Here is a 124,151-nt window from a genome sequence, read left to right on the forward strand (position 1 = left end):
AGTGGTCGTGGTAATCCTCTATACTAGCTCACCTAGCTTATGTCATGAGCTAGTGATCCTCTGCTGGGATCATTTCTTGCCAAGTGTGATCCTGTCCTGATTGGTTCATCATTCTTTGGCTTGATTGGCCCGTTTGTGTCGGTGGCCTAGGCGGCAGCTGTATGTATATTTCCGTGACACGCCCCTTGACCTCTACCTTAATAAGAGGCTAGCTGACTTCGAAGCTAAACTTGACTAGCCACTCCTACAGACCAGGGCAGGCCTAGGGGCCTCCCGGGTCTCTGTAAGGGCTCTTATCTAACAGGCCTATAATAGGCTAAGCCTAAGGTTCCAGAAGAGAAGGGCCAGGGCAAGGGGCCGGGAGCCGAAGCCTATAGCCCTAGAGGTAGCAAGGTCAACGGTCTGGCAGTAGGTTTAGGAGGGCTGTAGAGGGGGTCGACCCCCCCTATAGACCTTATAAAGAAGGCCACAGGCTACGGAACTAGCCGTGTTGGCTAGCTAGAGTAACCGTTAGAGGGCCGACCAAGCCGGTAGGAAGATATAGCGCGTGTCAGACAAGGACCCTCCGTACCTGGTTTTTACAGGGGAAGGCCTACAAAGGCACCAGGGCCTAACAAAGGCCCAGAGCTCCCTACTGGTACAGGCCCGTATAGGGGCTATTAGCCTCCGTGACTTCCTTTTTAGGGTTCAAGTCCCGGGGGTCAGTACCCCATACTATGCCTGTGGCCAGGGGAGGGAAACTGTGGAGCACCTAGTTATTTGGTGCCCGAACCTACCAAGAAGCCGAACGTAGGAATCCTGGGAAATACGGTCGCAAAGGGACCTAGACCTCGTTTTGCGGGGTATAGGGGCCCGTAACCATCGTTTGGCAAGGAGGGTTCTATAGTGGCTAATGGACCTAGGGAGGCTCCCGGAATACCGCCTTGTAAGAAGGCTAGACCGGGAAGGAAGGCCTCTTTAGGGCCACTCTAGCCACTTCTCCTTTTCTTTGTAGTGTATTAGTATTCTAGATCAGGCGTTAGAGGAGGGACAGAGGTTTTTATCCGGCCTATTAGGCACGGTTTCCTTTGTATATAACTAGAGAGGCTCCGGCATGCTTACTAGCATAACGGCGTAGGACTAATAATAATAATAATGATAATATAGTTTTAACGTAATATCGATTTAAAATATAGCTTTCTATAATATAGCTTAGGGCCCCTCTTAGGGTACCCTTCTCTAGGCCTTTTCTATAGTATTTTGATTACCATCTTAGGGCGTATTGCTATAGTAACGTACTGCTCCACCCTACGTCCCTTCCTTTAGGATATATATCTAGGCGTTTTTCGCGGGCGCCCTCTTCCTAGCCTCTTCTTGTACTTCTCCGCACTATATCGTAGGCACTCTATAGTTATAATATACTTCCTAAACTTATATACTTTACACTATATATTGGTAATGTCTTCTTTATCTACCTATTAGTTAAAGTCGGAAGGCTATCCCTTCTATTTCATTAGGAACTACTAAGTCCTACCGTCGGCCTATTCTACCAAAATTTCTTTGACTTCCTACTTATTATTGTCTTCTAACTTAGGTATTAGCATCTATTTAGCCTTGTTTTGACTATATAGGTACTATAGTTTAAGTAGGGAAATAGGGAAGATATTATATAACTAGGCATACTATATAGGTAATACTAGCCGATATACTAGTAAACCGACTAGGTTAAGCACCTGAAATAGGCCGACAAATTTAGGGGTTAGTTTTTTAGGTATCTTTAACTTGAGATTCTAGGTTAAGAGTAAGACAAAGTCACCTCTCCTAAATACCATTCTCTAATGCTTTCGGTTATAATAAATTTTGTAATTTTAGACGGCTTCCTTTTAATACGTTTCTAGTTATTTTCGTAGTACTTATAATTTTCTAATTCGTTCTACTATATTAGGGTAGTACCTCCTTTTCAGCGAATCGTCCCTGATTTATAACGAAATTATAAGGTTATAGCCTATTAATGCTTAAAAAGGGGGTAGTCTGGTAGTTATATTAATAGCATTGTTACATACAAACTCCGCTTCTAGGAGGATTTGTGCCTAAATTATAGGGTTTGCTATAGCAAAATAGCAAAGGTATTATATAAGTATTTAGTTACTTTACTCGGTTTGGCTCTTAGTTTAGGGGTAAAATGCTATAGAAAGCCTTCTATTAATGTAGTTTAGGTAGTAGAGATCTGCCTAAAATTGTAAAGTAAATATAGAGCTATAATTACTTATATAGCCCTCTAGGATATTATATTTAAGTTTAATTTCCTTATAAATTAGCTTAGTAAGTCGCTAACTTATAACGTTTAAATTAATAGCAAAGAATCGGTTTATCTTAATATAGTAATCTATGACTATAAATATTATATTCTTTTCTTCTATTTGGAAATTTACTATAAGAAAACCTATAATTATATCTATATTAATCTCTTACTAAGGTTGGTTAGGGATTGATAGGGATTCCAAACCATTATAACCTTAATGCCGTCTTAGCTTATTCGTTTAGTAAATATAGCAGGTTTGGTACTAATGTCTAACGTCTCTTACTAGGCCTTACTAGTTAAACTTTCTTTAAATAAGTTCACTAGTTCTTTTAGGGCTAAAATGCCCGGCTCTAGTATTATTATAATATAATTAGAGGATTTCTTACCTTATAGTTTCTTCTATAGGAATGTAAAGCGCTTGCTTATAGAGTAGCTTGCTACTATATTCTAAGGACTATAGTTTGGCTTTACCAGTGCTTTGCTAGCTTTTTATTATACCCTTTTCTAGGCCTTCTCTTACTCTTTAAATTAAGGGGTCTAATCTTTAGAGCTCTAAAATATACTCTCTAAGTATTTATAACGGCTAGATAGTAGAAGCTAATTCTAGTCTTACTACCTCTTTAGCCTGTCTTTGTAATATAATTAGCTTTCTTTTAAGGTATACTTGTTCTATATCGTATAATCCCTTTAGATTGACTTTTAATGACTAGACTCTAACCTAATACTAAAAAGATTATAAAACTCTCTACGCTTCTTATACCTTCTTATAGTTTACTATCTTATTTTAGATTATAGGTAACTATTCTTAGTTCCTAAGAGGATTATTTTCCTTATAATCTAGTCTTCTTAAAGGGCTATCTATAGGGTTTTACTTTCTTAGCTAGTACTTAATAATAAAATTAAAGCCTAATAGGTATATATATTATCTAGCTTGGTAACTATTAAGTTAGGTCTATCTTATAAATCCTTATAAATTATTATAGTCTAAATAGACCATAATTTTATAGGGATTTTCTATTAGGTAATATCGCTAGTGCTTAAAGCCTTCTATAATTGCTATTATTTCCTTGTTAAGGGTACTATAATAGTAGGCTAATCCTAAGAACTTAGCTAACTAAAATATAATAGGATATTTTTAAGAGTCCTCTACTTACTATAATAAGATAGCCCCTATCGTAAATATGGAAGCGTCTGTTTCGATGGTTATTGGCTTTTTAGGATCGAAATGCCGGAGAACCGGCGCCGATTTAAAATGGTTTTTAATTTCTTAAAATGCTCTTTATTCTTTAAGGTTAAACTAGATTCTTCCTAGTTTCTTTCCTTTCTCTAGCCCCTTTAGTAGACTTATTAGGAGATAGGCGATCTATAAAACATTGCGAATAAACTTCCGATAAAAATTAACAAATCCGAGAAATACCTAAATGTTACGATAGGTCTAGGGTTCTAGCTATTCCTTTATTGTTTCGATTTGTACTAAGTCTATAGTAATTCCTTATCGATTTACTATAAATCTAAGGAAGTTAACTTAGTCCTTATAAAATAAACATTTACTAGGTTTATAATATAGCTATATATTCTATAGTTATTTGAGGACCTTTTAGATATATTTTATATATATTTCGTAGTTAGGTAAAAAAATTAAGATATTATCTAAATAAACTATATAAAATTCGTTAAGTAATCTACTTAATACTTAATAAATATAGTTCTAAAAAGTAGCTAGTATATTCGTTAGGCTAAATAGTATAACTAAGTACTTAAATAATCTATAGTAAGTTTAAAAAGTAGTTTTTTACTTATCCCCTTTTTATACTTAAATCTAGTAGTAAGTATTTTTAATATTAAGCTTAGTAAAAAATTAAGCGCTAGAAGTATAATTAAGGATCTCTAAAATAAGGGGTAATAGGTAGCGATTCTTCTAGATAATCTTATTAAGCCCTTAGTAATTAATATAAAGATAAAAGCTCCTGTCTTTTTTAGGTATAAAGAGGACTAGACTAGCTACTAAACTCTTAGAAGGTTAAATCCTCCCCTTAGTAAGGTTTTCGTCTAAGTATTCCTATAGTATACTAAGTTTATACTAGGATAGGGGGTAAATCGGTCTAATTAGAGGTATCATTCTTAGTTATAGATCGATTTTATAATTAGTTATTTTAAATAAAGGAAGGATACTCGAATTCGATATATCTATTACATTAGCAAAGTCTTATAGCTTAGGGGGAATCTCCTCTAGGTTTCCTAAGGGTTTCAATTTTTCTTCGTCAGGGAATAAATCTATAGGAATATCTAAAATAGTAGTTAATATAAAGACTCGGGCTCCCCTTTAGCAGTCCTTTTTTATTCTTTTAGGGTGCTAGAGTCAGGCTATCTCGGTTTCTAGTGGAAACTACTAGCGATTCTCTATCGGGAATAATAAGATGGTAAGATTACTAAGTATAGGCATTCTTAACAAGACTAGCAAGGTTTCGGCATTATAGCTAATAATAATATAGGGGTAATTATATTAATATATAGTTCTATACTTGTCAGTTAGTATAATTAGTACTTAATATACCCTATAGAATACTATAGCTATTTCGTTAAACTATTAAATTATAAGCAGAATATAAGTAAGTTATTTTAGTTAATATTTCTAAACAAGGTCAAAGTCTATAATATTTACTTCTATATAAGAATCTAGGTTTGCTATTATCAAAACGCCTTTATATATATTTATCATAATAGCTATATATATATACTCCCTTTTTAGGTTATCCCCTATAGCTATTCTTATAGTATTAGGGTCTACTATAAGTAACTTCCATTTCTCTAGCAAAAATGGCCTAAACCTTAGTAGCTAGGGTACTAGCCCTATTAGTAAAAGGTAATCTATACTATCTCTAGGTAATCTTTTGTAAAATATCCTTCTTTTCTATATCAGAAATATAAGCCATTACCTTATATCTTAGAAGTAAGGGTAAATATAAGGTTTAAGATACCTTATAAAGTCGATTACGGTTTCGTTATAGGTCTAGTTTAATAGTAGGATAATAACGTATAAAAAAGGTAATATATTAGGTATATAACGTAGTTAATCTTAAGTCGGTAGCGAAAAGGGGGTAGTCTAACCATAATTTGGTCGCTAGAAGCTATACTAGATCTATAATACTAATTATACCATTCCTTCTCGTATCTCTAGGCAATAGGCGTAATAATAGTCAATATATTAAATAAGGAAAGGTAATAACTTAGTATAGAAGCTTAAAGCTCGGCTTTTCTTATCTTAGTAAGGAAACTAAGCTTTAAGGGATTTAAAGTAATAGTAAAGATCCTATAAGGACTAGCCGTTTCGCTAGTAAGCCGAATTTAAAGCTTTAGCTACTTAAGATACCTAGTGTCACGAATAAGCACATGGGCGGCCTGGCAGGCTGCAGCCAGGACGCGGGACATTCCGACAGCCAATCACTTGACGGACCAATCAGAAGATTATCACCGCCAAGACTAAGGTCTTCACTGGTGATAATAACATGTCACCGTCGACAACGCAGAATCACGAAGTGAAAGGAGAAGTGGTACTGGTGATAACTATTAAAGAAGGATAGACAATTGTGTATATATAGCTAGCTAGTCACTCGTTATAGTGGACTCTGGGAGTTCACCAGTGGTAATAATCACAATCACAGTACTCATACCAAGCATTGCTGATTACTGTGAGAGACAACTCTAAGTGTTGTTGTGAACCCTTTGGCTTCACCGAATCCCTCAGACGACCCGCCTGCTTGTCCCGCTCAATCCACCTCCGTCTGGACCCTTTCAGAAGAAGTCTGAGTTAGGTTCGTCACACGTTGTTACCACTCCCTTTGTTCTGTCATGGTTCAGAACGGAGGTGACTTCGACCTCGATATCGACATGGCTACCGACGTCACGGCCGAACAGCTGCTCACTCAGCTTGGTCAACTCCAGTAGCGGGTTTAGGAGTTGGACCAGAGAGACAAGGCTGCTCAAGCTCGAATCAAGGAACTCGAGAACCGCGAAAAGTACTCGCAGAAGTTGGTTAACGAGGCCTACGCCAAAATCGAGGCACTCGAGGGCGCCAAAGCGAAGCGCATTAAGATCGAACTACCTGGCAAATATGGAGGAACTAAGGAGGATCTTGCAGGATTCCTGACAAACCTCTGATCCTACTTCCGGCTTAATGACGACAAGTTTCCGGATGACAAAGCCAAAGTCCTTTATACAGCCACGAGACTAGAGGGCAAGGCACTTAGATGGTTCGAGCCTACGTGGAACGACTATCTCACCGAGGAAGATGAAGACGACCGAGACGCGTTTACGTAGGCAGTCTTTCGGTCCTACGACCGTTTCGAAGAAGAGCTTTGGAAGGTTTTTGGCGACAAAGACGAGAAGATTTATGCGTAAGAAAGACTCGCCAATCTCCGACAGACCAAGTCAGCAGCCTCCTACGCTGTACAATTCAGACAGGACATGCTCAAGTCTTAGCTTAACGACGAGGCGTTGATGCAATTGTTCTATAACGGCTTAAAGGAAAAGGTTAAGGACGAGCTGTACAAGTACGATCGGCCTAAGACTCTGGATAAATATATCGTGTAGGCCATTAGAATCGATGATCGACTCTACGTACGAGAGTAGCAGAAACGAGGTCGAATGAACGGAACTACGGTTAAGGCTAACGACAAGAAAAAGCGAGCGTACGTCAGTACTTCGTACGGGACGTACCCCGGAGCTATGGATGTGGATATAGCGTAGAAGCAGGACTAGAAGAAGATGACCAAAGATAAGTCTAATGTCACCTGCTACAACTGCGGAAAGAAAGGGCACTACAAGCAAGAATGCCGAAGCCCGAAGAAAGAATGGAAACCAACCCCAGGAAAGGAAATTACGGCCATCGACGAAACTACCAAGGACGTCATCGAAGTAGCGGCCACGAGCTACGAAGACAAGGGCAGTGACACGGACAGTCTCGGACACGACGGCAACGGTGAAGACGAACAAGTACCGAACTCCGAACTGGTCACTGTGGATCTAGAGACAGGTCTTGCCGAATGGGACATGGCAGGAGAATATGTACCGCCAGCTTCGATTCTCCCGGCCTTAGGATAATGGGGTTTCACGGTCACGTAGAGGCGGGATGGATCGTGGACAACCGACACCCAAGGAATCGAAAGACCTAGACCCGATGCTCTATTCCTCTAGGAACGAATCGAATGGTACCGTAACGAAGTTTTCCGACTTAACACGGAACTGCGCGAACGGGATGAACGCTTGACTCGACTCGCCTAGTAGAGCGATGAGATGAAGGACGAAATGAGGGAACTCCGACGTATCGTGGAAACTATCAAAGGAGAATAGCCCGTGACATATGATGGGCCCAATAGCTACACCGAGCATCTTGACGGCCAGCAACTTAGCAACGACGTGCGGAACCCAGAATACCAGTTCATGCGAGCGAACCGCGGAAAAGACGAACGTACGTGGGAAAGCTACTGGAAGAAACACTCCTACCTTAGCATTGGAGTACCTACGGTCCACGTACAATGGGAAGGATTCGGGAAAGAATTCCAATACCTTCTAGGCGACGCTACGCGACTGTACCCGCGACACGAGGCATATGCACAAGTGCCCTGGTTCCAGTGTGTGGTACACGAATGCCGATATCACTTCCGCGACAAATTCGAAAACAATCACTGGCCGACCCGACAGGAAAATAGGGACGGAGACTTGTGCCCTGTGGAATGGGTCTACGATGCAGGAAACAGAGCGGCCGAATTGCTCTGGAAGATCGAAACTCGCAATCTAGAAGGCATCACGGTAGTTCTAAAACGAGTCTGGCCTAGGCACTGCGGAACCGGACGAGACATATAGGACTCGTGCTGGAGTAACGATTGCCTCTATCACGCGGACGAAAAGAAATTGCGAATTCGGGAGCTTCAGACGAAGCTATGGCACGCACGACGGAAAGTAGAACGGACCTAATGGTGGGAAGCCGTAAGCACTCAATGGCTTACGGAAATGAGCACGATCGACGAAGCCGCTATTAGCCGAACAACCGAAGAGGTCAGTACTGACCTGGGAAACGGGTCAGGGCCCTTCGAGGGGCCCAGAAACCATTAACGCCCGTGTAGCGGCGAGTGGTAGCGCAGTATAGGAGGAACTGGCGCAAGAGACCACTATATCGAGACCTCCCGGCAGGAACATGGGAAATCGCCGCAATCTTTGGACGACGGCGGTAAGACAAGCGATTGTGGATAACAGCATAGTGGAAATAGCACGAAATGCTCGTACTAGTGGATAGTGGAGCAGAGATGAACCTGATTTCGCCGACGCTTGTAAATCAGCTACGGATACCCTGGAGAATGAAGCGGAAGCATGGTATAGTCAAAGGGCCATTTCCGACGTAATAGGTATATAGAGAGACCGAACCGATCGACATCACTGTGGTAGGAAAGACTATAGCAGTCGTATTTAGCATTGTAGATATAGGCAACGACAAAGACATGATATTGGGGTTACTATAGTATGAAGATTACGACCCGGACATCAGCTGGAAGAATGGTGGCCACCTGCGACCCCAAACGGAGTCGTATTCGACTAGCGAGATGGGGAGCGCGCAAGGATCGCGAGCGGACGATGCTTAGGGGAAGGCATGTCCTACGGATCTACCGTAAGAGACGGACAGTGGTAGGCAGACCACTACGGACTCTGGAAGAGGCGGCATAATGACATCGATATCGCGATAGGAGGAACGAGCTGAATCGCCGATAGCTGTTCTCTCCGTTGACGAATGTGGAGCACTGCAATTGGAGCAGTGGGTTGAGACAGGAGAAATCGCCAGCATCGCCATGGACGGAACCAAGTTCGCATACTACTAGAAAACCGAGAGACGAGACAAGACTGGGGAAGTACCAAAGGAATACGAAGGACACCTAGCATTCGAACCAAAGCATCTGGAAGGATTACCAGAACACGGCCCATGGGATCACGAGATCAAGCTTAAGGAAGGAGCACGACTGAAGTTCTTTAAGATTTACCACACGAGCCAGACGTAGAACGAAGAACTTAAGCGATATTTGGAGGAGAACCTTCGAAGAGGACATATCCGCCCGTCGATATCGCTAGCAGGCTACCTAATCCTGTTTGTGCCTAAGAAAGACGGAAAGCTACGGTTATGTGTCGACTATCGGCAACTCAACGAACAGACCGTGAAAAACCGATACCCGTTACCGCTGATCTCACGGCTCCGAGATCAGTTGGCAGGAGCCCAATATTTTACGCGTCTTGACTTGCTATCGGCCTATAACTATATACGGATCAAAGAAGGCGACGAGTGGAAAACGGCCTTTAGGACACCCTATGGCCACTACGAGTACCTCGTCATGCCATTTGGACTTATAAACGTGCCGGTAACGTTCTAAGCCCTGATTGATCAAGCTATCCGACCCTTTCTTAACAAATTTGCGGTATATTATCTCGACGACATACTTATCTTCTCTAAGACGATAGACGAACACCGGAAGCACGTGAAAGTAGTGCTGGACGCGCTGCACGCGTACAAGCTATTAGTCAACAAGGAAAAGAGCGAATTCCACGTCAGGAAAACGGTGTTTTTGGGATACGAGATATCCCCAGGACAAATCCGGATGGAACCTTCAAAGGTTGAAGCTATTAAGAATTGGCCACGACCGACGTCAGTCACGGAAGTACGAAGTTTCATCGGATTTGCGAACTTCTACCAGATGTTCATTAGGAACTTTGGAGCGATCGCACGACCTTTGCACGAACTTACCAAGAAGAATGCTGAATTCCAATGGGAAGAACAACACGAGTAAGCATTTACGCAGATCCGTAACGCCATTACTGAAGACCTAGTACTGGTACTGCCAGACCCCAAGAAGTCATTTGAGGTGGAAACGGACGCTTCAGACTACGCCATCGGAGGACAATTGGGACAACGAGACGAATAAGGGAAGCTACATCCTGTAGCCTTCTTTTCAAAGAAGCTCGACGGACCACGTCTCAATTACCCGATCTACGACAAGGAACTGCTTGCGATTGTCGAAGCTTTCAAGGAATGGCGACTATACCTCAGTGGCACGATTGAACCGGTACAAGTGTATACAGATCACAAGAATTTGCGATACTTCACGACGACGAAGGAACTTAACGGACGACAAATACGATGGGCAGAATTCCTCGTGGAATTCAACTTTGAGATCTGCTATAAGAAGGGCAAAGAAAACGCACGAGCAGACATCTTAAGCCGACGAACGGATCACACGGAAGGACGAACGGGAACGATACTACCGTTGTTTAAGGAACGAACAGACGGAACGCTGCATCACGAAACGCAGACACCTGTGGAAGATGATCCACTTGACTCGTTCCTAGAATGCTGCGCAATCTTTCGAGAGGAAAGGATCAACGAGGCACAGTATCAAGCAGCACCCGGACTAGTAGTACCTGACGAAGTGGAAGAGAAAGATAGGAAACTCTGGTACCGAGGCAAGGCGTATATCCACGACAAAGATCAACAGCTGCGGATGATTCGAGAACTCCACGAGTCAAAACTCGGAGGACACAAAGGAGTTACGAAGACTGTCGCACAAGTCAAGAAACACTACGACTTTCCATAGTTAACGGCACGGGTCAAGGAAGTCGTATGGAACTGCGACATCTGCAATCGAAGCAAAATGGCACGACATAAGCCGTATGGGCTACTTTAGCCACTACCAACAGCTGACAAACTATGGAGTTTAGTTACGATGGACTTTATTACGAAGCTGCTAGAATCTAAGGACACGGCCATAGGAGTAATCTACGATAGTATTCTTACTGTAGTAGATCGCCTGACTAAGTGGGTATATTTCTTTCCCTATAAGGAGTCCTGGACAGCGGAATAGTTGGCAGACGTGATCTATCGGCAAGTTGTATCAGTGTATGCTTGGCCGTAAGAATGGATCACCGACAGAGATACTAAGTTCGTATCGAAGTTCTGGTAAGCGTTAATGCAACGATTAGGCGTTAACAGCAAACTGTCAACGGCATATCACCTACAGACTGACGGACAAACGGAGCGACTAAACCAAATCGTCAAACAGTATCTCCGTTCTTACGTCAACTACTAGCAAAACGACTGGGTCATGCTGTTGCCAACAGTACAACTCGCCTACAACACGACGCCAATAGAAACGACCAAAGTCATACCGTTCTTTGCGAACTATAGATACGAAGCAGACCTTAGGCAAGGACCAGAGGTCACAGTGCTAAGAGCAGCAGTCAAAGCAGAACAGATGTACGCACTGCACGAGAAGCTCAAGAAGGAACTCGAGTTTGTCAAAACCAGAATGAAGAACTACTACGACAAACACAGGCTCGAGGGACCTCGCCTAGAGAGGGGAGACAAAGTCTACCTGATCGTACGAAACTTGCGAACCAAACGACTAAGCACGAAGTTGGACTTCAAGAAGGTCGGACCCTTCGTTATTAAAGAACGAATTTCGACATCTAACTACCGACTATCGTTACCGTCATCTATGCGACTACGGACGGATGTTTTTCATATTTCACTTCTCGAACCAGTACCAAAAAACGCCAAGGTTGCCACGTACATCGAAGTAGAGGACGAAGAGGAAGAATGGGACGTCGAAGAAATTCTAGATTCACGTATTATCAACGGGGAACTGCAGTACCTGGTCAAATGGCTTGATTTTGGACCAGAGGATAACTCATAGGAACTAGTCAAGAATTTGAACTGCCCTGAGAAACTAGAACAGTTCTACCGGCAGAATCCGGATCGACCAAAGGAAAACCCGGGACAGAACCAAAGACGGCGCCCTAGTCGACAGCATCGACAGTATCATTAATCTGTGACGAGGGTATAGCAGGTATCTCTTGCCGCTTAACCTCCTCTAACTCGTCTAAGGTCGATAGACTACGCGCCACCATGTCGGCACCTTTCTCCACCAAAAACTCCTTCTGCTGATGAAGATGCCGGAGCCGTGTAAGCTTTTCGGACAACTCGCGCTAGGCTTCTTCCAGACGGCGTTGAGATTTATCTAGCTCAAGTTCGGCACGACGTTTAGCATCCTTGATACGACGCTGCTCCTAGAGAATGCGATCCACTAGAACGAACATCAGGAATCACATTCAAAGGAAAAAAAAAAAAAAGAAAAGGAGACGTGCTTACAGGAAGAAAGCGGTATGCCAGAGCCATCGTAAGAACGACCTCGACGAACGCAGGCTTCGTAACGCTTCGTACACGCGATCATTTTGCAAACGAGGCCTTGCGACGCGCACTAAGAGCAAGGCATAACGACAAAACCGTTCTTAGCGATGTTCTGAGCAAGGGAAGCACGGTAACGTGTAGAATGCGACTTCCGTTTCTCTATCGGCATTTTGTCAACATGGCGACCGCGACGTAGAAACAGGGAGAATGCAGTACTCACAAGCGAAGGGTTGTTGGCGCTATTTGAAACGGCCTAAGAGGGCTTTCGGGTCGAAAGCCTTGAAGGAGGGGCATCGTGTCACGAATAAGCACATGGGCGGCCTGGCAGGCTGTAGCCAGGACGCGGGACATTCCGACAGCTAATCACTTGACGGACCAATCAGAAGATTATCACCGCCAAGACTAAGGTCTTCACTGGTGATAATAACATGTCACCGTCGACAACGCAGAATCACGAAGTGAAAGGAGAAGTGGTACTGGTGATAACTATTGAAGAAGGACAGACAATTGTATATATATAGCTAGCTAGTCACTCGTTATGGTGGACTCTGGGAGTTCACCAGTGGTAACAATCACAATCACAGTACTCATACCAAGCATTGCTGATTACTGTGAGAGACAACTCTAAGTGTTGTTGTGAACCCTTTGGCTTCACCGAATCCCTCAGACGACCCGCCTGCTTGTCCCGCTCAATCCACCTCCGTCTGGACCCTTTCAGAAGAAGTCTGAGTTGGGTTCGTCACACCTAGTCTATAAGGTCGATTATATAGGCATTCGTCTACTCTTCGAATAGAGTCTAGTTACCTTCTAGCTAATTATACTCTTTAGGTAATATATTCTAATAATAGCTATATTAGCAGTTCTAGGGTTACTTATCTATATAATTAAGTATAAATAGGATATAATTCTATGATATTTTAAACCGCTTAAGGTCTCCCTAAAATATATATTATAAATCTTAGAGCTACTCTTATTACTACTAATAGATCATTATATTAGTAAATCGAATTAGATTAGTAACCTTAATAGCCTTAGAGTAGTATCCTAAATCATTAGAATTAGAGGATTTAATAGCTAATTAAGGTCGTTTTAAGCCCTTTATATGGTCTAATAGTCCTAACTTCTCTAATAAGAACTTTTCCTAGTTTTATAACTACTATAGCCTTTCTAGCTCCTTGATCTAGCCTTCTAGGTTCTAGATAAGCTCTTTATAATTAGGGTCTTATACTAAAGGCTCTAGATTAGAGGGTATTGAAATGTAAAGAAGGGGTTTAGAATGGTTCTATAGCCGATACTAGGCCAAAAGCGTCTCACTTTGGCTCGAGGGTTCTTCCTCTAGTCCTATAGACGTTAAATAGCTAAATGATAGTACCATCTCAATTAATAAAGGGTAAGAAGAATCAGAAACTGTCAGGGTAGCCTACTACTAGGCTAGTTATTAAGGGAGGTAGCACTATCACAAAGGCTCTTCTAAGCGGGTTCGTACTAGTTATAGGGTTAGGGGAAGTTAATTGTTCTAGGGCTGGTAGGCTGCCTATTCGTGTCCCTTTCGAATCGTAGTTATAAAACTAATCCTTAGGGAGGAAAACCTCCCTTTCAGATCCATAGGCTAATAGATATATCTTATATTATAGATCGGCTATCCCCTTTTCCTAGCTATGCCCTGATCGTGCCTGTTATAGTAGGGTTATACCTATTAGTGCCTAGGTATAGGCCCTCCGGCTGCCGCGGCCTAGCTATAGGTATAGGTCAGCTTATATTTGTAACAATTATATTAATAGTTAATAAGGGTTAGCTAGTATATAAATATCTAAATAACTTTACTAAGAATAAAAGAGCTTATCTAGCTATATTATTTATTAAGAAAATATAAGGCTAACTTATTAAGCTAATAGGAAAGGTTATAATAAATATAATCGTCTAGTAGATTTAATAGTTTTAGGAGATCTAAGTTTAGAAGAGTGTTAAGATAATTCGAGATACTAGCTAAAAAGCTACCTATATTACTATTAAATAGATTAAATAAAAGTATAAAGAGGAATATAAAGTCTAGAAAAGGCGCCTAAAGAATAAGATTCCTAGTATTAATAGGTATTACCTTTATATAATAACCTTTACTAAATTCTAAGAAAAGACTAATAAGAATAACTATCTTCCTCTTAATAATAAAGACCTTCTCTAGGTTTTACTAAAGGAGCGTTAGCTATTAGTATTCTTTAACTTTAGAGATAGAAAAGAAATCCTAATCCCCTAGTTAGCTAAGCTATTATTAGAAGTTAAACTCCTATCCCCTAAATATCTTAGGATATAGATTAATAATATAATTATAATGTTAATTAATAATAGTAATAATAATAGATTTAACTTTATAAATAGTAAAGATAGGTAAGAAGAGGATATTAAGTCATTATCTCTATCTAGGGGTAAAAAGGAGTCTCTATATATAGCTATTATAAAAGATATTAGAAGGTTTAAGAAGTAACATACCTATAAGTCTATAATAGTAACGCTAGGGATAGAAGATAATAACTATTACTAAGAGGCTAAAAGAGAAGGTACTACTATAATTAGGAGCGTTAAGAGCGATAGGGATAGGGGGTATAATATAGAGGGAGAGAGAGACAAATATAAGTTATATAACTAGTTATTTAACTGGTTATAACTAGGTAGAATTAAATTTTACTATATTTTTAAGCTTTTTAGAGCCTAGTTTATAATTAAACTATTTATAACTATTTAAGGCTATTATTATAATGGTAATTAAACTTAAATTGAACTTGATAGTACCTTTATAAAGACACGAATGTATAGGAAATTTGGTGGCGATGTGTCCGGCTATATTGGTATATCCGGGGGTTTTGGCCCCACCTGTCGGGAGACAGGTGGTAGTCCTGAACTAATTAGTCAGCAACTAACCACCGGGTACCATGTGCGTGAGCCGAGGTGGAAGGGCATGTGATCAAAAATGGAAGGGAAAACTAAAGGTTGGGAAAATGGAAGATGGGCGCTCCAAACACAGCTCGGCTGCACCGTTGCAATATAATATGCTACTGTTGCAGGAAACCGACTTGTAATGACGAGGAATACCTCGACAATGCATTGCGTGCAGACAGTCTACATACTTACGGAGTACAGTGTGTTGTCGAAGGGATCTTCTTCTTACACTGTCCTTGCAGCAGGGGAACGGCGGAACAGGCTGTCCAAATGCGCACGACGGGCCCCGCTAAGCGCTGTCTGGCCATCTGGGCCGCATCGATGCTGGCCCAATTATTCGCACGCGCGTTAGCGCCGCGTCGGCCTGAGACACGCCCACTCGATATAACCTCAACTGGGGCCAACGATCGTGGCACGGTCTGAGGAGGTAAAATGGACATAACAGGCGTGGTGGGCTGAGACCAGATCCCTGATGGACGCTAATTCTCACGAAGACCTCCAAGCATAAAAGTATATAATAACAAAATGTAAGTTTCATCCACCATCTCGGTTCGATTGGATTAGAGTTCTCATGAATCTATAGCATTATTAATTACTAGAAATAGCGCTGTCCAGTCTCCTGGAGAAGTAGGGTCTACGGTTGCCTAAGTCGCGGTAATAGTTGATTACAGACGCATTTATTAAAGTCCGTCGTTTTCCGTCTTTTTTTTTTCCCGTTAATTAGAGTCACCACGCGATCGAGGAACCACGCCCCGCCATCAACAGCAGATAATGCAGCAAGAAACGCAACCCCACACAGACCCTGCTTCACACGACACCGACACTATCGAGACCGCACCACCATCAGTGGATACGCCACGGGATGGTGAAGGGTCCCAGGATGCCAACCACGCCCCCAGTCCGTCCTTTACGCCCGTCGAGGAGACACCGGGGAGCCCTGTCGTGTCACGAGAACCGGAACCGTACCCGTACATGGAGCCGCAACCACCATATATCGGAGTCATCCCGGTCAATCAGCTCACCGGGGAACAACCCCAGTGGATCGAATGCCCCTTTTGTCAGCAAACGGCCCTGACCAGAGTCAGCAAGGAGGGCTCAAGGATGCAAACGTGAGTTTATTGAATCCATTATTAGCCCCCCCCCCCCCCCCCCGCCTTCCTCCATTTTCCTGGGCGGTAGCAACAACCACCCGCTTTTGGGCTTTCTCGTGGTATAAATTATGATTACGGAGTGAAGGTTTTTGTTTCTCGTCCGTCGCCACTGACGCTTTCCCTCTCTCCGTCCCCTTCTCCCGTCCTCCCAATACACAGTGTTGGCGTCGTGCTCTGCTGCATCTTCTGCGTCCTCTTTACACCCCTCCCGTGCCTATGCGGTTGGTGCGAGGTGTTGAACTATTACTGCTCAAACTGCAACAACAAGTTGGCCACCCGGCGAGATAGATACGAACCCCTCTTGGTGCTCGCCCCGGCCGCCAAGAAGCCGTCCTAGGCCCGCCCCGGGGTGACCCCCGGGGACGGTAGGAGTTGTCGCTCCTAGGCAGGGACACGATATAATGGACATTTTAGGTCTACCATCCTGCTTGGTTAGAAACCCGAAGAGCAATATTCAGCACGGAAAATGGCATGTGGAATTGTATGTATGTACGGATTGCACATCCGTACATAACGATGGAGGCCAAGGGTGATTGTTAGGTTAGGTGCTTTTTTGTTCTTTGGGGATCGGTTCTCGTTTGTATAGGATATCCAAAACATTGGATATTTAGGTTGATTTCAGAGTAATTAATTACTGTTTGGCTTCTTGTGTGTCTCCTCGATGCGGAAAGGGTTTCATGAGGAATAGTTTGGACCAGGGTACAGCGGCAAAAAAATCACAGAATTCACGGAAAAAAAGAAGAAAAAATTACGAAAGGGCTACGTTTCGTTGGACCTCCCTCTTTTTTGCACTTGGAGAGGAGGCCTCGCTTGCATTGCTCGGTTGATCGCTCTTAGTCACCCCGTACGAGCAAAAACAAGATTGACTTCATGGGTACTATTTATTACTAAGAACTCGTGATTGAGCTCTTGAATTTGCATCCGGTCATGAAAGGTCCAAGTGAAATCAGACAGACCGAGCACGCGTGGCATTGCCGCGAGGATCGTTGACGGTGCTACCTAATTACACGCTGAGAGTCCTGACATTTCCACCATTGCTTGACCTAATTAAGCGGCTCTGGCAATGCCTGACAAATAATCTACCGACCCCGTTGATGACATCCTTACTGACCCGTATACGCAGACATCCAGCATCTGACTCTTGACCTCCTTTCTGGCTTTGCGGTACGCGGTCATTTCGTCCATGATTCGTACAAGGATTCCACTTGAACTCCACCTGAAAAGTCGCCTCCCCGTCCACCTAAAGGCGCTTAAAGACCGCTTCAAGTGGCCATTCCTCAAAGCTTGCGGAAGCGGCCTCGAGTGTCTCCTCCGATGTTATCCAGTAAGACTTTTTGTCCAGGACAAGTGTGAGTCAGAAGAAGGGAGCCGCCTCGCGGTAGACGATGCGGCAATCTTCTAGTAGCCTAAAGAAGCTTATAAAGCACTTATGGCTAGGCCTTTTGGCGAGATCAGTGGTATATTGCGGCTCTAATCGATGAAGTCGTCATGTTACTTAGGGGTCGGGTCAGGGCTAGTGTTTCCGACTTCTGACAGTAGGCACAGATTGATTTTTCTGAGATAGTATAAGGACTTATACTAGCAAATAGGAAGGAGTGGACCAAGCATCTGTCGAACAATGTGCTCATTCGTCTTGGAATAGGTATATCTTATGGTACCATGACGTTCACCCTAAACCTATTGTACATAGAGATAGCGCTCGCTTGCGAACAGCTGTACCAGGCCTCCTAGTCTTGAGCAAACCAAGGATGCTGCAACGCCTCCCGCGCCGTGATCCTCCGCGAAGGATCCATACAGGTCATCTTGCAGATGAGATCCCTGAACTGGGGGTCTACCTGCTGCCACCTCCCAAATGGCAGCCTCGGGTCCTCCTCGCTGAAGGTACAGAGCAGTCCCTTGAGACGCTTGACAAACGGATTATCGTCTCCCCCGTGATAAGCAATAAACCCCTCGAAATCCTCCATCTCGCTGGCAAAGAAGGACAGGTGGCGCCGGAGTATCAGCTCCGCCTGCTTCTCGGGGGAAGCACGGTTCGCCTCGTCTGAAAAAAACACCATCCTCCCTGTCCACGCGAATATTGCCTGAGTGCCTGCCAGTCAGCACTTGTATACTATGTTTTCTGTTCACGGAAGAACTTACCACGATGGCAAAGGAGTAGATATCCGATGGGGTGTTCTGGATTCCCCGAGCCCAAGCCTCCGGGCTTCTCCAGAAGTGGTTCCCTGACAAGCGGTCTGTGAGGCCCTTGGCCTTGGGCGGAAGTATCACCGCAGCTTCTAGGTCGGTGATCTGGACGTTGCAATATCTAAGGTCGCCGTTATTCTGTTTAAAGGAATCCATCATGATGTTTGTGGGTTTGATATCTGTGAACCATGTCAGTATACATGACATGTCATAATCCGGTAAAAGGGTGGCTGACCGGTGTGGATGATGTGTTTGTCGTGCAGATCAGCGAGGCCAGCGAGAGCATCCCTTATGATGGCCTTTTTGGCGACGGAAGAAAGAGCTGCGATGTCGACATGGAGCAGTCCCTTCTCGAGATAGGGGAAGACGAGAATATGCCGCTCAGGAATGCTATCTACAGCTGTTCGGACATGGGGAGAGTGCTCGACGTGCTTCTGTAGCGAAATAAGGTAATCGAAGTCGCCTGGGATAATGTCCTTAAGAATGAACTGTTTCCCCTCGTGTCTGAAATTAGGAGGTAGTTAGGATTTTCCGTCCTCTGGCTATACACGGGAAAGGAAAGGGTCAACCTACGTCGCGCGGTACACACACCAAATCCTTCCAGCGGCAGGTCGCTTGGAAAGTACTTCGTCAATGATATAGCACTTGCCTAGAGATGACTTGAGTTGTAATCCTATAGGCAAGGGCTGTTGTCCGATGGCAGACGTAGAAGTGGGGGCAGAGACTGAGGACATGCTGGTAAATCGATGGGAATAGTGTATTGCGTTTTGAGGCGAATTCTGTAGGCGAGAAAGAGGGCGTAGAAGGAGGACAGAGGACTGGTAAAGTGACGGAAGACGTCGGCAAAATATCTGTATAGATAATTGGACTACGCGGGGTCCCATCGTAAAGTACCTGCTTCAAGTAGAAAGACGACGTAGATGATTGATTGTTTTGCTAGGAAAAAATTCGTAGGGTCTGCGATTGCTTGACGCGCGCTGTTGACGTCCGGTGTGGGTCTTCTTGGCGGCGGTTATAGACGATACGACAGCGAATGATTATGCCCGATTTACGCGCCCTAACTAAGCGCCCGGCTTGATGCTGCCGCGGCCCTGCTTATGGCCCCAGTACCCACCCAACGCTCCGGGGTCTCGCCAATCACGCCGCCAGGGAGACAGCGAGACGTAGCGGTAATCATATGTTAAGTAGAGCCTGGTGTCGAACGTATATACAGCTACCTTTGGTTGATACCGTCTTAACGGTTGTCTCGTATCGAGTCGGCTTATAATTCGGCCTACGAAATGGCCAGACCAGGAGAAGAACCAACCTTATAATGGTAAATGCCCGGTCAGCGGAACGTCCGAAGGAGTCGCCCGACCCTATAAGCGGCCAGTATGGGAAGGTTTCAGTGGTAGCTAGGAACATTATACCCCGGAAATGAATTCTTCGCTCTGCTAGGCCCGTTGGCCCCCCTACCTATGGCTGATGTTCCTCTACATCTAGACAAGGGTACCGTTACTAGAGCCATTTAGCCAGTTATTAGCAACGGCGGCTAAGATTTAGGTATATAAGTTTACAGACGCAGCAAGGAAACCGTCTGATTCCAGGTCAGATTCATCCATCAGCCCTCTTTGATATCAACACCTGAATAACTTCTTTCTATAAAGCCTTTAAACCTGATCCTTTCTGATTTCTTCCTACAACGCTCGCTTTCGTAGTCATCTCATCATCATCATGTCTGTCAATAATATCAAGAGCATCTCGCAGGCTATTGCCACTGTCGTCGGCAAATACGGCACGGTTACTGTTGCCTACGTCCAAGAGACTGACGCATGGAGACGAAGCTTCTTATCTAACAAGGCGGCGGCTGAATTTACGGCTGCCGTTGAAAAGGAGGCAAAGTCAGGAGCGTTAGGCCCCGACGTGACGACTGTTGCCCTTATGTAAGTTTAAGTTCTACTCTAGGCGACTTAAGATTACAAGCTAAGATACAAATTCCTTAGTGAGCTACCTCATGAGAGCGAGAAAGACGCTCGGACGCACTGGACCGCTTTCGCCATCAAGAATAACGACTTGAATCAGGGAACAACACGTCACATTGTTTAAGTCGAGTAAGAGGAGCTTAGCCTTTGGATGAAGGGTACAGGTCGATAGCGGTGATGAGGATAAGGAATGACTGCAGTTACTACGTGATTGGATAGCTATCTATATACGGGTGAAGTGAGTAAGCAGTGACAGCATGGAGAAGAGATAATTACACGCTCGTTCAGTTCCTTTATAGACGCGATCGAAGTAGACGAAACGGATGTAGCTGGCGTGCTAAGGTCCCTCTCTAGACTCCCTTCCGGACAATAAATTGGCATAAGTTAATTTGCTAAGCTGTTAACGGCAGGCTGCATCTGGCCGGTCTTAAAAGCTGCGGTTTGTGCCGGCAGTATAGTACTAGCTGGCCACCCAGAGACGTTACAGTCCTTCATTAGCTATACAACATGTAGTTGGTAATTAGTTGAAGCGCGTCTTGCGGTCGGCATGGAGGATGACTCTCGCACACAGCTAGCATAGCATGAACTTCGGTAAATCATCCGGCTGCGGGGTTGTAAGATGGAAATCTGTCTTCTATGGTTAGTTGATCAGCAGCCATTTCCTTTCCTGCAACTCCTCGCACGTTAATATTGCTCTAATTAATAATCAACAAGATGCTCTTTCCAGTCGGTTTGTTTTGCCGGGGGCGTTGCTCGGGTTGTGCTGCCTTAAGCTTCGGTCTCAGGTTCTTGCCGTGACTGCCTAGGATTCGGGGGCATTCCGATCGCTGACAGGGCGTTACGTTGGTGGGCGGGTTTTCGAGCAGGGCCAGGTCGAGCCTCCCGTCTTCCGCACATAAATGGCCCCCACTGCTCAGCACGATGCACCTTGTTGTATCCATGGCAGCCCGAAAAATACCGAAAATCCAACTACTACAACAACCACCCGGAATCCGCACTGCAGCATTAGCAACGTTCACGAGTACAATGTCCTTGTAGGATTCGACTCAGGATCGCCTGCGCCCTGCAACGCGATACGCTAGCCACCTGTGAAGGACTCTGCCATCAGCGACTGGCAACGCAACTTGCATCCGACCATGGCCATCTGACGACTCGCACCCTGGTCCGTTACAGTCCATTCAACATGCGGGAATTGAAACCTTTCGACGATCCTTGGCAAAGCCGTCGCCTCGAGTATGCATTGCTGCCGATCCTGACATGTGCCCCTCTCGTCGAGCGGGAGACACGGTCCGGGGATGCCATTTGAAACGCGCGATCCAAGGCAGGATTCCCTCCAGCCATCAAGGAGAGGAGAAATGGATGAGGAGCTTTGTTTGGACTAAACCTCGGAAAGCGGTGCACTAATATCGAGGAGGAATATTGGCATATTGTTGGCAACAATCTCGATCTGGTGGCCGGCTCGGCGTCGCTGGATTAGGCAGCTGGCTCTGCCATCCGGTAGTGGGGATCACTCGGACCATTGCAAGGTGGCCCTGGCGCGCCCGACACGGGGGGAGATGCCCATCCCAGGCCGACTTGACGAGTGACGTACCCAACCACAACGAGGGGCTGACGACGCCGGCGACGTAGGGCTTACACTGCTATGCACATTAGTTGGGGGCTCCCGAACGAGTCGCACCATGGACGAGCTGGACTGCCCCATGGCACGTCCGTACGCAGTATGGTCGTCCTTCCGCATCGCGTTAAACTAGCGCGGTTGTTGCCCGCATACGCGACGTTAGCGATCCATCCCAACGGCAACTTCAACACACCTTGCGTCATCCCCCAGAGCTGCTGACGAAGTGCCCACTCCGAGATCGCGAACTCGTTCTGTCATAAGTCACAGCAAGCAGCGCGTCCCACTCCCTCCAGACGACGAGAACCCTCCTGTCAGAGTCCCGCAAAAGGCAGACGCGGCGGTGACGACTGCTCTCTCGACGCATTGATCGACTCTCCGGCAGCTGCTGATTGGGTTGCTCTGCCCGGCGCTGGCGGCTCTGGCGTCCCACCCGCCCTCCAATGAACCAAATGAAGTTGGGAGCACCTGCTATTTCTGGATCGTGGCCGCTGGGTCCGTCGCGGGTTGGTTGCGGTGGAGCGCCGCCCAACCGCAGTTATTTTTTTTTTTTTTTAAGGATGGGCCCACCATGTGCACGCTTGATGAGAGGGCATCTGGGCGCGAGTTTGCCGTAGCCGAATGTTGCGCTGCGGCAAAATCTGCGGGAGCGCGCGTAATAAAAATGACTACATTGCGCAGCGATGTCGGCAACGCCGCGCACCGTTTAAGGGCTGGAGTTTCAAGCTCTGGGGTCGTCTCTTTCCCAGAAGGGCGCCGCTGCAGTTGGCGTGTCATTGCCGCGGGCCTCCGTATTACCTACCCCCTGTCCATAGTTATTCCCCCTGCCGTGTCAGCTGCTTTTCCTGGCAGCAGCCCGACAGGCCGGCCAGCAGTGCGTGGCCCGAGATGACCGACCTCGTGCCCGTCCACTAACACGCGTTCTGAGCGAGCAGCTTCCCAAACCGTCCACAATGGTGATGAGACCGTCGAGCCTACCGGACAAGAGGCAGCAGAACAGGGCGCCGAGATCGGAACTTGCCGAGGCCATCCAGGCTTGCTCAAAGGCCCTAAAATTGCCCCGATTGGCCGTAAGCCACCGCGTCCTTGCGAAGAGAATCCCCGCCCCCAGCACCATCGAGGGACGGGACTGCCAGCGTCTCTGCGGGTCAACGCCCGATGCGGCTCAACCGGCTCACCCTGCAAAACGACTCATCTCACTGTGTCCTCTTATAACCGCATAGCAGCGGCCACCACGCCGTTCGGGCAGTGCCTACTGGGCATTCTGCGCGAGCACGGCGCAACCCCCCTCTCCCCCCCCCGCGGGAACCCGAGCAAGCGAGCCGAAAAAAAAAAAAAAAAATTAAATCCCTTCCGCCCACCCGATGGCTTCGCCGAGTGCAGCCCTCGGCCCCCGGACACCGGCGCCCGAGGGCCCCGGTCCCCTCCGCCGGTCCCTGGAACACCTCCCGACGGAGCTGTTGCGGCCCATCGCCGAGGGCTTGGTCCCCGCGCGGCCCCTGACCACCCGGTTCGCCCTCCGCGGCTCGGGCACGTGGGAGTTTCGAGACGCTAGCCATCAGTGGGCCGACTGGCTGGTCTGCCACAACAACCTCTTGTCCTTCGCTCAGACGTCACGGCGCATTGCCGCCATCGTCAAGCCCTTGCTCTATGACACGCTCGTCATCCCCACACCATGTGCCCTGGTCGGGCTCCTTCGCCGCATGGAGAACAACCCCTCCATCAGGCCGTGGATTCGCAGCGTCACTTGCCTGGTCAACGTCGCCGGTGCCACCACCATCGACGAAGTGCACCGAGAATGGGAGAGACAAACCGGAGGTAGGTAGGGGGGCTTATCGCTGATGCACCGACCGCGACCTCGAGTGTTAACCCGCAGCCAGCCAAGTGGGACGGCAGTCGGCACGGCGGGCCCTACCAGTTCGCCATCGCCCTTAGCATCCTCAAAACCATTCTCTTGAATGCGCCGAATCTGCGGGATTTCTTATTGGCCCCCCCCGACTCCCCGTTCGGCGCCGAACACCCCGATCTGGTGGGGCCGGCTATCCGGGATGCCATCATCCGCTACCGCGCCGAGAAGTTCGCACCCGTGGCGGAAAGATTGTTCGACCTCTTCCCTTTCTCTCGCATGCGTAATCTCACGTCATTACGCATTTACTGCCACAGGGAGGATGGCGATCGCCAACTAACCCTATCCCGTCTGATAGCCGACCACGCCGTCGAGATTCTGCCGCGGCTGACGCACGTCAAGACGCTGGAGCTTTGTTGCGCGTCTGCCGACCCCGTCACCGGCTCCGACATCGCGCTTCCTCCGCTACCGCACGTCGAGCACCTCCGCATCTACGGAAGCCACATCCACGAGCCGCGGTTGGTTGCCCTGTGTCTAGCCTGTGCCAACCTAAAGACGCTGGTCGTACATTTTGAGACAAGTTCGACCGACGAGGACCGCGACCTATTGCCAGAAGGCAAGACCCTGAGCGATGCCCTCCTCTCGCTCTCCGGATCGCTGCAGACGCTCGAGCTGGTCTCGCTGTCAGAAGGCCATTACCTGACCCGTGGCAAGGAGAGGCCGAGGAAACCGGAGAACCACCGGCTACGATGCATCCCCGAGCTGACGCGCCTGAAGACCTTGACGCTCGACTACCGCGGCGTCTTTGGCACGCTGGGCATTCTGGACGAGGATGACGGGGAGCGCTTATGCCAGCTTCTTCCCCGTTCCGTTCGCGATTTCACCCTGGTATGTGAGTGGGGTACCGCCAGGGACTGGAAGCAAACCTACCTTGCAAACCTGGACATGGTGCTCCACGGCGTCGAGTGTCTCTGTGCGGCCAGGTCCCACGAGCTGTCCAGCATCTCGCTCGCGATTCACTCGTGGCCGGCCGAGAGCCGGTTCCACAGGCGCTTCAGGCGGGAGGTGGAGAGCGCACGGCAACGTTGCGCCAAGGCGGGCATCACGTTTCGGACGTTTGATTTGCTGCCGTCGTATCAAGACGAGGACGAACCTCCCCCCACCGAGGATGATGAGGAGTTGGAGTTTGAAGAGGGGCGCGAGGAGGAGGAAGAAGGAGGAGGAGGAGGAGGGTTCGAGTATGCTCCCGCAGCGGAGGAGCTCGAGCTGGAGGAGGAAGACGAGGCGTCCGAATACTACTTTTCGGGCGATGAGGATTCGGACCCAGAACGAGAAGCGCGCCGGCCACCGACATTCAACGATTTTCTACAGCAACTCGGCGAGGACCACGGGCACAGCATCGACGAGCTGTTTTATGCCTACCACGAGGATCGATGGGACGAATATCTCTTTTGAGAAAACTTTCGACGATTTCCCTCTGGACGGCCTCATCATCACGAGAGCCTTTCAAGAGAAAAGAACAAAATTATCTCAGGGACGGCTGTCTGCCTTTGAAAGGCCACCATCATCACTAGAACATATTCCCTCTCGGCGAGGACATTTTGGACAAGCGTTTATTATAGCACCTGCTCGTGCCCAGAAACAGGACGGGGCTGCTTTTGTATGAGCAATCGGCGCACTTCGAGTGAGAACAAGAGGGATACCGCGTGTGGGCACTCAAATGTTCCCTCTATTGCAACCTAAACCTATGGTTATGCAAGCCAGAGAGAGAGGAAGAGCTACCCACTTGTTTAACACTCGGCTATTATTATTCCGCACCCCATGTGCATAAGAGCTACGCATCGAGTCATGGGGCTCGCTGGGAATTGGAAATCAATCAATCTAAGGGACCCATTCCAGAATCTAATTAGAGCTAAGGAAAAGAGCACGAGCGTGCGCAAGAGGTTGCGGGACCCCTAAACGCAAGGGGGCGCCACTGCCGTACGCACATAATAATAATGGACATAACTGCATACCTACTTACGTGGGGTGAACGCTGCATTTACGGGTGTTTCTCAGATCTTCGTCGCTTACATACAGACTGGGCAAGATTGGCACTATCGGAAGAGCCAGGACTCTCTGTTTTGTTCCTGGCCGATGTGGGGAGGAGGATGGGCGGTTAAATACATAGAGTTTGAAGCGCGCGAGCAATGGGAAAACCGCTAATTAATTGCGGCGGCTAATGCCAAATCTAGCTGGCAAATCTGGTCTGTCCACTGCCGACCTTGTCAATGTGGTAATTATTATTAACTCGGCTCATCGGTGACCTTTTTTGTAAGGTTTCATGACATATTCCCGGCCGTCTATCGCCCTTTGCGGATGAAATCCCGACTCCCTGAGCAAACCTTTAACCTATTTCCTCTGCTTGCTTCGGTTCGCAGTACAGAACAATAATAAAAAAGGAAAGTGGTAGCCAATCCCATTCCTGACTGGCAAAGCTCCTCCACCCTGTTCTCAATCTAAGACCGAAATGCCACCTTAATGATATGTTTGGTAATACTGTCAACACGGGCACGTTAATTAATTACCTCGACCAACTGCCGGGCTGTGCGTTGGATGCGCACATTCCAACGACCAAGATTGTGCGAGGTAGAATGGACCTGCAGTTTCTATATTCAGACTCCCTCTAATTAATTATTTCTGTCCCACTGCCTTTATTGAAGCGGCTGAGCTGGCGGCCTCTTGCAGCGTTCCTCCAGGAATGCCTCGCTTAATTAGGTATTAATTATCTAGCTGTGGAATGCTGACGCACTTTTGCTTTTCTTTTTTTTTTTTTAAAAAAAAATAGGATTCTACTTAACTAGGGCGCCTGCAACACGGTGTCCGTTCCTCGCGAGATTGATTTCTCTGTGCTAGCGATGATGGCCAAGGACTCGGTCCGCCATCTCGCCGCCGTTCTCGCCGCGGCCGCCTTGGTCGCGGTGGCCCGGGGCGGTAATAGTAATAATAACAATAATAATAATCCCCTGACAACGGACTCGGACTGCCAATGCTACAAAACCAACGGGACGGCAGCCAGCTACTTCTCACACCACCGGTTCTTCGACTTTGGCTCGCTCCACCGGTACGTCAATGTCACGAAACCGATTGACGACTTTCGGGCCAACGCCGAGGCGCCGCCCACGAGCTCCTACTTCCTGCGCCCCGAGTTCGCCGACACGTGGGACATTCAGAGGTGGGACAACACGGAGCTCATGGCGCTGAACGACGAGACGATCAACGACGCGACCATCAAGATGGTCAACAGCCCCAACAACATCTACATCGAGCACGACGACGACGACGACGACGACGACGACGGGCAGGCGACGCACCTGACGCTGCGGACGGTCCGGCACGCGGCCGGGTTCCAGTCTGCGGCCGAGATCGAGTCGCTCAGCAAGGGGTTCCGCTACCTCTCGGTGCGGATGCGGGCGCGCACGAGGGGGGCCCGCGGGGCGGTGACGGCCATGTTCACGTACCGGGACCCGCCGCCGGGGCAGGGGCAGGGGCCCGACGACGACTACGTGGCGCAGACGCAGGAGGCGGACCTGGAGATCCTGACGCGGGAGGACGAGCCGCCGACGCGGGTGCAGTACACGAACCAGCCGTCGTGGGACGAGGCCGGCGACATCCCCGAGGCGACGCGCAACGTGACGCTCCCGCGCGGCCGCCGGTGGACCGACTGGGTCGACTACCGGATGGACTGGACGCCCGGGAGCAGCACGTGGTACGTCGACGGGCAGCCGGCCGCCCGCATCACCTTCCAGGCGCCGCGCGACCCGCTGCAGGTCATCTTCAACGCCTGGAGCGACGGCGGCACCTGGTCCGGGCGCATGCCCGTCGGCGCCGAGGCTTTCCTGCAGATCAAGTGGATCGAGATTGTCTACAACACCACGGACAAGCACCCCGGCAGCAGCGGTGGCGGCGGCAAGGCCAAGGAGGAGGAGGATGCGGAGCCGGAGGCGGGATGCCGCAAGGTGTGCAGCATCGACGAGACAAGCAGGATCGGCACGCCGGTGCTGTTGTCGGCGGGCACCAGCGCCGTTGCAGTCTCGGCGTTGCCCTGGCTGTCCGCGTTGTTGACAGTCTGTGCCTGCTTCATGCTGTGCTGATCTGATTTAATTAGAATTGAGAATTTTTGCTCCTCCGGAATGATAGAAGTTTCGTATGCTGCTCTCCCCCTACGGTACGTCGGATATGAGTGTCGATAATGATATTGTTAACCCCTGTTGAAAGTTGTACCGTGACCCAAGTAAGCCCTAACGACTTATTATACCTCATTTGCGTTGATAATTGCAGACTCTGAGCTGTTGTAATAATTTCTAAGCCTCTTCCATTGTACCTTCCATCTTTTCGGCTTTCTACCCGGAACATCCATCCCGATCTACACGGAATAGATACTGTCTCATCCGAGTGTAAAAAGGGTTGACCTGAAGGCTTGATGCCATAGCAAGCGAAAAGCAAAGGCAAAATTCTCTGAACTTTCTGTATCCTCACTATTAATATGTCTTGGCGGGTTCTCAACTTCCCTCTCTATCACTTATCAGACCAACATCCAGCTTATCAAAGACCAGGAGGTGCAGAATCACTAGCAACATGAGTTCGTTTTCTTCTTTCCGCTTTGATTTCATACTCGCCATATGATTCTGTTTCCCCCTGATAATAAAGGTATTTCTGAGAGCTACATAGTCAACAGCCCGTTCTACAATCAACTTCTAACTCTAATGAGCACAGGTACATTCTTTTGAAAAGACAAGCGCCTGACCTCAGCAGTAATATATACGAAAGCATGTAGCATTGTTATGATCGGGCCTGGTAATAGGCTGACCCCATTGTGCTGTATTGTACAGCATGTAATACAACTTAATTATCGTCTGCCTTTAATTACACGTCACCCAATTTTTTCCCGGAGTTTATAGCCAATTTACTTCTTGAGAGCAACGGCCTCCCTCGCCGCCAACAGCTGTGGCCCCATCTCATACAACTTGAGCACGTCAGCCGCGTGGATCAGCAGGGCGTTGTCCTCGGCCATCTTGGCCAGATCCTGACCGCCGGTGAGGCAGAAACCGGCGCGGGGCTTGTTGTGCTTCTTGACGGTGCTGTTGAACTTCTCCACGGCTGCCTTCCACTCGGGCTCGTCGCCCTGGCCATAGTTGGCCGGCAGGTTCATGCTGATGCGGCAGTCGAGACTACCGAGCCACACCACGTCGATGTCCGGCACCTCGGTCAGGATGGCGTCCAGGTTGTTGATGCCCTCGAGCGTTTCGATCTGTATCATGATGGCGGCCTGGTCGTTCCAGTTCTGCCATACGTCGCGCTTACCGTCGGCCGCCATGTCGGTGAGGCCGGGGACCAGGCGGAATGGGGGCGCCGACCGGGTGCCACGCTGCCGGGTGCCGAACTTGGCCGACGACACAACGTGCTTGGCCTGTTCCACCGTCTCGACCTGGGGAATCACGATGCTCGCGCCGGCGTCCAGGGCGAAGCCGATGGCGGCATGGTCGTGGCCGGGTACTCTGCAAAGAGGAGGGGAGAGGGATGGCCCGTTAGCAAAGCGGGGGCCCGGAGGAAAAAGAAAAGAAGAAGAAAAGGAAAATGATTTGAGACGACGGGGTGCTCGGTCCGATGGAAGGCTAAAGGGGTTTTCTGGCTTTGGATGGGATGGGTTGCCCTATTACCTGACGAAAGGAATGGTGCGGCCGCCGCTCATGAACATGGTCTCGTGGACCATCTGACGATCAGTCCGTCAGTCATTGCTAGGTACTTTCGCATGCCACTCCCTCCCAAGCGACTCCGCGACGGCGGGAGTGAGGAAATCACCAACCGTAGTCATCGTCTCGACGTCACAGGACGTGTGTTCCCAATCGATCCACACCACGTCGTAGCCCATCGGCGCCAGGTAGCGGGTGATGGGAATGGAGCTAAGGCCGGCGTAGTAACCGATCAGGGCGGGAATCTTTTTTTCGTGCGCGTCTCGGATCGCCTGGCGAGCATTGTGCGGCTGGAAGAGAGAGGGCGCCATGTACGCCCTCATCCCTTCTTCGGGACCGGGAGCAATCGATTGAAACATGGAACCCATGGTGGAAAGCTCGGTGGTAATTACTGTAACCCTTATCTGTAGCAACTGAGGGAAGAGCTTGCAGTTCTAAGACACTGGTCGAATAATTATGGACTGAGCTGCGGTGCTCTGACCTTGAAAAGCGTTGTTGTGAGCGCAAGAATGATTTGCCTGTCGGGTGGTTGTGAAGAAAGGTGAAAAGGTTCTTATATAGCATTTCAAGGCTTCCAGGTTGCCCAACTCTGACCTTGGGAACCCACTCCCGGCCGCCGCGACCCTTCCCTTGAAGGGTCTGTTCACCTGCTAGCTCCTTATGGCAGGAACTCCCGTGTACACGTCACGAAGTAAAGTAAGATCCGGCATCAGCCAAACATAATCAGTGAGGAGCTCCTTCCGGCCATTACTCTCGTTGCTCGGGCCTGTCGGGTCCAAGGAAGGAGTTAATTAGGGGTAAACCCCGACGATAGGAGCAATAGGAAGCGGCTATGTTCAGTTGCAATCTGTTACACGTGGATTATCCCCTATGCACTCGTACGCCTCAATGCAACCCTAAAGTCATTGGCAAGATCTGGTAAACGCCTGCTGACGGCGCGCTGGCTGTCATCCTTGCTCACACAAATGAGACACTAATACCGGAGCACACGTGGAGGCGCGAGAGCGAAGTAGAGATTCCTTACTCCTGCCGAGGGCTGTTCCAGCTCGCAGCTGCGTGCTAGCAGGGAAGAACAGCGATGGGTAACGCCAAAGGAGGCGCGGAAGGGCACCACTGTACGGACGTATAAGGGACCTTATCTCCGGAAGCATTACGTTATTTGGTGCCAAGGGCAGGGTTCTGAGTAAGCACGCGTCCAAGTTGCAGTGGAGTCCAGAGTTGCGCTGAGCGCAGGGATGGCAGACGGAGCTTGTATGTAATCCATAATGTATGATGTATGTACATACATACCTACAAGCATGGGTACGAATATGTTATCTCCGATTGTGCATATTGTGTACCTTACACAGTACGATTGTACATACATGTATGGATGTATATTCAACGTGTTGGTACCTTACAGCTATTAATTAATACTCACCCGAGGCCGGGCCTTCGCCTTGCTTGCCGAGCCTTCCGGTAGGCAGCGAGCTGACGTCTTTTGTCTTTAGTAATCCTACCCTGAGGAAGCGAGTGTATGTAGACCCTGGTCCATGGGTGGGCTTCCAGTTCAAAGTGCCGAGGGAGGTGGCCATCGTAGTGTACCAGTTTCTCGCCGTAGCACTGCCCCAAGCTCCTCGTACAGGAACACAGCAATGATCAGTATAATCCGACGACCACATGGAACGAAGGCCGACAGCGGGCCAGGATGTGGAAGTTCCTACGCGTTCTGATAGAAGATGGTGGTTCCAATATTGGAAAAAGGTTGTAGTATTGTAAATAGTTCAAAAGAGCGATGTCTCCTTCCCACGTTTGCTGGCCCTGTGGCTCTGTATAAGTAGAGGATAGGAACAAAGAACCCTCCGTTTGCCAGCCCGTTTGCCAGATCCACAGGGCTTATCTTACAAACGCGTCCGCAGACAAACGAACTGTATCACGTTCACTCCTCGGGTCTTACTCGTCTTACTCATCCCGGGACACGGGCTGGCAATGTTTGACACTGTGTAATATCATAGGGCTTAATATGGCTATTAGTGGAGTCTCGACCCCGCGATCAGGCGAGGGGAGATGGACGAGAAGGGTTCAATCTTGTATCTCTTACACTGCTATAACGAGCAAAGATCTTAGCTATTCAAGGGCATTACGGGGTCCCAGAGTCAGGGCTCGTTCCCCTTAGTTGTACCCGATTAACCACAGAGAGTAATTTTTGCCCAATTTCTACACGAACCGAAACTCTCCCTTCTCTTCCCCTGGGACGATAAGTTTTTGAGCAAAACACAACAGACGCAATTGACTCCAGCCACCATGCAATGCCGAATGCCTCGTCATGAAACCAAATGATGAGATAATAATGAACGCATCAGACCAAAACAGAAACAGCCTTCCCGCGATCCTCCTTATCCTTCTTCATCTTGAAGAGCTGCTTGATCATGTCCCGCTTCTTCTCCTTGGGCTTCCCGGCCACGCTGCTCGAGTCGTCGCGCTCGCCGTCTCCTTCCTCGATGGCCTTGAGGCCGCCGACCTTGGACGAGTGCTTTGACGATCGCGAGACGGTAGAGCCCTCGTGACCGCGGCTGCTGCGATGGCTGCGATGGCTCCTCTCGCTCGCCGCCTCGCTCTCTCCGCCGTCTCGGTCTGTCTTCTTGCCCGAGCTGCTCTTGCGATCCGAGACCTCGGACTTAGCGCGGCTCTCGCGATACCTGCGGCTCGCGCTGGTGCGGTGGCTGCGGTGCGACCTCCGCGACCGGTCGCTGCGGGCTCGGCTGACTTGCGAGACCGAGTCGCACGGCTCCACCTCGTCCAGTTCCTGGTTGAACTGCTCCTGGAGCGCGCGCTCGGCCTCCCGGCTCATCTGCTCGATATCGGCCGCGTCACCCTCAAACGGCACAATTCCGCGCCGCCACGTCTCGATGCTGCTGAGCGCCTCGACGTCCTTCAGCACAAGGGCCTCGTCGTAGCCGGCGGCGCCCCCTCCGGGAGCGGGGAGCGGAGGGAGCGCCTTGTCGTGCGCCACGGTTGGGTCGTGAGCGGGCGCGGGCGCGGGCACCGGGCGCATCTCAAGGGGCGCCTCGAGCGTCTTGGAGGCGGCCGTGTTCTTGATGCTCTTCACAATCTTCCACCCGCCAAACATGACAACCGTGACGCCCATGGCGACGCCGGCGCCGATCAGGAACTGCGGGCTGGCGAGCAGGGCAAAGACCGCGGGGCTGCCGCCCTTGAGGAAGGCCAGGAAGGCGGGGCTCATCTTGCCGATCAGGGAGCTCAGCTCGGCGAGCGAGAGGGCCACGGCGGCGGCGGCATCCGGGTTACGCTGCAGGCTCTCGATCATAGCGGATGCCGATTTTTGGACGCAATGGGCCTCCTCAAGATATTCCTCGATGCGGTCCATCAGGCTCAGGGCTTTGGCTTCCTGCGGATCTTCCACCGGCGGCAACCGGGCGTCATCGTCGTCGTGAACCGGATCGAGATCTACCCGGGACTCGAGGTCGGGCGGAATGTCGCCGTATGCGAGATTCATGTCGATAGATTTCTTCTTGGCGAGCGCTGGATCAGAGCGCCGGCGTAGGACGAGCTGTCGCGTCCTCCGCCGGCGCTCTGATCCAGCGCCGGTTTCCGACTCGGATGGTGGCGGGGCTCCCGTGGCGGGGGTCGGCCGCGAGAGCTCCATGTCACGCGGTGCCGTCTCGGTGGGTGGGCCTCGATAAATCTGGGACGGTGACGTCGCAGAGATTTCGGAATGGGCCTTGAGGTTGCCCTCGGTCAGGGCGAGCGGGCCCTCGGGGGAGCGGGGCTGGCGGGATCGCCGAGAATGGCGACTGTAGCGAGACGAGGCGTACGAGCGGGTGTCACCGTCGTCGTGCGACCTCCGCCGACTGAAGCTGTCACGGATGGAACGGCGGTCGTACGCATAGTCGGCGTCGTCGGGGTGAGCGCCGCCGTGGTAGTGATAATCATCGTAGTACGGATCGCCGCGGGCCACATCAAATGTCTTGGCTCGCTGGATCCCCGCACGCTGGGCCTTGACGGCTTCCCGTCTGTCGCGGTAGGCCGCGTGTGCCTCCTTGAAGATACCTACAAGCTGCTTGCCCTGAGAGGTGTCAGTGTCGTCCAAGTATGACCGCCCTGTCCCCGAAGCGAGGATTAAAGGGGTCACATACTGTGCTGATAACCTTCCCCGAGTTGTTGATGATGGTGATAATCTCCGTGGCTGGCATTGTGGCGGTCGAAAAAAAAACGAGGAACGAGTGTGGTTCGAGTTCAATGTCGGGCTATCAAGCCAAGCGTTGCGGGCTTTCCATGCCGCGGGGAGGGGAGAGAGGTCTTCTCGGATTCTTGCTCTGCTCAGTTCGGCAGAGGCTTCCTCTCTGATCCGTCCAGTTGTCTGTCCGTTACTAAGGCCGGCTTTCTCAGGAATGGCTTTGAAACGGCCGATGAATTGGAGAGCTTAAAGAGATTGTGAGAATGCGTCGAGATGGGGGCCGGTGCCGTGCAACATGGCGCCGGCCTACCCGGCGGGCGCTCATCGGGCTAAAAATGGCGGCCAGATCGAGAATTGTTTCAGGCGTTTCTCGATGCCATGCTGGCAAGCAAACGCAGTCGCATGCAGGGCGGCCGGCATGATTGGACGGTCCAGCATCGGGCATGAAGCAGCAGGAACCCCACCACGTCGCTGCATGCTGGGAAAGGTTCCGAGCGGCGGCGCGCTGTCAAAGGAGGCAGCCCTTCCTGCTCACCGCATCGCGCCCCGGTCACTGGTCGCGCGGGGCGTTAATGCGGGGCACGGCTGCCGCTCCGAGAGCTGCAATAGGGCGGTGACCTTAGTCTCGTGTAGTCGATGAGGTCGCCAGCCGCCGAGCACGGGACTTCGGCCGTCAGGTGGCTGGGATGAGCGGCATAGCAGTGATGAGTTGGCGCTGTCCCAAACGGGGGCATCGAACGGTTCCAATTGTTCCGTTGTCTTCTCCGGAGAGGAAGGGTCTCGTCAGTCCAGTTCAAGGAAAAGACGTGTGGAGCACCTGCCAGTTCATCAGCATTAGCGAGCCCCACCTTAAGAGTTCCGCTGCGACATCCAGCCAGTTCTCGCAGGTGTCAGGCAGCATTCACCAGCTGGAACAATCTGTGCCTTTGCGGTGATGAAGGAAGGAGCAGGGAATCATGTGGGCAACCGCTCACCACGATCCCAAAAATCGCCCCATTTCAGCACGGGAACCTCTTCGGATTACCTAATGATTCGTGGCCCTTTAGCGGCTTCTACCATATCTTGAACTGTCGGTTGGGATGTCAGGACCGGAAACCGCCATTCCTTGGAGGGAAAAAGGGGTCGAGCTCGAACTGGAATCATGAATCAGATCTTTTTAGGTAGACATACTGCGTTGGACGCCACCGCTCCTGCCCGATGCTGCTATCTTCATCGAAGCAAAGACTAATAAACAAGGAAGAAAAAAAGAAGGGTATCCAGCTAAGCACACTCAATCCATCCTCCATCTGTGACCATTCCAAGTTGAACTATCCAACCAGCCCAAAAAATAGAAATAAAAATGAAAAAATAAAAATAAAATAAAAGACGACACTTGTCGACGCCGAGCCATATGCCAACCTCCAGCTGCGATGCTACAGGCGCTAAACAACACACACCGGGCTAAGCAATATAAACCGGCAGACGGCTGCCGAGAAGTTCGCTCTTAGGGAACTCCTGCACGTCCTTCTTGTCGAAATCGTGTAGCAGCAGCCAGCACAGCATGCGCAGCACCAGGGTGCACCAGATCGCCGCGGCCTTCGACTCCATGAGGGGGATGTTATTCCCGTCGTCTGAATTAGGACCGGGGCCACTCGAAACTTGGATCGTGACCTGAAGTTTATCCCTCTGCTGGCCGCTCTCTTGCTTCTGTAAACGGGGCACCGGAGGAGTCGTGGGGCCGGGGGGCGGCGACGACGCGGGGGTGGTGGTTGTGGGCCTGGCGGACGGCGCTGAAGCTGTGCACCCCTTCGCGCCGCTATCGCTGTCGATGTCCTTGACCGAGGGCTCCCGGGAATGCATCGAGGGGGCGTATTGCGTGGTCTGCCGACGGCGGCAGTACCACTTGACGGCCTCGGTCTTGACATGGCGGAGCACCTTGAAGAAGTAGAGTTCCATGAAGGCCTCCTGGCGCTGCTCGGGGTTGGCGGCTGTGAGCTCGTCGAAGTGCTCGGCCCTCCGCTTGTCGCCGCCGCCGCCGTTGACGCTCCTGATGTCGTGACCGCTCTCGGCGGTGCTCTTTTCGTTGATCAGGCGCATTACTTCCTGAAAGTGCTCGCGGAGGACCATGCGGACGAGGTCTCGGTCGCACTTCTTGAGAAAGTCATCGCACTGGTCGAGAACCTCGTGCAGCTTGCTGAGCAGGGGCAGCGAATTACCCGGCGTCTTGGACTTCATGTCCTCGCTCAGGGCGTCGACCAGCTCCTTGGCGACTGTCTCCAGTTTCTGGATCTGCGCGTTGGGGGGGAGGTCTAGGGCGTCCGTATCCGAGATCCTGTTACGGTATTCCTTGACCAGGCGGCGTAGGTTGAAGAACTTCTTGTCCCAGCGATACGGCGTCGGGTTCGGCAGCATGCGAAAGCCGCTGTCGCGGATGTGCAGCGTCTTGCCGAGCATGCCCAAGAGCTCAAAGGGGACTGGTACTGTCGTGTCAGAAACAGCAAAAGCAAATATATATATTAAAAAAAGGTTAGGACACCAAAAGGGGGGGGGGGGGAAGCGCATGTGCTTTTTTTTTCTCTTCTTAACAAAGGGGCCAGGGTGAGGCATACCTGGGAATAAATGACGATGCTTGGCTTCTCTCGACCGGAAATAGTTGGCCGTGTCGGTGTTGCACTGGATCTGGACCATGGTCTCGGCGATCTCGTCCATGCTGCCGAGCTGCAGAAAGCCCATGTCGTTTGTGTCCTCGTTGGGGAATTCGATCCTGCGGGGGTCCTTGCTCTCGCGGAAGAGGGTGGAGACGAAGCCGCAGCAGAGCTCCTTGACCTCGTCGACGGGGATCACCCTGTTCTCGCGGAACTTGCTCTTGCCCGTGACCTGGAGGGTGAACATGACGCCGAGATCGGGAACGTTGACGCCGGTCAGGAGGTAGCCGTTGCCCTCGGCGCGGTAGCGGTCCCGAGAGCGGTCAAACTCCTTCCAGTATATCCCCATCATGGCGGCGATCTCGAGCAGGTGGCATATGGTGGTGGTGGCGTAGGGCTTCTTGACGCCGGCCGGCATGGTGTCCCAACTTCGCTCCTTGGGCTGCAGGGCGACGGCCAGGGTGTGCTGCTGGAAGGTGACGGGAGACGGCCTGTACGGCCAGTTCAGCTTGTAGTGCTCCTTCTGCCACTCGGCGCTCTCATTTTCCATAGTCTGCAGGTGCGAGAGCAGGACGACCCACGAGGCCCGTTCGTTGTCGGCCGTATGCACCCTGCTCTCCTGTGACCGGCGTTGCCTCTCTTCGTCGTTGGCCAGCATTGCACGCGTCTTCACCAGGCTCTCCTTCGTGCCGTCCACAAAGCATATCGGCTGGCCCATGATGGGCCCTCGCAGGTTATTGGTCGGGCAAACGAAGATGACGGGGGTCTGGAAGCGGACCTCGAAGCGCAGCTCTGTCGGTCGGAACTTGCGCTTTTTGGACTCGTGCCACTTGCCCATGACGTTCTCGCCGCAGTTTGCGTACCCGGCGGCCGAGGCGATGTATTGCTGGAGAACCTGTGCGGCGGTGCCCAGGAGAGCCACGAGCGAGATGACGAGGGCGGCCCAGTTGACAACGCTGTCGTCGTCGTCGCCGCCGCCGCAGCCGCAGCCGCCGCCATTTTGGGCGCTGTTGCTGTTGCTCATGCCGGCTCTGGTTGCGAGATGGCTGTAGCTCGGGTTCTTCGAGGGGGGGATGGCTGTGGTAAAGGGAGTGGCCAAGTCAGGGTGGTCGAGGGCGCCCACAAGGCTCTCTGCGCAGGCGGCGACGTCGAATATCGTCGAGACCGGGGCGGATTATTCGGTTTGGGCACGTCGGAACACTTGGACGCCGGCTCGACCTTGCGTGAACAGACTTTCCATTGAATATGAGAGAGAATATGAATTTCAGCTGTGGACGCGCCGCTCTGGCCGATCTGGCCATTCTGGCCGGCCCAACCGCGCCTCTGGCTCGCCGTCCTCGGGCATTGCGACTCGCAGAAACTGGATACCCCGGGGTTGCAGGAGCTAGGCACAAGGCCACCAATGGCACAGCGTGGTGGTACGGTTAGTTGGGAGCTTGACGCGCCAGCCCGACCAGGGTTTCGCACACTGCAGTCGATCGGCTTGGTCCGTAGTTCAGCTTGGCGGGGCATAATTAGTTCGGCTGAGCGGGGCAAGCCACCGGGGGATCATTCCCGAAACAAATCCAAAAAAGCCCAACAGCTGCAGAGCAGACATCCATGAGGCATCCAAACCCGCACTCCCGAGTTGCAACATTAACGAGAGGTTGATGGACGGCATCGGCTCGCTTGGGCTCATTAATGTGTGGGGTGTGGGATTGTTGATTACTGCCCCAAGTGGGAGCCTTGTGTCGCTGCAGGGAAGGGCCTGATTTTGAGGCGTCGTACCTGATTGTGCGGGGCTTTCCCATTTCTGCTTCCTGCAAAAAGGTCCCTTGAGCGATGGTTATTAACGAAGGGTAACCATGACGTCACACCATCACTGAAGAGCAATAGCAAGATCGAATGATGATATCGGAGGTTTACAACAGGGCACAATGACTTCCCCAGTGATTTATTTCCAGTGAAGGTACAGTGCTGTACATAACTACATACAGATACCTGCCTGAAATTCTACACAGTCCAGTCTCTCGCTCCAAAAGAAACCTCATCCGGCGCAAGCAGAACCTGATTGGTTCTCTAAAGCAACGAGCGACACGATGGCTTCCGCTACGCACACAAAGGACCGCGATGCTGAGCCCAGAGTCGAGGGTGAGCAGCGCAGCACAAAGAGCACCGTCCTCGAGACGGGCGCTGCCATGACGCAGGCAAGACTTCCCCTTCTCTTTTCCCTTGAACCCTGCCTTTTCTTTTCATTGGCTTCCCGCCGACAGCGGATAACGACAGAACTGACAAGCCCCAACCCCCAACCCCCAACCCGAAAACGAACAGGACTTCTCGCCCCTGCAGAACGTGTGCGCGCACCTCAACGCCTTCCACGTCTACGCGTCCGACCCCAGGCGCTTCGTCGAGACGAACCACTACTGCGGCCACCTGACCGAGGACGTGTGGCAGTGCCTGCTGTACGACAGTCCCTCGCCGGGGGCGCGCCTGATTGGCGTCGAGTACATGATCAGGCCGCACCTGTACGAGAGCCTGCCGCAGGAGGAGCGCCGCCTCTGGCACAGCCACGTCTTCGAGGTCAAGTCGGGCATGCTGGTCATGCCCCGGCCCTCCTCCGCTCTGGTGCCCCAGGCGCTCTGGGAGAAGGCCGAGACGGCCGAGATGGGGGAGGTCGTGCAGCTGTACGGCAAGGTCTACCACCTCTGGCAGGTCGACCGTGGTGACAAGCTGCCGCTGGGCGAGCCGCAGCTCATGACGAGCCTTAGCGCCGCCGACCAGCTGCCCGGCCTGGAAGCTGTCCTGGACGAGCGGGATAAGCGGTTCCCGGGATGCGACTGGCGGAGGAAACGGGAGATTAGGAAGGACATCAAAGAGCCACAGATACATCCCGGTGAGTGCTCGTGTAGATTACGTCTGTGGATTAGAAGCACCCCGCTTACAGAGTATTATGTACATACAGACGCCGACTATACGTGGAAGAAGAAGGCATGAAGGGCCAAGGGAATCGGAATGGTTTTGGGGCAGAGGGTGCCGTCATGGGCCGGAATTCACATGCAAATCTTGTATCTCTTTTTCGATGCCTATCTATCTCTCCACCGAGAACCTGTAGCCGGGTTTGGGCGCCCTTATAGCCTACCATCCTGGCCGTGGTTCCCTAATTCATCCTCTCTCTCTATCTCTCTCTCTCTCCCGAACCGCCCCCCCTCCCCAAGCGGTGTTGGCAAAGCTCGACTACCTGAAACAAGAACGTCCTTTGAGCGAAGACGGACTGATCAGAGCACGCCCGTCAGCACGTCCACAATACCCTCGAGGATTTTAGCAGCTCCATCAGCTCCTCTCAGCCTTTGACCCGGCCCGAAAACACCAATTGTCATTTGGTTATCTTGCAGCGAAACTTCCACGTCAATGGCGTCCTATCGAACCATTAGCAGCAGGATCACTAGGGTGCTCGTCTCATCCTATTATTGTGCGTATTGAGAAGACCTTCATGAAGAAAAAAGGCACCTACCGGAAATGCATCCCGCACGGGATTGCTGGAAAGTTCTCCGGCGATATCTCCGTCAAACCAGTCTCCCTTCAGGTTCTCAACGACAACAGCATCGTCCGCTGCTGGCTCGCCCACCAACTCCCACCGGACCTCCTTGCCCTTCCTCTCCTCCTCCTCCTTCTCGTTCTCGTTCTTCTCCTCCCCTTCCGTGTCACCCGAAGAACCGGGCAGTGGGGATGCCGCAAGGAAGTTGACAAACGAGTCGATCGTCACTCCCGTCCAGTCCTTGATCTCCCAGAGCGCCACTTCCACGTTGACGGGCGACGAGATGGCGTGGATGTCGGCCTGGACCTCGGCGGCGACCTCGAGCAGGCCGGGCCCCGGTCTCGGCGCGACTCGGAGCGGCACCAACCGCAGGAACGGGTAGACGCTCGCGCCTGGTCCGTCGTGGCCGCCGGCGCGGTTGGCGAGGTAGATGCCGAAGACGACGGTCTCGGGCCGCGGCGATCCGCTCTCGGCCGCGGCGGCAGAGGCGAGGAACTCGGCGTAGGCGGCGAAGAAGAGAGCCTGGAAGCTCACGCCGCGTGCTTTGCAATGGCCGACCAGCTGCGCGATCCCCGCGGCCGGGGCGACTTTCTTGACGAGGCCGACTCTAGACGGGGGCTCCTCCGGCACTTCCTCCTGCGGCGCCAGCAGCGGCCGAGACGGGGCGTTGGCGAGGTACGCGGTCCAAAACTGCCGCCTCGTCGTCTCGTCCTCCGCGGCTGAGGAGGAGGAGGAGGAGGAGGAGGAGGAGGAGGAGGAGGAGGAACGGAGGGAGAGGACGCTGTCCCGCCGACCGGGAACAGGGCGCCGCACCGGCTCATTCTCTACGTCCTGTGCGGCGCACAAGGCGGCGAATCTGTCCATGATCGCCGACAGGCTGACGGCGTCGTAGAGAGCGTGGTGGATCCTCAGCCGCAGCAGCCACTTTTCTCCTTGCTTCTCCGCGTGCAGGGAATTGTACGGCTGTCGAGGGTGCTCCGCTGCCCGGCTGCTCCAACTGTTGTTGCCGTCGGCGGGAGAAGGGCCATCGTCCTGGTCGGCGGTCGAGGAGGGATGCAGGATGACTTGGAGAACGGGAGTTGCCCGAGACTCGGTCGAGAGGAAGATAGTCCTGAGAGCGGGCGTCTCGGCAGTCAAGACTTTCCAGGCCCTGGCTATGGTGTGTGCGTCGGCGTGTCCGGATATCGCGTATCGGAAGCACGGATAGAAGACCGCTCCGCGCGTGTTTTGCCAGGCCGAGAGCATGTGTACCTGCATGGGAGTCGCAGGCAGGACGTACTCCACCATGGGGGTGCTCATCCCAATGCCGGCCAGGGCGGCGTCGAGGTCAAAGCCCGGAGGGACGGCTACCACCTCGGTCCGGGGTCCATTGCCATCACTTGTTCGCGCCGAACCGACCGGTGCTGATCCAGCTTCACGGGCACACTGGGCCATCCGGGAGATCGACCCTGCCTTAAGCATGTCCCGGAGTCCTATTTTGAGACCGCTCTTCCGGAGCAGCGATACCGCCTTGATGGCGCTGATCGAGTCCAGACCGAGGTGGTAGATGTTGTTGCTCTTGAGGATCGTCGCGGCCGGCACACCCGAGACCTCTGCCAAAACCCTCCTGATGGTCTCCTCGGTCGATGACCAGGAAGCATCACCGCTGTCGACTGCCTCCTGGGTGGCGACGGCGCCGGGGGACCCTTCACTGATATTACTTTCTCGAGCCTGGAGGACGACCGGGGGCTGACCACATATGGACACCTGCTCCCCCGAGAACTCGAGCACGCTTGCTTCGGGAGAGCGCATCATGCGGCCGAGGAGCTCATCGAGATCCCGCAGAATCTGCGACGTTTCGTTCCGCGATGCGAACGCTCCGTCGCAGGCGATTCGCCAAATCAGTCCCGAGTCCGCCGTCACCTCCATCTCCACGCACACGGGATATTCTACCGCCGACGTCCCGCCCACGGACCTCATGAGCGGCCCGCTTCCCTGCTCGTCGATGATGTGCCCCGGGAGGCCGCGCTGCTGGATGAACAAGGTGTTGAAGAGCGGGCCGTTGCTCCTGGCCAGTCTCTGGGCTTCTCTCAGGGGAAAGTGCTGGTAGGAGGCGATATTCCCCATGTTTTCCTGCATGTATCGCAGCCACGAGGCGACCGTGCCGTGGAGAACGGTCCTCACGGCCACGGTGTTCATTGTCGGGAACAGGAAGCGCTCGAGGTTCTCGTCATCGCGGCACGAGAGCACCACCCCGAACGTGACGTCCATCGACGCCGTCTTTGCGGCCAGCAGGGCTGACCAACAGGCCTGTCCCAACGTGTGCATGGTGACCGCATTGGCTTTGCAAAAGGCTGCGATCTCGGGGACTGGAACGGAAGAGGCGGCTTCATCTCTGTAGATCGGGTGGTGCGCTTGGTCCGGCGACCCTTCTTCTTCGGGGAACATGGTTGGTCGGGCGCCCTGGAGGAACCCCGACCAGAAGGACGGGGCTTCGCGATGCTCGGGCAACAATACGTCTCGTAGTTGGTTGACATATGATGTCGTGTCCTGCGGCTGGTATGTTCCGTGGTAGGCCTCGTGGACGTGTCGGTGTAGAAGGCTCAGCGACCATCCGTCGTACAAGGCATGGGCGATGGAGAGAACCAGGTATCTCTTTTGGCCCGCCACGGATGCAAAAGCGAGTTGCAAGAGGTTGGACCTCCCGGCGCCCTTGCGAGCCCGGAGGGTGGCCGTCTGGCAGACTTTGGCCAGCTCGTCGGGGGAGTTCAGGCTGACATCGGTCATGTAATAATAGGTACTCGAGGCGCTGCTAACGACCTGGCAGTAAGACGCGTTGAGGCAAGGGCTTTCGACCTGTAGAAACCGAGTTCGGAGGATCGGGGAGCCGGCGATGACGGTTGTCCACGCGTTCTTGAGCTTGGCAATGTCGACAGAGGGCGCGATTTCCAAGATGTCGTGGTTGAAGTACAGCTCGAAATCGGACTCGACCATCTCCGCCAGCATCGTCTCCTGGAGCGGAGTTGCCGGGAGCACAACGTCGTCTGCTGCGAGCTCGGCACCCTTGTCAACAATATGCTGTCGCAGGGTGGTAGCGAGCCGGGACACCTCGTCGAGGTCGGGGTCGGACGCGTCTTTGATTCCGTTCTGGCCGATGTGATGTTGATGACGTCTGGCCTGAAGGATCTCCGCGATGGCCGCGATTGTCTGGGCTTTCATGAGCTCACTCGTTTTGAGTTCCATCTTCTGTTTCCTGAGAACTGCAGCCAGCTTGATGATGTCAATACTGTCAAGGCCGAGACCAAAAAGCGGTGTCGTTTCCGTCACCGACTCCGGATCTGTGCCGGCGAGAGAGGCTATCTCATTGCGGATCGTGAGAGCTTCTTTGCTCCAAGTGAAGCTCGACTCGGCAGCAGGAGGTGCGGCATGGTTGTTGTTGTTGTTGTTGTTGTTGCCATTCACCAAAACATCATCTCCTGCGCGTGCAGCTAGCGTGCCGCCCGCCGCAGCCTCGGTGGTGATTGAATCATGGCTCCCGGATTGTAATACGAGCCCATCCGGGTTCTCGGCCATCGCCTCCAACGCTTGTTCCAGGTCGCCCATCAGCGCCAGAACCAGATCTTTTTCCGCCCGCGCAACAATGAGCAAGCGCAGGTGGCCATCGGCGCCCAGTGTGGCTTCCAGGGCTAGCGGGTAGTCGGCATTAGGCTCCGAGTCCTTTGCTGTCCACAAGTCCTCCCCATGCTCAGCCAAGGTTTGTTCCTCCAGCTGGAAGGAGAAGAGCGTGTCGAACAAGGGCCTGCCCCCAGAGCACCACTTCTGGATGTCGCGGAGAGGCACGTGCTGAAAGGGGAGCACCGCCGTGTTGTAGTCGTGGCATCGTCGGACGAGGGACGCCCAGGTAGATCCTGCTTCGGACTTGATGGCGCGCGCGTGGAACGGGAGCGTGTTGAAGAGGGGCCCGACGACCATCTCGGCACCGTCCAGATCCATGCTTCTCCCGGAGACTATCACCCCGATCGTCGGGTCGGCGGATCGGTGTTTGGCTAGCACAGCAACCCACGCAGCCTGTACCAGCGCTTGGTGGGTAACTCCGACGCGGGTCCTCAGTGACTCAAGGGGCCCGAACGGAACTCGCTGCTGGTGGCTGGTAACGGACGAGTGGGGAGTGCTATCGCTCGGAGGGATTGGGGTAACGCCTTCGAGGTGCTCGAGCCAAAACGACTTGGTGTTGCCGAAATCCCGCAGCGGTCCGTGGCACAGAGCCTCAAGGAAGGACGGGGCCGGAGCAGCAGCACCGTTGGTGCTCGCCGCGAGCTCGCCGTTCAGTGTCCGGTACTCTGCTATCGCGCGGTCGAGAACGAAGTTGATGCTGTTGGCGTCGTACAGGGCGTGAAATATGTGCAAGACGAGCAAACGAGCCCCTCCTGCGCTGGTAATGAGGGCAGCTTCCAGGGGCTGATACAGGCCCTTTTGGTTCCGCTCGATCCATGCACCTCTTGATTCCCGAACCGCGTTCGTCAGTGGTGCTCCAGCTTCGAGCAGGACATCAGCCCAGGGAAGGGGATACCGGTCGACAGCGACCTGGACCACCCCGTCGGCCGTGCCTACAAACTTGGTCCGGAGGATGGGAAGGGCGTCGATGGTTCTCTGCAGAGCATCGCGGAGGTGCGTGGTGGACACCTTCGGCGATAGAACGAACTCGAACGAGTTGAAATAATACGCAGCGTCCATGGCTGTGCGGGAGATCATTCCCTGCTGCAAAGGCGAGCACGGGGCGATGTACTCGACTTGGTCGGGAGTGACGCCGAGCTCGCGACAGACGGACGCGCGGTGCTTGTGGGCACACGCCTGGACGAGCTGCCGTGCGTTGGCAACCGACTGGGATACGTCGACGGGGTTGGGATGTTGATGTTGGGCCTCAAGCGCGGCGACGAGGTCTGCGAGCAGCGGGTGTTTCAGGATCAGTGCCGGGCTGGCTTGTGCAAGTCCCTCGCTCTTCAAGGCTCGGGAGAGCCGGAGGACGGTGATAGAGTCGATGCCGAGTTCGAAGATGCTGGACCCGGGGGTGATGACGCTGGCATCAACCTTCTGCATCGCCGCGATGACTCTTGCCACCCTCTCCCCGGCCGCCCCGAGTGTGCGGTTCGACACTCCTCGAGAGGAAGACAAAGACTGTACCAGTGTTTCGGGCTTCAAGGACGCAAAGAGTTGCCTGAGTTGCCTCAGCTCCGCCTTGTTGTTTGCGGAGAGGGGGATGAAGGGGACCTGGAGGATGTACGTCGGGACCATGTAGGCCGGGAGCTTGGAGCGGCAGGCGTCTCGAGCACGGTGGCAGAGCTCGACTGCCTCTGGGCGGACCGAGACCTCGAGGACGGCGCGTCCATCCTTCCGTGCCGTCCTGCCGCTGTCCGTGGCGATGAAGGAGACGAGCACGTCCTTGTGCTGCTGTGCTTCGCTGCGCACGACCAGCGTGGCCACGTCTCTGACCTCTTCGACGCCTTTCCGGATCGCGTGGTTGATCTCTCCGATCTCGAGGCGCTGGCCGCGGAGCTTGACCTGGTCGTCGGCGCGGCCAAGGAAGTCGAAGCATCCGTCGTGGAGGAGGCGGACGAGATCGCCGGTCCGGTAGACGCGCTCCCCAAAGTGGCCGAGGATGGGGAACCTCTCAGCCGTGAGGTCCTCACGCCCGAGGTATCCCTTGCCGACCAGCCGGCCGGACACGCAGAGCTCGCCCACGCCGCCGCGCAAGACGGGATGCTGCGTCCCCGGCTTCAGGACGTAGGAGCCGACGTTGATGAACTGCCGGCCGATGTTGGACGGTCGGCCGTTGGCGGGCACGCGCGGGAAGGCCGTGACGCCGATGGTGGCCTCGGTCGGGCCGTAGAAGTTGTAGATGACCCGTTCGGAGCCCCAGGCGTCAAGAATCTCCTGCTTGAGCGCCTCGCCGCCGGTGATGAAGACGCCCCGGCAGAGGCTCGGCACGTCGTCCGGGCGGAGCAAGCGGGCGAGGCTGGGCGTCAGGTCAATGTGGGTGATTTCGAGGCGGGAGATGGTGCCGGCCAGGTCTTCGAGGATGAGATCCCGCGGCGCCGCCACCAGGGTGATACCGACGGACCAGCTCCAGTACTGCTCCAATACGGACACGTCGAAGTGCAGAGACGCGAACTGGAGCCACCTCGAATTGGCTTGCCAGTGACCTCGAAAGATGTGTTGGAAGGCGAGCATGCATTGGACCGCATTGTCGTGAGTGATCTCGCATCCCTTTGGCGTCCCGGTCGTGCCGGACGTGTAGAGACAGTAGCAGACGTCGTTGGGCCGGAGCTCGCGGCGGAGCGGTGGAGGCCCGGCAGCTGCTGCCGAAGACAAGGACAACTGTTGGTCGACGACGAGAGTCGGTAGGGTATCGGCAAAGTCGGCCTGGTCCCGCAACGCGCTCGACGTGATCAGCGCCGAGGCGCCCGAGTCTCGGAGGATGAACTCGTTTCGGGCCCGCGGCGCTGTGGGATCCAGGGCGACAAAAGCGCAGCCAGCCTTGAGGATGCCCAGGATGGAGAAGTAGGCTTCCGGGCATTTGTCAAAATAGACGGCGACGATACCTCCGGGTTCGGCATGGGGAAGCACCATGTGAGCCACGCGGTCGCCGTTGTCGTTGAGCTCCTTGTAGGTCCACCGACGCCCGACCGGCGCGTCTCCGTCGAATCTCTCCACGAAGTGGAGGGCTGTTGTGTCGGGGGCTTGAAGAGCCTGCCGCTCGACGAACTGGTGGAGGAACCGAACCTCTGTTGGTATCTCGGGCATCTCCGGGGGCAGGATGGAGAAAAGATCGGGGTGGGTTCTGAACAGATCCGTTTCCTGCGCGAGGGGCTGGAAAGCGAGATGCTGGACTGCGGCGTCGAGCTGTCTCAGGAGCAGGAGGGCCTGCTCGCTCGCGAGAACGTGGCTCGGGAAGGTAGCTCGGTAGCCCAGATGACCGCCGTGCCCGGATTCGACCTCGACCGACACGGGGTACTCGACGTTGGCGCTCTCGTTGACCACCCGCCAAGGGTGTTCTGCGCTCGCGTCTCGGGCCGACTTCTGGTAGACCAGCAGCGTGTCGAACAGTTTGGAGTCTGGGCGTCCGAGCCACTGCTGGATGCGTGTGAGGGGTTGGTGCTGCTGCCTGTAGAGCTCGGTGCCGTACCGCAGCATCTGGGCCAGCAGCGCCTCGTTCGAGCTCGTGTTCGTGGCGATGACTGGCAGCGTGGAGACGCACGGGAACACGGCGTCCCTGGTTGCGTCCGTGTTGCGACCGGAGAGCACCACGCCAAAGACGACCGAATCCTCGCCAAGGTAAGCAGACAGGACCCGTGTCCAGGCCGCCTGTAGGACGACTTGCAGAGTATGGCCAGATCTCGAAGCAGCCTCTTCTAGGTCCGTCAGCCGAGTGGTGCTCATTACGGACTCGGTCAGCATGCGGCGCTCTGTCTCTTGTAGGGGTGTCAGTATCGGGAACCTGTTGATGACGACCTCCTTGGCCTGCCGCTTCCAGAAATCGGCCGAGTGGTCTCTGTTGGCCGAGACTTGACCAAGGATATCGGTGACGGCCTCTTCAATGGAGGGGCCTTCGACCGGGCCCACGCCATTCAATGCTGCCCTCGACAAGTCGTCGAGAATCGCCTGAAGCGACTGGGCGTCGTATAGCGCGTGGTGGATGGCGAGATGCATTTCAACTCCCGCGCCGCCGTCGACAACGATATTAACGCTCCACAGCCGTGTGTGAGGATGTTGAAGAGCAGCCCGGGAAGCATCAAGGCGCCAGCCGTTGAAGTCGAGCTTGTCGGATGAGCTCCGAACGATGTCAGCCGCCATGTGCTCCGACATGTCTGCACGATATTGGACCATGGCAAACATCGAGTCCTCATGCTCGACTGACACAATCGCCGTTCGGAGAATTGGATGAGCTCTAATGACGGTATGCCATGCCCCAGCGAGTGTTGCTCCATTCACCCTATCATCGTCCAGCCGAAAGTGAACAAAATTAAAGTAGTCTCGACCTTCCGATTTGATGAACTGTGCTACCATGGCGGACTGGAGAGGGGTGCAAGGGAGCACGGCTTCGATTGTGTGCGCCGCAATTCCGTGGGCCAGCACTTGCTGCTTGACATGCTCCTGGAACCTGGAAATGTCGTATGTGGCCAGGGGCCTCATGTCTGAGCTGCTAGTGTCGAGGTATCTCGCGAGACCGGCGCAGGTTGGGTGCTCGAGGACATCTCTCGCCGCTACCTTGCTATAGCCGCGTTTCCGCAGCTGAGAAGCAATCTGTACTGCGCTGATGCTGTCAAGTCCAAGCTGATATATTGTCGTGTCATGTTTGATGTTCTCTGAAGCATGCGAGGTCAAGCTTGCCAACACGGACCGAACGGTGGCTTCCGTCGTTGTCCAATGTTCAGACATGGATCTCTCCTGTGCTGCAGCAGAGGCCGACTGCGTAGGACGGTACTCGATCTGGCGCAACCTTTCGGCGAGACTGGGGGGAAGATTATCGCGATTGACATAGGAGCTCGGAAACTGGAGGCAGTCTCGTATCGCGTACAGAAACAAGTGGCAGGCCAGTTCCGCGACTTCGCCCGGGACGGATTGACTGCGAGGGTGTGTGTGAGCAAGAGGGAAAGGGGTCGAACACGCTAAGGTCAGGCGGGCATCATCACCTTGGATCGCTATGCATCCGGACAATGAGACGGTCGAGCTGCTCATCGGGTATCACTTCACAAACAAGGGGTACCTAGTGTCGTCAGCGCGTCACACACACACTCTCTCTTTCCCTTCCTCTCTCTCTCTTTGTCCACCCAGATATGTAATTGTTGCCCAAAAACAAGAAGCTTACATCCATCTCTCCTTCGTCTCGCTCAAGTGTCCAGATGGACTGGTTCAGTGGCCGAGGGGACTGCTGAAGAAGCAACAGGGTGTCGAACAAACGCCGGGTACCGCTGTTCTTGGGATCTAGGGATTGAATTCGCCTGAGAGGGGTGAATTGGTACTCCATCATTTCAGTGTTGAGGGCCTGAAACGCCCCGACTAATTCGAGGTTCCTCTGTCTGCTGGAGAGATCCATGCGGATGGGTATTGTGTTGAAGCACGGGGCCACCAGCTCATTAATGCCGTCGATGGGCAGAGATCTGCCGTTCACAACGTTGCCAAAACACACGTCGTCGGCCTTCAACATGCATCCGAGCGCGGTTGCCCACGCTGCCTGCACCAGCGCCAGAAGCGAAACCCCGAGTCCTTTGATCCGCGTCTTGACCTCGTTCAGGGGCATGTCGAGTTCCGAGCTCGACAAACTGGTTGGCGTGCGAGCAGGCTCAGGCTCCGCGACCAGATGCGCCGTCAGCTTTGGTTCGTAGTCCCTCAGGTGTTCGAGCCAGAAGCTGTCTGTAGATGCCGGCAGTCGGAGGGATTCGCGAAGGAATTGGTCGTAAGAGGGAGTCTGCGGAAGCGTAGAGCCGAGGAAGTGCTGCTCAACCTCATACAACAACCTCTCGACGGCCACGCCGTCATACAATGCATGATGGCACACCAACGACAGGTAAACCCTGTCGGCCTGTACGATGGTTGCAAAGGATACCGCGGGCTCCAGCGAATCGATCGCGTTTGGGACCCCTAGAGCGTGTTCGGACATACAGTCCTCGAGACTGGAACCGGACGCGTCCAAATGGATCCACGACGGTTGCCATGAACCGAGCACTGCCTGCAGCATCGGCCACTTGGCATCATCCGTTTCCACGAAGCACGTCCGGAGGATATCGTGACGGGCAATCATGCTGTTCCAGGCATCCTTCAACTTCTCCAGGTCCCCATTGACTCTGAACAGCATGCGGTTGAGATATTGGCCGTTGCCAGATGACGTCGCTAGCATGGCTTGCTGGAGGGGTGTGCAAGGAAGCAATCTGCTGAATGACCTTCCAAGACGCACCAGTCGTGTGGCAACATTGTCAGCGACGTCTTTTGGCAGAGGCCCGGGGGCCTCCCCCTGCTGCAGATTCCCAACGTCCGTATCTGACAACGCCTTTGCAAGCCTTGCCACGCTCGAGTTTCGCAGGATGGTCGATATCGGAACTCGTTTGCCTAATGTCTTGTTCAACTGCCTAGACACTTCAATCGCCGATATGGAGTCTAGCCCGAGCACGGCCAACGGGGCCCACCTTTGGACATCGGCCCTGTCGACGTTTAGAGCACTGGAGACAACGTCGGCGATCTGCGTTTCAATGCTGGACCATTCCCCATCCGTCTCGACTTGGCTGGGTCCGTGGGTGACGAGGGCAAGGCGCTCCTTTCCGAAATCCCGGTATGCCTGCTCCAACCGCTTCCTGTCAAGCTTGCCCGACGCGGTGACGGGCAGCACCGAGATTGGGATGATGGCCGAAGGGAGCATGTATGCCGGCAGCCGGGACTCCAGAACGTGATGTAAGGACTGGATATCCTGCCTGATCGTGTCATCCAAGTCCAACACGTTAAACTTGCTTCCCTCGATCGCGGCTGGGACGAGGAAGGAGACGATCTGAGCTCGGTTCCCTGTCTCTTCTGCCCCCAGGAGCAAGGTGGCGCAATCGGCAGCCCCCGCCTGCCGTATCGCCTCGGTGATCTCCTGGAGTTCGACGCGCTGGCCCCTGATTTTGATCAGCTCATCTGCTCGGCCGACGATGACCATGGAGCCGTCCGGAAGCATCCGTCCGAGATCACCCGATCTGTAGATCCGGCCGTAAGCGGGATGGCTTATGAATTTCTCTGCCGTGAGCTCGGGCATTCCGAGATAGCCAGCAGCCACCTGGTCGCCACCGAAGCACAGCTCCCCCAAGCAGCCGTACGGAACGACCTCTGAGCCGTCACGAGCCAGGACAATGGTCGAGGTATTCTCGAACGACCACCCGAGATGTCGTATGGCCTGACCGCGGCCCATCCTCTTGACGCTGCAGATGTTTGTGGTCTCAGACGGACCGTACCCCTGGTAGAGCTTGTCTCCCCAACTCCGAGCCACGGCCTCGGTCATTGGCTCGCCCGCGGTTACGAGAAACTCGACGAGGGGGACCTTGGCCGGGTCTACCAATGACGCGACGGTGGGAGTCATGCTGAGGTGGGTAACCTTGAGCTTGCGGATCGACCGCTCCAGATCCTCGAAGAGGGTGTCATTGGTGCCGGAGCAGAGGCACATTCCCCTCGTCCAGGCAAAGAATATCTCAAAGACGGAGACGTCGAACGCCTGCGAGCAAGACTGCAGGAGCCTAGAGTCCTCCTTAACCGGGTAGATACGCGACAGCGCGTCGAGGTTGCTCATGATGTTGAGCTGGGTGATGCAGACACCCTTGGGCACCCCGGTGCTGCCGGAAGTGTATATGACGTAGGCCGGCCGGTTTGGGTCAGCCGGCGGCCTGGCGCTCAGAGTAGGAGCAGTCTGATCTCGAAGGTCGAGAGACTGGAGGTCGATCAAGGTGCACGGCAAACGCTGCTTCAGCAGGTCGTGAGTAGCAGTGTCTACTAGGCAAGTTTCGACGTCGGCTTGTTGGAATATGGTCTCGATTCGAGCAACAGGAGTGTTGGGCAAAAGAGGTAAGTACGCGCAGCCGGCCTTGAGAATGGCAAGGATGCCGGCATAGAGACGGATGGACTTTTCCATGACGATGGCGACTACTTGCCCCTCCCGGACCCGATGTTGTTCAAGGCGCCAAGCGATCCGGTTGGCAGTCTCATTGAGCTCGGCGAACGAGATCGTTGTTGTCGTAAGAACACCCGCCGAGATATGGTCCGCAAAGCACACCGCATCCTTGTCAGGGAAGTCCGCAGCCGTCCGCTCGACCGCCGTGGCCAGATCCGGAACCCCAGAAAACGTCGTTGGGTATGGGTTATAGACGGAGAGAACATGCTGCGGCGATGATGCCCGGAGCGAGGAGACCTCTGCTTCCAAGTTCTGGAGCATGTGGGAAACCAGAGCCGGGATCACTCCCTGCAAGATGCCAACTAAAGGCTCTGGGAAAGCGTCCGAATGATAAGTAATCCGGCACTCAAAGTCCTTGTCTGTGGGCTCGACCTCGACTAGGAGTTTCGTCTCCAGGTAGTCGCGATGGGCAACTTGCTTGACAACATTCACCGCCCTCCGTCTGCTGGGTAATGACTCCTGATAGACGAAAAGAACATCGTAGATCGACTGTCCGGGACGGACCCCTGCGGCCCGCTTAATTTCTGCGAGGGGCAACACACCATGCGGGAGCGTTGCCCGATTGCCTGCGTGGACGCTGACCAGCAGATCTCTGATGGTCCGCACCTGAGATAGATCTGTTCGTAGAGGGACGGCCGTGATGCAGGGGCCGACAACGCTCTCTATCTTGGGAACAGGAACAGTCCTTCCCGAGTGGATTGAGCCGATCACTACGTCGTCGGCACCAATAATCGATCCCCAAAGCCATGCGAGTGCTGCCTGGAAAACCGCTTGCGGTCCACAGTCAATGTTTTGGAGCATTTCTCTGAGGTCTCTCGGGCCGACATCCAACAGAACCGTTGACGACTTGACGTCAGGTGTCCTGTTCGTTTCCGGACCGAGGATAGGAAACGGTGGCGGTTGAAAGCCAAGGAGGTTCCCGGCCCAGAATTCCCGCGCGGCATCACACTCACGACCGAAGGCCGCTGAATGGTAGTAGGCCGAGAGGTGCCGAAACTGAGGCCGAGGGGCAAGCTGCTGACCCTGTGCGAGTATTTCCAGATCCGAGAGTATCAGATCGAAGGACCAGCCGTCGTAAATCGCGTGGTGGAGTTGTAGGACAACCGTTGTGTCCTCTCCGCTTTGTGAGAGGGGAACCTGAACACGAAGGGGAGCGAGAAACTCGGCCTCGTCACGGAGCTGGAACTCTCTAGCGGTAGAATCGACGACGGCGGAAACGCTCGATTGGGGGAGCTGCTCGAATATGACCTGGAGAAATTGCCCTTGATGGTGTATAAATCCTGTCCGTAGGATCTCGTTGTCAAGGGCGAGTTGGGAAAACCAAGAGCGGAGCGTGTCTATCGAGAGGTTGCCGGTAAATTCAAGTTCGACCCAGTTGCAATAAGCCCGTGAATCGTTCATGGTTTCAGCCAGCATCGAAGCTTGGAGCGGCGTGCACGGGACGATGGCCTCGATGGGCTCTCCGTGCACCGAAAGGGCAGAGTGGCAGGGCATGTTGGCCGAGATGTCCAGTTCTAGGTTCGCAGGAATCAGGTCAGCCGCCTCGGTCCTCGACCGTACCCTTTTGCGGATCGACGAGATGGTCCGATGTTCCAAGAGATCGAGAGCTCCAACCTCGAACCCGGCATCTCGTAGGACCGAGGCAAGGCTGATGGCGCTGAGCGAGTCCAAGCCCGCCTTGAACAGATCCTGGTGCGGGGTGGCTTTGCATCCTAGACACGAGCCGACGAGCTCGCACAGCAGCCTCTCCAGCTCGTCCTCGTAGGCTATCGGTTGTGTTGTCCCCGTCGTCTGAGCTGCGTAATCGGCGACTAACCGCGCTCTATCCACCTTTCCTGATGGGAGACGAGGAAAGCTCTGCACCAGCACAATATCGCCGGGGACCATATAGCCCGGAAGCCATTGCCTGCACGACTCCAGAATCGCCCTCGTCGAGTCGCCACCTCCATCTCCATCGACACCGCAAAAGAGGACTAGCGTCGCGCCCGTGACGGCAGCCACCGCGCTGTGACAGCCCGGGGTCCGGAGGGCGGCGTGCTCGACCTCGCCGAGCTCCATCCGCTGGCCCCTGAGTTTGACTTGCCCATCTTTTATACGCCCCAAGCACTCCAGAGTGCCGTCTGTGCGCATCCTAGCTTTGTCTCCGGTCCGGTAGAGACGCCCATATGGGGTGTCGATGAAGGCCGACGACGTCTGCTCCGGCCGGTTGAGATAGCCGTCGGCGAGCTGGAATCCCCCGAGAGCCAACTCTCCTATTTCCCCTCGGGGTACGATTTCGATACCCCGGGCGTCCTCGCCCTCTTCAGGTATCTTCAAGACAAACGCCGAAACTGTGTCCAGCGGGATGCCGATGTTGTGGACCGCAGAGCTGCCGGAGAATGCGGGCTGTAGCGTGCAGTGTATTGCAGCCTCAGTTGGCCCGTACATACCCCAGAGCATGCTCGGGTGCCCTTCCTTGCTCCCAAACTCGTGGACCACGGGCAGTGTGAGCATCTCCCCGATGGTCAGCAGCAGCCGCAGGCAAGGGGCGTTTTCCCGCTTGCGCAGCAGGCTGCCCGCAACGGTCGGCGTCAGCTCGCAAGCGTCCACGTCCATGCTCCGGAGAATGCCGGGCAAGTCGTTGAGCATTGCCGAGCGGCTGCAGCTGACGAGCGTCTTTCCCCTGAAGAGCGGGAAGAAGATCTCAAACACGGAGACATCGAATGTCGGAGCGGCGAACTGGAGGAAGCGTGAAAAGTGTGGGATGTGGCGGTCGTGCGCGAGCAGGCTTTGGGTTACGGCATCGTGCGAGACGCCGACCCCTTTGGGCGTTCCGGTTGAGCCTGATGTGTACATGACGTACGCCAGGTCGGAAGGGGAGGCCTCCCTGTGGTTTACCGTCGAGGGCGACTTGTCCAAGTCATCTCGGTCCACTGTCAACACGGAGTGCTCGCCTTGCGGGAGCCTCGGCACGAGTTCAGAAGTGGTAACGACAATCTTGGCAGAGACGTCCTCGAGGATGAACTTTGCGCGGTTCAGGGGCACGTCCAAGTTCATGGGGCAGAAGGCCCCCCCGGCTTTGAGGATGGCTAGCAGAGCGATATACAGCTCGGGGCTTTGCGGGAGGAGAACCGGAACGACGAACGGTCCGGGACAGGCCGATGCCCTGGCGAGAGCCGAGATCCTCAGTGCAAGAAGTTCCGACGCATGGTGTAGCTCAGCATATGAGAGAGAGGTCCGACGACCGTCTGCTCCGAGGAAGTCGATCGCATCCAGTCCGTCTATGGAGCTTGCTTGCACCAGGAGGTGAAGCAAGTTTGGGCCCTCTAACCGTGTTGCCGGGTGGTTGATGATAGACAAAGCGTTTGTTGTTTGGAGGGTAGTAGGGGTGTCCATGATGACGTCGGATCTGAGACCTTGAATTAGTAGACTGATGTCTAGGACTCTCAAATCAATCGGAGAGGTGTCACATACTTGGTACCTTGCAGTACCTGCACTACCTAATTATTCCTGAGCTCGGGGACCCTGACGATCGTCGTCGTCGTCCAACTGCACCCACCACCCAATGACTTTCTCAGGCAGCTACATGTAGGGTTAAGTGAGGTACCTATCGTACTTGTACTCTCTAGTCTCGCACCATCAATAAGCGGGTGTGAAGAGCGACGAGAGGCTAGAATAAGCTACCCCTGATTGGCCGGGCGGGACAAGTGAGTCGAGTTGGAAACAGGCGATTTGATTCTGGGAGCGGGTAATTGGTCGGTTCGAGATTCTTCTGCCGTGTCCCACCTGCCGACGCGGGTCATCTGCACGGTGAGGAGATGGTCATAGGTTAGGTACCAAACCTAGTGTGCATAAGTACCTTACCCACAGGCCGCGATGCAATGTCGCACAACGCCAGTGGGGGCACTTTGTTTGAATATACCGCCCTCACTGAACGGTACTATGCAAAGGGGAAAGAGGGAGATGTTGACCTTGTGTTCGTTGTTACTGCAGCCCGCCGGTCTGTGCAACGCTGAGCTTGTTGCTGCATGCCACTGAGTGGGCTGCTGAATTACTAGTAGTCGAGATGGGCGGAGACTCCGAGCTCCAAGGATAACTTGGCTGGGAAATCAATTGAGCGAGTTGAGTGGGAGAGTGAGTGAGTGAGTGGAGTGGAGGCAGGTGCACCACTTCGCTAGTGAGCCACCTGGAGCCGGACCATCACACCATCCGTGGACGCTCCTACCAAGACGGGTGCCTCTTAGAACTGTCCGAGATTGGGAAGGCGCGGCTTATAACGGGGCGAACCGAGCTCACGCGGGCGGCAGGGTATTAGCAAATGCAAAACCCAAAGAGTAAGGTAGGAGCTTCCTGGATGTGCGGGTAGCTCTGGCGCCAGGGGGTCCCATGGTCACACCTCCAGGCATGCATGCCTCCTCAAGGACAAGAAGCTGGCCTGCCAACATCGGATCCAACCCCATGTCCTGCTCGGCGACCGAAGCGGCGGAATCGCCCGCCCCCTCGCCAGACGATCCGATGTGGTCATCAGAGGAGTTGCGATTGCGTCATGGCTCGGTGAACCCCCGTCCCCAGACCCTCCTCTGACACCCCAAAACGCGGCGTTTCAGGGTCACCTTACCTGGTGCAGGGTCGGTCGGATCGGACAGAGAGGATTCCTCCCGAGGTTCCTAGGAACCCCTCCCGCGACGGTGGGTTGTGTGCCATCCGATAGCCGGTGTGAACCGCATCCAGTCTCGTGCAACCAGCAACCGGGGCTGTGGAGATCCGACGACGTTGCCCACCATAGCCCTCGTTGCACCCCACGCTGCTGACACACAGCAAGGCCACCCGCAGTTCCAAGCTGAAAGCAAGCCCGCCGACTGTGTCCCCACGTCGGCGACGCCTGGCTCGTGGGATGCCCTGTTGCGCCGCTAACTGCATGCACTACGTACAGACCATCACGTCCGGCGTGGGCTCGTAGAACTTAGATGACTAACACCTTACGCTATACGGCGCTTGCTCTGGTTCGAGACATATTTCCCCGTATGATCATGTTTTTAATGCACACCCGTGCCTAACTAAACCAACCCTCTGCTGACATCGACACCGCCCCTCTCGTGCTCATATTAGCGGCCAGCCATGGCCAGGGACCACAGAGTGTTAAATTACTTGAAACCTGGCCATCACTGGCCATTTCAGTGTACACAAGCAACCAGTGTCTTCCAGCCTGAGAAGATGGCGACAGCATGTCTCAACACAATCCTCGGCTCACAACGTCCAGTGACTGTATGATTCAGGTAAACCCCAGGTCCTGATCCGCCAACGATTCCCCCCCCCCCCCCCCCCCGGGGGGAACATGCCGTTAATGGCTGCTATTTTAAGAATCGGTGAGGACGATTACCCACCAGCTTGCTAGGGTAATATGGTGGTGGCTAGCTCCTGAATCGGACAGTTTTCCCTCTTCTCTTAACCAGGGTGTTCTGCAAATGCCTTGTGACGGTTGGTATACTCTTTGCATTCCAAGTCCACAACCTGACACTTAAAACACTCAATTGCGCAGTCCTGCCGCTAAAATTCCGCCCCTTCCGGTTCCAGCCTTTCCAGCAAAGGCGAATTCCTTCGGTTCCTCCGGTCTTCTGGCGGCCTGATGAAACCCTCGGTTGTATCCTACACGTTTTGAATGCCCTCCTTTGTGTTTGTGTTCCTCCTCATTTCGTTTCTCTTGTTCTCGTGCACTGTCGGTGATTCTTGTTTGGGTTGCGAATCAGAATGCCCACATGCGCATGGTAAATAGACGCCTAATTAAATGGCAGAATGCATAATTACAGATGCAGCTTCTAGGCAAAGAAAGGTACAAGATGATATCACGCCGAAGCCCCGAAAATGGACTGGACCATCTCGCCAGAGCGCGTAGAGAGAACGGAAAGAAGGGTATCACTCAACTACAACGCGGTCAGCTCGGCGCCTGGAACTAGGATGGGGCTCCGGAAGCAAAAGGGGGGAAAGCGAGAGTGCGTGCACTTACACCATGCGTTGCCTCGCAGCAACCTTGCAACCAGATACCGGAACCAGGGGCAACGGCTCCGGGGGAGAAGCGGACCCCGTAATCACGACCAACTTGCATCACCCTGGTGGACGAGCCCTGGGCCTCGCCAGTCTGCACCAGCCAGCGGTCATTGATAGGCACGTCGGCCTCGCCGCACGGGCTCGGAGCCTCTGGCAGAAGATGCCATGTGTCTTTGAGCATCTCTACGTGGGCGGTGCGCTTGTAGCCGGTGGCGCAGATGATCAGATCGACGTCCAGGGTCTCCGCGCCCGCGAGAGGCCCGTCGTCCGTGCTGGGAGCCGACAGCATCGCGACTCTCAGGCGGAGCGCGTCACCCTTCTCCTCCACGGCCACAACCTCGCGGCCAGGGAGCATCCGGAACGGCCACTTCTTCTCGTCGGGCCCAAGCGTCCGCTTCTGGTGGTACATGATCTCAAACAGGTGCTCGATGAGCTCCAGCCGAACCACTCCGTAATTCGTGGTCCGTGCCTCAGCAAGAAGGTTGGCGCGGTAGGCGGAGGACTTGGGATAAATAGTGTCGACGAATTCGGGGTTGAAGATGCAGTTCACGCTAGAGGAGAACATGGTGTTAGTGCCAAAAAAATGTTTTCGCAGTGAGAGAGTTTGCATTCGTCAGACATACAATGGTGAATCGTCACTCGGTTTCAGAAACTCGGACCTCATGACCATGAAGGCGTTGCTGTTCGGGTACAGGCTCTGGATGTTGCTGAAGATCTCGGCCGCACTCTGGCCGGCTCCGATAACGGCTACGCGGTAGGGCGCCGTCTTGTCGGGCAAGATCTTGGGGACCAGCTGGGCGTACTGCGACGAGTGTATGACGCGGGGGTGGTGCGCCGGAAAGAGCTTGGGGATGGACGGCTGGCCGCCGACGGCGACGACAACATTGCGCGCCAGGGAAGTGGTTGTGGCGCCAGTCTTGAGGTTGCGAGATGTCACGGCAAAGGTCCTGTGAGGGCCCTCCTTCTCGACGGGCGAGACCGAGAGGACCTCGGTCTGATAGCGGACAACGTCGTCAAAATGCCGAGCGCACCACCGGAGATAATCCTCATACTCGGCACGCGCGGGAAGAAATGTGTTGAGGTTGATAAAGTCGAGGAGCCGGTTGCTCTTGTGTAGGTAGTTGAGGAAGGTGAAGTTGGATCGTGGGTCCCGCAGCGACGCGAGGTCCTTGATGAAGGAAATCTGCATCTTGGCGCCCGGGAGCAGCATGCCGGCGTGCCAGGCAAACTCAGGTTGCTTCTCAAGGAACAGCACTTTCGGCGCCTGCGTTATCTTGCCGGCTTCCATGGAGTCGTGGAGTGCGACTGCAATAGCCACGCTGGCGGGCCCGAAGCCGACGCAGACCAAATCGAGGACCGCGTCGGGATCTGCGGGCCGGAGATAGGGGCTTTTGGGGAACTCTCGCGCTGAAGAGCCGTTGGCGGCGCCATTCACCAGCCTCGGGACCGCATCGGTATCTTCAGCGCCGTTGCTGAGCGCCGGGTGCTCCATCTCGTTCGTGCAGTGGGGTGACATGATGCCTGGTCTGTCGGATCCCAACAGACCGTCTGCGTGATTTTTTTTTTTTTTCCAGAGGACCGTTTTGGATCACAGCGGGTAAGGGTGCGGCAGCGTTTAATGGTACGCCTGCCTGATAAACCTCCTCAGGTTGTGCCACAACCCACCGCGGTTCGGAGCCCGTGGACTGTCACACACGGCCTGTTTGGCACGCTGAGCGGGCTGGCGGAGCTTCGAAAGGGAGGGGAGGGGAAGAAGTCAGATGAATGTTTGGGAGGGTAGGGTAGCGGCAGACAAGCGAGATCCCGGCTGTACGGAAAAGTGAGTCTGGAAACTGAAACGGGAGAGAAGCGAATGCAGCGGAGGGCGGCGGGCAGACGCCATTTTGATCGATTTTCATCGTCCAGCGGAGCGCTCTTGGGCCGGGGTGAAGCGAAAGGCACTCCACTGACCATGAGCCAAGGTTTCCGAAAAACCCATGGGCGGCCCCATTCACAAGCTCGTTGCCGTTCGGATCCGGCCCTCAGCCATCGAACCAGGCACAGGGGGGCGCCTGCAGCCTTGCGGAGTTTCTTCCTTTTGGGAGCAATCGCTGACACAATTCAATGTCCACGGAGTGGGGGAATATGAAAAATTTTTGGCTCTGCATCGTTTTGCCAGGCTTGTGCCCTGGAGGGGGAGTCTTCTTCTAACGCGGCACGGCGTCCTCGTGGTGGGGTGTTTTGTGGGTGATGATGCGCTGATGACAAGCCCCCTGTACCCCTCAATGCCCTGGCCAACGATCCAGGATCTGCATGGGCTAAACGGCATTCGGCTTTATTATCTACGGATCAGATAAGATGAAGAGGCGAACGTTGAGCCAATCGTTCAAAGCTCCCCCCAAATAGCCGAACCTTCTCCTCACGCTTCTCCGAGAAACGGAGGCTAGTGTAAACTGGGCTAGCTGGGTCCGCGACCCACGTCCGCAAGAAAAAAAAATTGTTTATCAGATCGTATGACAATCAGGTCCTGGGACCCTTGAACGACTGGAACGATACATGGTGGTCCGTCCGTACTTGCAGGTGCCGTAGCGTAGAGTACGGATTAATTACACAGTACTGTGCATACTGATGAGTCGATGGCCTTCATGAGCACGCCATCACTCCTCAGGTTATGGGCAGGTAGCTAGGGGGTGTTCCCACGAAGTTAGGAGGTCTCCAAAGGACAATGTGGACGCCTTATCCGACTTGAGGTTCACTAAAACCGCGAGAGGCGGCAAGGCGCGGGGATGGAAATGGCCATGGCTTGTTCTCTGACAACGGAACCTGGAATCGCGGCCTTCTTGGCGCCGAGGTCCCTGGTGCGCGTTTTTAGTTTCATGGGCCTGCGACCCATTGATGATCTGATAAGATTTCGTAGCCGAGTTCTTGGCATGGGAAAAATCGGACAACACAAATCTAACCGCCCGCATCCTCAAGCCGATCTCGGCTGCCTCCACCTCAGCTGGCTGAGGAAAACCTAACATGCTTTGGGATACGACATTTAAGAAGTGTGTCGGACTCGAGGTTCCCTGACGGAGGAAAAGTCAAACAAAAACATACAGTGTAGGGTTTGGCACACTGATGGGTGGAGGCAGGCGATGGATCTCCCCAGTATAACCCTAAGCCCCACCTGCCAGCATACTTCACTGGGGCACCACCGCTGATTCTTGGGCGGAAGAGAATTCTAGTTAAATTCTTATACTTCTCAGAGCCTCCAAGATGCGCAAATACGCCTTATGATATTGTTGCTCGGGCTCATCCATCGCGACCTCCCTCGACGTTGCCTAAAATTTTCGCAGGTTCCTCTTTCAAGGGAGCCGGTTTCCCTGTTTTTAAGAGCAATCGCAGATACGGGGCTATAGACAAGGCATCGCGCTTCTCCTTTACCAGTAGTGAACAACAGTCTGCCAACTGACCAAGCCGTGGTGCTCTTTTGCCTTCAGACGCCTTTTCGTCGTGACTGCGTCTACTCTGCTCCGTCTCTTCATCGGGCCTGATACCTCACCTGTACAATACTCACATTTCTTACCTCATCAGAGTTTGGACATGCATGCGCTCCAAGTTCTTGATAGAGTCAATGGAAAGCCAGGAAAATGAAGAAGCAACACGATGTAGTCAGTATTAATAAGCAGTCGAAAAAAGAAAAGTAAAAACAAAAAAACGAATAATTAACCCTAAAACAGCAAAAATAGAAGGCAATAAAATGAAATACTCGAAAGGAAGAAGTAGAACAGATGTTGGCGGAACAACGCGTTAATTACTTTATCAGCTTCAAGAGTTCATTGTAGCTTCGCTTCACCTCTTGTATGTCTGAACATACCCATTGAAGAGTGAAGGAAGGAGCTTCGCTTCTAATTATATTCTCGGAGGGCTAAAACTCCAAATATATATCTGTTTCACCCATTGGATGCTACAATTCTGTCCTCCCGCGGTGCTCTTTCCTTACCTATCGCCCCGCAATTAGGGTACCTTTGCCGCAAGGGTATGGCTAGAGCTGTACTTCGTCGCCAGGGATAATGGCGATGCTTGACGTGATATTTTGTCCTGTTGTATAAGTTCCTCTCCCGGCCACAAATTGCTAAACTGACTCTAATTTGCAATTTCAGCGGTATTAGTTACTAGGTATGTTAGGCACTTCTATGGTACTTGCTGGTAGATAGATGTATGGAATACAATACGTATAGGAAATTGACTGGTTTATGTGACCAACTGTACTAATTATGGAATTACCCCAGCAGTCGACTCGTCAAGTCTACAACCTATAAAGCTTCGGTTCATGTCTGCTGTAAGTCTCGATGATGAAGGGTGCGCGAAGCTTACAGTACATCACAGTCGGGGTATTTAATTTGTCAAATGGAAACTTATAGCGCAAGTGAAGTGTAGAGCTGTCCAGCCAAGCAACGAAGCTCGTACCAATTGGAACAGAGAAACGTATAGCAGACATTAAGATGCAAGAAATCGCCTGAAAGGTTATTGGTTTCAAGCACAAGCCCGAGTTCACCCAACAGAAAACCGAGAACAACGTCTGTAGCAGAAAGGATACAGACAGGCTACTCGGCGGCAGACACAGCACCGGGTAGACACGGGACAGACAACCGGCAACTACGGCCGCGCCCGAGGTGCAAGCAACCGCGCAGTTCGCTGTGCAGGCTCACGCCGCTGAAACGCCGTCAATCAGGGCACCGTCCCGCGTAGCGCCAACCCAAACGGTTCCGCCAGCCTTCGCGCTTACTATTCTAGTATCCCGGACGTGGGGTCGCCAAAATTGCCCCGACATGTATCAGAAGCCGACACGCCGGCCAGGGCAACCTCCCAATGTTTCACCGTTGACTCGCGCGAATCGTGGTCAGAGTGTGCTGAAATTTCTCCAAGCTGTGCGCTGCTGCAACAACCTCACCCCTGAATTTGTATTTGGGCAGGAGTGGTATGTAATTGTATGGAAGAAAGTGCTATCCTCCTAAGAGCGAGAGCGAGAGCGAGAGCGAGAGAGCGAGAGAGCGAGAGAGCGAGAGAGAGAGAGAGAGAGAGAGAGAGAGAGAGAGAGAGAGAGAGAGAGAGAGAGAGAGAGATGAGAGAAAGCATGCGTAGTGTCGTCACGCGACTCAGCATAATATCGTTTTGGTCGAACGGCATCGATGGCTTCAAATATTAGACTCATGGATTATATGGACTCATTGATTAATTATTTGGACGGCTTCCGGAGAGTGGAAGGCAGGTCCGCGTTTCCCTGGGTTTAGGGCGATAACCGGATGTATGGATATTGCACTCAGATCCTGGGGCGCTTTTGGGAATGTTGACGTCTGTCACTGATATGTAAGGTACCTGATATACCTCTGTCCTCTGTGGAAGGTACCGGTAGGCAGGTCTGCCATGGCCATTCATGGAAGCGAAATGCCCCCCAAGAACAGGGACTCTTGGCGCATAAATATAAATCCACGTTGTCACGTTGTGTCACCCTAAGCGCCCCGCACAAATGGGCCAGTACAATCTTCTCAAGCTTGGCAGGTTAGTTATACTCCTCGTGTTCGCCAGCGGGCTTGTTCGACAGCTCGGCCCTTGGGAATGACTTGTCCAGAGGCCGGCGACTGGAGTACATCACCGACTCCGAAATCCTTTGCCAATCGTTCCGGCCCGAAATCACGCCGGCGCGGAGTCAACTCCGTGCAGCCGTAAGCGGCATCCGCAAGATTGATATGTCAATGCTGGCACAACGGAACACACCCGGTCTGGCCGCCCGGTGGTCGACTTTCGGCTGTAAGCTCCTCTCCGAGGGCCTCGTACCCTGAGTGGACGTACATACATAGTACGCAGTCGCTCAATCCTTCGTGCGAGATTTTGTGCATGCCTGTCCAGGCTCGCCAGTGGGCAAATGAGCTTTCGCAGCGAACAAGCAAAACTGTCGCAATTGCAACGCTGGGCTGCACTTCCCCCCGCTAGTCGCCTAAATGGGGTAGCACAGCCCGCTGATCGCTGGCCTCAGGTAGAGCCTAGAAATTGCGCCGTCTTACGCCAAGGCAAACCCAGCGAATTCCTGATGAGGCAGGGTTCCCTGGAGAGTTCTGGACCACGGAGCCGGCGCTAGCTGAAGTCAACCCCTTGAAGCCAGCCGCTCCCAGCACCTGGTGCCAGATTGCCGGCTTCAAAACCTTTAGTATACCGATTGAGCGCAAGCCAAGAGCTATCGTGCACAAGTGCGATCTTCAACGAGCGCCACATCTGACCGTTTTGGCCCATCGCAGCCAAACCAAACCAGGGGCGCTCTCTCTCGAGAAGGCGCCATTGCATCGACAAGGACGAAAAAAAAAACCCGACAAGCACGGAAAGCTCGCGCGTCGCTCTTCTCAATATGGGCCTCCCGGCCGATCAACAATCCTCAGAGGTGGTGCAGAACCCGCCAGCACCTGCACCGCGGCCGCTGGGGGAGCATCAACTACCAGAAGTCGTGCCCGATTCGTCTCCGGAAGCAGCGCCGCAACAACGGTTCTACATGGAGCCGGGCAAGTATCCCGCGTACTACGACGACACGCCGAAATTACCCACCGAGCAGTCACCGTCCGGCTTCCCGTCGCCAGGGCACCAATACAATTCCCCGTGGGGGACGGCGAGCGAACAACCGCCGGTCAGCGCACTCAGCCCAAACAGCTCGGTGCCTTGGCAGTCGCTGCACGAGGACCAGGCAACCTACGTCGGCAGCGAGCCGGTCCAGGAGAAGCGGATATGCGGCCTGCGGAGGCGCGTCTTCGGCATCCTTGCCGTCGTCCTCGGCGTCGTCGTGCTGGCAGCCGCCATAGGAGGCGGCGTGGGTGGTGCCATGGCGTCCAAGAACGATAGCAAAAGTAGCAAGTAAGTGGCCGGGGTTCCGTCCCTGGACCGGTTTTCACGTGTACCCATGCTAACCGCAATGCTACAGCACGTCGGGCACGCCTACACAGACTGCCACAACCTCGGCCGCCTCGCCCTCACCCACGTTCCTTAACAACCAGTCAGACTCGAGTGTGTTCGAGCACTTCCAGTTCCAGGCGTTCTCGAAGCCCGACTTCGAGGGGCAATACACCGATATCATCAAGGAGGAAGGCTTCTACGATTTCCCCTTCAACCTTACGAGCTACGTCTGGTTAACCAACAAGACCGACTGCTGTGTCACGTTCTGCAGAGACGAGAATACATGGGGCGAGGCTTTCAGATGCGACTCGGTGAAGCGGGAGACGGTCGATGACCCGACCGGGTTCCCCCGTGTTTCGCTTTGGTGTGGGAATCGGCTGGATACAGAAAGGCAAAGCAAGTGCTCATGAGCTTGCAGCGGGGCGGTTGGTCTGATATTGAGGCGTTCGGACATGATGATATTCGTTCTTGGTTTTTTTGGGTGGGGGGGATTGGGTCTAAGAAGCGTCACGGATGATACCTACCTCTCTACTTCTATTTTGTGTATGATGGGTTACGTTTCTTGCGGGACATGATTGAGCAATGAGGGATACCTGAAACAGCCTCTTCTGACCCATCTATAGAGTTGCGTTTTGTGCGAGAAAAACATTGTCTACCCGTTGAGAAGAGAACCAAGTTTGAAAGTTTGCGCCGGTTACGCATTCGCTACAGTGCTCCAGTAGCGCGCTGCGCTTCAGCGTGGAAGCTACGACAATTGTGCCAGGTACCGACCGAGGCTCTGGTTTCCTCCACTCCGCCTGATCTGGCAACAAAAGTGCGTTGCAGAGGGAAGCGGTACTTAATTAGGTTTAAGATTTTAAAGTTTTGGGTTCAAAATGCTGTGCCACACCAAAATGGCTGTGCATTCGATTAGCATTGGATGAGTGCCGATCATTACGGATTACTCAATGCACATGATCTATTAATAGACCCGCGATGGCAAACTATAGTTAGATACGGAGTGCGGAGCATCCCATCCCCATCCGCCAAGCAAGTCTATACCCAAGAACAGATAGAATAGTGTAGTGTAATCCGTAGTGTAGTCGGATACTGTGTAACATTCTTGGAGACATTGTGTAAATACTTCTTCCTTCCCCATCGAGTTGGACTTGTGTACCAGATGGAGAATTCCCCCCCCCCCCGGGAAATCGGAAGCAATGCATGCGGTCTTACAGAAAGTTGCAAAGTCCACCTCGTCATCGTTACCTATTGTCAGCTCGAACTCTTCTTATCACGGAAGCAACTACCAAGATCTTCCTATGCATACTCTGCCGATCACAGCGCGTCGATGGAGATTCTGGATTGTGGAGATACGTCCATGATTGCCAGTTGAGAACGTTATTTGGTTTGTTAAGGATTATTTACGTCTTTACGCTCTTTCAGTTCTAGGCCCCCGTGAAGTCTAGTGATGAATAAGTACTGTTGCCGATGCAGCGCGAGTTTGAAGGACTGTTTCAGTGATCACCACTATTTTACACAACATTCTGTGATGGACTAAGTTTTTGTTCTTGATCTTCGCTATCAAATCGTTCCCTCGAGCAGCAGCGAGGCTTGTTTGCCATATGACGCTCTCCACAATATTAAATGCTTGAGAGTCAGAATTGCTGCTCCCGTTCAGTTGAAAATCGTGTTGATGCTGGCTGGTGACCTGTGGACTATTAATTACTTGACGATGCGACGAATCAGCGGCCTGTTTGGGTACGACCAATATCCCAAAACATCACCAATAGGATAATGCTAGAGCAAGGCGTCAAGTTTGATGTTTCATTTTGGTCCGTGTCTCGGGTGAGATCGGCTTATCTTGAGGACATGATGCTTGACCTGGCCAAGAGGAGCGGCAATAACAGTCGGTAAACCGGGCTTTGGTCATATCATCGAGGCCGCGCACTATTACAATAGTGGATCGTGACTCGAAAGGAACGAAGCTTGTTACTATAATATGGCGAGTGAGTCCAAATTAGAAAGCTTTTTCGTCTAGAAGGGATTGACAGACCACCATCAACCCGAGCAAGCGATAATTAAGCCATCCTCACGGCCAACGCTACCTCGATGTCTGACGCAACGATGGACCAGCACGGAATTGAAATTACCGCACCCCAGGACATTCTTCAATCCCGGTATTGGCGCGTGTGAGACTAAGAGCTACCTGCCTCAGGTAGTGTTGACATCGTGGAGAGGCTGAAGCTTACCTCGCACCACCCTTTTTACCTTCAATGCGCTCAGTACGTGGCCACCGAAATAAGATTATTTTGGTTTTGGAGCTTGACGGCTGAGCCAATTGCAAAATTGCTGCCGCCAATCGGATTAACCGTGTGTGGAAGTCGGTTGAAGGCGGGCAGGGAGTCAGCAGTCTTGATGTTGCAGCAGAACGTATGCGAACCTGAGGAAGAAGAAGGCATATGGGGGCTGGGTGCAAGTGTCCGAAGGACTTACTTCATTGTTCCTGAGAAGGACGAGGGCGTCGAATATCCCGGTGGGGTGTGCATATCATCTTCCCCTAATTAGATGAGTCATCGTGATGCGAGATGAACCACACAACACTCTCGAGAAAAGCAATCGCTGATGCTCACCAAACACCCAGGAATAGCCTCCAGAAATGGTCCTGTATATCTCCAACAATAGCCGATGGATCCGTAACCTCATGTAGCAAGGGGAGTGCGCGTGGCTGCTCAGGGAGTGGCATTGCTACGAGATGGTGGTATTGTTCAACTCGCCAAGAGAAGTGAATCATCCTTATTCACGATGAGCTTGACTCTGAGCGAGCGAGTAGAAGATATGAGGAAATCACCGAGGTATCGGATGGAGTCTAGAACTCCCCAATATATGACACTATATAAAGATGCACTTAGAGTTCCCAACGTTCCTGGCCTCATCAACATCTAGCCACTCCAGGGAGCGCAATGTTGACTTCGGCACAATAAAGGCAGAATTATATCGCCTGCTACCGCTAAGTGGTCCAAGAGATAAAATGTAAGTCTCAGAAATTTTCTCTATCACCTACCTATGTTGCATATGATGCAAAAAGCCGTTCCCTATTCCGAACTCTTGTACAGTTGAGGACAAGCCCGTAACAATGTCTTGAGCCGACATCGTCTGAAAAGCAACTCGACTATTATGAAGGGGATTAGTACACAGAATTGAGTACTCTTGCTTACGAATCACCAAAGAAAACAGGTGTCACTCAAGGGGTGAGCATTTTCTACCGATCTAATTAGGTACCGAGTACTTCATGTTAGTCGTTGTTGGATAATGATTTTAGGGAATGGGGCGCGAGGCAATCCTTTTTTTCAGTTGGATTGGGAACTTCCTCGCTGGTGTTCGTGGGTAGGTGTAATTCCCTGATTAATTAATTAGCCGTGGGATGACGCTCGTTCTCTCTACGCCCCATCGGCGTGATTGCAGTCTGAGCAGGTCGCCGCCGCTAATCAGAACGTGTTCATAGTAATTACTTCCATTCCTGAGTGCTGCTCAGGTAGGTTTCGCCCACTAATTATGTCCACCCAAGTGACTGGAATTGCGTGATTGCTTAATTAGGTGTCGTGGAAAACGCTGAATGGCCTTGACCGTACTGCTGCCGACAAGTGAGACCGGCGTACCGGCATTCGCGGCTTCATCTGGATGAGATTAACGAGTCCATACACCGGTCTGATTCAGTTGCATTCACGCTTGATTCTCGGAGCGCTTCTTAATGAATCTTCTGAACATGTTGCCCTCTCCGCGTCCGTTTGTGTCTTCCGGTTTAAGGTTGTTCCTGGTCCGCCCTCATGACATAAAATACCTGAGAGGAAGAAGGTCTTCATGTCGTTTAAGTAGAGTTGGATAAGGCATCTCAAAAATGCCAAGAATGGTTGACCATACGCTTGGGTGAAATGGCAGGAGATTTGGAGAGTAGCTCAACGCCCTGCAGGTTGGAGGGGGAGGGCGTTACGTCATGTATGTTCGAGATTCCTTACAATACGGCTGTTCCGTACTCCGTACAGCAGGGAGCACGCGACTTTGGCTCGCTGTGCTGTCCTGTGCCTTGAGACCCACAATAAAGTTCCCCAGCTTGCATGTGGATCCTGCCTGCTGCAGCGCAACAAAGCCGCGCTTTCGAGAACTGACAACTTCGAGAACCCTCGGTCTCTGATGAAGCTTTAACTAGGTTGCCATTGCATTTCCACCCACCACTGGCCATGCTCAAGTCCACATACCAGCCCTCGCCTTCCACTCTGCCACCGCTGCCGCCCGGCTGGACCGAGCACAAAGCCCCCACCGGACACACTTACTATTACAATGCCGAAACGAAGGAGTCGACGTACAAGCGGCCGGGCGTCGCGCCCGCCGCACCGCCCGCCACGCCGCCCGTTGCGCCGCCCGTTGCAGTTCCCGCTGCCGCCCCGATGGACCCGGCCATGAGCAGCTACGTGCAGCATCAGACAGTGCCGCATCTGAATCTCTCCGACCCGGCAGTCGCAAATGCGTTCATGGCTCAGTACGGACAACACCAACAGGGCAACCGGGGAGGGTTCGGCGCAGGAGCCAGAGGAGGCTCCCAGTCCAGGCCGCGCCCGCAACCGGTCGACAAGCCGCGGTCCAAAGTCGCCATCCCGGGCTGCGAGCCGTGGATTCTCGTCTACACGAAATACGGCCGACGGTTCGTATACAACCCCGTCAAGAATGCGAGCTACTGGCGCATCCCCGAGAAGCTTATGCCCGCTATCCTCGAGCTGGACAAGGCGCGCATCCGGGAGAAAGCAGAGGGCAAGAAGCCGGAACAGACAGGCGAGGAAAACGAGACGACACAGAACCGCGAGAAGTCGGTCGCGTCCCAAGCCGACGGATCGCAACAGGAAGAGGCAGCAGCGCACGACTTCGACAGCTCCGAATACGAAGAAGTCGAGGTGACAGATGATGAGGGCGCCGAAGAAGACCAAGATCAAGACGGTAACGCGCGGAAGCGACAGCGCACCGAGGAGCCCTCAGCCGACGGCAGCGGGCCCGCAGAGTTTACCGAAGCGGACATCGCCGCGCAGCTAGCCGCCATGGACGCCGAGTACAACGAAGCCGAGCAAGGCGAGGAGGGCGAAGGAGGATGGCAGGAGGGCGACGAAGGGCTTCCGCTGTCCGAGGAAGACGCGCGCGAGCTCTTCAAGGATATGCTGAACGACTTCCGCATCAACCCCTACAGCCCCTGGGAAAAGCTGCTCGAGGAGGGCAAGGTTTTTGACGACGCGCGCTACAGCGTCCTGCCTACGACAAAGGCGCGCAAGGAGGTGTGGGAGGAATGGTCGCGGGCGAAGATCCAAGAAATCAAGGAGCGCCGGGCCAAGGAGGAGAAGAAGGACCCCCGGATCCCCTACTTGGCGTTCCTGCAGGAGAAGGCCACACCAAAACTGTACTGGCCCGAGTTCCGGCGGAAGTACAAGCGGGAAGAGCCGATGAAGAACACCAAGCTGTCGGACAAGGACAGGGAGAAATGGTACCGCGAGCACATCAACCGGCTGAAGCTGCCACAGGCGACGCTCAAGGCTGATCTGAAGAAACTGCTCGAGTCGGTGCCGCTGTCGGCGCTCAACAACCAGACCATGGTCTCAAACCTGCCGTCCCAAGTACTATCAGACATCCGATACATTTCGCTCGACCCCAAGGTCCGCGATCCGTTCATCGAGGCGTACATACAGGGCCTCGGACCGCCGCCAGAGGACGGCGAGGCGGCCGAGCAAGAGGACGAGGCAGCCAAGAAGGCACGGGAAGAGAGACGCAGGCGAGAGAAAGCGTTGGAAGAACGGGAGCGGGCGGTCGCCGAGGAGAAGCGCCGACAGGAGAAAAAGATGCAGTACGAACGGGCGAGGCTGCGAGACGAAGAGCGGGAAATCGAGAAGGCGATGCACGTAGGCAAGAAAGGGTTGCAGAGCCAATTAATGGCGGATAGGGATAGGGCGGAGGAACGGTAACCAGGAGTGCCAAATGGCCAAGTTTAAAGAAAAGCTGTTCGGCTACGAGTATTTGCCACGCTGAAAACGCCGCGCAATGCACCCAAGATCGACAACACCAAGCTGATACCGTCGCGAGGGATGCACAACTACCAAATCCGCCTCGCAACCATCTCATACCTCATGACCCTCGAAAAGTCCTTCTCCTTGTCCCGCTCTATGTTTGCCTCTGCTTTCTTCTCCCGCTCCTTCGCCTTTCTCAGACCTTCTAGATCATCGCCAAATATCCACCGCCGTCGGTCATCGCCAACCTCCACCTGCCCATAGCCGCCCACGCGCTTGCCCTTCGCATCGAACGACTCGCGCTCGGCCTGCCCGGTCGCGATGGCGTGCTCCTTAATCTTCATGCGCGCGTACCGGTCGCGTGCATATCGCAGGAGCACCATGCCCAGCAGTAGTTTGACGACCAGGAGGATAAGGAAAAGCAGCATAAACACGACCACCATGGTAAGCGCGGCGATGGCGTCATCGCTGGTGAAGGAGAGTTTCCATAGCCTAGATGGCCATGCCGCGGTATCGCCACTGCCAAATGACCCAGCTGTCGCGTTTTCGGGCTGGTCGGCGGTGTAGGGGTAGCCGAGGACGGAGCGGCCCAGGGCGTTGCGAATGAGATGGTCTATCCGGTCGAGCGCGGCGAGCATGGCTGGGGATGGCGTTGCGTTGTCAACTGAGAGGGAGGTTTGGGTGGTCGGGGGGAGAGGAGTCGGAAGGTGCGTGGCGAGGAGCATGTTGTAAATTTGGACAGAGGCTCGGATAAAGAGGCAAGAAAGGGGGAAAAGGGGGAGGCCCAAGCGGCGCGTCAGGGACGGGGTCACGAAGGCCTGGAATGAGGTGAGAATCAGTCAGAGCCTGAGCAACATTGCCCAGCAGGGGGGGAAACTCACGTTGGTGTAGTAGTCTTTGCACAGGATGTCGAGAATCCTCGAGTAAAAGGTCGGCTTGATGTTGTTGAACTTGTTGATGTAGGCGTGCTTGATCCAATCTACCACCATTTCGCTGCCGATTACAACAATAAACGGGGACAGCACCTCACCTGACCACAGCCACGACGGGAGGATAGTGAAGCTGGCCGGGAGGATAGACGAGGTGTGCAGCGGGATACTGCTCGGACCGCTGTCCTCGCTGCCGGCACCAGGAACCGACAGTCCGCCCACCTCGACAACGTTGCGCATCCCGATGATGATCAACATGATCCAGAGCTGGAAGCGCTCGACAATGTCGGCGCAGGCCAGCTGAAACGTGTTCTCCTTCTCGAAGCGCTTGAAGACTGCGCTCTTGATCTCGACGAACTGGTTCGACATGAGGAGAGTCAGGAGGGCGTTGGAGTACGAATTGACGGCAACGTTGAGGGCAATGACCTGGTAAAAGAGAATGACAGAGTGCAGGATGTTGTAGACGAGGGCGAGCAGGAACATGCCCAGCGGCAGCATCACCTTGGAACGGCCGGAGCTGTTCCGGGAGAGCGTCTCGGTGCTGAAAAGGCATTCAAAGACGTCTTGCCCCAAGGCCGAGAGGAGCCTGTCGCCAACTTCGAGGAGGTTGTAGATGGCGTAGAGCTTGATGGCAGACTGGGCCCGGATGAAGTGGTACATCCGACTAGCGTCGAGGTTCATAAGCGCTATGGAGCTGCAAATCAGAATGGCTCCCTGGAGGAGATCGGCTTTGTGAAACGACGTCAGGTTGGAAGGATTCGATTTGGTTCTGCGGTGCCTGAACACTCCGGATTGCCTGGTGCCCTGATTCTTCGACAAGGCACCTGCGCTGGTTCCCGACGGGCGGCGATGGTTCGGACGGCGGCTTTTGGACTCGCTCACCTCGCCCGTGAACCCCGTGACGTGTGCGCTGCTGTCATGGACATCTCGTGCCCTACTCCTGCTCCTCGACTCCTCATTCCGGTGTCCATGTCCGCCAGAACTCGACGTGTCGCGACCGCGGCGCCCTCGTTGCCACAAACGCCCGAGGCCATGCCAGACGAACTCTATGAGCCACCTTGTTTCCTTACCCACCACGTAGGCCCACCAGCGAACCAGAACGGAAGCTGCAATGCAGAAACGCATGGGCAGCACGGTGAAAGTCCACAGCCAGGCATCAAAGCAAGCTGCGGCCCCGAAGGCCATGGCCGTTTCGAGATACCATGGCAGCAGCAGAAAGTTCTTGAGGCGTTCAAACTTGATGGCGCTTGACTCATATGGCATGTCACTTGCGTACGAGTGGTGGATATAAAGAGGACTTGGCCGCTGTCCCGCTAGCTCCAGTTGCAGTAACGTAGGGATCGACATCGGAGGCAGTGGGATCGTGGGAGGAATCGGAGACGGGAGGGGCGGCTCAGCTGTATCAGTCCGAGGCTGACTGGCAGTTTTATCTGTCGTCATGGAGTGGCTGCTTGAGCCGCCGAGCTCGAGGGCAGCCGGCGAGGCGGCTCGAAACGAGTTGCGACGCGGAGACTGATGTGCCGCAGACTGTCCAAGGTTCCTTCGCCTGCCCATTGGCGGCGTGGAGAGCGTGCGGCCACTCATTCCCGGCCGTTCATGCGAGGCCCTTGAACCTGAAATATCACCGCGTTGCCTTTCTCGCGTGTCGTCTAAACCTTGTTGCGTCGTGTTCTCCTCCGTCGCTCTCGACAGCCGCCTGCTTGCCTCGACGATCCCGGCAGTCAGCGGCGTGTTCCCAATCGCACGCTCTGGTAAGGCAGCAACGGGCAGTGACTCGGGGGCGGCGGTCAGTTCCTGCATTTTGGACGCAGAGAGGCGCCTAACCCCATCAGAAATGCTCGTCTTGGTGTTGGACCTGCTTCGCGTCTTTGTGGCGCTGTTTGTATCCCTCGCGGAGGCTGCGGCGAGCGCAATGTGTTCCGCAGATGAAGATCCATGCAACGACCCGCCATCGCTCTGGCTATCGCTAGATGGATCGGGAGTCGGTACACCGATGAGTGGGTTCGACACTGCTCGTTCTCGGGGCAGGCTCGAGTCTGTGGTGTTTCTCGGCGGCGGATCGCTCGGCGTTAGGACCGGGGAGGGAAGTTGCGTGGCGGTGCTTTGGGATTCCATCCTGCTCCTTCTCCCCCCGTTCTGTTTATCAGGTCTGCTATCCGACACATTCTTGAGGTTGGCGGTTGCAGCGGCATCGGCCGGAGGCGGTGTCTTGGTATGCTCTCGGTCGGTGCTCTCCATCGTACACAGTATGTCGAGAAAAAGGAACTGCTTAATTTACATCATCATGTGCGCCTCTTTGATGAAGTTAGCTCGTGGAATCAAAAGACAAATGCAGTAAAGGAACGGAACGAAGCGGCAGTGGATAGCTTGGATGACGATACGCGATGCGCAATCTGGAAAGGACAGCCTGCCAACAGATTCCCCCTGCATCATTCCGTCAGCCCTGCACCAGCCCAGGCACGACCTTCCCGTCTTGGCGGGCCGTTGTGGCGGCGGCTTCCACGCTTTACCCCACTTTTTCCTCCTCCAGGTCCCCGCTCATGCCAATCAAGGCCAAAAGACGAACGGAAACGCACGATCGCCGATCCCAAAGAACGCAAGATGGGCTCGCCAGCGCCCCCTTTGGACAAGAAAGGGCATGCAGAGCTCCAATTATGACCCGACAACGGGGCCTCGATACTCAATGGCTGTGAGACGCGCAATGCAACCGGAGTGGAGCGCAGAAACTGCGGACCCGGATGGCAGCTCAGGTGTTCGGATAAGGTGCCAAAGTCGAAGACCACACGCCGAAACGATTGATCAATGAAGCAGTCCTGTCTGTACTCACGGTGTCACAGAGCATGCTGTATATCAACATTGGCTCGATTTCTGGTGCAACGCAACGTTAATTCTGCGTGCCTTGGAGAGGCGTGTTTCGCATTGACGGATGCGGACCATGGATGGGATGGTGTAATCAGGGCGGGGTTCAATTCGGCCGAAGGAGGGGTGGAGGGGCAAGAACTGGGTTCTGACCAACGGCGGCAACTACAAATCCGACAATCCGACTGCAAAGGAAGCTTCGAGACTCCGCTCTCGTTCCACACCAGGAAAGCTTGAAGAGAATCGCATCCCTCCCCGGCCCGTGAACATCAAAAAACCTGCTCTGCAGCCGTCACAGTCACCCAGTCCAACCGCCGCCAACGTTAAGAACCAGTTCCGCCATGGCTTCCAACCCCCCCGGAAGATGCTGCACCGTTGGTGTCCTGCATGAGTATGTCGCCGTCGAGATGCCATTTCTTGCCTGAGCTGACATCCTACCCTCCTCTTCCCTAGGGGCACGCCCACGGGCAAGATGGTCCGCGTCGCGGGCAAGCACGACGCCTACCTCGCGACCCCCCCCGCCGATAAGGAACACAAGGGCGCCGGCATCCTGATCATCCCCGATGTCATCGGCATCTGGCAGAATAGCAAGCTCATCGCAGACCAATTCGCTGCCAACGGCTACCTGACGCTGCTCCTCGACGTTTTCGAAGGCGATGCGCTCCAACTGAACCGCCCCGCCGGGTTCAACATTATGGAGTGGCTGACCAAGGGATCGGATGGCAAGACCCCGCACACCAAGGAAGCCGTGGACCCGATCGTCTTGGATGGCATCAAGGCGCTCAAGGAGGAATACGGCGTCACAAAGCTGGGCGCCGTGGGCTATTGCTTCGGCGCCAAGGTACGTTCACATGGTGTCCCGAGGGCAAAGCAGACGAGAAAGGACTGACAATCTGTTGCCAAGTACGTCGTGAGACACTACAAGAACGGCATCGCCGTCGGCTACGTCGCCCACCCGTCCTTTGTCGAGGAAGAGGAGCTTGCGGCCATCTCGGGCCCGCTCGCCATCTCGGCCGCCGAGACCGACACCATCTTCCCCTCCGAGAAGCGCCACCGGTCTGAGGAGATTCTCAAGGAGGTTGGCCAACCCTACCAAATCAACCTCTTCTCGCAGGTCGAGCACGGTTTCGCCGTCCGTTGCGACCCGTCTATCAAGGTGCAGAAGTTTGCCAAGGAGCAGGCCTTTTTGCAGGCAGTCACCTGGTTCAACGAGTATCTCCTGTGATGGAAAGGGGTAGGATAGCTGCCAGATCCCTGTATGGCATCTGCCGGTCGGAGCTGCCGACCTTTATGATCTCTATAATGAAGTCATGACACTTTGCATTTGCCGTCTGTCTCGTTCTTGCTTTTGAGCTAGATTGATCGTGCTGCTGCCTCGTGTCATGCAGGACTAGCGCTCTTTACCTTTCTCTCTGACCCGGTATGGCTGGTTATTGCCGGGTGTTGTAAGCCCAAAGACGCTCTCAACTGCTGAAACAGGGTTCCCTGTCTACGCTAAGGTTATTTATTAGACGACGAGCATACCAAAAGAGGTTAGGTTGAATGTATGTATATACGTACTCGATGGATGTGTACTCTGTACCGTACAAGTAGGCATTCAATTTCCCAGCATGTCTTGCCAGGAAAGAGTGAGTACCTTGAACTCGAGACGCTTCCTGGCGAGAACACCAATGGCGACTGTGTTGCCTTAGGCTTCTTGCTTCGACCTGACGGCGAAGGCCAGATCAGAGTACGTGCCTTTCAGTATTGCCCATTCTTTGAACCTAATTACCTATTTGTAGCAAGGTAACTGGTGAGCTTCGGCCAAGCAAATCTTCTCCATTCATTATTAGTACCTAGTATGAAGATGTGACTGCCTCAAGGTTGCCATGCACAAGCAAGCTCGAGGGCCTCGTCCAATATGAACATGAGGCCCATGATGTAGAAAGGCATTCCCGTCATCAAGCTACTTGGCAGTTTTATCTAGAAAGAGGTACTGAAGTATGTGCCTCTGACAACCTTCCAATACCAAGGAAAAATAGGTAATTATAGAGTAGTGTAGAAAGGGCCAGGGCAGCGGAGGATGCAGCGTAGTGTAGTGTAGCCCAACTAGCAGCTAACTAAGTACCAATGAAGCTATGATTTGCAAGGGAAACAGGAAGGGCGAGGCGAGGCGGGGTCGCAGCTATTATTCCTGTTCAATCGTAAAGCTGCTGGCACTTATCCCATTGCGTCAGCGTTTCTTCGTATACCAGGGCGATCTTGGACCTGATCGGGCGATCTTTCTACAATGCCCCGATCTCAGACCCAGCCAGCTCGGTTTCGCGATTAGTTAGCTAACGCCCATGGGATGTCATGACAGCGGACTTTCGTCTCTTGTCTCACACAAACCATAGTCACGCGATGGTCTAGCCGTCGACCGGTGAAGGACCGAACGCGACCAACAGGTGTCTCCGCATTTGTGCAACTACGGATCAGTTGCTCGAATTAGTGTAGTCTTGGGGGGAATCACAAAGGGACGTTTTTGGACCGGTGCACAATTGCGGACTCCCACATTCTGTGTCTGTGCCATCTGACATCAAATTCCTCAGTCATCCTCTCTTTTGAACCCATGACACCGGCGAAATTGGCGACCAGCAACTCACCACCGCCTCTGGCTGTTCCTTGTGGAAGCCGATGGATGCGGGGCGGCTATTAGACAACCCTCGGGCTGGGTCCGAACATCATCACCGTTGAGTCCCTCGGCTTTCCAGACAGACTGGCTCTGCAGTCGTCCCTTCTCTTCCGCGGGCCCGCTCTGTGGCGTCTCGACATGGGGACACTAGACCTGGTACCGAGACAGTCGTCGTCCGCCCACTCCGTGGATGATGGTTTGTCCCACGAAGACCTAGGGCCGCAGCTTAACCTCGTCTTCTGGCTCCTCACATCGCTGGCCGCCACATTTCTCGTCCTAAGAATCTACTGCAAGTTCCACCGCGGCCGGCGCCTATGGTGGGACGACTACTTCCTGATCGCATCATAGGTCAGTCACACACAAAGGCTGCTGAGGTGGACGACGCCCAAGCTGATCGTGTGCCCTAGGTCTCGTTGGTTGTCTCGGCTTCCACCACCTCGGTGTGCGTGAGTCTCGACTACGGCAAGCACGCCCACGACATGGACCTAGCGAACCTCCCCAAGATGACCTTCATCGCCGTCTTTGCCGGCTTCTTCTCCGTCCTCGCTACCGCCCGAAGCAAGACATCCTTTGCCCTCACCCTGCTCCGGCTTAGCCAAGGCTGGGTGATGAAGACCATCATCTGGTTCGTCATGATCACGATGAACGCCATCATGGGAACCGCCATGCTCTTCATGTGGATCAAGTGCCGGCCCTTCGCCAAGGTGTGGGACGATACCTTGGATGGGTGGTGCATCGAACCGGCCAAAATCGTGATTCTGTATCAGTGGTCCGTTGGTAAGTATCCCCTCGATGGCCGGCAGCAATGGAGGGTGGCGGCGGTAGCGGCGGGCTGACGCTGATCATGACGACAGGCTGGTCCGGCTGTTCCGACGTGGTTCTCGCCCTTCTCCCTTGGAATATCCTCTTCCATATGCGCAAGACGTTGGACGTCAAGGAACGGCTTGGGATTGCAATTGCTATGAGCATGGGCCTCGTGTACGAGGAATTTCCTCCTCCGCCATCGACTTCCTACCACAACAAAGCAGCTAATACAGGCTGTAGTGCCGGTGTCGCATCCTTCGTCAAGTTGGCCATGCTGCCGAGACTTACGGGAGATCCGAGTATGCTGACCCCTATAACCCATCTCCCTCCTTTTTGCTTCGGTGGCAGCGGCGCGTTGCTCTGACATGGGTTTTTTCATAGCTGATACCGTCACTGTCACCACTTGAGGCAGCGCAGAAGGCGGGCTCACCATCATTGCCGCCTCCATCCCCGTCCTCCGCACTCTCATCCGTGGCAAGAAGGGTCATTCAACCGCCAGGATCGACACGGAAAACGAGCAACGCCTCAACTCGGCAAGCTTCGTAACACTGCCGACAGAGAGAAAAGAAGGAATAGATAATTATGGATGTGTACATCTACGGAGCATGATGTGATAATTAACAGTGTATTTTGCTTCATGCGTTTTGACGTTTGGTTTTCTTGACTGCCACGGGAGTTTTGCCATTTGCTTTCAGCAGGCTTCCTCTGAAGACCCAACGTCGGAAACGGGGATTGAACCTTTCACGCATGCACGTAATGAATGATGACTCGCCTGGACGGCCAGGCTGCTATGTAGTTGTAGGAAGACGCCACGCTACGGGTTCAGTGCTGACGCGTTACTAAATCTCGAGCGGGAGCTTGAACAACCTAATGGCGTTCTCTCGTGCCACTAGCCTCTTTTGGTCCTCGGGCAGATCAAGAGCGAGCCACCACTGCTGAGCTTCCGCGATGCTATCGTAGGGGTAGTCTACAAAATGTTAGGTCTCGCTTCGGAGCCGGTTGGATGATCATCCTAACGTACCGATGGAAAAGAGACAGCGTTCGGGCCCGATCTGGCCAATGCAATACTTGAGGGCAGGAGTGTTGAAGTTGCCCGAGGTGGTGATGGAGATGTTGTGGCGGAAATAATAGCTGTAGTCTTGCTTGGACGGCCTCGTGGCTTTCTTGACTGGCTTGTTGTACCAGTGGTCTGCACGCCACAGGTTGAAGGGGATCCTGTCGACCGTCTCGGTCAGCCACGCTCATCTGGAATCGCCCCGCCCCCCCCTCCCCTCCCCGGGGGGTTGGAGATAAAATGATATTAAGGTAGCTTTTGCAGGAGCCGGACTACTCACCCCTCGCCCAGATGTCCGACCACGACCTGCAACTTCGGAAACTCGTCAAACACGCCGCTAGAGCAAAGAGCGTACAGGTGAAGGCTGAGATCCAGATGGAACTGCACCGCCGCGCCCAGGATGTGTTTTCTGTCCCCCAACTTGGTCCCCGGCTGCAGGTCCTTGGCCGGGGGGTAGCGCGGGTGCAGGTACACGGGCACGCCGAGCTCCTCGACCGCCTTCCAGAAGGGACGGTAGTCGACCTCGTCATAGTACTTCTTGCCCTCGGCATTACCCCCTTCGTTCACCACCTGGTAGTCGTTCAGCATGATGCCGAACATGCCCAGCTGCTTGACCGCCCGGGTCGCCTCGGCCACAGCATCTGCCGCGTTATGCATCGACACGGCAGCAAACGCGCCGAATCGCCGCGGGTTCTGGGACACCTGCGCCGCCAGCCAGTCGTTCGCCTCGGCCGCGAGCGCCCGCGCCTTGGCCGGGTCAGGTTCCCCCTGCGCTCCGGGGGAGGTGAGGCTCAGAAGCATGTACTCGACGCCGTGGGCGTCCATCTGGGCCAGTCGCTCGCCATGAACGTCGATGAGCAGATCATTCAGCCTCTGGACATATGTATTATCCGGGGACGAAGAGGAGGGGGACCGGGCTTGGCCGGGGTCGAACAAGGGCGCCGACTCAGCGATCCATGACAGGCCTGCGGGGTTTAGCACGGCTTCCTCAATGGCAATGGTGCCCTTGGGTGCGTTTTGGGCCATGGTGACGGGCCGCGTTCACAAAGGGGTTCGTTGGTGTTGTGGCGGATTGCTGGCTTATCCGCTCAATGAACTCTGCTCCCGCAAGGTCAAAGGTCAAGCAGGGCCCGGCTCTCTGCGACGCTGGAAGGCGAGAGTATTCCCTACTTTGGGTTGAAGAACACGTTTGATACGGACGTGGGTAACGAGTATGGTTAGTTAATAACTGACAGATCTCGAGGTTACAAAGGCCGTTGATGACCGTTAATAGCGAAACTGAGCGATGTAATTAGCGAGAAGCATCTACCCCACGAGCGGGCACTGGGAACCACGCCAATATTGAAGTCAGCTGCCGACCAGAGCCTAGAAGCTAAGACGCACTATGAGGATGAGTTCCCAACACCGCATTTCGAGGTGACCTTTTTCCTCAATTTCGGCAATTCAATGTTGAGTCCGCGCCGGTGTAACATCGAGTCTCGGTAGATAGGCTGTGAGCGAGGGTTCAGTTTATCATCGTCTTCCCTTTGCATCTTCTATATGCATACATGCGTAGGTTAGGCAATTTAGGAGGGTAACGTATGTCGATTTCCTGCAAGTAACGCTAGAAACCTCCCTTCCCTGAGATATTCAAGCCAGCTTTGCAATAACTGGTCAGTTAGTAGTCGACGTGTGCTGGGGTAATTCATCCAAATACATACAACGAACATACTACCCCGCAGGAAATGCTTTCCGCTAATTATCCACTGTCGGGGTATGGACCAACGAACCGGCCGTTAGCTCATGAGGAAGAGCGCTATATGGCCAGTGCGGGGCTACGGGTATCTGCGCACTCTCCTACACGTAATACTCGGTTCCTTTAGGTTAAACATGGATATGCATCTCCACCAAGATATCCTCGGACGGCTTCAGGCAAGTGGCACTTAGGTAGGTTGGTTAATATGGAGCATGAAGACCAACTGCCGTATCACCGCAGCAAAAATGGCACGGCGTTCCATGGCCACAGCTCGCCCAAATGTCACACAAGACACGCCAGGGGTGGTGTGGTCACAGCACAACATTGGCAAGATTGCATACCTAAAGGTAGGTACCGATCCACTTGGAGCCGAGCGGGGTTCGACCCCCAGAGGATGGTTTTCCAGTGACGGCTTTGACGGCAAGTGTAGTCGCGGGATAAGTGTATTTCTCATACAGCCGACATAAGACGCTGCACTTTGATCATCGGTAAAGGCTCGTGTATGATTATTAGGTACCTGTTTTTTGCTGCGAAGTGGACGCCCCTTGTCATAACCCTTTGGCTCCTCCTTTTTATTTTTTTTTATTTTTTTTTTTTCAGTTTGAACAGAACAACCGAGTACTGCTACAACAGGAGGGAAGGGCACCACAATGGCTGCCATCGCTCCCGTTCAACCTCGGATGCTCATCAATGGAAAGGTAAAAGAACGCCGTGCAACACGTTTCACTCTAGCCGAACTCGAAGTCTTACAACCGCTAGCTCGTCGAGGCATCCGATGGCAAGACGTTTCCCATTTACAACCCAGCAACGCTCCAAGTGTCCGCCCATGGTCAGTTTCCCCGGCCTGACTTGAAGGGGGGCAGAGGGGTTGGGGGAAGACATCGCCGCTAACGCTCATCAGTTCCGGAGGCGAGCGCGGAAGACACAAACGCCGCAGTGGCGGCGGCAAAGGCCGCATTTCCGGCATGGTCCGCTATGGGAGGAGCCAAGCGAGCCGTCTACCTGAAGAAACTGGCCGCTCTGCTCCGGGAGAACAAGGATGAGCTAGCTCGCCTGGACTCAATTTCGATGGGCATCCCCGTCGCAACCCATCATTACGCGCTCACCGCCGCCGCCCACTTCGATCATTATTCGGAGGCCTGGGCGACCGTCCAGGGGCAGGCAAGTGTCAACACGCCGGGCCTGGTGACCATGACGCTCCGGCAGCCCTACGGCGTAGTGGCGCTGATTATCCCCTGGAACGCGCCGGTCCACTTTCTCGGTTCCAAAGCCGCACCTGCGCTCATCACTGGCAACACTGTGGTGCTGAAGTCGAGCGAGAAGGCACCACTCGCCGTCGCCCGCATCGCCGAGCTTGTCGTCGAGGCAGGATTCCCACCGGGCGTCTTCAACATCATATCCGGTCACGGCGTGCCGTCGGGGCAGATCCTCTCCCGCCACATGGACGTTCGCGCCCTGAGCTTCACTGGCTCCAGCCGCACCGGCAAGCTGATTCAGGAGGAGGCGGCACGCACCAACCTGAAAAAGGTCATCCTCGAGCTAGGCGGCAAGTCACCCGCTCTGGTGTTTGAGGACGCCGACCTGGAGAAGGCGGCCGAGCAAACGCAGTTCAGCATCCAGGTCAACAGCGGACAGGTGTGTATGGCCAATTCGCGCATTTATGTGCAGAAGACCATCGCGCCGCGGTTCATCGAGACGTTCAAGACCAAATTTGCCGCCGCTAGAGCCGGGAACCCGTTGGACAAGGAGACCAACCACGGCCCGCAGGCGGACGAGATTCAGTACCGCAACGTGCTGAAGTACATCGAGGAGGGCAAGAAGAGCGGCGGCACGCTGGCGCTGGGCGGCAACGGTAAGCTCGAGACCACAAACGGCTACTTTATTGAGCCGACCGTGTTCCTCGACACCCCGGAAACGGCGCGCATCACCAAGGAGGAGGTGTTTGGCCCAGTCGTCATCATCAACACGTTCGATACCGAGGCCGAGGCCATTGCCAAGGCCAACGACACCGAGTTTGGCCTGTACGCGGCCGTGTACACGCGCGATGTCAACCGGGCAATGCGGGTGGCGAAGGCCTTGGAGAGCGGCTATGTTGCCATCAATTGTACCAGCCCCTTAACTGGGGTTGATCTGCCTTTTGGTGGATACAAGAGCAGTGGGCAGGGCAGAGAAGGATGGCTGCATAGCATGGACAACTTCCTAGAGACCAAGAGTATTATTATGCAGATAGATGGGGAGTAACTAAGTCCATTACGTCCTACTTGTCAATGTCATATCCTTGGAGTATTTCCCGCTACTGTAAGAGATGAGATATACGCCGACAGGTCGAAGTAAGTTGCTGGTAGACTTGAACGTCCACCCAGCACTCGAGCCCTTCCGACTTCGACCTAACATGATCAGCACCGTACATCCTAGACAGTGAATACAGGAAGAGCGCCAGGGAGGCTACATCATCTCTGTGTTTGCCTGACTCTTTCACCTAAATATTATTACTCGTTGGTTTCTCGAGCGGAAATAGCCTTCGATTTTGCTTTCTGGGACTAGTCTAAACGAGACTCAGTTCCCATAGGCTCATTGTTAGCGTGGCCATTCTACCCCTAATTATCATTCTACTAACTAAATCGTAGCACGTCAGTTCGGAGGTAGATCATGGCCGAAGTAGGGCGCAAACATGCCATTCTCGCGCTGTCTCTCACAGGCCCTACTCTAGCTATAATCACGAGCCACCAGCCCGAATCCTCCTTGTAAGAATGTGTCTTGGATATATCAAAGCACACCCCGTCATAATTACCGCTCAATGCGTGTCAGCTGTTTCCGATATCACCAGCTCTAACACGCCACATCAATGTAGCATAATTACCTATTCTTTCTTAATCATAAGCCCCATGCTTATCCAATGCAACCTCCCAGGAGAACTTGAGATACAACAGAACTTGCTGCATCTGAAGCTATCTGTATCATACCGCCACGGGGATGGGCCCGACAGGCAGCAGCTTGACATTCTCAAAGAGTTCCGGCTGCGTAACCTTCTTGAAGATGTCGTCAAACACCTCCTCGGCGTGCTTCTCGGCATCGTGCTGGTGGATCCAGTCCTCGCGCGGGAACGCGATGCTCTTGGGGTCCTTGGCGACCTTTTCCCAGTCTGTTTTGTGCCACCGGTCGCGCGTGGTCTCACCGGTCTTCTGCACCAAGCGGACACGCTCATACCTGTTTTACGGTCAGATGAAATGCGGACACGAGTCTTAGGGCCATCTTATCTATCTATGCTGCTTACCGAATCTCCTGGTGCACCCGAACGGCAGCCGGCACGTTGTTCTTACCGGCTCTCCTCAGGCACACGGCAATCGTCACTCCGTCCTCCATCGCCTGAGTTGCCCCCTGGGCGCTGGTGGGCAGGAACGGATGCGCCGAGTCTCCGACGAGCAAGATCCTCGCATGCTTGCTCACCCAGGTCGGCAGGGGATCGCGGTAGACGAGCTTCCAGTCCACCAGACTTGGCGTCTTCTCGACGATGGCCCGGCAGGTCGGGTCCCAGCCCTCGAGGACCTTGTAGACGTCCTCGAGCTTGCCCGGGAAGGACCAGGACTCATCGATGTCGTGCTCGTCGCGGTGGGTCAAGACCCAGCAGCAATCCTTACCACCCTTGATGGTGCTGAACAGGAAGTGGACGTCCGGGCCGATCCAGCCGTTGAAAGTGTCGCCGTTGATGCAGAACTCGCGTGTGCGAGGGTCTTTGATCATGTCTGTGTTGGGGAACCTGGGACGGGTCAGCGGGAGGCCGAATTACACGTGCCGGTGTTTTTACTTCTTTTATTTTTCGTCTAAAAAAACCGGAGAAAACAAATGAGAACAACTTACCACGCCCGCCACACCGCATATCCGCTGCTCTTCGGCTTGTCTACATATCCCAGCACCAACTCCCTCGCCTTGGACCGCACGCCGTCCGCGCCGATGACGAGGTCGGCGACGACGCGCTCTCCGCTCTTCAGCACGATGCCCGCCTGGTTCTCGTCCTCGAAGTACTCGTTGACAGGCTGGCCCAGGTGGATGGGGATCTTCAGCTCGTCGCGGGCGTATCTGAACACCACTTCGTGCAGTTCGCCGCGGTGGCCGTTGAGCACGGGTGCGTCGGGCTTCTGTTCGGGCGTTGGCTGGTGGTAGACCACCTCGCCGGTGTCCCACTTGTGGATGCGGAAGCCGTAGGAGGACAGGTCGATGCACAGCTCGCGCAGGCGGCGCGCAATCTCGCCATTGGACCAGCGGTAGAAGATGCGCCCGGCGTTGGCCCCGAACGAGATGATGTCACCGAGGGTCTTGAGCTCGGGGAAGTTCTCATAGATGGACACGTCGTGGCCCTGGCGGTGGCACTCGATGGCTGCCGTCAGGCCGCCGAAGCCGGCGCCAACCACGATCACTTTGATGCCGGTTTTTGGGGCCGACGTGGTGGACATGGCGTTAGATATCAGGAGACAGAAAGAAGACCCCTGGATGTGGCTGATTGGAAAGGGATGGAGATGCGACGAGGGGTGTACTTGAGTCCGGTAAGGGATAGCTGATGGGAGCTTCAGCGCGTGTTGCTCAAAATGGGCAAAATGGCCGTAAGATGATTGTAATCGTCGATATCAGCTTTGCCAACCTCAGAAGATCTAATTAAGCCTTGTATCGGAAAGGCCGGCTGGTCTTAATGAAGGCCATGCGATGGAACGCGTATGGTACATGTATCTATCTACGTATGTACATACACACATGCGCCTCCGATTCCATCCCTACGAATGGGGGGGTTGATTCTTTCAGCCATGGGTGTTTGTTCCGTTCCGCATTGGCAATGTTACCTGCAAAACATCAGCCTATTCCGGACCGTCGTTGCCTGTTCCGCCTTCTTCCCCTCATCTACCGCGTCTGATGCTTTCTCAACTTGGGGTGGGTGATGCGGGGGTTATCCGAAGCCTCTTCCCCCGCACCCGTCTTTCACCCAAGCTCACTTGGAGTTAGGTTGGCGTGCCCAGCTTTGGCTCGTATCAACTCGAAATCTGGAAGCCGTTTTCCGTTCATGTCGGGGTTAGGGTCACACGTTTCAACACCACCACTCTTTCGATTCTCTTTAATTACTCCGTGCCAAAGTATTAGTAACTCTTCGCTTGGAAGCATCCGGAGCCAAGTGTTAGAGCGATGCCGTGTGGTCATTAGGCGGTAACCCCTCTGGAAAATGCGAAGCTCTCTCCCCTAGCCATTCTTTGCCCTGATTAGGCTCTGGTCGACTGGATCTCCTAAATTGATGAGACCTGATTTGGTAGGTATTGTGAGGAAACAAGGATACCAAGCAACGAATCGACAAAAGCAACTCAGGTAAATAGGGCAAGTTGAGTTTCATTGAGACTCGTATTTCTCCTCTACTTTCGGAGTGCGCTGGTTCAGGCTGCGATCTAAACAGCCTTGACCTTGACAACCTTGACGTTTCCGTGCTCATCGAGCACGGGCTCCTCCTTCAGCTTCCTCTTCTGCTGTTGATAGAAGGTGCTCATCCGGTACCTGGTCTCGCCGTCGTGAAGCTTGAGATCCGCCAATGCTTGCTCCCCTTCCCTCAATATCGCTTCCTTGATCTCCTCACTCCGCGGCACAATCTCGCAGGGGAAGGGCTGCGGCCGCATATTCAGCCCGTTCGTGAAGGCGAATATGTCGACGTCGATCTGCTTTCCTGTCTTGGGATCCTTTGCCTTGCGGATGTTGAATCCCCACAGAAGCCGCGCCACCGTGACCCAGGTCCCCTGCTCGGCCAGCGCCTGGCCGCTGCACACGCGCCGGCCCCAGCCAAAGGTCATGTAGCCCCTGTCGCCGGGAAACGGGCGGTGGTGATCGTTGTCCTCGAAGAACCTGTCCGGGTAGAAGCGGTCCGGGTCCGGGAACTCGCGCTCGTGGTGGTGAATCGCCCACACGTTCCCCTGCACCCAGGACCCGGCGGGAATCAGCCAGCCATTGTACGTGTCATCTTGCGTGGGCGAGTGCGGCTGTCCGCCAATGATGGCCACGCTGCGCCAGCGGAAGACTTCCTTCACAAAGGCGTTGACGTAGGGCAGCCTGGGTGAGTCGTCCCAGTGCGGAGACCGGTTCGGCCCAATGACTCGGTCGATCTCGGCCTGGGCCTTCTCCATGGCATCAGGAAACGCGCAGCACGCGAGGACGAAGGTGACCAGTGTGCTCGAGGAGGTGTCCGCACCGGCCCCGAATAGGTTGCCGGTCAGACCCGAGAGCTCATTGATAGGGAGGTTGTATTTCTTGGCCTCGTCAAAGAGGGTCTTGACGTACGGCGTTGGCATCGAGGCCTGCTCGGAAGGCGATTTCTGGTTGTACTGCTCAATCGCTTCCTGGGCTAGGGTGTAGAAGAAGTAGTGGCCCCCTTTTTGGCTGCGAGTGCCGAGTCCCTTGAACCAAGGCATAAACCGCGGGAACTTGGCCAGGACTAATAGTCATTGGTTAGAGACGGTTCCGTGTATGAGCCACGACGGGGGACAAGGGCTACCTACTGGGGAATGTCTCGAGAAGCATTGGAAAAGACTTTCCGGGAACGTTCAAATCGGCGGCCAGCTGCATCAAGGCGATTACCTCGGTGATGATGGGGTCGTTATAGCTCGCTACCCGCCGGCCAAACGCAATGATGGACACGACGCTGGTCGCATACCGCTCCAGGTGCTTCACGTACTCCTTCGGCTCGCGGAGGAAGTCATAGGCAACGATCTTGCTCTCGTTGTTCTGGATCTCTCGGTAACCGCGGACCGACTGTACGCCGACGCCGACGTGCATCAGCTTGCGATGAATACGCCAATGGTCGCGCTCCTGCTGGTTCCGGATCCTCATGGTGACCAGGTTTGCCTGGCCGCTGCCAAGTTCGCCAAAGACAACCATACGAGGCCGCGAAGTATAGATCTGAGCCTTCTTTTCCAAGATGTCGTGAGCGCACCAGGCATCGTTGATCCAAATAGTGGGGTTCCTGTGGCGAACGGGTCAGTCACATCCCGGTCAGCTTCGCTCGAGGTTGCTAGTACTGACCGTCCGATCCAAAATGTAATCAATGGGGTGTTGTACTTCTTAGACAGCTCCTCGAAATACAACCATGGTTTCGTGTCGGGAAGCGTAAACGTGTTGCCAACGATAGGCCAGGGAAAGGGGCCGGGCGGCATCTTCGACCTGAGATAGAGCATGTGGGCGTAGTCGGCGGCAATAGCCGTCGCTACCACGGCCAGCAAGGCGAGGGCGACATTGAAAAGACCCGCATCGGCGATGGCCGATTGCAACTTGAACAGCGTGAAGCTGTCAATGAGTTTTTCTGAAAGCATTGTTGCACAGCAGCCGCTTTAATTACGACAACGGTTGAGCGCGAATGGAGCCGCGGACCGAGATGGGCGCAGAAGGGGCAGAATTTTGCAACTTTCCGTCCAGTCCTTCTCCCCTCTGGAATGGTAACGAGGTAAGGCTGTCTTCTGTCTGACAGAATCACACAAACAAAAGCGTTATGGCGGGAGGGGCAGGATTTGAATGGGAGCTTGGCAAGCTTGGCCTTCTAGAACGCAGACAAGAAGAATGTGGTAATTAACCATCACTGAATCCATGTGTATGACCGACCATGGCCGCGGGGCTGTTCAGGAAACCCATAGCCCTTACACTTGTCAAGAATGGACAATCTCGGTAGCAAATTTATATCCCGTGCGTGGAGAGCATGTAGATGCCGTCGGAAGAAAGTACACTAGCGTGCAAGCAGGAAGCGGGGTCCCACCGTTCACGTGGTGAGACTAGAGAGCCAGCAGATCCTGTTCGGGAGTCATCCGTGTGTCAAAAGTCCGGATTGGAACCTGCCATGGCCTCAATGCGGAAAGTCCCCAAACTCACAACCGGCAGTCGAAAGATTGCTGAGGCATGTCATGACGGGGATTCAGTGAAGGAAGCTGTGTATGTTGCTTCGGACCTCCTCGAAAATATTCCTGTCTTGGAAAGCCAAATCCGATGGAAAGGGAAGACCCTGGTTATTACTTAATACTCTGGACTCTACATCCGTACTCTGGACGGATACAGCCTCCAATGACGCCCACAACGCGGTGCGAGGAAACTTCGGTGCATGATCTCCCGCTGGGCTACCTTGCATGTCTAATTACCAAGTAGCCATGCAGTATCGCATGTTACTACACAAAGGTTGGTTGTTTTTGCCGTTGTTGATTTTTCCGCCGCGACCCCTCCAAAACGATGGCGGCTGGCCTTCAGAGTGGTTGGCTAAAGGCCGGCAATTCCATCCCAGTTTCTCATTCGATGGAGGCTGAACACAGAGAGCAACTCCAAAGATCGACGGGTCGCACGGATACGACTCTATCGGGCTTAGCATGCCACTGGCTCTCCCGTGATTCCCCCAGATTCGGAGGACAATAATAAAACACGGCTATAGCGTTTCCTGGCTGGATCGGGCGCCATGGATGTCCCACTTCGTGTCTCCCGTACTGTGTACTGTGTTCATACTACATCCATACACAATAGGTGCGCAAAGCGCCTTCAGCGAGCTTGTTTAGATAGCCACCCGGGTGTCGAACATGTGACGCTGTCTGCGAGATTGATGGTAAAGCTGTAAAAGCAGGCAAAGCGTCATAGCACACGGGGCTGATGAGGGGAACATTCACGATCTGTCGCATAAGTATGTCGTACAGTCCTGCACAACGGGACTCAGAAGGCGGTATTTACCACTTCCATGGGCCTGGGCCTGGCAAGAGGTACTGCGTTGAATTGACTTGGGCAGGGCTGTGACGAACCTTGTCGTTGGGCATGCGGAGATATCCGAGATTTGTCTTCCATTTCAGAAACCCAATAACTCCATAATTATCAGCACGCGCGTGCCGCCGACCTTGCTCCTTGGGGTGGCTCGTCCACTTTCTCAGTTGGCCGCTCGACCCTCGGAACACCCAAGATGGGCGAAGAGAAGCAGTCGTCGTCGTCGACCGGCACAGGCCATTCCGATAGCGAGTCGCGAGAGCAGCCTTACACGATTGCCCACCACTGGAAATGTCTGGCAGCATGTACGCTGATGTCGCTCTGTCCTTTTCAATACGGCCTCGACTTTGGCTTGATCGGCGGGCTCCAGGCCATGGTTGGGTTTCTTAGAGTAATTGTCTTCCGCCGGCCCTCGCCCTTTTCCCATAACCACCTGCAACAGACAACTGATGACCGGCTACCTAGGTGTTTGGCTACGCAGACGCCACCGTTCCGGGAGGATGGAACATCTCCACGGAGCGGCAACAGCTCATTTCGTCGCTCATGACCCTCGGGGCCTTCCTCAGCTCCTCCATGGCCGGAACCATCGCCACCATCATGTCCCGGAAGATGACGGTCTGGGTGGCGAGCGCCCTGTGCACAGTCTCCAATGTACTTATGATGTCCACGACGAGTATTGGGGGCTTGTATGCCGGCCGCCTGCTGCTGGGCATTGCCAATGGCATGTTTATGACCTTCTCCCAGCTGTACATACAGGTAAGCCCGGTGGTGTCGTAATATCGGGAAGTTTGAGCATGTTCTATTGCAGGTCACTAACGCCTCCGAATTACCTAGGAATGCTCCCCGGCCCGCTACCGAGGCCTTATGATCTCGTCCTTTCAGATCTGGACCTCCGTCGGCAGCCTCGTGGGCACGGTCGTCGACAACTTCACCGCAAAGATTGACGGCCGCAATGCCTACCTAATCCCTTTGGGGCTGATATACATAATGCCCGTCATCATGAGTCTCGGTCTACTCCTTATTCCCGAGTCCCCTCGGTGGTTGGCCCAACACGGGAAGCTGGACCAGGCGCGCAAGGCGCTGCGCTGGCACCGCCCAGGCACCGACGCCGAAATTGACCGCGAGATGAAGGACATCCAAGCTGCCTTGGAGATGGAGAAAGCCAGAGAGAAGAGTGTTGTCGTGTGGGATATGTTTCGTAACCCCGTGGATCGGAGGCGAACCATCCTCGCGACCTGCGCTCTAACCGTTCAAGGGGCGTCAGGAGCCATGTACATGATCGGTAATAAGTTGCTGCCGGCCAGGACGTCGCCACCGTGCTGACACTAGCTAATTAGCCTACGGAACATACTTCTTTCAGATGGCCGGTATCGGCGATGCATTCGCAAACTCGTGCATTCTCATCTCGGTCGGCGTCGTCGCCATCATCATCAATAGCGCCCTCGTCACCCACTTTGGCCGTCGCCGCGTATTCCTGATCACCGGCTTGCTGCTCTGCGGGCTTGCCCAACTTCTCACCGCTGTTGTGTACCAGGTGAAGCCAGGTGCAAAGTCCACGGGCAAGGCCATCGTTGGGTTAGCGGTGATCTATATCCTCGGTTACAATGTCCGTCTAGCCCCTCTGCAGTGTTGTGTCTCGCATATTAATCGTCTTGCTGACGACTTCCTAGGGCATGGTTGCAACATATGCCTGGATCTCTGGTGGCGAGCTCCCATCCCAGCGTTTGCGTTCCTACACTTTCGGCCTCGCCACCGCCATTGGCTTCTTCGCTGCCTGGCTCACCACGTTTACCGCTCCGTATTTCATAAACCCGGAGTCACTTAATTGGGGTCCCAAATACGGTTATATCTGGACGCCATCGTGCTGGATATCAGCGTGAGTTTTTCTGGAGCCAGAGGTCTTTCTCCTAAACCATTTGTTGACCAGGTGTTTGCCAGTCTTTGGGTATACTTGTTTCTGCCAGAGGTCAAGGATCGGACTCTGGAAGAGATTGACCAGATGGTATGTTGCTTTTCGCATCCATACAAGCGTTCGCGGTGTTCTGATAACCATCTCAGTTTGAGGCTCGTCTCCCGGCGAGAAAGTTCCGCCGGTATGTCTGTGTTGGCCCAGGCGGGGGACCAACCCGCGAGGCTTCTGGTTCAGTGTCGACAGACAAGGAGGCTGTCGAAGTTCAGCACAAGGAGGTTTCGAAAGCCTGAACAGGAGGTGGAATATATGAGGAGCGATGGAAGTATATTCTAGGCTCTTGAGAGGCCAGCCTGTATTAGTAGCGGCATCTTAGCAAACAATGGCGGTGCAAAGAAGGGGAGAAAAGCAACAAGAAGAATAGCCGAGAGCAAATATACAGTGTATGCCAGTGAAATTGATCAAATCGTAGTCTAGGATTCATACTATTAGCTGCCTGACTTAGGTAATCATTGTGGCACCGTCTTTATCCTGTCATGGTAGGCATGTTTGGTATAGTGCTATGTGACAAAAACAACACGCAATTTCCGAAGATTGTGAGCAAGGTTACATAGATACCTAATATTCGCTAAAATAACAGCCCTAGATAGCTAAGCGGTGATTAGTATTTGGAAACTTTTTACCCTTTTTTTTTTTTAATTCGGGTAGAGTTCAACCAGTGTATAGATGTTATTAGCCACAAAGTGTAAAAATGCTCACGAGTATTACTATAACGGTAAGATGCAATCTTGAGCGTCGACGCAGTATTAAACATTAGAAGTCACCATCGAGTCAACTATGGTCTGCTAGGTGAGCTGAGTATTAATGTGCTTAGGTGCGCTCAGAGTATATAATACACATAACAATATATAGACCTCGACTATGGTAAGTGAATCCGTTAGTCGACCTCCTTCACACTAGATACCGAGTGAGGGAGGTAAGTGTGTGATTCGGAACAAACGGCCATTCGTGTCTTAGGCATCTGAAATATCGGGACATACTCGTCTATATCTTAATCTTTAACAGGCATGTCCTCCATCAACTTCGGATGTCGTATATCTGGTAAGCACGTAATAATTATACGAATCTAGTGTACAAATACGTGATACGTGTATAACCGTTCCATGGTGCGTAACCGCATTACCTTCTCCTTTTCCTGCTGTGGCCGATTCGTATATTCCTCCAAACATAACGGAAGGATATCTATCTGATATGAACCTTAGCCGTTCTTAGGGTTAAGTCAGACTTCTCGGACTTGCAAGCTGTTCCTCGGCTGTCTATGGTGACCTTGCGACTCGTGTCCCAAGCACATCGATCCTCAAGTCGTGACTTTATAATACTCTAAGGAACTGTTTATTACGCTCTTATTGGTTACAGGATGGTCTCGGAGCGGCATTGGCGACCTGATTTCAGGTCCTCTGCGAGTCTAATCACAGTCGTAGAGGGTGTACTTATGAACACTGGTGCAGTGTCCAAGTGACCAGATTTTTTTTCTTGTTTACCCTTAATCATAGGACGCGTCTATCTTGGCAGGTCAAGAAGGGTTTTCACTCAATGGAATTTGAGTTGACTTAGCTACGATAGGGAAACAAAGCTCCGAGGTCATAGTTAGACGTAGCTTGGTGTCTTAAAGGAAGAAATGGTGATAAGTCGTAACGGACAGTTGGCCTCGATGAACAGATCTAACTGGCCCAGATCGAGGCCGGCCGTACCGTATAGACGGCTCCAATGACGAAGCGATCGAGTTATAAATTGTGGAATCGGATACTTATTGTTTTGTTTTGTGGTAGGTTCGATAGATAGGAAGATACGCGGTCGAATAATAATGTCGAAAACGCAGTAGCAAGCTCGAGTAAGCATTCGAGAGAGACTTGTAGCAGGTGGCTTTGAAGGTCCAAAAGGTGCCCTTGTTGAACTATCTAGCGTACAAAGGAGAAAACGAGTGATATTTATAGACAAAGGAAATGGCCAAAGCGTTCGTGAGCGTAACACGCGCTGTGGCTAGCGTGTGGTTAGTGCTTTAGAAGCTCCAGCGCTTCTGACAATTAACATAGGTGGGTTTCGGGGCGCGAGGTTTGCCAACTAATTATTATCCCGAATGTGGGGCATTCCGAATGCAGGGTGTTCCGAATCTGGGGATCTAACTTGCTTGGTAGTGGACAACTACTATGTAAGCTCTCCTGATCTGTCGTTATTGACCTGCTACAAATACTACCCGACGGAGAACATGGCGTCGTAATACGCACTTGCTGCTACTCTTGGGCTGAGTCCTAGATCGTGGCTAGTACAATAAGTAAGCGCTCAACCTGCCAAGGGCCAATATCTCGTCGTCATCCTATAGAAGAGAAGGGATAACAATGACATACTTTTGAAGAATCTCTTTTCTTGGGTAGCTGGAAGACGACACATGGGGAGAGATGGCCATTCAGCTTAGGGCCTTGTAATAACCTCTCTCTCATTGGCTCGGCAAGGGTCGGCCCCGTCGAAACAGGTTATATGACCGCGTATATGCTTTTTCTCGCCTTCCCGATACACATTGGCAGGTTCGGACCAGAAATCGCTCAAAAAGACGTGCATGTCTCGGGTTCCTTGCTTTATACTGTCGTAATGGGAGCTGTATCGGTCTTAGCGTCGATCGGTCGAGCAGGGTGTTATGCAACTCACCTCCCGGACACGTGATTCGTTATCTGCCGTGGAACGTTGCTGAGGTGTCCTTACGCTTACACAGTAGAGGAGGTGGCAGATCACGGCGGTTGTTGGCGACCGTTAACTACAGCCCCCGCCCCCTCAAGCGCCCCCTTTATTTATTTTTGTGCCTTTTTTCCTGCGGGGAGCATGAGCAGCTGCTGTGCCGTAAACTTTATCTGTAAGAGCCTTGTGCTAATTACACTACTGCTTCTACCTTACGTCTTTCTAGCGCCCCGGCCTCAAAGGATGGCCACTTTACGAGCCGAATTCTTAACACCGCTACAGCTCCACCGGGGTCTCGAAGGATGGGCTCTGGTATCCCTTGAATTGGTGCGGCACACTATATAAGTATGAACCGCCAGAGTTATAACTAATCGTCGTCCATTTTACAGGGTGTCATCTTGTCGGCATCCTGCATCATTTATAATGTCTTCTTTCACCCGCTACGGCCTGTACCCGGTCCCAAATCATGGGCAGCTACGCCGTTCCCTTATATCCTTGCCTGGCTGACCGGCCGTCTCCCCATTGTCATCCACGAGCTACACGAAAAGTATGGCGATGTCGTCCGTGTGGCGCCTAACCGTCTCTCCTTCACCCACCCCGATGCCTGGAACGCCATTCGCGGCCATCGCAAGAACGGACAGGGAGAGCATGGCAAGGATCCGACTTTTTACGCCATGGCTGTTCGCAACATTCTCGGAGCACCCCGGGCGGACCATTCCCGCTTTCGGAGGATCTTGTCCCATGGCTTCTCGGCCAAGAGCATGCAAGACCAGCAGCCCCTGATCACGCGCTACGTTGATCTGCTGATGCAACGGCTCAAGGAGAAGACGCACGGCGGAGACGGAGAGCCTCAGCCTGCCGTAGCAGACCTCGCCGCCTGGTTCAACTTCACCACGTTCGACGTGATCGGCGACCTGGCGTTTGGAGAACCTTTCGGCTGCCTGGAGCAATCGAGGTACCACGTATGGGTCAGGACCATCTTTGAGTCGATCGGACAAGTTGGGGCCATGTTAGCGCTTCAGTGGGCAATCCCTCCTCTGTTCACGATGTTAAGGCACATTAACCCCCATGGACACCACGTTGGCGCTGCCTTTGAAACGCAGACTCAGTACGCCCGTGATAAGATCACCAAGCGACTGGCCCTCGAGACGTCACGGCCAGACTTTGTTGAGGCAATGGCAACAGCAAAGTCTGACGACGGCAGTCTGCTGGCCATGGATGAAATAGTAGCCAACGCGAGGCTCTTGGTTACCGCGGGAAGCGAAACCACCGCCACGGCACTTTCCGGCGCGGCATATTTCCTGGCACGGCACCCTGAAGTTCAGGCACGGTTGGCCGAGGAGGTCCGGAATAGCTTTACTTCCGAAGGCGAAATCGACCTCTTCTCGGTCAACAAGCTAAAGTACATGCTCGCGGTCCTGGATGAGGCCATGAGAATGTTTCCTCCTGTTCCTAGCGGGCTTCCAAGAAAATGTCATCCAGGTGGGGATGTCATTTGCGGATATCGAGTCCCCGGGGGTGTAAGATTGCCGCACACTTCCCCTCGTTGGTTAAAGCTGACTAACACGTTGCATAGACCTCACTTGATATATGGCCGTCGGCTATGAATTACAGCTCCAGGAACTTCACTGCACCCGACAAGTTTATCCCTGAGCGGTGGTTGGACGAGGCCGATCCTACGGGGCTGCAGTTGGACAAACGCAGGCAAGCAGCACTGCAGCCATTTTCAGTCGGGCCGCGCAATTGCATTGGAAAGAAGTATCCTCTTTTCACCGTGGACTTTGTCAATCAAAACTCCAAGCTAACGCCCTGTTCTAGCCTGGCCTATGTCGAGATGAGATTGATTCTTGCGAGATTGACCTGGAACTATGATCTCGCTTTCGCGGACCAAGAAACCTCGGACAACTTCCTGCGCTGCAAAGCCTACATCCTGTGGATGAAGGGACCACTTAACATTCGACTGATTCCAGTCAGGAAATGAATCCAGATGAACCGAGTTGGCGCGAGGCTCACGCGAGGTACATATTTCTTCTAATCATGTTAATAAGGTTCATCTGCACACTTGATGGTATCATAGGCAGATTGACTTCTCATTTTCTTACCCGAGCATAGATACACCCTATGGACCCTCGTTATTAGCTACGAGCTTCTTTTTTTTCTCGATATAGATAGGTAACGAACTTCTTGCACCTCCAAGATGTTTGGCTACTCGCTATAGGTTAGGAGGGAGCCCATTTGGTGATCTATCTATGTCCTTCCCATATATGATAGTAATTACTCCTAGTTTGCGCTGCTGCAAGGTGTGGGTCCCTCAGCGCCGCTGACTTCAAGGTCCTAGTTATCGAACGCAAGATTGGTGGTAGCTGTAAACAACCTCGCCATTCCGGGACGTGAACTTCCAGACATCTATAGGACGGCTGTGTGAGTGTGAGTCGTCAATCGACATCTCTCTCCTCTTTCTTCCTCTATGCAGTGCCTCCCACACCTTGTCATCGCCCATCTCATGCACCTTCCCGAAGCACGCTACGGCCGCTCTGCTCTGGCTGCGGCCACAACATGCAGTGGTCACTGGTGCAGCCCAGGGTTGGTTTAAATACCATATGGACGCGGCACCATCCCCGGTCCATCGCTGTCTCGGCTTGACAGCATCTCCATAGCGCTGTCATGTTTCCCGACTTTGGATGGCTCGAGGTCGTCGACGTAGAAGACGAAAAAGATGGCCATGACGGAGGCCATGAGCAGAGCATCGAAGACATAGAGGAAAATCTCGTGTGAGATGAGATAGCCCCTGTTCCCCTGGAGGTATTCAACCACACGGAAGATGCTTCGCACCATGATGATAGCGCTGGCAACGTACAGGACAGTCAAATGGCGTTTCCATCGGATTGAAGAATGTTGTCGATCAGAACCGCTGGATTGGCGAAAACGGGTGTGGAATACGACAGTGGTGACGAGAAAGAAGCCGAACATGAAGATCTGGATGAAGAGACCGACGATGATGATCTTCTCGCCGATGTCGAACAACTCCAAAGTGCCGGCCGCCTGAATGCCGCCCCCACCAGCCTGCAGAAGGAAGGAGAGGACATCGCCAACAACAAAAATCTTGGTCATCCACTTGACCGGGATGATGGATGTTGGCTCGGCGTGCAAAGCGCGGATCAACCGTCCAAGGATCATGTAGATGGATGCCGCGTATAAGGCCGGTGCGATGAGGATGAGAATGGCTTGCATTACGAAACCACCAATGGCCATATTGTCGAAGTGGGACCAGATCCGACCACAATAACCGATCACCTGAACTGTGAACCGAGACAGAAACGTCTTGTTAGTATAATAATCTCCAGAAAGGCGTTGCTGCTGTATTAATTTAAGCGGGACCATGGCCAAGAGGGTACGTACAGCAACCGCCGACGGTAAAGGCGGTAAAGTAGAATGAGCGATGGCGGTATATACGCCAGACATGAAGCAACGTGAGGATTAAGAAAACGATGACGGCAGCAATGGCAGCTGGTAATGACAGCTTATATCGATACAAGGCGAAATCGAGGAGTTCGGCCCCCGAGGTCCCGGCTCCGACCCCAGCTGAGGTCGTCGAGTTCTCCATCTTGGTCGTTCGAGGAATTGTCAATGTCGAGGTTGTCAAAGAATGGCCGAATTGTGTATATCGGGACAGTTGACTTCCTGGCTGTTTGAGAAAGGGAAGGGTCTATGGACAGACAAAGAGACTCCTTGAAGACAGACAAATAAGAGAGGGGAAAGCGATCGGTGTTGTCGGAACGGGGGTCAACGGTATAAACATCCTCGGTCATGCTGTCGAATTCCGTGTGTTCGACGGAGGAAAAGGGAACAGGTCCACGAGGTGGCATCAAGATCAGTGGCAGGGTTTAACTTATCAGCAAAGCAATCAGGAGAGCGCTAGAGAAGGCATTTGCCAAGAGGGGAATGTCATTTTCCATGCTTGCCCATGCTCACCTACCTATCCGAGAAATACGCCCAACTCTCGTACCTAAACGAGCGACTACACCGACCATCTCGCCACAGCCTCACAACGAATCTGTGAAAACCCACCAGGGGCTCGGATACTTCCGAAGCCGGCTGTTCGGACCGATAGCGGAGATTCCAGAAGGCGAATATAGTAACAAAGAAAGAAAAGGGGTAAACCTCGTACGGCATCGTCTTCGCCTTGCTGCCCACGAAAATTAAATTAAACCCGTAAAAAGGAAAATCCACACTGTGCATTGAAGGTAAAGGCAGGGATCATTGTCTTACGAAACACACAGCTAGGTAGGTGTTGTGGATGTGGATCAATCAGAGGTCTTACTATACTCCGTACACATATTATGATGGGCCACGTATCCGCCGTATTTTGTTCGGATAAATCCGAGCTTCCAACCCACCTTCTCCCACCCTCTATCAGCAACAGCCGCAGCCGCGCTCTCATCACGTAGGTCCGCCGCAGCCGTCGCAGCCGTCACAGCCGTCATTTAGAAGGCGACGACAACATCAGCGTTGCAAATCTCAGGCGTGAGTGACGTGACATCCCTGACCGCGTCTTGCGCCCGTCGCAGCCTCCATAATCGCCACACATGACCGTCACTAAACGCAGAACACATCACAAGAGCCGCCTGGGTAAGTCAGTTTTGAGCCTCTTGGATCTTCGAACATTTATATAGTAGGCCATTATTACGTAATGTGCTGGCTCGCCCTGCCAACGGAGCCCACAACAGTCTTTTCCATTTTGCTTTTCTGCTAGGAATTACCCAGGCAGGCATTTCATTTGTTAACAAGCTAATTAATTGCTTCTAGGCTGTAAGAACTGCAAGACTCGGAAAATCAAGGTGAGCATCACGCATTCTGTATCCTCAGATCATACATCCCGGGGACGGACTGGAGCCGAAGGACACGGAACATGGCTTCCTCCCAGCGCCACTACTAAGGAGCATGGCATTCGATATCTTGGCGCTATCTGTGTTGCAGGGGCTCGTCCACCATGCATCGCCACTCGCTCAGTCCAGATATCTGAGGCAGCCAGCCAGTCAAAGCTCTGGCCGTAACACTAACACTCGGTGATGCCTCGGTATAGTGTGACGAGAAGAAGCCGTCATGTTCGAACTGCATCCGGCGCAAAGTAGACTGCGACTTCACTGCAGTCGGGACTCCGCAGCCGAGTTTGTCTCCCACAGGCCTGAGTATGACGGATTTAGAACTGCTGCATAATTACACGACCACCACCTACCTGACTCTGTCAGAAAGCCCAGTACGTCTGCCGTCTGTCTTCGACCTTCTCTGCAATTAAGTCTCTCCAGCTCAAGCCAAACCGTCCTTGAGTGCTAGCACTACTGGGAAATCCCTTTTTTTTTGTTTTCTTTTTTACTTGCTTTCTTTTTTTCTTTCGTTTTTTGTGTATGCGTGTGTGTGTGTGAGAGAGAGAGAGAGATATAGCGAGAGAGATGGAGAGAGAGAGATGACACGTCTAAGCTGACAAACATCCTCAATTTCAAACAGATCATAAGGCAGTTTTACCGAGACACAGTGGTGCAGGTGGGACTCGAGTACGACTACATCATGAGGGGCGTGCTGGCTCTGTCGGGTCTTCACCTCGCCCACCACCGCCAGCACATACGCGACCACTACCTCGCCGCCGCCGTCACCCACCACCAGGCCGCATCACAGGCCACCATCCCCCTCGTTCCGAATGCGACGCCCAAGAACGCGCAGGTGCTGTTCCTCTTCTCAGTCTTGACGACTTACTACGGTGAGTGCGTGTCTTGTGTCTCCCCCTCGGGTCTGCTTTGTCCATCCCGATTCTATTTCCCGATCCTCTCCCCACCTTGACAAAACCACCCACAGAGTGAGTAACTCACACGGCTAGTATGTCTACAGCGCTTGGCTGGCCACGCAAATCCGACGATACCCTCCTCCTCCGAGAGAACGCGGGCTTTCCCGACTGGGTGTATCTGCTCCGCGGGACCAAAGGCTTCATCGAACTGGCGGGGGTGCCAACGGGTGGGCCGATGGCGCCGCTGTTCTCGCATTCGATCGCTCGCTTCCAGCTACGCGAGGGGCCCGAGGCATCCAACTCGTCTGCGAACGCGGCGCTGGCGGAGCTGGAGGAGGTCGTTGCGCGACGGCCGCTGGAGGACGAGGCACTGCGCGGGGTTTACATGCGGGCCATCGCCGAGTTGAAAAAGTCGTTTGGCCAGGCCGAGGCATGCGCGGCGCAGTACGAGATGGCGGATGCCTTCATCTGGGTGTTTCTGATGGCGGAGGACCTGCTGCCGTTGTTGCGGACGCCCACTCAGGAGGCTGTGGCTATCTTTGCCTATTTTTGTGTGCTACTGAAGAAGCTGGATGGCCACTGGTGGATGCAAGGCTGGGGGGCACATCTCATAGCCCATGCCTACGACCTGCTGGACGATGAGGGCCGGTTGTTGATTCGCTGGGCTGTGCAGGAGATTGGATGGGTGCCGCCGTTGGCTACAGAACGCTTGGGAGGCGAGACGTCAACGTACGGCAACTCCCAAGAAATCGCGGGGACATCAACGTTGTGAATTCAATGATGCGTGTGCGGTCTGAAAGTGTCGTTGATGCTTGTACTTATTATCCAACATGATTATTATGTAGACTAATGTGAGACGTACAACCTCGAACGACAATACCCTTGGCTTCTTATTCTCAATTACCGCGTTGCATCCACTTGCTCATTTCCTTAACTGCATAATGGTGACCTTTGAGCCCCCTTTAACCCTCAGAGTGGTGCCGTTGACAACAGAACCATTCATAATGAACTTGGACTGGGTTACCGGAACCAACAGCGGGTACGGGACATTGACCAACCCTGTGGTGCCGGCAGGAGCCTCGACCGACATGTTGAGGAGGGTTCCACAGAACTCCCAGCTTACAGTAAGAGGACCGAGAGGTGTGGGCACCTCACCCCGGGCGGAGGTAAGACCAAGAGTCTGCGGAGAGACTGCCCACTCGGCCCAGCCGGGCTTGGTGGGTTGCGCACCGAGCACGAAACGGCTCAGCTCAGCCGTCGGGCCCGCGCTCCATCCGTGGCACAAACTCGTATGGACTCCGAAAGCGGGGCGGCCGGTCTCGTCCAGGGTCTCCCAGAAACAGCCGGAGTAGTTGGCGTTGTTGGTATCAGTCATCGGCGCCCACAGCGAGTCAAGCAACTCCCGGGCAGCGGTAGAGTTCTGCGATGTGAAGGCGGCGCGGAGATGGTATGCAGAGGCGTAAGGGCTGATGTACCGCTGGAATCCGTGCTGTAGGACGCCGGAGGAGAAGGATAGTGGGCCCTTGGGCGTGGAAAGTTCCCTAGACAGGGTAGACAAGATGGTTTCGGACGAGTGGGATGGGTCCAAGTTGACGCCGGCAAGAATAGCGATGGCATTGGAGTCTTGGCCGAACCCGTCCCGGATACCGTCGGCGTAGACGTACGCGCCTAGCTCGTCACTCCAGAGGTGCTTATCAATGGCTGCCCGTAGAGCAGCGAGACGGTCTTGGTACACAGAGATGTCGACACCGACATCGGCCAAGAGCCCGACCGTCTCTTGGAGCGCGTAGGCGTAGAGGACATTGAACTTGGTGACGACTCCAGACTGGGCAGGGTCGTAGTAGTTCCAGTCTCCGCCGAAGGTGGCGTCGCTGAGATTGAAGAGGCCGTTCGACAGCGTTTGCGAGTGCGACCAGTCAAGCATTCGCACAATTCTAGGTGCCCACTCCAAGGCCAGGGCGAGATCACCCGTATGCATGTACGTGTGAGAGACAGCTGTGAGCAAGTTCCACGAGTATCCTATCAGGCCTGTGATGTTGACGTCCAAGGGAGTCGAAAGCGGCCTTTGCTGTATCTTGACTGTGGGTATAAAAAAGCCGGGCGTGGCCTGCATCGATGCCAAAAGGTTAAGCGCACCTTCGACAAACTCCAGTCCATGGGTGGAGACCAGGGCGGCAGAGGCGGCGATGTCTAGGTCGCCAGCGTATGCGATACGATCTCGGCGCGAACCGTCAACGGATACATCGAGAGGGTTGGTGCCTAAAAGAAAATCTTTCAGGCAGCTCTTGTCGTTCAAGGGGTGCTGGTAGGTGACGGTGCCCACGGGATCGGTCGCGACGAGGTCTCTGAAGACAGCCTTGTGGCCAAAGGAAGCACCAAGGCCATAGGAGCCATAGAACTTGGAGTACTGGGTAAACTTGAGCACTCGCTCGCCGTTGATGCTTATGGCGATGTCGGTCATAGCGACCTCGACGTGAACGGAGTGCCAGCTGCCAAGAGCCATGGTCACATTCGACGGCACCGTGGCCCTGGTGAGCTCCGTATCCTCGGTAGTCGATCCGACGTAGGCCGCAATTGTCCTCGCTCCAGCATCAACTGATATGTAGATTGCCGAGTTAAGAGTGTCAGACAACACGCTGAACCCAAAGCCGCCAATCAGCGGTTTGACCTTGAAGTCGAGGTTATAGGCCGTACTAGTGACGGCATCTGGGGCCCCGTTTGCTTGGGGTGCAAGACTGTCGATCACGGCACCCTCGCTGGTGATTTCCCAAAACTCGGGGATAGAATCTTTGGGTATTTCGGTCAGCTGAATGGTTCTAGCACCGACTGCCCAGATGTCTGTAATGGAGCTGTCGGAGCTCTTGAACGACCCGGGCAGTTTGTCGATCGAAGTCGTGCGGGTAGTGGGAATCACGCCGACATTCTGCAACGTCAGCTCGCCGGGTGAGGATAGATTCAGCTTCTGGTATCGAAAGGCCCCTTGGACATGGCGATTGGTGAACTGCTCCGGGCCAACAATGTTATACCGGTTGACTCGGTACGTGTCCATGGCCGCCGCTAGAGGGATCGGCCCGTCGCCCTGACACGTGGCAAATCAGCAATTAGCCTCCGGCTCATAGAACACAGATGACGAGGCGGAAGTAAAGGGCACGGCATACCATATACAAATCCAAGCCGGCTTTGCTTTCAGAGTACGTGATCTCGAAAACGGTCGTGTCGCCTGTAGCGCCTACGACCTCAAAGGACGGGATGCCCTCTACATTAGCCCCATAATCGAGGACGAGGGTGGCGCTCTCTGTCGTGGTTGACGATAGGACGATCGGTCCATCTTGCACCGTGATCAACGGAACGCCCGCTTGCGGCAGATGTAGGTGTGTTCGAGTAACAGCGGCGCCTGCGATGGCGGACAGGCCCAGGGAGATTAGGCCGATCATGGAGTGTCCGACGTTGACGCCGTAAACGAAGCAAAGATGAGATCAGAGAGGTAATTAGTTGTTACAGGAATGGCGAAGCTGAGAGCGAAGGACTCGGCGGTACATACATACACTGTGAGGTTAGGTTCGAGCTTGTTAATATAATAACATGTCTGAATTACGGGTCCCTTGGCATTCCCAAAATCAAGAGCACACCAGACGGAGATTTGAACTCTTCTGGGCTGATCCGTGATCCAGGTCGTTACCAAGCAGACTTCATGTCGCGAGTAAGCGATGGGCCAAGAATTCAGTCGCCACAGGATCCGAGCTATACGAGAGAGCGGAAGAACAGAGCGAGAATCGAGAATGCCTCGCAAGACGCGCGGAGTGTACCGAGCGAGCAGACAAGGGATGATAAAACCCTACAGCGAGTAAGTCACCGTTCTCATGGTTTGCATTACATCAACGGCGACTGCCGTACTATTGCAATTTGAGCGGCGGAGCACGTGGCGGAGCCCCCCCATCTTCTGCTGGCTGAGCCTAGCTCAAATGGACCGGGAATTGTTAACTTGGGTTTCGCTTAGCCCTCGTTTAGTCGTATTTTTCCCGATCTTCATTCTTCTGGACCGCATTGATCTCGCTGTCTCACATGACACCACACCCGTGTATTTCACGACAGTCAAGATCCATGCTGGTCTGAATCGGTCTTGACTCGCAACCTGTCAGTCCCGGCACTTAAAGTCTACTCATTCTTGGCTTTTTCTAGATTCTTGTCAGGTTGAACATTACCCATGCTCATCCTTCCACTCCCGTTCTCCCAAATTCATGGCACCCGACGCGGCGGCTGCAAGGGTTAATCTTAACGTAGGCCACATGCGTAGCAGCCAAGTGGCTCTTGAAGAATCCCCCAAGATTCGCCCATGTGCATTGTGCGCAGGCTCTCGGAATACCTGTGCACATCATGTTTACCATGCCGTGGAAGGCAACCCGAGCCTTTCCCCATTCGTTAGTCAAACTGAACGCGACGGACATCGAACCTAGCACCGCAAACTGGCTTACCTATGGCCTGGTCGAGCTCATGCCCTGGCAAGGGTGAGTTAATGAGACCTTCCTTTGGCCCGCCCGTTAAAATAATAGATACACGATGGTTGCAACAGAACTGACACCTCAAGCACAACGTAATACAGCCCTGGCGATGTAATCAACAATTAGAGGAAGCAGCAGCCCGAGTTAGACAAGCTGTCTAACTCTTTAGGGCTCAGCGTCATATTGTCGAACTTGCCATTGGTTACCCATAACGGCACCGAAAATTGCCATACAAGGGTGTGGCAGCGTATGATCTAGCCGTTGGTCTGCGCTTAGGCAACAATCTTGTCAGCGTTAGTATAGCTACAATGGGTGCCAGAAAAAAATGCTAAAAATTAAAAATACACATTTCCTAATATCTTACCTACTATATATTAACCACACTCTACTTCGATAGCCAGGAAACGGAGGATATAGCAGTAAGGGCTAGGGTCCCATAGGGGTCACCCCTCTCCCCTATACTATTTATCCTCTATATAGCCTCCCTCTACCAGGCCATTTGCCAGGCCAGCCCCGCGGTTAGTTTGATAGGCTTCGCCGACGATACTAACCTCCTAGCCTTCGGGAGGGCTAAGGAGGCCTGTAACGGTTAGCTACGGAGGGCCTAGAAGGCTTGCCTTCAGTAGGCAAAGACCTAGGGTATGGCTTTTGCCCCGGAAAAGTACGAGCTTATCTACTTTAACAGGGGCCGGAAACAGTGGTCGCGACCGCTAGAGCTCCTATGGCCCGGAGGGGGTACTACCACTATAGCCCTGTCGAAGTTAGCTAGATTCCTTAGGGTCTGGCTAGATTAGAAGCTATAGTAGGGCCCCTACTACGTAAAGGTAGCTAAGAAGCTAGAAACCTAGGAGTTTGCCCTAACTAGGCTTACTACGAAGACCTAGGGCCCTAGGCTTCTATAGGCCTATAAGGTCTATACTAAGTATATCTATAGCGCCCTAGCTTATAGGGCCTTAAACTTCTATAAGCCTACTAAGCCAGGGGGTAAGCTGGAAGGCCTTGCTAAGGAACTATCGAAGGCCTAATATAGGGCCCTTTATATAGTTACTAGGGCCTATAAGGCTACCCTTATCTAGTGCCTTGAAACGGAAGCTTAGGTACTGCCCCTTGACCTCTATCTTAACAAGAGGCTAGCTAACTTTAAAGCTAAACTTAACTAGCTACTCCTATAGACTAGGGCAGGCCTAGGGGCCTCCTAGGTCCCTATAAGGGCTCTTATCTAGTAGGCCTATAATAGGCTAAACTAGAGGTTCTAGAAGAGAAGGGCTAGGGCAAGGGGCTAGGAGCTAAGGCCTATAGCCTTTAAGGTAGTAAGGTTAATAGTCTAATAGTAGGTTTAGGAAGGCTATAAGAGGGGTTAACCCCCCCTTTAGACCCTATAAAGAAGGCTATAGGCTATAGAACTAGCCGTAGTAGCTAGCTAGAGTAACTACTAGAGGGCTGACCAAGCTAATAAGAGGATATAGCGTATATTAGATAAGGACCCCCCTGCTTAGTTTTTATAGGGGAAGGCCTATAAAGGTACTAGGGCCTAACGAAGGTCTAGAGCTCCTTATTAGTATAGGCCTATATAGGGGCTATCGGCCTCTATAACTTCCTATTTAGGGTTTACGTCCTAGGGGTTAGTACCCCTTACTATGCCTATAGCTAAAGAGGGGAGACTATTAAGCACCTAGTTATTTGGTATCCGAACCTACTAAGAAGCTAAATATAGGAATCCTAGGAAATATAGTTACAAAGGGACCTAGACCTCGTTTTATAGGGTATAGGGGCCTATAACTATCGCTTGGCAAGGAGGGTTCTATAGTAGCTAATAGACCTAGGGAGGCTCCCGGAATACCGCCTTATAAGGAGGCTAGACTAGGAAGGAAGGCCTCTTTAAGGTCATTCTAGCTACTTCTTCTTTTCTTTATAGTATATTAGTATTTTAAATTAGGCGTTAAAGGAAGGATAGAGGTTTTTATCTAGCCTATTAGGTATAGTTTCCTTTATATATAACTAGAGAGGCTTTAACATGCTTATTAGTATAATAGTATGGGACTAATAATAATAATAATAATAATAATATATTAATTATACTTATAATCGCATTTCTTAGTAAAAATAGTAGAAGCTTAATTCCTATATAGTTCTAAACTATACCTCTAAGATATATCTTAATTAGTACTTAATATACTAGCCCTTTACCTTAATTATTATATCTATATACCTTAGTACTAAATCTATTGGATAGTTAACTATCTTAATATTGGAATCTAGCTATATATTAGTTATAGCCTTATAAAGGTTCTAAGGTACCTATTTAGACTTAGGCAAGTTACTAAGTCTATATATCTCTTTAGAATCCTATCTTTTTAGTAGGTACTATAGAGTTTTAATTAGGCTTAGATTAAAGGAGTAAGCTAGCTAACTTAAGACTGTCACGGATAAGCATATAGGCGGCCTAGTAGGCTATAGCTAGGACATAGGACATTCCGACAGCCAATTACTCGACGGACCAATCAGAAGATTATCACCACCAAGACTAAGGTCTTCACTAGTAATAATAACATGTCACCGTCAATAACATAGAATCACGAAGTAAAAGGAAAAGTAATACTAGTAATAACTATTAAAGAAGGATAGACCATTATATATATATAGCTAGCTAGTCACTTATTATAATAGACTCTAGGAGTTCGCCAGTAGTAATAATTACAATCATAGTACTTATACTAAGTATTACTAATTACTATAAGAGATAACTCTAAGTGTTATTATAAACCCTTTAGCTTTACCAAATCCCTTAGACAACCTACCTACTTATCCCGCTTTACCTACCTCCGTCTAGACCCTTTTAGAAGAAGTCTAAGTTAGGTTTGTTACACGTTATTACTACTCCCTTTGTTCTATTATGGTTTAGAACAGAGGTAACTTCGACCTTGATACCAATACGGCTACCGACGTCACGGCCGAATAACTACTTGCCTAGCTTAGTCAATTCTAGCAGCGGATCTAGGAGTTAGACCAGAGAGATAAGGCTGCTCAAGCTCGAATCAAGGAACTTGAGAACCGCGAAAAGTACTCGCAGAAGTTGGTTAACGAGGCCTACGCTAAAATCGAGGCACTTGAGGGCGCTAAAGCAAAGCGTATTAAGATCGAACTACCTGGTAAATATAGAGGAACTAAGGAGGATCTTATAGGATTCTTAATAAATCTCTAATCCTACTTCTAGCTTAATAACGATAAGTTTCTAGACGAAAAAGCTAAAGTCCTTTATATAGCTACGAGACTAGAGGGCAAGGTACTTAGATGGTTCGAGCCGATGTAGAATGACTATCTTACTAAGGAAGACAAAGACGACTAAGACGTATTTACGTAGATAGTCTTCCGATCTTATAACCGTTTCGAAGAAGAGCTTTAGAAAGTTTTTGGCGATAAAGATAAGAAGATTTATATATAAGAAAGACTCGCTAATCTCTAATAGACTAAGTTAGTGGCCTCTTACGCTATATAGTTTAGATAGGATATACTTAAGTCTTAGCTTAATGACGAGGCATTGATATAATTATTCTATAATAGCTTAAAGGAAAAGGTTAAGGACAAGCTATATAAGTACGATTGGCCTAAGACCCTAGATAAATATATTACCTAGGCTATTAGAATCGATGATCGACTCTATATACGAGAGTAGCAGAAACGAGGTCAAATAAATAGAACTATAGTTAAGGCTAACAACAAGAAAAAGCGAGCATATATTAGTACCTTATATAGGACGTACCCCAGAGCTATAGATATAGATATAGCATAGAAGCAGGATTAGAAGAAGACAACTAAAGATAAGTCTAATGTTACCTACTATAACTATAGAAAGAAAGGGCACTATAAGCAAGAATATTATAGCCTAAAGAAAGAATAGAAGATAGTCCCTAGAAAGGAAATTATAACTATTAACGAAACTACTAAGGATATTATCAAAGTAATAGCTACAAGCTATAAAGACAGGGGTAGTAATACAGATAGTCTCAGATATAACAATAATGGTAAAGACAAACAAGCACCGTACTCTGAACTGGTCACTATAGACCTAGAGACAAGTCTTGCCAAATGGGACATAGTAGGAGAATATACACCGCCAGCTTCGATTCTCCTAGTCTTGAGGCAGTAGGGTTTCATGGTCATGTAGAGGCGGGATGGATCGTGGATAACCAATACCTAAGGAATCGAAAGACCTGGACCTAATGTTCTATTCCTCTAGGAATAAATCGAATGGTATCGTAACGAAGTTTTTTAGCTTAATATAGAACTATATAAACGGGACGGGTGCTTGATTTGACTTACCTAATAGAGTAATGGAATAAGGGACAAAATAAGGGAACTCTAACGTATTATAAAAACTATTAAAGGAGAATAGCCTATAATATATAATGGGCCTAATAGCTATACTAAGTATCTTAACGGCTAATAACTTAGTAATAACGTACGGAACCTAGAATACTAGTTTATATATATAAACTATAGAAAAGACGAGTATATGTAAGAAAGCTATTAGAAGAAATACTCCTATATTAGCACTAGAGTACCTATAGTCTATATATAATGGGAAGGATTCGGGAAAGAATTCTAATACCTCCTAGGCAACGCTACACGACTATACCCTCGACATAAGGCATATACGCAAGTGCCCTGGTTCTAGTGTGTAGCATATAAATGCCAATACTACTTCTACGACAAATTCGAAAATAATTACTAGCTGACTTGATAAGGAAATGAGGATAGAAGCTTATACCCTATAGAATAGGTCTACGATGTAGGAAACAGAGCAGCCGAATTGCTCTAGAAGATTGAAGCCTGTAATTTAGAAAGCATTATAATAGTTCTAAGACGAGCCTGGCCTAGGTACTACGGAACCGGACGAGATATATAGGACTCGTACTAGAGTAACGATTGCCTCTATTACATGGAAGAAAAGAAATTGCAAATTCGGGAGCTTTAGACGAAGCTATAGTATATATAATAGAAAGTAGAACGGACCTAATGGTAGGAAACCGCAAGCACTTAATGGCTTACGGAAATGAGTACGATTGATAAAGCTACTATTAGCCAAATAACTAAAGAGGTTAACACTGACCTGGGAAACGGGTCAGGGCCCTTCGAGGGGCCCGGAAACTATTAACGTCTACGTAGTGGCGAGTGGTAGCATAGTATAGGAGGGACTGGCGTAAGAGACTACTATATCAAGACCTCCCGGCAGAAATATAGGAAATCGCTGTAATCTTTGGACGATGGCGGCAAGACAAGCGATTGTAGATAATAGCACAGTGGAAACAGTATAAAATGCTTGTATTAGTAGATAGTAGAGCAGAGATAAATCTGATTTCGCCGACACTTGTAAATTAGCTACAAATACCCTAGAGAATAAAGTGGAAGCATGGCATAGTTAAAGGGCCATTTCTAACGTAATAGGTACGTAGGGAGACCAAACTAATCAATATCACTATGGCAGGAAAGACTATAGTAATTATATTTAGTATTATAGACATAGGCAACGACAAAGATATAATATTAAGGTTACTATAGTATGAAGACTATGACCTAGACATTAGCTAGAAGAATAGTAGCTACCTACGACCCCAAACGGAGTCATATTTAACTAGCGAGATAGGGAGCATATAAGGATCGCGAGCAGACAATGCTTAAGGAAAGGCATGTCCTACGGATCTACCGCAAGAGATAGACAGTGGTAGATAGACTACTATAGACTCTAGAAGAGGCGGTATAACAACATCAATATCGCGACAGGAGGAACGAGCTAAATCGCCGATAGCTATTCTCTCCGTTGACAAATGCGGAGCATTATAATTAGAGTAGTAGGTTGAGATAGGAGAAATCGCTAGTATTGCTATAGATAGAACTAAGTTTATATACTACTAGAAAACCAAGAGACGAGATAAGACTAGGGAAGTACCGAGAGAATACGAAGGACACCTAGCATTCGAACCGAAGTATCTAGAAGGATTACTAGAATATAGCCTATAGGATTACAAGATCAAGCTTAAGGAAGGAGCATAACTAAAGTTCTTTAAGATTTACTATACAAGCTAGATATAGAACGAAGAACTTAAGCGATATTTAGAGGAGAACCTTCGAAGAGGATATATCTACCTATTAATATTGCTAGTAGGCTACCTAATCCTATTTATACCTAAGAAAGACGGAAAGCTACGGTTATATGTTGATTATTAGTAACTTAACGAACAGACCATGAAAAACCGATACCTGTTACTGCTAATCTCATAGCTCCGAGATTAGTTAGCAGGAGCCTAATATTTTACATATCTTGACTTGCCATCGGCCTATAACTATATATAGATCAAAGAAGGCAATAAGTAGAAAACGGCCTTTAGGACACCCTATAGCCACTATAAGTACCTTGTCATGCCATTCGGACTTACAAACACGCTGGTAACGTTCTAAGCCCTGATTGATCAAGCTATCCGACCCTTTCTCGATAAATTTACGGTATATTATCTTGACGATATACTCATCTTCTCTAAGACGATAGACAAACACTAGAAGTACGTGAAAGCAGTGCTAGACACGCTATACGTATATAAGCTATTAGTTAACAAGGAAAAGAGTAAATTCTATATTAGGAAGATAGTCTTTTTAGGATACGAAATATCCCTAGGACAAATCTGGATAGAACCTTTAAAGATTAAAGCTATCAAGAATTAGCCATAACTAACGTCAGTTACAGAAGTACGAAGCTTTATCAGATTTATAAACTTCTACCGAATGTTTATTAGGAACTTTAGAGCGATCGTATGACCTTTGTACGAACTTACCTGTGACGAACCCAACTCAGACTTCTTCTGAAAGGGTCCAGACGGAGGTGGGTGAAGCAGGACAAGCAGGCAGGTCGTCTGAGGGATTCGGTGAAGCCAAAGGGTTCACAACAACACTTAGAGTTGTCTCTCACAGTAATCAGCAATGCTTGGTATGAGTACTGTGATTGTGATTGTTACCACTGGTGAACTTCCCAGAGTCCACCATAACGAGTGACTAGCTAGCTATATATACATAATTGTCTGTCCTTCTTCAATAGTTATCACCAGTACCACTCCTCCTTTCACTTCGTGATTCTGCGTTGTCGACGGTGACATGTTATTATCACCAGTGAAGACCTTAGTCTTGGCGGTGATAATCTTCTGATTGGTCCGTCAAGTGATTGGCTGTCGGAATGTCCCGCGTCCTGGCTGCAGCCTGCCAGGCCGCCCATGTGCTTATTCGTGACACGATGCCCCTCCTTCAAGGCTTTCGACCCGAAAGCCCTCTTAGGCCGTTTCAAATAGCGCCAACAACCCTTCGCTTGTGAGTACTGCATTCTCCCTGTTTCTGCGTCGTGGTCGCCATGTTGACAAAATGCCGATAGAGAAACGGAAGTCGCATTCTGCACGTTACCGTGCTTCCCTTGCTCAGAACATCGCTGAGAACGGTTTTGTCGTTATGCCTTGCTCTTGGTGCGCGTCGCAAGGCCTCGTTTGCAAAATGATCGCGCGTACGAAGCGTTGCGAAGCCTGCGTTCGTCGAGGTCGTTCTTGCGATGGCTCTGGCATACCGCTTTCTTCCTGTAAGCACGTTTTCTTCTTCTTTTTTTTTTTTTTTTTTTTTTTTTTTTTTTTTGAATGTGATTCCTGATGTTCGTTCTAGTGGATCGCATTCTCCAGGAGCAGCGTCGTATCAAGGATGCTGAACGTCGTGCCGAACTTGAGCTGGATGAATCTCAACGCCGTCTGGAAGAAGCCCAGCGCGAGTTGTCCGAAAAGCTTGCGCGGCTCCGGCGTCTTCGTCAGCAGAAGGAGTTTTTGGTGGAGAAAGGTGCCGACATGGTGGCGCGTGGTCTGTCGACCTTGGACGAGTTGGAGGAGGTTGAGCGGCAAGAGACGCCTGCTATGCCCTCGTCACAGATTAATGATGCCGTCGATGCTGTCGACTGGGGCGCCGTCTTTGGTTCTGTCCCGGGTTTTCCTTTGGTCGATCCGGATTCTGCCGGTGGAACTGTTCCAGTTTCTCAGGGCAGTTCAAATTCTTGACTGGTTCCCATGAGTTGTCCTCTGGTCCAAAATCAAGCCATTTGACCAGGTACTGCAGTTCCCCGTTGATGATGCGTGAATCCAGAATTTCTTCGACGTCCCATTCTTCCTCTTCGTCCTCTGCTTCGATGTGCGTGGCAACCTTGGCGTTCTTTGGTGCTGGTTCGAGAAGTGAAATATGAAAAACATCCGTCCGTAGTCGCATAGATGACGGTAACGATAGTCGGTAGTTGGATGTCGAGATTCGTTCTTTGATAACGAAGGGTCCGACCTTCTTGAAGTCCAGCTTCGTGCTTGGTCGTTTGGTTTGCAAGTTTCGTGCGATCAGGTAGACTTTGTCTCCCCTCTCTAGGCGAGGTCCCTCGAGCCTGTGTTTGTCGTAGTAGTTCTTCATTCTGGTCTTGACAAACTCGAGTTCCTTTTTGAGCTTTTCATGCAGTGCGTGCATCTGTTCTGCTTTGACTGCTGCTCTCGGCACTGTGACCTCTGGTCCTTGCCTAAGGTCTGCTTCATATCCGTAGTTCGCGAAGAACGGTGTGACTTTGGTCGTTTCTGTCGGCGTCGTGTTGTAGGCGAGTTGTGCTGTTGGTAACAGCATGACCCAGTCGTCTTGTTGGTAATTGACGTAAGAGCGGAGGTATTGCTCAACAACTTGGTTTAGTCGCTCCGTTTGTCCGTCGGTCTGCGGGTGATATGCCGTTGACAGCTTGCTGTTGACGCCTAATCGTTGCATTAACGCTTGCCAGAACTTCGATGCGAACTTGGTGTCTCTGTCGGTGATCCATTCTTGCGGCCAAGCATGCACTGATGCAACTTGCCGATAGATCACGTCTGCCAACTGTTCCGCTGTCCAGGACTCCTTGTAGGGAAAGAAATATGCCCACTTAGTCAGGCGATCTACTACAGTAAGAATACTGTCGTAGGTCACTCCTGTGGCTGTGTCCTTGGATTCTGGCAGCTTCGTGATGAAGTCCATCGCAACTGAACTCCATGGTTTGTCAGTTGTTGGTAGTGGCTGAAGTAGCCCGTACGGCTTGTGTCGTGCCGTTTTGCTCCGATTGCAGATGTCGCAGTTCCGTACGACTTCCTTAACTCGTGCCGTTAACTGTGGAAAGTCGTAGTGCTTCTTAACTTGTGCGACAGTCTTCGTGACTCCTTTGTGTCCTCCGGGTTTTGATTCGTGGAGTTCTCGAATCATTCGCAGCTGTTGATCCTTGTCGTGGATGTACGCTTTGTCTCGGTACCAGAGTTTCCCATCTCTTTCTTCCACTCCGTCAGGTACCACTGGTCCGGGTGCTGCTTGATACTGTGCCTCGTTGATCCTTTCCTCTCGAAAGATTGCGCAGCATTCTAGGAACGAGTCAAGTGGATCATCTTCCACGGGTGTCTGCGTTTCGTGGTGCAACGTCCCGTCTGTTCGTTCCTTGAACAACGGTGGTGTTGTTCCCGTTCGTCCTTTCGTGTGATCCGTTCGTCGGCTTAAAATGTCTGCTCGTGCGTTTTCTTTGCCCTTCTTGTAGCGGATCTCGAGGTTGAATTCCGCGAGGAATTCTGCCCATCGTATTTGTCGTCCGTTGAGTTCCTTCGTCGTCGTGAAGTATCGCAAGTTCTTGTGATCCGTATACACTTGTACCGGTTCAATCGTGCCGCTGAGGTATGGTCGCCATTCCTTGAAAGCTTCGACAATCGCAAGTAGTTCCTTGTCGTGGATCGGATAATTGAGACGTGGTCCGTCGAGCTTCTTTGAAAAGAAGGCTACAGGATGTAGCTTCCCTTGTTCGTCTCGTTGTCCCAATTGTCCTCCGATGGCGTAGTCTGAAGCGTCCGTTTCCACCTCGAATGGCTTCTTGGGGTCTGGCAGTACCAGTACTGGATCTTCGGTAATGGCGTCGCGGATTTGCGTGAATGCTTGCTCGTGTTGCTCTTCCCATTGGAATTCAGCATTCTTCTTGGTGAGTTCGTGCAAAGGTCGTGCGATCGCTCCAAAGTTCCTGATGAACATCCGGTAGAAGTTCGCAAATCCGATGAAACTTCGTACTTCCGTGGCTGACGCTGGTTGTGGCCAATTCTTGATGGCTTCAACCTTTGAAGGTTCCATCCGGATTTGTCCGGGGGATATTTCGTATCCCAAAAAGACTGTCTTCCTGACATGGAATTCGCTCTTTCCCTTGTTGACTGATAGCTTGTACGCGTGCAGCGCGTCCAGCACTGCTTTCACGTGCCTCCGGTGTTCGTCCATCGTCTTGGAGAAGATGAGTATGTCGTCGAGATAACATACCGCAAATTTGTCGAGAAAGGGTTGGATAGCTTGATCAATCAGGGCTTGGAACGTTGCCGGCGCGTTCGTAAGTCCGAATGGCATGACGAGGTACTCGTAGTGGCCATAGGGTGTCCTAAAGGCCGTTTTCCACTCGTCGCCTTCTTTGATCCGTATGTGGTTGTAGGCCGATGGCAAGTCAAGACGCGTGAAATATTGGGCTCCTGCCAACTGATCTCGGAGCCGTGAGATCAGCGGTAACGGGTATCGGTTTTTCACGGTCTGTTCGTTGAGTTGCCGATAGTCGACACATAACCGTAGCTTTCCGTCTTTCTTTGGCACAAACAGGATTGGGTAGCCTGCTGGCGATGTCGACGGGCGGATATGTCCTCTTCGAAGGTTCTCCTCCAAATATCGCTTAAGTTCTTCGTTCTGCGTCTGGCTCGTGTGGTAAATCTTGAAGAACTTCAGTCGTGCTCCTTCCTTGAGCTTGATCTCGTGATCCCATGGGCCGTGTTCTGGTAATCCTTCCAGATGTTTCGGTTCGAATGCTGGGTGTCCCTCATACTCCTTCGGTACTTCCCCAGTCTTGTCTCGTCTCTCGGTTTTCTGATAGTATGCGAACTTGGTTCCGTCCATGGCGATACTGGCGATTTCTCCTGTCTCAACCCACTGCTCCAATTGCAGTGCTCCGCATTCGTCAACGGAGAGAACAGCTATCGGCGATTCAGCTCGTTCCTCCTGTCGCAATATCGATGTCGTTGTGCCGCCTCTTCCAGAGTCCGTAGTGGTCTGCCTGCCACTGTCCGTCTCTTGCGGTGGATCCGTAGGACATGCCTTTCCTTGAGCATCGTCCGCTCGCGATCCTTGCGCGCTCCCCATCTTGCTGGTCGAATACGACTCCGTTCGGGGTCGCAGGTGGCCACCATTCTTCCAGCTGATGTCCGGGTCGTAATCTTCATGCCATGGTAACCCCAATATCATGTCTTTGTCGTTGCCCATGTCCACGATGCTGAATACGACTGCTGTGGTCTTCCCTGCCACAGTGATGTCGATCGGTTCGGTCTCTCTGCGTACCCATTGCGTCGGAAATGGCCCTTTGACTATGCCATGCTTCCGCTTCATTCTCCAGGGTATCCGTAGCTGATTCACAAGTGTCGGCGAAATCAGATTCATCTCTGCTCCACTGTCCACTAGTGCGAGCATTTCGTGCTGTCTCCATTGTGCTGTTATCCACAGTCGCTTGTCTTGCCGCCGTCGTCCAAAGATTGCAGCGATTTCCCATGTTTCTGCCGGGAGGTCTCGATATAGTGGTCCCTTGCGCCAGTTCCTCCTGTACTGCGCTACCACTTGCCGCTGCACGGGCGTTAATGGTTTCCGGGCCCCTCGAAGGGCCCTGACCCGTTTCCCAGGTCAGTGCTGACCTCTTCGGTTGTTCGGCTGATAGCGGCTTCGTCGATCGTGCTCATTTCCGTGAGCCATTGAGTGCTTGCGGCTTCCCACCATTGGGTCCGTTCTGCTTTCCGTCGTGCGTGCCATAGCTTCGTCTGAAGCTCCCGAATTCGCAATTTCTTTTCGTCCGCGTGATAGAGGCAATCGTTGCTCCAGCACGAGTCCCATGTGTCTCGTCCGGTTCCGCAGTGCCTAGGCCAGGCTCGTCTTGGAACTATCGTGATGCTTTCTGAATTGCGGGCTTCGATCTTCCAGAGCAATTCGGCCGCTCTGTTTCCTGCATCGTAGACCCATTCCACAGGGCGTAAGCCTCCGTCCCCGTTTTCCTGTCGGGTCGGCCAATGATTGTTTTCGAATTTGTCGCGGAAGTGATATCGACATTCGTGTGCCACACACTGAAACCAGGGCACTTGCGCATGTGCCTCGTGTCGAGGGTGCAGTCGCATGGCGTCGCCTGGGAGGTATTGGAATTCTTTCCCGAATCCTTCCCATTGTACGTGGACCGTAGGTACTCCAGTGCTGACATAGGAGTGTTTCTTCCAGTAGCTTTCCCACGTGCGTTCGTCTTTTCCGCGGTTCGCGCGCATGAACTGGTATTCTGGGTTCCGCACGTCGTTGCTGAGTTGCTGATCGTCAAGGTACTCGGCGTAGCTATCGGGCCCATCATATGTCACAGGCTGTTCTCCTTTGATGGCTTCCACGATACGTCGGAGTTCCCTCATTTCGTCCTTCATCTCTTCGCTCTGCTGGGCGAGTCGAGTCAAGCGCCCATCCCGTTCGCGCAGTTCCGTGTTGAGTCGGAAAACTTCGTTGCGGTACCATTCGATTCGTTCCTGGAGGAATAGAGCATTGGGTCCGGGTCTTTCGATTCCTTGGGTGTCGGTTGTCCACGATCCATCCCGCCTCTGCGTGACTGTGAAACCCCACTGCCTCAAGGCTGGGAGAATCGAAACTGGCGGTGCATATTCTCCTGCCATGTCCCATTCGGCAAGACCTGTCTCTGGGTCCACAGTGACCAGTTCGGAGTACGGTGCTTGTTCGTCTTCACCGTTGCCGTCGTGTCCGAGACTGTCCGTGTCACTGCCCTTGTCTTCGTAGCTCGTGGCCGCTACTTCGATGACGTCCTTGGTGGTTTCGTCGATGGCCGCAATTTCCTTTCCAGGGGTTGGTTTCCATTCTTTCTTCGGGCTTCGGCATTCTCGCTTGTAGTGCCCTTTCTTTCCGCAGTTGTAGCAGGTAACATTAGACTTGTCTTTGGCCGTCTTCTTCTGGTCCTGCTTCTGCGCTGCATCCACATCCATGGCTCCGGGGTGCGTCCCGTACGAGGTACTGACGTACGCTCGCTTTTTCTTGTCGTTGGCCTTAACCGTGGTTCCGTTCATTCGACCTCGTTTCTGCTGCTCTCGTGCGTAGAGTCGATCATCGATCCTGATGGCCTGCGCGATGTATTCGTCCAGAGTCTCAGGCCGATCGTACTTGTACAGCTCGTCCTTGACCTTTTCCTTCAAGCCGTTATAGAACAATTGCATCAACGCCTCGTCGTTAAGCTGAGACTTGAGCATGTCCTGTCTGAACTGTGCGGCGTAGGAGGCTGCTGACTTGGTCTGTCGGAGATTGGCGAGTCTTTCTTGCGCATGGATTTTCTCGTCTTTGTCGCCAAAGACCTTCCGAAGCTCTTCTTCGAAACGGTCGTAGGATCGAAAGACTGCCTGCGTGAACGCGTCTCGGTCGTCTTCGTCTTCCTCGGTGAGATAGTCGTTCCACGTAGGCTCGAACCATCTGAGTGCCTTGCCCTCTAGTCTCGTGGCTGCGTAGAGGACTTTGGCTTTGTCGTCCGGAAACTTGTCGTCATTGAGCCGGAAGTAGGATCGGAGGTTTGTCAAGAATCCTGCGAGATCCTCCTTGGTTCCTCCGTATTTGCCAGGTGGTTCGATCTTGATGCGCTTCGCTTTGGCGCCCTCGAGTGCCTCGATTTTGGCGTAGGCCTCGTTGACCAACTTCTGCGAGTACTTTTCGCGGTTCTCGAGTTCCTTGATTCGAGCTTGAGCAGCCTTGTCTCTCTGGTCCAACTCCTGGATCCGCTGCTGGAGTTGACCAAGCTGGGCGAGCAGTTGTTCGGCCGTGACGTTGGTATCCATGTCGGTGTCGAGGTCGAGGTCTCCTCCGTTCTGAACCATGACAGAACAAAGGGAGTGGTAACAACGTGTGACGAACCCAACTCAGACTTCTTCTGAAAGGGTCCAGACGGAGGTGGGTGAAGCAGGACAAGCAGGCAGGTCGTCTGAGGGATTCGGTGAAGCCAAAGGGTTCACAACAACACTTAGAGTTGTCTCTCACAGTAATCAGCAATGCTTGGTATGAGTACTGTGATTGTGATTGTTACCACTGGTGAACTTCCCAGAGTCCACCATAACGAGTGACTAGCTAGCTATATATACATAATTGTCTGTCCTTCTTCAATAGTTATCACCAGTACCACTCCTCCTTTCACTTCGTGATTCTGCGTTGTCGACGGTGACATGTTATTATCACCAGTGAAGACCTTAGTCTTGGCGGTGATAATCTTCTGATTGGTCCGTCAAGTGATTGGCTGTCGGAATGTCCCGCGTCCTGGCTGCAGCCTGCCAGGCCGCCCATGTGCTTATTCGTGACATTACCAAGAAGAATGCTAAATTCTAATAGGAAGAGTAATATAAGCAAGCATTTACGTAGATCTATAATACTACTACTAAAGATCTAATGCTAGTACTACTAGACCCTAAGAAGCTATTCGAGGTAGAAATAGACGCTTTAGACTACGCTATTAGAGGATAATTAGGACAACGAGACGGACAAGGAAAGCTATATCCTATAGCCTTCCTTTTAAAGAAGCTCGATGGACCACGTCTTAATTATCTAATCTATAATAAGGAACTACTTACGATTGTCAAAGCTTTCAAGGAATGGTAACTATACCTTAGTAGTACTATTAAACCAGTATAAGTATATATAGATTATAAGAACCTACGATACTTTACAATGACAAAGGAACTTAACAGACGACAAATACAATAGGCAGAATTCCTTGCAGAATTTAACTTTGAGATCCGCTATAAGAAGGGCAAAGAGAACATACAAGCAGACGCTTTAAGCCGACAAACGGATCATATAGAAGGACGAACAGAAACAATACTACCGTTGTTTAAGGAGCAAATAGACGAAACGCTATATTACAAAACGTAGACACCTATAGAAGATGATCTACTTGACTTGTTCCTAGAATACTACGTAATCTTTCGAGAAGAAAGGATTAACAAGGCATAGTATTAAGCAGCACCCGGACTACTAGTACCTAACGGAGTGGAAGAAAGAGATAGGAAACTCTAGTACTAAGGCAAAGCGTATATCTATGACAAAGATCAATAGCTACGGATGATTCGAGAACTCTATAAGTCGAAACTCGGAGGATATAAAGGAGTTACGAAGACTGTCGCACAAGTCAAGAAATACTATGACTTTCTATAGTTGACGGCACGAGTTAAGGAAGTCGTACGGAACTGCGACATTTACAATCGAAGTAAGACGGCACGATACAAGCCGTATAGGCTACTTTAGCCACTACTAACAGCTGATAAACTATAGAGTTTAGTTATAATAGACTTTATTACGAAGCTGCCAGAATCTAAGGACATAGCTATAGGAGTGACCTATGATAGTATTCTTACTATAGTAGATCACCTAACTAAGTAGGTATACTTCTTTCCCTATAAGGAGTCCTAGATAGTGGAACAGTTAGTAGACGTAATCTATCGGCAAGTTACATTAGTATATGCTTGGCTATAAGAATAGATTACCGACAGAGATACCAAGTTCGTATCGAAGTTCTGGCAAGCATTAATATAACGATTAGGCATTAATAGTAAGCTGTTAACAATATATTACCTATAGACTAATAGACAAATGGAGCAACTAAACCAAGTTATTAAGTAGTACCTCCGCTCTTATATTAACTACTAGCAAAACGACTAGGTCATGCTGTTGCTAATAGTATAACTCGCTTATAATACAACGCTAATAGAAACGACCAAAGTCACACCGTTCTTCGCGAACTACAGATATAAAGCAGACCTTAGGTAAGGACTAGAGGTTATAGTGCCGAGAGCAACAGTCAAAGCAGAACAAATGTACGTACTACATAAAAAGCTTAAAAAGGAACTTAAGTTTGTCAAGACCAGAATAAAGAACTACTATAACAAATATAGGCTCAAGGGACCTTACCTAGAGAGGGGAGACAAAGTCTACTTAATTATATAGAACTTACGAACTAAATAACTAAGTATAAAGCTAGACTTTAAGAAGGTCAGACCCTTTATTATCAAAGAATAAATTTCGACATCTAACTACCGACTATCGTTACTATCATCTATATGCCTATAGACAGATGTTTTTTATATTTCACTTCTCGAACCAGTACTAAAGAACGCTAAGGTTACTACGTATATTAAAGCAGAGGATAAAGAGGAAGAATAGGACGTCAAAGAAACTCTGGATTCATATATTATTAATGGGGAACTATAGTACCTAGTCAAATGGCTTGATTTCGGATTAGAAGATAACTTATAGGAACTAGTCAAGAATTTGAACTGCCCTAAGAAACTAGAATAGTTCTACCGGCAGAACCCGGATTGACTAAAGGAAAACCCGGGATAGAACCAAAGACGGCGTCCCAGTCGATAGCATCAATGGCATTATTAATCTATGACGAGGGCATAGTAGGCATCTCTTGCCGCTTAACCTCCTCTAACTCGTCTAAGGTCGACAGATTACGCGCCACTATATCGGTACCTTTCTCTACCAAAAACTCCTTCTACTGACAAAGACGCCGGAGCCGTATAAGCTTTTCGGATAACTTACGCTAGGCCTCTTCTAGATAGCGTTAGGATTTATCTAGCTTAAGTTCGGTATAACGTTTAGCATCTTTGATACGATGCTACTCCTAAAGAATATAATCTACTAGAATAAATATCAGGAATTACAGTAAAAAAAAAAAAAAAAAGGGAGATAAGCTTATAGGAAAAAAGTAGGATGCTAGAGCTATCACAAGAACGACCTCAACAAATATAGGCCTTATAACGCTTTATACACACGATCATTTTACAGACAAGGCCTTATGACACGCACTAAGAGTAAGGCATAACGACAAAACCGTTCTTAGTAATATTCTAAGCAAGGGAAGCACGGTAACGTGTAGAATATAACTTCCGTTTCTCTATTAGCATTTTGTTAGCATGGCAACTACGATATAGAAATAGGGAGAATGTAGTACTTATAAGCAAAGGGTTATTAGCGCTATTTGAAATGACCTAAGAGGGCTTTTAGGTTGAAAGCCTTGAAGGAGGGGCATCGTGTCACGGATAAGCATATAGGCGGCCTGGCAGGCTATAGCTAGGACACGGGACATTCTAATAGCCAATCACTCGACGGACCAATCAGAAGATTATCACCGCCAAGACTAAGGTCTTTACTAGTGATAATAACATGTTACCGTCGACAATATAGAATTATAAAGTGAAAGGAGAAGTGATACTGGTGATAACTATTGAAGAAGGACAGACTATTATATATATATAGCTAGCTAGTCACTTGTTATAGTGGACTCTAGGAGTTTGCTAGTGGTAACAATCATAATCATAGTATTTATACCAAGCATTGCTGATTACTGTGAGAGATAACTCTAAGTGTTATTATGAACCCTTTGGCTTTACCGAATCCCTTAGACGACCTGCCTGCTTGTCCTGCTTCACCTACCTCCGTCTAGACCCTTTCAGAAGAAGTCTGAGTTGGGTTTGTCATAAAGACCTAAAACCTTTATTCTATAAGTTACTCTTATGATAACTATGATATATAGATAGGTATATTATCTTATATAAAGATAATCTAAGGTACTATAGGCTTTGAAAGCTCTTCTTCTAATATATCCTTATAAATATATATAGTTATATAGGTAGTTATAAAAGAGGTAAAGTTAAATAATATAAGGAAAATTTTAGCATATATTTTCGATAGTAATATAATATACTAGCCTTATAATATCTATAAATAAGTATATAATATTTTATTTAACTACCTTAGAGAGGAAAAAAAAGAAGAATATGAGAGTTATATAGAGGAGTGCCTTTTAACCTATATATATATATATAATCTAGGTAGGGCCTAGTTAGGCTCTAGGTTAGGCCCTAACTAGGCCTTGGCTATATATCTACTAGACAAGTTACGAACAAGTAATAAACGTTCTATAGACCTATAGGGTATATATAAGTAGGATAAGGTAGGTCTATTCTGGTGCCTAGTAAAGCCTAGGCATTGTCTAGCCTAGGTATAGCCTAGGCCTATAATATACCCCCCCTTCTCTTTTTCGCGATTATTAGGCCGACCTGCCCTATATTATACCCCTATATTAGTTCTATAAGTAGGTCCTATACCTTCCTTCCTTTATTGCTATAATAATATAACCTATATATATAATAGTATATTACATATAAATAGGTAACTATTTAAGTTTAGATAAAACCTATATCTTCTTCCCTTTATTATTAGAATAATATAACCTATATATATAGTAATAAGTTACGTATATAATAGTAGTTTATCTAGGACCTATATATTCCTCTACTATCCTCTTCCTAATGCCTATAAATATCCCTTCCTTTTCCTTTCTCCTCCTAATTCTCTCTCTTATAACTAAGTTCCTTCCTCTTTTATACCTTCTAATCGCCCTTACTTCCTATAACTATACTTGTTACCTATACCCTTATTATATGTTTAAGTTTTTTTTTTAATTAATATCTATCTAGTATATTAATAGCTACTAGTTTACTTAGTATCTCTAACTATATATAGGCTTAAGGTTAGGCTACTATTATATAAACGGCTATATACGAATTTATATCCTAATAGACTAGGCTATAGCCTATCTAGAACTGCTTTCCGCTTCTTTATATCTATTTTCGTTAATTAGTTATATATTTTTAAAATATATTTAATATTTCTTTTTTAAAGTCGATCTCCCTAACTATATATAGGCTTAGGGTTAGGCTAATCTTATATAAAAGGCTATATATATCACAGGCCCGGGCTTTACCTAGGCTAAATAATGCCAGGCTTTGCCCGGCAACGGATCAGACCTACCTAGCAATAGACTAGACCTACCCGACCTACCTAAGTATATATAATTGGTTTATAAGGCGTTCGTAGGTCGTTCGTAAGGCACGCGGTCAGGGCCTGCTTAGGACCTAACCCGGAGCCTAACCAGGCCCTACCTAGGTTATATACACATACACTAAAAAGGCGCCCCTCTATATAACTCTTATATTCTTCCTCTTTTTCCTCTTTAAGGTAATCGAATAAAACATTATATGCTTATCTATAGATGCTATAAGGCTAGTATATTACATTTTAACTACCTTCCTACCGGTAGTAACTCCCTAAGGGAGTTATTAATAATGTAGTCATGGCGGATTTAAGAGTATACAGGCCTTTAGGCTTAGTAGAATTATAGGAGCTTATCTACTCCCTTTAAGTAGTAATAGAATAGTAAAATGCTATAATCGAGACTCTCCGGGCATCCTAAACCTAACCTGTCCTAACCCCTAAGTCGGCTAGGGTGCTCCTTAAAGCTTAACGGCCGTAGCGAAAGGGTTAGGGTTAGGGTTAGGGTTAGGGTTAGGGTTAGGGTTAGGGTTAGGGTTAGGGTTAGGGTTAGGGTTAGGGTTAGGGTTAGGGTTAGGGTTAGGGTTAGGGTTAGGGTTAGGGTTAGGGTTAGGGTTAGGGTTAGGGTTAGGG

General features: G+C 52.1%; 33 protein-coding genes across 33 annotated transcripts; 19 read left to right on the top strand and 14 right to left on the bottom strand.

The window, feature by feature from the left end:
* Positions 1–7,045: 7,045 nt before the first annotated feature.
* Positions 7,046–7,381, top strand: MYCTH_2124700 (uncharacterized protein; the record flags this gene model as incomplete). Its single annotated transcript, XM_003660940.1, has 1 exon — positions 7,046–7,381. One exon carries the CDS (start codon positions 7,046–7,048, stop codon positions 7,379–7,381), a length of 336 nt encoding a protein of 111 aa, XP_003660988.1.
* Positions 7,382–11,965: 4,584 nt separating this feature from the next.
* On the bottom strand, positions 11,966–12,672 carry MYCTH_59085 (uncharacterized protein; the record flags this gene model as incomplete). Its single annotated transcript, XM_003660941.1, has 3 exons — positions 11,966–12,382; positions 12,465–12,528; positions 12,575–12,672. The coding sequence occupies 3 exons, from the start codon at positions 12,670–12,672 to the stop codon at positions 12,302–12,304; spliced, it is 243 nt and encodes an 80-aa protein (XP_003660989.1). The 3' UTR covers positions 11,966–12,301.
* A 3,250-nt stretch (positions 12,673–15,922) lies between these two features.
* MYCTH_2314370 (uncharacterized protein) lies at positions 15,923–17,237 on the top strand. Its single transcript, XM_003660942.1, has 3 exons — positions 15,923–15,964; positions 16,021–16,546; positions 16,748–17,237. Exons 2-3 carry the CDS (start codon positions 16,209–16,211, stop codon positions 16,923–16,925), a joined length of 516 nt encoding a protein of 171 aa, XP_003660990.1. The 5' UTR covers positions 15,923–15,964; positions 16,021–16,208; the 3' UTR covers positions 16,926–17,237.
* A 944-nt stretch (positions 17,238–18,181) lies between these two features.
* MYCTH_2299876 (uncharacterized protein) lies at positions 18,182–19,706 on the bottom strand. The gene is made up of 4 exons (XM_003660943.1): positions 19,346–19,706; positions 19,008–19,276; positions 18,728–18,951; positions 18,182–18,669 (listed from the first exon to the last, which is right to left on the bottom strand). Exons 1-4 carry the CDS (start codon positions 19,504–19,506, stop codon positions 18,316–18,318), a joined length of 1,008 nt encoding a protein of 335 aa, XP_003660991.1. The 5' UTR covers positions 19,507–19,706; the 3' UTR covers positions 18,182–18,315.
* Positions 19,707–20,204: 498 nt separating this feature from the next.
* On the top strand, positions 20,205–20,905 carry MYCTH_2299879 (uncharacterized protein). The gene is made up of 3 exons (XM_003660944.1): positions 20,205–20,260; positions 20,324–20,694; positions 20,755–20,905. The coding sequence occupies exons 2-3, from the start codon at positions 20,486–20,488 to the stop codon at positions 20,855–20,857; spliced, it is 312 nt and encodes a 103-aa protein (XP_003660992.1). The 5' UTR covers positions 20,205–20,260; positions 20,324–20,485; the 3' UTR covers positions 20,858–20,905.
* Positions 20,906–23,673: 2,768 nt separating this feature from the next.
* MYCTH_2299883 (uncharacterized protein) lies at positions 23,674–25,920 on the top strand. Its single transcript, XM_003660945.1, has 2 exons — positions 23,674–24,166; positions 24,229–25,920. Exons 1-2 carry the CDS (start codon positions 23,713–23,715, stop codon positions 25,647–25,649), a joined length of 1,875 nt encoding a protein of 624 aa, XP_003660993.1. The 5' UTR covers positions 23,674–23,712; the 3' UTR covers positions 25,650–25,920.
* Positions 25,921–27,094: 1,174 nt separating this feature from the next.
* On the top strand, positions 27,095–28,327 carry MYCTH_37570 (glycoside hydrolase family 16 protein; the record flags this gene model as incomplete). The annotated part of the gene is made up of 1 exon (XM_003660946.1): positions 27,095–28,327. The coding sequence occupies one exon, from the start codon at positions 27,095–27,097 to the stop codon at positions 28,325–28,327; it is 1,233 nt and encodes a 410-aa protein (XP_003660994.1).
* A 646-nt stretch (positions 28,328–28,973) lies between these two features.
* MYCTH_2299886 (uncharacterized protein) lies at positions 28,974–30,797 on the bottom strand. Its single transcript, XM_003660947.1, has 3 exons — positions 30,040–30,797; positions 29,894–29,946; positions 28,974–29,731 (listed from the first exon to the last, which is right to left on the bottom strand). The coding sequence occupies exons 1-3, from the start codon at positions 30,292–30,294 to the stop codon at positions 29,140–29,142; spliced, it is 900 nt and encodes a 299-aa protein (XP_003660995.1). The 5' UTR covers positions 30,295–30,797; the 3' UTR covers positions 28,974–29,139.
* A 1,134-nt stretch (positions 30,798–31,931) lies between these two features.
* Positions 31,932–33,464, bottom strand: MYCTH_2299887 (uncharacterized protein). Its single transcript, XM_003660948.1, has one exon. It carries the CDS (start codon positions 33,420–33,422, stop codon positions 32,265–32,267), a length of 1,158 nt encoding a protein of 385 aa, XP_003660996.1. The 5' UTR covers positions 33,423–33,464; the 3' UTR covers positions 31,932–32,264.
* A 44-nt stretch (positions 33,465–33,508) lies between these two features.
* On the top strand, positions 33,509–34,210 carry MYCTH_2299888 (uncharacterized protein). The gene has a single exon (XM_003660949.1). It carries the CDS (start codon positions 33,642–33,644, stop codon positions 34,020–34,022), a length of 381 nt encoding a protein of 126 aa, XP_003660997.1. The 5' UTR covers positions 33,509–33,641; the 3' UTR covers positions 34,023–34,210.
* A 933-nt stretch (positions 34,211–35,143) lies between these two features.
* On the bottom strand, positions 35,144–37,996 carry MYCTH_2299891 (uncharacterized protein). Its single transcript, XM_003660950.1, has 2 exons — positions 36,692–37,996; positions 35,144–36,556 (listed from the first exon to the last, which is right to left on the bottom strand). Exons 1-2 carry the CDS (start codon positions 37,749–37,751, stop codon positions 35,544–35,546), a joined length of 2,073 nt encoding a protein of 690 aa, XP_003660998.1. The 5' UTR covers positions 37,752–37,996; the 3' UTR covers positions 35,144–35,543.
* A 732-nt stretch (positions 37,997–38,728) lies between these two features.
* MYCTH_2314374 (uncharacterized protein) lies at positions 38,729–39,807 on the top strand. Its single transcript, XM_003660951.1, has 3 exons — positions 38,729–38,913; positions 39,038–39,599; positions 39,669–39,807. Exons 1-3 carry the CDS (start codon positions 38,806–38,808, stop codon positions 39,698–39,700), a joined length of 702 nt encoding a protein of 233 aa, XP_003660999.1. The 5' UTR covers positions 38,729–38,805; the 3' UTR covers positions 39,701–39,807.
* A 174-nt stretch (positions 39,808–39,981) lies between these two features.
* On the bottom strand, positions 39,982–55,284 carry MYCTH_97310 (non-ribosomal peptide synthetase; the record flags this gene model as incomplete). The annotated part of the gene is made up of 5 exons (XM_003660952.1): positions 39,982–40,122; positions 40,218–40,952; positions 41,055–48,843; positions 48,911–48,984; positions 49,087–55,284. 5 exons carry the CDS (start codon positions 55,282–55,284, stop codon positions 39,982–39,984), a joined length of 14,937 nt encoding a protein of 4,978 aa, XP_003661000.1.
* Positions 55,285–56,292: 1,008 nt separating this feature from the next.
* Positions 56,293–56,802, top strand: MYCTH_2124711 (uncharacterized protein; the record flags this gene model as incomplete). Its single annotated transcript, XM_003660953.1, has 3 exons — positions 56,293–56,405; positions 56,461–56,576; positions 56,711–56,802. The coding sequence occupies 3 exons, from the start codon at positions 56,293–56,295 to the stop codon at positions 56,800–56,802; spliced, it is 321 nt and encodes a 106-aa protein (XP_003661001.1).
* A 533-nt stretch (positions 56,803–57,335) lies between these two features.
* On the bottom strand, positions 57,336–60,218 carry MYCTH_73194 (uncharacterized protein). Its single transcript, XM_003660954.1, has 3 exons — positions 58,557–60,218; positions 57,893–58,484; positions 57,336–57,809 (listed from the first exon to the last, which is right to left on the bottom strand). Exons 1-3 carry the CDS (start codon positions 59,447–59,449, stop codon positions 57,732–57,734), a joined length of 1,563 nt encoding a protein of 520 aa, XP_003661002.1. The 5' UTR covers positions 59,450–60,218; the 3' UTR covers positions 57,336–57,731.
* Positions 60,219–62,619: 2,401 nt separating this feature from the next.
* MYCTH_2299900 (uncharacterized protein) lies at positions 62,620–63,264 on the bottom strand. Its single transcript, XM_003660955.1, has one exon. The coding sequence runs from the start codon at positions 63,031–63,033 to the stop codon at positions 62,845–62,847; it is 189 nt and encodes a 62-aa protein (XP_003661003.1). The 5' UTR covers positions 63,034–63,264; the 3' UTR covers positions 62,620–62,844.
* Positions 63,265–64,367: 1,103 nt separating this feature from the next.
* On the top strand, positions 64,368–65,504 carry MYCTH_2087157 (uncharacterized protein). The gene is made up of 2 exons (XM_003660956.1): positions 64,368–64,794; positions 64,862–65,504. Exons 1-2 carry the CDS (start codon positions 64,439–64,441, stop codon positions 65,241–65,243), a joined length of 738 nt encoding a protein of 245 aa, XP_003661004.1. The 5' UTR covers positions 64,368–64,438; the 3' UTR covers positions 65,244–65,504.
* A 3,484-nt stretch (positions 65,505–68,988) lies between these two features.
* Positions 68,989–70,872, top strand: MYCTH_2299903 (uncharacterized protein). Its single transcript, XM_003660957.1, has one exon. The coding sequence runs from the start codon at positions 69,048–69,050 to the stop codon at positions 70,806–70,808; it is 1,761 nt and encodes a 586-aa protein (XP_003661005.1). The 5' UTR covers positions 68,989–69,047; the 3' UTR covers positions 70,809–70,872.
* MYCTH_2299904 (uncharacterized protein) lies at positions 70,873–74,255 on the bottom strand. The gene is made up of 2 exons (XM_003660958.1): positions 71,732–74,255; positions 70,873–71,668 (listed from the first exon to the last, which is right to left on the bottom strand). Exons 1-2 carry the CDS (start codon positions 74,015–74,017, stop codon positions 70,937–70,939), a joined length of 3,018 nt encoding a protein of 1,005 aa, XP_003661006.1. The 5' UTR covers positions 74,018–74,255; the 3' UTR covers positions 70,873–70,936.
* Positions 74,256–74,782: 527 nt separating this feature from the next.
* On the top strand, positions 74,783–75,982 carry MYCTH_2299907 (uncharacterized protein). The gene is made up of 3 exons (XM_003660959.1): positions 74,783–75,029; positions 75,092–75,479; positions 75,543–75,982. The coding sequence occupies exons 1-3, from the start codon at positions 74,980–74,982 to the stop codon at positions 75,861–75,863; spliced, it is 759 nt and encodes a 252-aa protein (XP_003661007.1). The 5' UTR covers positions 74,783–74,979; the 3' UTR covers positions 75,864–75,982.
* A 1,726-nt stretch (positions 75,983–77,708) lies between these two features.
* Positions 77,709–78,759, top strand: MYCTH_2299910 (uncharacterized protein). Its single transcript, XM_003660960.1, has 4 exons — positions 77,709–78,068; positions 78,146–78,269; positions 78,336–78,394; positions 78,477–78,759. The coding sequence occupies exons 1-4, from the start codon at positions 77,771–77,773 to the stop codon at positions 78,500–78,502; spliced, it is 507 nt and encodes a 168-aa protein (XP_003661008.1). The 5' UTR covers positions 77,709–77,770; the 3' UTR covers positions 78,503–78,759.
* MYCTH_2299911 (uncharacterized protein) lies at positions 78,750–80,363 on the bottom strand. The gene is made up of 3 exons (XM_003660961.1): positions 79,430–80,363; positions 79,117–79,310; positions 78,750–79,062 (listed from the first exon to the last, which is right to left on the bottom strand). Exons 1-3 carry the CDS (start codon positions 80,173–80,175, stop codon positions 78,935–78,937), a joined length of 1,068 nt encoding a protein of 355 aa, XP_003661009.1. The 5' UTR covers positions 80,176–80,363; the 3' UTR covers positions 78,750–78,934.
* A 916-nt stretch (positions 80,364–81,279) lies between these two features.
* MYCTH_2299913 (uncharacterized protein) lies at positions 81,280–83,211 on the top strand. The gene is made up of 3 exons (XM_003660962.1): positions 81,280–81,582; positions 81,644–81,713; positions 81,786–83,211. The coding sequence occupies exons 1-3, from the start codon at positions 81,535–81,537 to the stop codon at positions 83,123–83,125; spliced, it is 1,458 nt and encodes a 485-aa protein (XP_003661010.1). The 5' UTR covers positions 81,280–81,534; the 3' UTR covers positions 83,126–83,211.
* A 272-nt stretch (positions 83,212–83,483) lies between these two features.
* On the bottom strand, positions 83,484–85,702 carry MYCTH_2299915 (uncharacterized protein). The gene is made up of 3 exons (XM_003660963.1): positions 84,743–85,702; positions 84,159–84,641; positions 83,484–84,091 (listed from the first exon to the last, which is right to left on the bottom strand). The coding sequence occupies exons 1-3, from the start codon at positions 85,333–85,335 to the stop codon at positions 83,842–83,844; spliced, it is 1,326 nt and encodes a 441-aa protein (XP_003661011.1). The 5' UTR covers positions 85,336–85,702; the 3' UTR covers positions 83,484–83,841.
* A 605-nt stretch (positions 85,703–86,307) lies between these two features.
* Positions 86,308–88,215, bottom strand: MYCTH_2116457 (uncharacterized protein; the record flags this gene model as incomplete). The annotated part of the gene is made up of 3 exons (XM_003660964.1): positions 86,308–87,341; positions 87,406–87,869; positions 87,929–88,215. 3 exons carry the CDS (start codon positions 88,213–88,215, stop codon positions 86,308–86,310), a joined length of 1,785 nt encoding a protein of 594 aa, XP_003661012.1.
* A 1,610-nt stretch (positions 88,216–89,825) lies between these two features.
* Positions 89,826–92,170, top strand: MYCTH_2116458 (uncharacterized protein; the record flags this gene model as incomplete). The annotated part of the gene is made up of 8 exons (XM_003660965.1): positions 89,826–90,020; positions 90,095–90,385; positions 90,464–90,911; positions 90,967–91,235; positions 91,300–91,505; positions 91,568–91,631; positions 91,688–91,816; positions 92,153–92,170. 8 exons carry the CDS (start codon positions 89,826–89,828, stop codon positions 92,168–92,170), a joined length of 1,620 nt encoding a protein of 539 aa, XP_003661013.1.
* A 2,246-nt stretch (positions 92,171–94,416) lies between these two features.
* On the top strand, positions 94,417–96,409 carry MYCTH_73182 (cytochrome P450 monooxygenase). The gene is made up of 4 exons (XM_003660966.1): positions 94,417–94,595; positions 94,658–95,788; positions 95,845–96,026; positions 96,087–96,409. Exons 1-4 carry the CDS (start codon positions 94,512–94,514, stop codon positions 96,247–96,249), a joined length of 1,560 nt encoding a protein of 519 aa, XP_003661014.1. The 5' UTR covers positions 94,417–94,511; the 3' UTR covers positions 96,250–96,409.
* A 61-nt stretch (positions 96,410–96,470) lies between these two features.
* Positions 96,471–98,186, bottom strand: MYCTH_2299921 (uncharacterized protein). The gene is made up of 2 exons (XM_003660967.1): positions 97,668–98,186; positions 96,471–97,567 (listed from the first exon to the last, which is right to left on the bottom strand). Exons 1-2 carry the CDS (start codon positions 97,870–97,872, stop codon positions 96,858–96,860), a joined length of 915 nt encoding a protein of 304 aa, XP_003661015.1. The 5' UTR covers positions 97,873–98,186; the 3' UTR covers positions 96,471–96,857.
* Positions 98,187–98,583: 397 nt separating this feature from the next.
* On the top strand, positions 98,584–100,894 carry MYCTH_2299922 (uncharacterized protein). Its single transcript, XM_003660968.1, has 5 exons — positions 98,584–98,897; positions 99,075–99,106; positions 99,352–99,525; positions 99,774–100,023; positions 100,152–100,894. The coding sequence occupies exons 1-5, from the start codon at positions 98,855–98,857 to the stop codon at positions 100,817–100,819; spliced, it is 1,167 nt and encodes a 388-aa protein (XP_003661016.1). The 5' UTR covers positions 98,584–98,854; the 3' UTR covers positions 100,820–100,894.
* MYCTH_2299923 (glycoside hydrolase family 78 protein) lies at positions 100,830–103,609 on the bottom strand. Its single transcript, XM_003660969.1, has 2 exons — positions 103,206–103,609; positions 100,830–103,126 (listed from the first exon to the last, which is right to left on the bottom strand). The coding sequence occupies exons 1-2, from the start codon at positions 103,479–103,481 to the stop codon at positions 100,970–100,972; spliced, it is 2,433 nt and encodes an 810-aa protein (XP_003661017.1). The 5' UTR covers positions 103,482–103,609; the 3' UTR covers positions 100,830–100,969.
* Positions 103,610–103,738: 129 nt separating this feature from the next.
* Positions 103,739–104,642, top strand: MYCTH_89251 (glycosyltransferase family 1 protein; the record flags this gene model as incomplete). Its single annotated transcript, XM_003660970.1, has 3 exons — positions 103,739–103,891; positions 104,329–104,552; positions 104,618–104,642. The coding sequence occupies 3 exons, from the start codon at positions 103,739–103,741 to the stop codon at positions 104,640–104,642; spliced, it is 402 nt and encodes a 133-aa protein (XP_003661018.1).
* Positions 104,643–104,989: 347 nt separating this feature from the next.
* MYCTH_38236 (uncharacterized protein) lies at positions 104,990–105,340 on the top strand (the record flags this gene model as incomplete). Its single annotated transcript, XM_003660971.1, is given in 3 exon segments — positions 104,990–105,128; positions 105,140–105,185; positions 105,232–105,340. Coding segments are annotated over 3 exon segments (294 nt in total), but the record flags the coding sequence as incomplete, so codon positions are not given.
* Positions 105,341–111,950: 6,610 nt separating this feature from the next.
* Positions 111,951–112,796, top strand: MYCTH_2053587 (uncharacterized protein; the record flags this gene model as incomplete). Its single annotated transcript, XM_003660972.1, has 3 exons — positions 111,951–112,158; positions 112,239–112,594; positions 112,707–112,796. 3 exons carry the CDS (start codon positions 111,951–111,953, stop codon positions 112,794–112,796), a joined length of 654 nt encoding a protein of 217 aa, XP_003661020.1.
* Positions 112,797–124,151: the final 11,355 nt, after the last annotated feature.

Source organism: Thermothelomyces thermophilus, chromosome 1 (genome assembly GCF_000226095.1).
Source record: "Thermothelomyces thermophilus ATCC 42464 chromosome 1, complete sequence".
Classification (NCBI taxonomy): Eukaryota; Fungi; Ascomycota; class Sordariomycetes; order Sordariales; family Chaetomiaceae; genus Thermothelomyces; species Thermothelomyces thermophilus.

Excerpts from the sequence above, each read along its gene's own strand:
- MYCTH_2314370 (XM_003660942.1), top strand. The coding sequence starts at position 16,209 with ATGCAGCAAGAAACGCAACCCCACACAGACCCTGCTTCACACGACACC. Across the intron at positions 16,547-16,747 it reads GAGGGCTCAAGGATGCAAAC|TGTTGGCGTCGTGCTCTGCT; the intron begins GTGAGTTTATTG and ends CCCAATACACAG.
- MYCTH_2299876 (XM_003660943.1), bottom strand. The coding sequence starts at position 19,506 with ATGTCCTCAGTCTCTGCCCCCACTTCTACGTCTGCCATCGGACAACAG. Across the intron at positions 18,952-19,007 it reads CAAACACATCATCCACACCG|ATATCAAACCCACAAACATC; the intron begins GTCAGCCACCCT and ends CATGGTTCACAG. Across the intron at positions 18,670-18,727 it reads TCTACTCCTTTGCCATCGTG|GCAATATTCGCGTGGACAGG; the intron begins GTAAGTTCTTCC and ends GCAGGCACTCAG.
- MYCTH_2299879 (XM_003660944.1), top strand. The coding sequence starts at position 20,486 with ATGTCTGTCAATAATATCAAGAGCATCTCGCAGGCTATTGCCACTGTC. Across the intron at positions 20,695-20,754 it reads GTGACGACTGTTGCCCTTAT|TGAGCTACCTCATGAGAGCG; the intron begins GTAAGTTTAAGT and ends CAAATTCCTTAG.
- MYCTH_2299883 (XM_003660945.1), top strand. The coding sequence starts at position 23,713 with ATGGCTTCGCCGAGTGCAGCCCTCGGCCCCCGGACACCGGCGCCCGAG. Across the intron at positions 24,167-24,228 it reads ATGGGAGAGACAAACCGGAG|CCAAGTGGGACGGCAGTCGG; the intron begins GTAGGTAGGGGG and ends ACCCGCAGCCAG.
- MYCTH_2299886 (XM_003660947.1), bottom strand. The coding sequence starts at position 30,294 with ATGGGTTCCATGTTTCAATCGATTGCTCCCGGTCCCGAAGAAGGGATG. Across the intron at positions 29,947-30,039 it reads ACGTCGAGACGATGACTACG|ATGGTCCACGAGACCATGTT; the intron begins GTTGGTGATTTC and ends ACTGATCGTCAG. Across the intron at positions 29,732-29,893 it reads CGCACCATTCCTTTCGTCAG|AGTACCCGGCCACGACCATG; the intron begins GTAATAGGGCAA and ends TCCTCTTTGCAG.
- MYCTH_2299887 (XM_003660948.1), bottom strand. The coding sequence starts at position 33,422 with ATGAATCTCGCATACGGCGACATTCCGCCCGACCTCGAGTCCCGGGTA.
- MYCTH_2299888 (XM_003660949.1), top strand. The coding sequence starts at position 33,642 with ATGGGCCTTGAGGTTGCCCTCGGTCAGGGCGAGCGGGCCCTCGGGGGA.
- MYCTH_2299891 (XM_003660950.1), bottom strand. The coding sequence starts at position 37,751 with ATGAGCAACAGCAACAGCGCCCAAAATGGCGGCGGCTGCGGCTGCGGC. Across the intron at positions 36,557-36,691 it reads GCATCGTCATTTATTCCCAG|TCCCCTTTGAGCTCTTGGGC; the intron begins GTATGCCTCACC and ends CGACAGTACCAG.
- MYCTH_2314374 (XM_003660951.1), top strand. The coding sequence starts at position 38,806 with ATGGCTTCCGCTACGCACACAAAGGACCGCGATGCTGAGCCCAGAGTC. Across the intron at positions 38,914-39,037 it reads CGGGCGCTGCCATGACGCAG|GACTTCTCGCCCCTGCAGAA; the intron begins GCAAGACTTCCC and ends GAAAACGAACAG. Across the intron at positions 39,600-39,668 it reads AGAGCCACAGATACATCCCG|ACGCCGACTATACGTGGAAG; the intron begins GTGAGTGCTCGT and ends ATGTACATACAG.
- MYCTH_73194 (XM_003660954.1), bottom strand. The coding sequence starts at position 59,449 with ATGTCACCCCACTGCACGAACGAGATGGAGCACCCGGCGCTCAGCAAC. Across the intron at positions 58,485-58,556 it reads CCGAGTGACGATTCACCATT|CGTGAACTGCATCTTCAACC; the intron begins GTATGTCTGACG and ends GTTCTCCTCTAG. Across the intron at positions 57,810-57,892 it reads GCTGCGAGGCAACGCATGGT|TTGAGTGATACCCTTCTTTC; the intron begins GTAAGTGCACGC and ends ACCGCGTTGTAG.
- MYCTH_2299900 (XM_003660955.1), bottom strand. The coding sequence starts at position 63,033 with ATGCTTTCTCTCATCTCTCTCTCTCTCTCTCTCTCTCTCTCTCTCTCT.
- MYCTH_2087157 (XM_003660956.1), top strand. The coding sequence starts at position 64,439 with ATGGAGCCGGGCAAGTATCCCGCGTACTACGACGACACGCCGAAATTA. Across the intron at positions 64,795-64,861 it reads AACGATAGCAAAAGTAGCAA|CACGTCGGGCACGCCTACAC; the intron begins GTAAGTGGCCGG and ends GCAATGCTACAG.
- MYCTH_2299903 (XM_003660957.1), top strand. The coding sequence starts at position 69,048 with ATGCTCAAGTCCACATACCAGCCCTCGCCTTCCACTCTGCCACCGCTG.
- MYCTH_2299904 (XM_003660958.1), bottom strand. The coding sequence starts at position 74,017 with ATGGAGAGCACCGACCGAGAGCATACCAAGACACCGCCTCCGGCCGAT. Across the intron at positions 71,669-71,731 it reads GCAAAGACTACTACACCAAC|GCCTTCGTGACCCCGTCCCT; the intron begins GTGAGTTTCCCC and ends ACCTCATTCCAG.
- MYCTH_2299907 (XM_003660959.1), top strand. The coding sequence starts at position 74,980 with ATGGCTTCCAACCCCCCCGGAAGATGCTGCACCGTTGGTGTCCTGCAT. Across the intron at positions 75,030-75,091 it reads ACCGTTGGTGTCCTGCATGA|GGGCACGCCCACGGGCAAGA; the intron begins GTATGTCGCCGT and ends CCTCTTCCCTAG. Across the intron at positions 75,480-75,542 it reads GCTATTGCTTCGGCGCCAAG|TACGTCGTGAGACACTACAA; the intron begins GTACGTTCACAT and ends TCTGTTGCCAAG.
- MYCTH_2299910 (XM_003660960.1), top strand. The coding sequence starts at position 77,771 with ATGGACCTAGCGAACCTCCCCAAGATGACCTTCATCGCCGTCTTTGCC. Across the intron at positions 78,069-78,145 it reads TCTGTATCAGTGGTCCGTTG|GCTGGTCCGGCTGTTCCGAC; the intron begins GTAAGTATCCCC and ends TCATGACGACAG. Across the intron at positions 78,395-78,476 it reads GAGACTTACGGGAGATCCGA|CTGATACCGTCACTGTCACC; the intron begins GTATGCTGACCC and ends GTTTTTTCATAG.
- MYCTH_2299911 (XM_003660961.1), bottom strand. The coding sequence starts at position 80,175 with ATGGCCCAAAACGCACCCAAGGGCACCATTGCCATTGAGGAAGCCGTG. Across the intron at positions 79,311-79,429 it reads GTCGGACATCTGGGCGAGGG|GATCCCCTTCAACCTGTGGC; the intron begins GTGAGTAGTCCG and ends GACGGTCGACAG. Across the intron at positions 79,063-79,116 it reads ACGCTGTCTCTTTTCCATCG|ACTACCCCTACGATAGCATC; the intron begins GTACGTTAGGAT and ends AACATTTTGTAG.
- MYCTH_2299913 (XM_003660962.1), top strand. The coding sequence starts at position 81,535 with ATGGCTGCCATCGCTCCCGTTCAACCTCGGATGCTCATCAATGGAAAG. Across the intron at positions 81,583-81,643 it reads GGATGCTCATCAATGGAAAG|CTCGTCGAGGCATCCGATGG; the intron begins GTAAAAGAACGC and ends TACAACCGCTAG. Across the intron at positions 81,714-81,785 it reads GCTCCAAGTGTCCGCCCATG|TTCCGGAGGCGAGCGCGGAA; the intron begins GTCAGTTTCCCC and ends AACGCTCATCAG.
- MYCTH_2299915 (XM_003660963.1), bottom strand. The coding sequence starts at position 85,335 with ATGTCCACCACGTCGGCCCCAAAAACCGGCATCAAAGTGATCGTGGTT. Across the intron at positions 84,642-84,742 it reads TATGCGGTGTGGCGGGCGTG|GTTCCCCAACACAGACATGA; the intron begins GTAAGTTGTTCT and ends GACCCGTCCCAG. Across the intron at positions 84,092-84,158 it reads CGGGTGCACCAGGAGATTCG|GTATGAGCGTGTCCGCTTGG; the intron begins GTAAGCAGCATA and ends ACCGTAAAACAG.
- MYCTH_73182 (XM_003660966.1), top strand. The coding sequence starts at position 94,512 with ATGGCCACTTTACGAGCCGAATTCTTAACACCGCTACAGCTCCACCGG. Across the intron at positions 94,596-94,657 it reads CTCTGGTATCCCTTGAATTG|GGTGTCATCTTGTCGGCATC; the intron begins GTGCGGCACACT and ends TCCATTTTACAG. Across the intron at positions 95,789-95,844 it reads GATATCGAGTCCCCGGGGGT|ACCTCACTTGATATATGGCC; the intron begins GTAAGATTGCCG and ends CACGTTGCATAG.
- MYCTH_2299921 (XM_003660967.1), bottom strand. The coding sequence starts at position 97,872 with ATGGAGAACTCGACGACCTCAGCTGGGGTCGGAGCCGGGACCTCGGGG. Across the intron at positions 97,568-97,667 it reads CTTTACCGTCGGCGGTTGCT|TTCAGGTGATCGGTTATTGT; the intron begins GTACGTACCCTC and ends CTCGGTTCACAG.
- MYCTH_2299922 (XM_003660968.1), top strand. The coding sequence starts at position 98,855 with ATGACCGTCACTAAACGCAGAACACATCACAAGAGCCGCCTGG. Across the intron at positions 99,107-99,351 it reads GCAAGACTCGGAAAATCAAG|TGTGACGAGAAGAAGCCGTC; the intron begins GTGAGCATCACG and ends GCCTCGGTATAG. Across the intron at positions 100,024-100,151 it reads AGTCTTGACGACTTACTACG|CGCTTGGCTGGCCACGCAAA; the intron begins GTGAGTGCGTGT and ends GTATGTCTACAG.
- MYCTH_2299923 (XM_003660969.1), bottom strand. The coding sequence starts at position 103,481 with ATGATCGGCCTAATCTCCCTGGGCCTGTCCGCCATCGCAGGCGCCGCT. Across the intron at positions 103,127-103,205 it reads CCGGCTTGGATTTGTATATG|GGCGACGGGCCGATCCCTCT; the intron begins GTATGCCGTGCC and ends GCCACGTGTCAG.